This window comes from Geotrypetes seraphini, chromosome 7 (assembly GCF_902459505.1).
Source record: "Geotrypetes seraphini chromosome 7, aGeoSer1.1, whole genome shotgun sequence".
Classification (NCBI taxonomy): Eukaryota; Metazoa; Chordata; class Amphibia; order Gymnophiona; family Dermophiidae; genus Geotrypetes; species Geotrypetes seraphini.
Genome location: NC_047090.1, coordinates 50482157 through 50626335, shown reverse-complemented (window position 1 = coordinate 50626335; position 144179 = coordinate 50482157). Strand labels below are relative to the sequence as shown.

At 43.6% G+C, this 144179-nt stretch overlaps 1 protein-coding gene across 1 annotated transcript; it reads left to right on the top strand.

Moving 5' to 3' along the window:
- Positions 1-62350: 62350 nt before the first annotated feature.
- Positions 62351-143949, top strand: MANSC4 (MANSC domain containing 4). The gene is made up of 3 exons (XM_033951858.1): positions 62351-62564; positions 93728-93862; positions 142730-143949. Exons 1-3 carry the CDS (start codon positions 62351-62353, stop codon positions 143407-143409), a joined length of 1029 nt encoding a protein of 342 aa, XP_033807749.1. The 3' UTR covers positions 143410-143949.
- Positions 143950-144179: the final 230 nt, after the last annotated feature.

Here is a 144179-nt window from a genome sequence, read left to right as displayed (position 1 = left end):
GGATTTTCAGGATTTCCCCAATGAATATGCATTGAAAGCAATGCATGCAAATAGATCTCATGCATATTCATTGAGGAAATCCTGAAAACCCGACTGGAATACAGCTCTCGAGGACCGGAGTTCCCTACCCCTGCTATAGGTAATATCCCCCAAATCATGAGTTGTGTTGCAGAAGGATGAAATTTACATTCTTCAACACCACCTCCTTCTCCAGTGGCTGTAGTGCCCTCTTCAATTTCTACAAAAGTAATTGATCATCACTACAACATAAGAAATAGGAAAGATAGGTATGGGGATCATCCCCGATAATATATTTCTGTTCTGCTCTGCAAGACAAAATTGAACCAAGTTAACTCATAACTAGCAAGCTTTACTTAGCTAGTTACCATATAGCAAAAGCTTGCTGTCATTTTTAAACTTGAACTTTCTGCTAAAGATAGTCTCTGGCAGGCAGGATCTAGCTTAGTATGTATTCCCTCCCTCCCTCCCATCCCACACCTACCCTCTCCTAGCTCATTTCCTTATAGTCTTAATTTAAATAGTCAATTATCCTACTTAGGACAACAGATGAACAAGTTATTAAATATTCTTTTTATATTTCATTACTTGCTAAGATTCAAATACTAAATAAAGCATATAAAATTATCCTAAGGCTCTCTATACCAGTCTAACATACCCAGTACCTTAATAAGATTTAATTATGCAGCTCAATAATAAGATGCAGACCGCAGTCCAGCAGCAACAGGGGAGCTAAACAGTCTTTTGCACCGAGTGTCACGTGTATGATTATCTCCCAGTTGATGAGAAATTATATGTGTGTACTCACTGCAAAGAGCTCCTGGCTCTCAGAGAATGAGTCTGTTCCCTTGAGGCTAGAGTTACAGACTTGGAGGAGCTTAGGGAGACAGAGAGGTACATAGAGGAGACCTACAATAACTTTGTAGAGAAGTTCAACCACCAGTCTGGCAGCCCCTGTGCTACCTTGGCGGAGGGAGGTCTCCTAAAAGCAGAACATCACCCTGGTGATGCAGGAAATGATCCTGTACCCAGGACCTGCCCACCAAGAGATGCAGAAGCAATATCCTCTTGCACTGAGGATCTATCTCCAGGGGCTTCAGGCCAGAAAGAAAGAAATTAGGACAGCCATTGCAGTGGGAGATTCAAACATTAAGCTTGTAGATAGCTGGGTGGCTGGTGGGTATGAAGATCACCTGGTCTCTTGCCTGCCTGGTGCAAAGGTGGCAGACCTCATCAATCACATAGATAAATTATTAGATAGTTCTGTGGAGGAGCAGGCTGTCTTGGTACATGTAGGTACTAATGACATAGGAAAATTTGGGAGGGAGGTTCTGGAAGCCAAATTTAGGCTTTTAGGTAGAAAGCTGAAATCCAGAAACTCCAGGATAGCATTTTCAGAAATGCTCCCCATTCCATGCACATGACCCAAGAGGCTGGCAGGGCTCCGAAGTCTCATAGTTAAGACTATGGTGTAGGGTTGAGGGATTTAGATTTGTTAGGAACTGGGCTACCTTCTGGGAACCAGGCTGCTGGTATTAATGTTTAAAAAGGAGATAGATCAGCTTTTAAACTAAGATGAGGGGCGGGGAAGCCAACAGTCACCCGGGAGCAGATGGTTTGGTGTGGAGTATCCTTGAAGGATACTGTTGACTCAGAACATTTAGGGAGTCCCAATAGAGAGGTTTCAAAAACAGTGAAAGAAAGCCAACAGTGCTTAAGAGGAAATTAGAGTAAAGATGTCAAGTTATCACTGTCATCTTCTCAGCAGCCAGTAGATACAAGGAAAAAACACAATTTGAAGTGTCTGTATACAAATGCTTGAAGTCTAAAAAATAAAGTAGGAGAGTTAGAGTATATAGTACTGAATGATGAGGTATATATAATAGGCATCTCAGAGACCTGGTGGAAGGAGATCAATCAATGCAGCACTGTTACCTGGGAACAAGTTATATTGCAATGATAGAGTAGATCAAATTGGAGGGGGAATTGTGCTAAATGTCAAAGAGGGAATTGAATCAAACAAAATAAACACAACACAACACAAATAGTAGTGTGGAATCCATATGGATAGAGATTCAATGTGTGAAGGGAAGGAATACAAAGGTAGGGTTATACTGCTGTCCCCCAAGACAGAATAAGCAGACAGATGTAGAAATGTTTTCAGAGATTAGGAAAGCTGGCAAATTGGGAACAGTAAAATAATGTGTGATTTAAACTACAAATCAAAAACAAGCCTGCTCCAAAAATAGCATGCAAATAGTGCTCCTAGCATATGCCAAAACCTCCAAAAAATGAAATTAAGAGGGAGAAGAATTAGGAATATATATATAGGAGTGGAGAAAAAACCTCAGTTATGCTTCATGGGTTTTAAGGAAAAAAAACTTTACTCCAATTCCCAATCTAATATTATTCTTACAAATCTATTCAAGATAAAGCTGTTTCAGATGATTCACAAAGGCAATTTGCACCAGGATAAACACTTGAAAGGCACAACAGTTCACCACTGCCAAGTCAGTTAAATAAAGCAAGGATTTATCTGTTCCCGTTCAAACGCCAATTTCTGGCACTCCTCAGGGCTGTCGCAAGGGAGTACAGCTGTCCAATACACCCGACAAGAATGATCCCTGTTTCGTTCCTAGGCTGGATAATCCAAATTGTACAGAAATGGGTTCCAGGGGAGATCTGGGCAATTACAGACATGTAAGCCTGACCTCAGTGCCGGACAAAATTGTGGAAACAATTATATAAAAATAAAATTGTGGAACATATAGACAAACATGATTTACTGAGACAGAGTCATCATGGATTCAACGGAAGGAGGTCTTGCCTCACCAATTTGTTTGACTTCTTTGAAGGTGTGAATGAACAGGTGGATAAAGGTGAGCCGGTTGATGTATTGTATCTAGATTTCTAGAAAGCTTTTAACAAAGTTCCTCATGAGAGACTCCTGAGAAAATTAAAGAGTCATGGGATAGGAGGCAATGTTCAATTGTGGATTAAGAATTGGTTATCAGACAGGAAACAAAGGGTAGGGTTAAATGGCCATCTTTCTCAGATTAAATTTAATGTGAGCAAATGCAAATTGATGCACATTGGGAAGAATAATCCAAATCATAGTTACCAGATGCTAGGGTCCACTTTGGGGGTCAGCGCTCAAGAAAAAGATCTGGGTGTCATCGTGGACAGTATGCTGAAATCTTCCGCCCAATGTGCAATGGTGGCCAAGAAAGCAAACAAGATGCTAGGAATTATTAGAAAAGGGATGGTAAACAAGACTAAGAACATTATAATGCTTCTGTATCGCTCAATGGTATGACCTCACCTTGAGTATTGTGTTCTGTTCTGGTCTCCTTATCTCAAAGAAAGATATAGCGGCACTAGAAAAGGTTCAAAAAAGAACGACCAAGATGATAAAGGGGATGGAACTCCTCTCGTATGAAGAAAGACTAAAGAGGTTAACAGTGGCGTACCAAGGGGTGGCGGAGGGGCGGTGTAGGCTTAGTGGGGGGTGCACAGCCAGCCAGGTCCCGAAAATTTAGCGGTGAATTTGAAACAGCTCCCTTTCTCCCTCCCTGCCCCTTACCTTCGTGGCCGCAAGTCTAAATTACCTTCTTACAGCAGCTGGAGTTGCGTGTGGCTGGTGTGAAGGTCATCTCTGAAGCAACCGGAAGTTGCATCAGAGATGACCTTTACGGCAGCCATACAGCAGCCGGCCACAGGGCAGGGACGTTTGTCGGACCGGGTCTGTTGTCCGGGGGGGGGGAAGAAAGTGCCACGAAGGTAGGGGGCAGGGAGGGAGAAAGGGAGGAAAGGTGGTGTGGAGAGGAAAAGACGCTGAAGGGAAATGGGTAAACCAGAGGGGGGAGAAGGACACTGAAAGCACATGGGGAAGACAGAGGAGGAGAAGGACACTGAAAGCACATGGGGAAGACAGAGGGGGGAGAAGGACGCTAAAAGCATATGGGGAAGACAGGGGGAGAAGGACGCTGAAAGCACATGGGGAAGACAGAGGGGGGAGAAGGACGCTGAAAGCACATGGGGAAGACAGAGGGGGAGAAGGACGCTGAAAGCACATGGGGAAGACAGAGGGGGAGAAGGACGCTGAAAGCACATGGGGAAGACAGAGGGGGAGAAGGATGCTGAAAGCACATGGGGAAGACAGAAGGGGAGAAGGACGCTGAAAGCACATGGGGAAGACAGAGGGGGAGAAGGACGCTGAAAGCACATGGGGAAGACAGAAGGGGAGAAGGACGCTGAAAGCACATGGGGAAGACAGAGGGGGAGAAGGACGCTGAAAGCACATGGGGAAGACAGAGGGGGAGAAGGACGCTGAAAGCACATGGGGAAGACAGAGGGGGAGAAGGACGCTGAAAGCACATGGGGAAGACAGAGGGGGAGAAGGACGCTGAAAGCACATGGGGAAGACAGATGGGGAGAAGGACGCTGAAAGCACATGGGGAAGACTGAGGGGGGAAGAAGGACGCTGAAAGCACATGGGGAAGACAGAGGGGGAGGACACTGAAAGCACACGGGGAAGACAGAGGAGGGAGAAGGACGCTGAAAGCACACGGGGAAGACAGAGGGGGGAGAAGGATGCTGAAAGCACATGGGGAAGACAAAGGTGGGGGAGAAGGATGCTGAAAGCACATGGGGAAGACAGAGGGGGGGAGAAGGACGCTGAAAGCACATGGGGAAAACAGAGTGGGGAGAAGACGCTTGCAGGGAAGAAGACAGAGATACCAGACTATGGGGGGAGCAGAGGGAAGAAGATGGGTGCCAGACCAATTTGGAAGGGGGGAGAAAGGGAGAGGCACAGTAACAGAGCAAATGGAAGACGCAGAGAGAAGAGAGACAGTGGATGGAAAGAATTGAATGAGAAGATGAGGAAAGCAGAAACCAGAGAAGACAAAGGTAGAACAAAATTTTTTATTTATTTATTGCTTTAGAAGACGTGTGTCACTGTTTCTGTATGCAGAGTCCAGCTTCATGCTGGTTCAATTTAACCTTTGTCTATGTATTTCTATTTTATCCCCCCTTTTACAAAACTGTGGAGCGTTTTTTAGCGCCAGACGTGGTGGTAGCAGCTCTGATGCTCAAAATTCTATGAGCGTCAGAGCTTTTACCACCATGGCTAAAATCCATACTACAGTTTTGTAAAAGGGGGAGGGGTTAGTTTGTGATGACAAATTCCATATTAGGCGAAGGTGTTTTCTGTGTTCTGTGTGTTCGAAAGACATGGTTTTCTGTTAGGATTGACGGTATAGGATTGATCTGTACTAGTCTGGCTTGTTTAGTTTTACAATGGGTGTATTGATGTACTGCTCACTGTGACGTGTGGCTTGTTACTAAAAATCATGTTTTTCATACAGATGGGGGGTGCCAAAAAATGATGGGCCCCAGGTGTCACATATGCTAGGTACGCCACTGGAGGTTAAGGCTCTTCAGCTTGGAAAAGAGATGGCTGAGGGGAGATATGATTGAAGTCTACAAAATCCTGAGTGATGTAGAATGGGTACAAGTGTATCAATTTTTTACTGCATCAAGATTTATAAAGACTTGGAGACACTCAATGAAGTTATAAGGAAATACTTTTAAAACCAATAGGAGGAAATATTTTTTCACTCAGAAAATAGTTAAGCTTTGGAATGCATTGTCAGAGGATGTGGTAAGAGCAGTTAACATAGCTGGTTTAAAAAAAAAAGGTTTAGACAAGTTCCTGAGACTGACCTGGGAGAAACCACCACTTACCCTGGATTGGTGGCATGGACTGCTGCTACTATTTGGGTTTTTACCACATACTTATGACTTGGATTGGCTTCTATGAAGACAGGATACTGGGCTAGATGAACCATTGTTCTGACCCAGTAAGGCTATTCTTATGTTCTTATGTACAACCAGCACTAACACTTTATATCAGATTATCAGGAGAAAATCTCCAGCTGTGGACATACACTGTGCCTGAGGCAGTAAGCAGGTGAATTCTAAATGACAGGTTGGGGCATCAGGACTCCTAGACATATCTACCAGAATGAAGATTATCAAGGTAATAATCTAATCTTCCATTCTGGTGTAATGTGTCTAGGAGTCCTGACTATATGTGATGTACCTAAGCAGACTCCTAAGTATTCTGTTAGTCGTTAATTTAATATGTTATGTTCAGTGTCCATCTGTCTTTTATAACCTCTGTATTACCTGTAAATTTAATGATTTGTTCATCGCTTAGATATTTGAGTAAGTGATTAATCAAATACTTATTAAACTTGAAACTTAAACTGGATAGATGAGCCTGCCCTTAAAGGCTGTATCCTCTCATGCTGCCACATCCACTCTGTAAAGCTTTGTAAATGTATGGAGAGTGGACCGCGTAGCTGCCCTACAAATCTCCTCAGGAGGGATTTCTGAGACTCCACCCACAAATAAGCTATACCTCTAGTGGAATGTACTTTCAAAGAAATCAGTAGCTGTTTCTCACAGTCAGTCTATGCTGATGAGATCGCCTTACGAATCAATGGAAATAGTCACCTTAGATACTGGCTTACCCAACCTAGCATCATTGGTGAGGACCAGTGGCGTACCTAGGGGGGGGCGGGGGGGCGGGCCGCCCCGGGTACCAGCCCTAAGGGGGTGTTCCCGGCCTTGCCGTTCAGTCCCCCGCCACCCCCGAAGGACCGCTCGCCCCACTGACCTTCCTGCACCATCTGTGAAGCAGCCCGCAGCAGGATCGCGAAGTCAGCGTCAGCATCCCTGCGCTGCTTCCTGCGCCGCGATCCCGCCCCACCCTGAAGGCCTGATGCCCCGACCTACCCCGAAGGACCGCTCGCCCCCCTGGCCTCCCCGCACCACCTATGAACAGCCGCAGCAGGATCACGAAGTCAGCGTCAGCATCCCTGCGCTGCTTCCTGCGCCGCGATCCCGCCCCTCCTCTGACGTCAGAGGAGGGGCGGGACCGTGGCGCAGGGATCGCTGACGCTGACTTCGCGATCCTGCTGCGGCTGTTCATAGGTGGTGCGGGGAGGCCAGGGGGGCGAGCGGTCCTTCGGGGTGGGTCGGGGCATCAGGCCTTCAGGGTGGGGCGGGCGGGCAGGCAAGCAGGCTTTCAAGGGGGAGGGGGTGACAGGCAGGCAGGCAGGCCTTCAAGGGGGGACAGGCCTTCGGGGGGGGGGGTGCAGGCCTTCAAGGGGGGCAGGCAGGCCTTCAGGGGGGTGCAGGCCTTCGGGGGGGGGTGTAGGCCTTTGGGGGGGGTGCAGACCTTCAAGGGGGTGCAGGCCTTCAAGGGGGGAAAGGCAGGCAGGCCTTCAAGGGGGGGACAGGCCTACAAGGGGGGGGGACAGGCCTTCAAGGGGGGGTGCAGGCCTTCAAGGGGGGTGCAGGCCTTCAAGGGGGAGACAGGCCTTCAAGGGGGGTGCAGGCCTTCAAGGTGGGACAGGCAGACCTTTAAGGGGGGACAGGCCTTTGGGGGGGGACCATGATTTAGAAGTACACAGAGGGAAGGGGGTGTTCAAAGAGACATGCATATGCCAAACTTTGGGGGGGGGGAAGAAATAATGGGTCTGAAAATAGAGGAGAGGGAGAGAGATGATGGACCATGGGATTTAGGGAGGGAAGGAACAGAAAGGGAGAGAAATTGGACACAAGGGATGGTGTGGAGGAGGGATAGAGATACTGGATAGGAGGGTAATTAGGAAAAGAAACGGAGAGATGGTGGACTCTGGGATGGTGGGGAAGGAGGGAGAGATGCCGGATGAAAGGGTATTTAAGAAAAGGTGGATCTGTGGAGGGAGATGAAAAAAAGGAAAGATACCAGACTTCCTGGGAAGGGAAGGGAAATGGAAAGGGAGGACAGAGTTGGCAGATGGATGGTTAGCATGCAGAAAGAAGGAGACCCTGGCAAGCAAGTTATCAGAAGAAAACCAGAGCCTTGGACCAACAAAATTTGAAATATAACCAGACAACAAAAGGTAGAAAAATTAATTTTATTTTCTGTTTTGTGATTATAACATGTCAGATTTGAAATGTGTATCCTGCCAGAGCTGGTGTTGGACTGCAAACGTGAGCTAGGATTTAACAGAAAGAGGAAAAGTCCTTTTTGTTTCTTTATTTTATTTACACCACAGCGCCAGTGTGGTTAGGAGAAGCCAAAGGGGGTGAAAAAGCTATAAAACCCACCAGGAGTTTTGAAAAAAATCACCCAACTGGGCAGGAAAATCGAATTGAAAAACCAATTCAATAGGGCTGAATCGAATCAAAATTTTTTTTTCCTGTATCTGGCAGCATTAGTTTGCGCTACTGTCTTAGACTTTAGGACCTGGGATTGGGGAGAGATGGCATCCTCAGTACTTTATAATGCAAGTGAAACGAGGATTTGGTCAGACTTTTGAAGGGTCTGCAGAAAAAAAATATTGTATAGGCCGGGGACATGAGACAGCAGGAAATGGGAACTTTTCTTCCTTCTATTTTTGTGAATGGAAAGGCTGAGGATGTCAGAGAGGTCAGTTAAAATATGTGCTTTATAAGAAAATATAATAATGTGTTTTATAAAGTTTATAGCATAGCTGGCCTACCCAGTGAGGTGTTCCTAGTGGTGATGGTGGCAGCGTGTCAATGTGTTGAGAGGAAGAGGTGGTCTGGGAAATTCTGCTGAGCAAACTACGGGCCCATTTCCACCCCCCAGTTAGTCCACTCCACTCAACTGATTCACACACTGAGTTGGTCTTTGGGTGTTGTTTTGGGATCTCTTCCAGTGGTTTATCTCCTTCTGGTCCAAGGAAGGAAACTTTGTTATCCTTAGCATTGACCTACAGAATATGTTTGTAACAGCGCTGCTTGTGTGGCATTAGGCTATGTAGTGATCGAAAGAAAAAAACAGACCTTTGCACATTTTTGCACTATATGGTGGGTGTATGAGGAGATTCACATTTCCTGCACAGCTAAGTCCATGTGAAGTTACCTTGTGCTGTATTTGACATCTAGCAAGGTCTCTGTTTGAAAGGAAAGATCTAAACTTAAAAATGAAGTGGCCAGAAGTTATGGTAAAAGCAGATAGTGTAGCTGGTTTTAAGAAAGATTTGGACAAATTCCTGGAGGAAAAGTCCATAATCTGTTATTAAGACATGGGGGAAGTGTCTGCTTGCCCTGGATCGGTAGCATGGAATGTTGCTACTCTTTGGGTTTTGACCAGGTATTAGTGTCCTGGATTGGCTACCATGAGAATGGGCTACTGGGCATGATGGACCATTGGTCTGACCCAGTTAGGCTATTCTTATGTTATGTTCTCATCTGTAGGGGCCTTTGTTTTCACTTCTTATTTTAATGTATTTTTTTCTGGGAACTTATCAGTGTTTTTTATAATGGGAACAAAAATGGAAGAGAATTAATGTGTGTGGAATGGGGGGTAACTAATTTCTTCAGCTAAATAATTCAATCCACTTCAAACAGACATAGGAGAACTTGTGCACCATTCACACACCCTCCAACCAAAAACGTCAAAAGAAAAAAACTGTTCGACAACCTCCTAGCCATTCGAGCTGCAACACTCGACCCCCAACTCTACAACCAATTGATATCAACCACAGACTGCAAAACCTTCAAAAAGAAATAAAAACCCTTCTATTCAAAAAACACATAAAACCGAACTAACACAATCAGAACTGTCCCAAGCATCACCTGCAACTACTCCATATGTACTTCTAATGTCATGACAATTTAGACATAATTTATGTTATGTTATGTTTGGAATAATGGTTACATATATGAGGTTCAATAAAAGAAAATTTTCACTGCCTGTTTCTATTCTGACCATTTATTCCATTTCATGGTTATTGCAAAAAAAAAAAAAAAAAAAAAATTTTTTACATGGGGGGGGGGGGGGGGGTGTCAAAAAATGATGGGCCCCGGGTGCCACATACCCTAGGTACGCCACTGGTGAGGACAAAAAGATGATCTAAGAGATGAAATTCATTCATCACTTTGAGATAACGGAGAAGAACTCTCTGCACATCTAGCAATTCCAACACTTTTCTTTCTTTTTGGAACCCACAGAATGGAACGCGGGTAACCTGACTTCCTGACTGATGATTTCACTGCCATCCCTTTGTCTAGACCACAGTTCTTCAACCGCCGGTCCGCGGACCGGTGTCGGTCCGCAGGAAATTTTTGCCGGTCCGCGCAGGGCCGGCAAGATTGACTCACTTCAACTTCCTGCCGGTCCGCGCAGGGCCGGCAAGATCAACATGTGAAGCGTGTGCTGGGCCGGAGAGATCTTGGGGACCCTCCGACAGTGGCTTTCTCCCCTCTCTGCAGCTCTCCTTTACTTCCCAGCGCAGCGATTCACGAAGGCAGCCTCGGGGCTTTTGCTGAGTCGCGGCTGCCTCTGATGATGCAACTTCCTCTTTCCTCAGAGGCGGCGCGACCCAACAAAGGATCCGAGGCTGCCTTCGTGAATCGCTGCACTGGGAAGTAAGAAGAGCTGCTGGGAGGGGAGAAAGCCACTATTGGAGTCTGGGAAGCTGCTGGGCAAGGGGAAACAGAGACAGCTGCTACTGGAGAAGGAGAAAGAAAGATGCTGCTGGGAGGGGAGGAGGGAAAGGAGTCTGGGAAGCTGCTGGGCAAGGGAAAAAAAGGGACAGCTGCTACTGGACCTGGAGGGAAGGAGAAGGAGAGATGCTGCTGGGAGGGGAGGAGGGGATATATGTGAAGGGGAGGGGAGATAGGGGTTTTGTTGATCCTTGCTCTGAATTATTTGTATTTATAAAATGACAATTGTACAGAATATTGTTTCTTTTTATACTTTAATAAAATACATTCAATATAAAATCATAACTGAGGCTTGTGTGGATGGGATCAGATGATTTGTGGGGACCGACTCGCGGAGATGGGGCGGAAACGGGGTTTTTAAATTTTAGTCCTAGTAGTTTGCCGGTCCACAAAATAATTATTTTTTTTTTGCCGGTCCACGGGTGTAAAAAGGTTGAAGAACACTGGTCTAGACCAGCCTGTAGAAATGACAAAACCACTGACACAGGGGCTTTTAATAGCTCTAACTTTTCCTTTTCCTTCGCATACCAATGTTGAAACAACTTCCAGGCTTTTGCAAAGGCCACAATCATTGTTGGTCTCTTGGCTATAAGGAAGGTTGCTATGACCACTTCTGAGTAACCTTTCTGCGCTAGAGCTGCGTGCTCAAGAGTCATGCCATAAGACCAAAGGAGGAGTGTGTGGCACAGTGGTTGGATGGAGGAGTGTGTGGCACAGTGGTTGAATCTACAGCCTCAGCACCCTGGGGTTGTGGGTTCAAACCCCGCGCTGCTCCTTGTGACCCTGGGCAAGTCACTCAGTCCTCCATAGCCCCAGGTACGTTAGATAGATTGTGAGCCCACCCGGACAGATAGGGAAAATGCTTGAGTACCTGATTGTAAAAACCGCTTAGATAACCTTGATAGGCGGTATATAAAATCCTAATAAACTTGAAACTTGAAACCAAAGCATTCTGGACTCCCCATGGACCTGGATCCTGCAACACGAGATCCAAATGAACTGGCAATATGAGACCTCTGTCCTTTTGAAGGCGCACCAGGACTGCCTACCACAGCCAACTAGGCCAATACAACATCACCAGTTTTACCAACCCCAGATGGTTTGCTATCCGCCATATGGGCAATGGGGGAAAGACATACAGCAGCCCTTGTTCTGGCAATGGCTGAAGAACCGCTCCACTTTCTTGTTTTTGCTGATGCCATAAGTCAAGCACAAGCCACCCTCATCGACGTACTATGCAGTTAAATGATTTGTGGGACAGAGACCACCCTCTTGGTCCAAGATCTGTCAGCTGAGATAGTTGGCCTGCACATTGTCTACTCCTGCTACATGCACTGCCGAGAGTGCCTGAAGGTGGGAGGTTGCCCAATGGAACAACTTGGCCTCCAAGTAAAGCTGAGTACTTCTGATGCTTCACTATCAATTGACATAAGCCACTGCTGCGGCATTCTCTTAGAAAACCTTGACCATTTTGTCTTCCATGGATTTTTCTAGCATTTGCAGGGTGAGCCAAATGGCTCATAGCTCCAGTCGGTTTATGGATCACTTCCTTTGCAATGGTGTCCTTTGACCCTGAACTGGGTGACAGAGGCAATGCCTCCCATCCCTTCCCCCAGCCATATAGACTAGCATCTATTGTCAGAATTACCCAAGATGAAATGTGCACTGGCATGTCTTTCTCCAATGACATCAGTCAGAGCCACAAACACAAGCTCTGCTGCGCTTCTACCAGAGTGAATCCGTCAGCGGGAACCATCGGGACATAAGAGACTTGTAGAAGGTGCATATGCACCTGTGCCCAAGGGACTACTTTTATGGATGCTGTCATGGATCCTACTATTTGGAGATGCTGCCAAGTCATAGGAATTGGCATCTTACAGAAATCTGAAATCTGCTTTGAAAGCTTCTGTTTGCTTGACTCAGGAAGAAAAATTAGACCCTCCGATGTTTTGAAATGGATTCCAAAATACTCCAGGGGCTGGGTCAGCTCCAGAAGTTAACAATCCAACCCAGTTCCTACAACAGCTGGACCACCTGAGACACTGCTCTCTCTCCATCTTGGATGACGCTCTGATCAACCAGTCGTCCTTTCTGTGATGAGCCACCATCACTACCATCACCTTGGTGAAGGTACGCAAAGCTGTCACCAGACTGAAAATGTCTCCCTAGCACATGAAATCTCAAGAACTTGCAATGCTCCAGAAATATGGGAATATTGAGATAGGCCTCCATCAAATCCAGGGAGGCCAGAAATTCCCCTGGTGTGACAGCCACAATAACCAGTCTCCATGTGGAACTGTGGCAACTTTAGCACTGCATTCAGTGACTTCAGGTCTAGGATCAGCCTCTAATTGTCTGAGTCTTTATTGGGCACTATGAAGTATATTGAGTATCTGCCCAAGCCCAATTCTGCGGGAGGTACAGTCTCTATGGCTCGAATGTCTAAGAGCCTTCTTACTGTTGTTTTGACTCTGACTGCCTTCTCTAGCCATCCAAAGAGTCCACAAAGTAATCCGCTAGGGGGTAACTGAGTTTGAGTTTGTATCCGATTTGCATTATCTCCAGCACTCAGCAGTCCAAGCTGATCCATGCCCATGATTCCCGATAGGCTGTTAACCTTCTTCCTCTCTGCAGAGCCACAGCTTCTGACCTGGCATCATTTAAACTTTTTGGAGGCTGCAGGGGTGCACAGTCCAGAAGACTGAGTACACCTTGAGTTTCTGTACTTCTGCAGAGAACCCTGATATGTTCTCTGGGTAACAGCTCCTCTGGAGTACTGGTGAAAGCACCATGAGCCACAAAAATTTCCCCAACTAGACCCTCTAGTGATGAAAGGTCTACTGTCTGGAAGAGTCTTAGGTCAATGGTCTGCCACACTGGCCATAAGGTCGTCCAATCCTTTACCAAGGAGCATTTGTCCCTTAAAAGGGAGACTGCTTAGAGTAGCTTTCTTAGCCAAATCTCTCGCCCATTGCCTGATCCAAAGCATTCTGTGGGAGGAGATAGAGTAAGCAGACACCTTGCTCAAGACTCTGATAATGTCATATAGGGCATCCACATAATCAATCCCCACTATTACCAGATGAGGGTAAACATCATCATCCATGAGAGGAATCTGATAGACTCTCATATGACACAAAAGAGGCCACTGATGCTGATTTAACTCCGAAGGCTAAGGCTTTGAATTGCCGTTTAATCTAATCTAATCTTTGGTTTATATACCGGGTCATCTCCCAGTGGAGCTCGACTCAGTTCACATATAATTAAGACTAGAGTACATAGCAGAAAACATAAGAGAAGGAAGAACTAATTAAAAACTGTGGTTCTATGCATCATTTAACAAAGCTCCCCCTTCACTAGAGAGGGAAATACACTTGGTAACCTGTGCTACCAATAAATCCACCTTTGGCTGGACAAATAACTGCTGAAATTCAGGAGCCATAGGGTTAAGCTTTGTCATCATATTAGCAACCCATACGGAACCCTCAGGGGTCTCCCAGTGCTCCATAATTGAGGAAGTAAGATCAGGATATGAGGGGGGAAAAGAAGTCTGAGCCTGATCAGCACTTATAACAGAGCACTGTGTTGCCTGTGGAGACTCCAGTTTTAATTCTCATAGTGTCTTAATAAAAATCTCCAACAAGTCTGTTGACTTAAACAGGGTCCTCCCCCTGGTCCTTTGCTATTTCTACCTCTGGACTTACAGTTTTTGCCAGGGCCTCCACATCTCTCACAAGAGAAGATTCACTTTGGACAGTAAAGGCGTAGATTGAGACTCCCAGTCTCCCCAGTCCTTATCTTACTGGGCATCTGGACCCTGCTCAGGGACTTCTAGAGGGTGCACATTTTGAAGTGGGTAAACCCCCTTGTGCAGCCACCAGTGCTCCTTCCACCAGAACCTGGAAACTCCGACAATTATTTGTAGATGCAATTCTTTGAGAAATTGATTTAATGTAAGGATTGAATGTTTGTAACCTTGTTCTGAATTTTATAATATTTAATGTATGTAACTATTTGTAAACCGTTTTGGAATAAAACGGTCTATAAATTTTTAAAATAAATAAGCCAATCACATTTAGACTTACAAAAAGAGAAGTAAGCCCTGACTACAGGGGCCCGAGAACCCCTTCATAGCTTCCTGTGGTCTCCTCTTGGGCTCCATGGTGTCTATGCACCTGTGCTTCACCCGATTGCTATTCAGAGGCTCTAGAGGGGATTTTCTCCCATACAAAGGAGCAATATGTAGTCCTCCAGCACTGAAGGTAAGAGGAAAGGCTAAGCCCAAGCCCCTCTCTCATGTGCCCTGTAGCATACAGATGCTCCTCAGCTGACCATCCAGTACAAATCTGGCATGATATAGGAGTATCATAGTCTGAGGGGTCAATTCCAAATGATGTTTTGCAAAATTGAAGGGTTTTGAGGCAGATGGAGGCTTTTAAAGAAAAATAGGGAAATCCAAAATGGCCACTGCAGCAGCATGCTCATATTAAAAAATTGCTCACGTTAATACAATTTTGGGGGGTGGGTTGGGGTTAAATCTTCATTTTGAGGAAATTGTAGTTTCAAGTGAGGTTGTATATTAACTGATGATTTTTCTGTACACTTGTTGTAAAATCTAAAATGAATAAAGATTTATAAAAAAAAAAATTTGCCCAGGAGAATTAAAGATCAAAGGTCAAAGAATTCTGGGGAGGGGATTAAAAACATTTTTCTGAGGCTGAGAGGGCTCTGGTCTCATGAAGAGATTAATTGTTGCAGAATTCTGAGAGACATATTGTTCACATGTGCTTGCTGGTTGCCTTGGTAACCTGGTAACATTCTGGTTGCTGCAGTTATCCCAGGATAAGCAGGCAGGTATTCTCACATGTGGGTGACATCATCGACAGAGCTCCGGATGCGGACGCCTCACAAGCAGACTTGCTTGAAGAAACTCGAAGTTTCAAGTAGCCCGCACCGCGCATGCATGAGTGCCTTCCCGCCCAGCGCAGGGCGTGTCTCATCAGTTCTCAGTTTTCCGTGGAACCGAGAAGCCGGTCTTTGACTCTCTGCATTTAACTTTGTTACTTGTGCCTTCTCTGAACCGCGGTTTGTATTTTTTCCTCACAAATTGCTGTTCTTATTTTATTTCTTTCATTTTCAGTAAAAAAAAAAAATTTTTTCCTCTTCCATCCGTTTCTCGGGACAGGCCGCTCTGCCGCAGCCCGAGGGCTTCGATCTTGCAGCAGCTATTTTTCCTTCTATGTCCCTGCCTGTCACAGGCTTCAAGAAGTGTGACAAGTGCCAGCGCGCGATCTCTCTTAAGGACCGTTGCTGCCTTAAGTGTCTTGGGCCGAAACATCATCCTAGGTTGTGCCTGCCTTGTCAAATGCTTCAGCCTCGAGCTTTCAATCGTCGTTGTATTTTGGTGGACAAGCTCTTCGAGATGGAATCTTCTACTGATCCCTCGACTTCAAAAGCGACCTCGGCCTCGACTCCCGAGGTTCCTCCTGCTCCTACTGCTTCCACCTCGAGCCTCATTAGACCTTCGTCGTTTGCAGCGGCTCTTTCTTCGACGACATCTGCTGTATCTTTCCCTGTTTCCTCAGGTCAGATAGCTCAGCAGTCGGTTCCAGCAGTAGTGATTAAAGTGCCTAAGACTTCCAAGTCGAAGCACACTCACACTACCTTGAAGGAACCTTCAGCCAAAGCAGGTGGTCCGGTTTCAGATGCGGATCCATCCTTGCCGGCTTCTTTCGAGACCATGTTGGAGAAGCAATTCATTCAGTTCCTTACTACTATGGGACCGAAGCTTCTCCCTCTTATCCAGCCTGGGCATTCAGCGGACTCCCATGGGGTCGAGCCGTTTCCTTTGCCTCAGTCTGAGCACACACACTCTTTGCAGGAAGCAGAGTCTCTACAAGTGTCTGGTCTGGCATCAAAGCACGTGAAGCAAGGAGCAGAATCTTTGCAAGTACCTCGGCAGGAATCCTCACACTCTATACAAGGAGCAGAGTCTTTGGGAGTGCATCGAGGTTCCTCCATCAAGCCTCTGGAGCTTCGATCTACAGCCTCCAGTCCTATCCATTCTTTGATAGCATCGGCTGCTTCTGTCTCCAAGGCGAAGTCTCCTCAATCCTCGAGATCTGCTTCCAGGCACAGTTCTCACTGACGATCGAGGCCTTCATCGAGGCATCCTTCCAGGCATAGTTCTTCTTCTAAAGAACGACCTTCTTCAACTAAGCCTCGATCTACCCCAACTTCGACTAGACCACCGACTCCTCGTTCGAGGTCTCCAATGCCGGACCTTGAGGATGTTCCGGTTTCGATTGCCTCATCAAAGTCACCATGTTCCTTTGGTGGCTACCCTAAAACACAGGATTTATAACAGGATTTTCCCTACTTTAGTCACCCTGAGCCACAGGCACCAGGATTTAATTAGAGTTAACAAAGTCTTACCCTTATTCCTATGAAGAGGAAGAGGAAATGAGATTTAACAGAGGAAAGAGAAGGGTTTATTTTTTTGTGCTTTTTTGTTTTTTTTTAGGTAAGAAACAGGTAGGAGAAGAGAAATTAAGCAGATATAATGCTGAAAACCAGTGAAATTAGCAGAATATGAAATGTTGAGCAACTTATCTTATTGAAGTTCACAGACAGCCTTGTTCACAGCAATGTCCCAAAGATAATGCAATTAACCTTCGAAGGAAAGAGGAGGTTCTGCTGTTGGGAGATTTCAACCTGCCGGATGCGGACTGGCATGTTCCGTCTGCGGAATCGGAAAGAAGTAGGGAGATTGTGGATGCCTTTCAAGAGGCTCTGCTCAGACAAATGGTGAGGGAACCCACAAGGGAAAAAGCGATATTGGATCTGGTCCTCACAAATGGAGAGAGTATCTCTAATGTTCGAGTGGGTGCTCACCTGGGTAGTAGCGATCATCAAACGGTTTGGTTTGATATAACTAAAGTGGAGAGCGGCCGCACGATACTTAAAGTCCTAGATTTCAAACGTACGGACTTTAATGCTATGGGTGAGTACCTGAAGAAAGAGCTGTTAGGATGGGAGGACATAAGAGAAGTGGAAAGACAGTGGTCTAAGCTGAAAGAAGCGATAAAAATGGCTACGGACCTTTATGTGAAGAAAATCAATAAAAACAAGAGAAAAAGGAAGCCGATATGGTTCTCCAATCTAGTGGCTGAGAAAATAAAGGCGAAAGAGTTGGGTTCGTGAAATATAAAAAAAACCAAGACGAGGAGAGCAGAAAGGACTACAGGGTGAAACTGAAAGAAGCCAAGAGAGAGATACGTTTGGCGAAGGCACAGGCGGAAGAACAAATGCCTAAAAATGTAAAAAAGGGAGACAAAACTTTTTTCAGATATATTAGTGAAAGGAGGAAGATGAAAAAAGGAATTGCTAGGCTAAAAGATGCTGGGAACCAATATGTGGAAAGTGATGTGGAGAAAGCGAATGTGCTAAACAAATACTTCTGTTCTGTGTTCACAGAAGAAAATCCTGGAGAAGGACCGAGATTGTCTAGCAAAGTTACACGGGAAAATGGAGTAGATTCTGCGCCGTTCACGGAGGAGGGTGTTTATGAGCAACTTGAAAAACAAAAGGTGGACAAAGCGATGAGACCAGACGGGATCCATCCCAGGATACTAAGGGAGCTCAGAGAGGTTCTGGCGAGTCCTATTAAAGACTTGTTCAACAAATCTCTGGAGACGGGAGTGATTCCTGGGGATTGGAGGAGAGCGGATGTGGTCCCTATTCATAAAAGTGGTCACAGGGATGAAGCAGGAAACTACAGGCCGGTGAGCCTCACTTCAGTTGTTGGAAAAATAATGGAAGTTTTGCTGAAAGAAAGGATTGTGTACTTCCTTGAATCTAATGGGTTACAGGATCCGAGGCAACATGGCTTTACAAAGGGTAAATCGTGCCAAACGAACCTGATTGAATTTTTTGATTGGGTGACCAGAGAGTTGGATCGAGGACATATGCTAGATGTAATTTACTTGGATTTCAGCAAAGCCTTTGATACAGTTCCTCATAGGAGGCTGTTGAACAAACTTGAAGGGCTGAAGTTAGGACCCAAAGTGGTGAACTGGGTCAGAAACTGGCTGTCGGACAGACGTCAAAGGGTGGTGGTTAATGGAAGTCGTTCGAAGGAAGGAAAGGTGAGTAGTGGAGTCCCTCAGGGATCAGTGCTGGGGCCAATCCTGTTCAATATGTTTGTGAGTGACATTGCTGAAGGGATAGAAGAAAAGTGTGCCTTTTTGCAGATGATACCAAAATTTGTAACAGAGTAGACACCGAAGAGGGAGTGGAAAAGATGAAAGAGGATCTGCAAAAGTTAGAGGAATGGTCTAATCTCTGGCAACTAAAATTCAATGCAAAGAAATGCAGAGTAATGCATTTGGGGATTAATAATAGGAAGGAACCGTATATGCTGGGAGGAGAGAAGCTGATATGCACGGACGGGGAGAGGGACCTTGGGGTGATAGTGTCCGAAGATCTAAAGGTGAAAAAACAGTGTGACAAGGCAGTTGCTGCTGCCAGAAGGATGCTGGGCTGTATAAAGAGAGGCGTAGTCAGTAGAAGGAAGAAGGTGTTGATGCCCCTGTACAGGTCATTGGTAAGGCCCCACTTGGAATATTGTGTTCAATTTTGGAGACCGTATCTGGCGAAGGACGTAAGAAGACTTGAGGCAGTCCAGAGGAGGGCGACGAAAATGATAGGAGGCTTGCGCCAGAAGACGTATGAGGAGAGACTGGAAGCCCTGAATATGTATACCCTAAAGGAAAGGAGAGACAGGGGAGATATGATTGAGACGTTCAAATACTTGAAGGGTATTAACGTAGAACAAAATCTTTTTCAGAGAAAGGAAAATGGTAAAACCAGAGGACATAATTTGAGGTTGAGGGGTGATAGATTCAAGAACAATGTTAGGAAATTCTACTTTACGGAGAGGATGGTGGAATGCGCTCCCGAGAGAGGTGGTGGAGAGTAAAACTGTGACTGAGTTCAAAGAAGCGTGGGATGAACACAAAGAGTCTAGAATCAAAAAATAAGATTAAATATTGAACTAAGGCCAGTACTGGGCAGACTTGAACGGTTTGTGTCTGTATATGGCCGTTTGGTGGAGGATGGGCTGGGGAGGGCTTCAATGGCTGGGAGGGTATAGATGGGCTGGAGTAAGTCTTAACAGAGATTTCGGCAGTTGGAACCCAAGCACAGTACCTGGTAAAGCTTTGGATTCTTGCCCAGAAATAGCTAAGAAGAAAAAAATTAAAAAATTTAAATTGAATCAGGTTGGGCAGACTGGATGGACCATTCGGGTCTTTCTCTGCCATCATCTACTATGTTACTATGTTACTATGATGCCTTTTTTTCCTGCCGAGGCTTCATCTTCAACCCAGGCTGCCTTGATGTCCTCGAGTCCTTCTCGAGGCAAAGCAATGGCGGATCAGCTATCTTTCTCATCTTTCCTTCGTCAGATGGCTGTGGACTTGGATCTTCAATTAAATACTGGCTCTAAATACTCTAAGGAGTATCTCAAAGTCATGCATCTCCCTCAACATATGGCAGTCACTTAAGCTTCCTCTTCATAAGCTTTTGAATCAGACTTTTGGTCGATGCCTGGAAACACCTTATACAATACCAGCTGTTCCAGGAAAGTTGGACTCTAGGTATAAAACTGTACATCACAAAGGCTTCGACAGCTCACAGTTATCTCATCAGTCCCTGCTAGTTGAGTCCTCCTTGAAGAGGTCCCATCCTTCCAAGGTTTATGCCACCGTTCCTCCTGGAAGGGAAGGGAAAACTATGGACAAATTCGGGCGTCGCATCTATCAAAATGCCATGATGTCCTCTAAAGTCCTCAATTATAATTTTCATTTTATTACTTATTTTGAGTTCTCATTTCTCTACTACCAAAGTTTTTGAATTATTTGGATACTCAAATGCATTTTGAATTTCAAGAAGTATTTGCTTCTTTATCTCAACTCCGTTTGCATCTCCTCCAGTCATCTTATGGTGCCTTCGTGTTGTCTGCCCGAGCGGCTGCTTGCTCTGTGGCTATGCGTCATCTTTCCTGGCTTCGTACCATTGACATGAACCCTAATCTTCAAGACTGCTTAGCTAATATTCCTTGTGAGGGCAATGACCTCTTTGACGAATCTATCGAGGCAGCCACCAAAAAATTGTCTGACCATGAAAAATCCTTTGCTTCTATTGTCAGATCCAAGCCAAAGCCAACTCCTGCCAAACCTACACGCTCTGCTCTTATTTATCAATGGTGTTTTGCTCCGAAGCCGGCTCCTTATACTCGCCCTCCTCTTAAGAAACAGCAGCCTCAGAAACAACAAAAACCTCAACCTTCTGCTGCACCTAAGGCTTCTCAGCCTTTTTGACTGTTTAAAACAGAGCATAACCTCCACCGTTCTGACTCTGCCTTCTTTTTCCCCTATAGGAGGTCATCTCCATCTTTTTTTTTACCATCGATGGATGACAATTACGTCCGACCTCTGGGTACTTACCATCATCAGAGAAGGATACTCTCTTCATTTCACTCAGGTTCCTCCAGACCTTCCTCCAAGAAAGTATCCTTCCAATCCTTCCCAGACCGCCCTTCTTCTTCAGGAAGCTCAAGCTCTGCTTCATCTCCATGCCATCGAACCAGTTCCCTTGGAACAGCAGAACAGGGGGTTTTACTCCCGTTACTTCCTTGTTCCAAAGAAGAAGGGCGATCTGCGGCCCATTCTGGATCTCAGGGCTCTCAACAAATTTCTACTCAAAGAAAAATTTTGAATGTTGTCCCTGGCATCCCTTTATCCCCTTCTCGAGCAGAACGACTGGTTATGCTCTCTGGATCTCAAGGAGGCCTACACTCATATCCCCATTCATCCTGCCTCCCCTCAATATCTCAGATTTTGGGTAGGGAATCTGCATTATCAATACAGAGTACTACCCTTCGGCCTGGCCTTGTCTCCCAGAGTGCACAACCAGAGAGAGCACATACAAGCAGAGAGAACTCGCACAAGCAGAGAGAACACACACACACGCACAAGCGGAAGGAAGCATAAGACGAAGAAGATCAGGAAGAGCCAGGAACAGGAGCGAGCGCACAAGCAGGAATACAGGAACTTCTGGAAGGCGGACAAGAATGGAAGCTGCAGGAACCCAGGGGTTGAGCTTCCCAGTGTACTGCATGGACTGCCACATGTATGACTACCTCCCCTCGGGGAGGCAGTCGTATGTGTGCGCACGATGTCAGGAACTGAAGAGCTTGAAGAGTGAAGTCAGTCATCTGAAGCACAGGATCCAGGAACTGGAGGGACTCTACATCACAGAAGACCCCTTCCAGACAGGCGATCACCCTATGAGAAAGAGGCACATCGAGGAACAAGTCAGGGAACTGGAGAAGTTCATCGAAGACGCCTACAGGAGAGTGGAAGAGCATAGAGAAGATGAGAAGTGCATCGAGGACGACTGCAGGAGGGTGGAAGAGCAAGAACACGAGCAGCACAGGAACAAGGAGGATGCACAGAATGGAGGACATGAACCATCTGACACTGAGGCTGGAGGATCCCATGGAGGGAACACATAGGAGGAAGAGGCAAGATCCTACCAGAATTTTGAGGGAGAAGATACAAGAACCCACCAAGGACACTGATACAAGAATCACCAAGGACACTGATCTGCGACCACAGCGGAGACTGAAAAAAGGGAAATCTGCAATCCTGGTGGGAGACTCGATCCTAAGACAGGTGGACAGTCACATAGCAGGAGGGAGAGAGGATCGGCTGGTGACCTGCCTCCCAGGAGCAAGAACCAAGGATATCATCGACAGAATTGAAAGGATCCTGGAGGGAGCAGAGACGGAAGAGACGGCAGTGTTAATCCACATCAGGACAAATGTTGTCGCCAGGAGAGACTACAGCAAGAAGGCACTCACCGAACAGTTCAAGACCTTGGGAAGGAAGCTGAAGATGAGGACCCAGAGGATAGCGTTCTCGGAGATCCTACCAGTGCCGAGGGCAGATGTGAAGAGGCAGACGGAACTACAATCAATAAATGCGTGGATGAGGAGATGGTGTGAAGAAGAGGGATTCCACTTCGTGAGGAACTGGACAACGTTCTGGGGAAAGAGCAAGCTCTTCAGGAGAGATAGACTACACCTGAGCACGGCGGGAACTTGACTACTAGCAAACAACATCAAGGGAGGAATAGAGCAAGCTTTAAATTAAGAGAAAGAGGAAAGCCGACAGTCGACCAGGTGTTGATGATTTGGAAGACAATATCCCGAAAGGATACTGAGTGGGGAGAGTGCTGGTAAGACACCACAAAAACAACAACAAACACCAAACAGACAACAAATAACCAACGGAGCCAGACGAACCCAGAAGGAGGTAGGAGGAGTCTACTACAAATGGAAGGCGAATGCGAGGAAGAGGAAGGGAAAAAACATAAAAAGGAAGGGAAAAAACACAACAAGGAAACATACCAAGTACCACAAGGGGAAGACAAGAGAGACGATAAACAAGAGTCTGCAGAAGAGGACGGAAAGAATAATGAATCACATGGGAAAATAACAAGAAAACAAAAATATGGAGACTTACATTGTATGTACACTAATGCAAGAAGCCGGAAAAACAAATGGGGGAACTGGAAATCATGGCCAAGGATGAGAACCTAGACATCATAGCAATCACAGAAACATGGTGGAACGAGGAAAACAGATGGGACACAGTACTGCCAGGGTACATGCTATACCGGAGAGACAGGACACATCAGAGAGGAGGAGGAATAGCACTGTATGTAAGGGATACCATTCAGTCAACCGGAGTGGATGCAGCATCGACAAATGACCAACTGGAATCAATATGGATTAAAATACCTGGAAGAAAGGGAACTGAGATAAAGATGGGCCTATACTACCGCCCACCTGGGTACCTAGAAGCAAAGGATGAAGAACTGAGAGCCGAGTTGAGGCGAGAATGTATAAACACAAACACCATAGTTATGGGAGATTTCAACTATCCCGGGATAGACTGGAGCCATGGAGTTTCAAAATGCTCAAAGGAATCTGAGTTTCTGGAGGCTGTACGGGACTGCTACTTGGAACAGCTTGTCAGGGATCCAACGAGAGGGACAGCTACTCTGGATTTAATCCTCAAAGGACTGAAAGGACCTTCCCACAAAGTGGAAGTAGTGGGACCATTAGGAAACAGTGATCACAACAAGATCCAATTCAAAATGGAAATAGGTAGGCCAAAGGGGAGGAGAACCATTGCAACAATGTTCAACTTCAAGAAAGGGAACTATGATGCCATGAAACAAATGGTAAAGAGAGAACTCAGAAACAGCCCCAGAAAGGCACAGATGGTGGAGCAAGCCTGGACCCTATTCAAGGACATGGTAAATGAAGTGCAAAACCTGTATATACCCATGTTTAGAAAGGGGTGCAGAAAGAACCAATCGAGAGACCCAGCATGGTTAACCAATGAAGTTAAGAAGGTGATAGGAGACAAGAAAAAATCCTTCAGGAAGTGGAAAAAGGACAAAACCGAGGAACATTTGAAAGAGCACAGGAAGCATCAAAAAGAATGTCACCACGTGGTCAGAACAGCGAAAAAAGAGTATAAAGAGAGACTTGCCAAGGAGGCACGGAATTTTAAACCATTCTTTCGTTATGTGAAAGGAAAACAACCAGCGAGGGAGGAGGTGGGACCCCTGGATGAGGGAGACAGGAAGGGAGTGGTAAAGGAGGAAAAGGAGGTGGCGAACAGACTAAACACGTTCTTCTCGTCGGTATTCACAAAAGAGGACACATCCAACGTGCCGGAACCTGAAAAATTCTTCAAGGGGGACCAAGAGGAAAAAATATTGTGCATGAAGGTAAGCTTCGAGGACATACTCAAACAGATAGATAGACTGAAAATGGACAAATCTCCGGGCCCAGATGGAATCCACCCGAGAATATTAAAAGAGCTTAGAGACGAAATAGTTGAGGTACTACAGCAGACTTGCAACCTATCCTTAAAAACAGGGGTGATCCCAGAGGACTGGAGGATAGCAAATGTTACACCCATCTTCAAGAAGGGATCCAGAGGCGACCCAGGGAATTATAGACCAGTCAGCCTAACCTCAGTTCCGGGGAAGATGGCCGAATCATTAATCAAGAACAGTATCAATGAGCATATAGAAAAAAATCAGCTGATGAGAACAAGCCAGCATGGTTTCTGTACTGGTAGATCATGCCAGACAAACCTACTGCACTTCTTTGAGGGGATAAGCGAACAATTGGACAAAGGTGACCCCATAGACGTGGTGTACCTGGACTTCCAGAAAGCCTCCGACAAGGTGCCACATGAGTGCCTACTAAGGAAGCTGTGGAACCACGGAGTGAAGGAGACATACACAGATGGATCAGAAACTGGCTGGCGAACAGGAAACAGAGAGTAGGAGTGAAAGGTCACTATTCTGACTGGAAAGGGGTCACGAGTGATGTCCCACAGAGGTCAGTGCTGGGACCGCTCCTGTTCAATATATTTATTAATGACCTGGAAGCAGGGACGAAGTGCGAGATTATAAAATTTGCAGATGACACAAAACTCTCCGGTAAGGTTAGCACAGTTGAGGAATGTAGAGAACTCCAAAGGGATCTGGACAAACTGAGTGAGTGGGCTAATAAATGGCAGATGAGCTTCAATGTGGAGAAATGTAAAGTCATGCACATGGGGAAAGGAAACCCGATGTACAATTATACGATGGGGGGATATCATTGGGGGAGGGCAACCTAGAAAGGGACTTGGGGCTTATGGTGGATAAAACAATGAAACCGGCGGCACAATGCCTCGAAAAAGGCGAACAGAATGTTGGTCGTCATCAAGAAAGGTATCGCTACCAGAAGCAAGGAGGTTATCCTCCTGCTTTATAGGGTGATGGTGCGACCGCATCTGGAGTACTTCGTTCAATACTGGTCGCCGTACCTTAAGAAGGATATGGCGATACTGGAGAGGGTCCAGAGAAGAGCAACAAAAATGATAAAGGGCATGGAGAACCTTTCGTATACTGAGAGACTGGAGAAGCTGGGGCTCTTCTCCCTGGAAAAGCGGAGACTTAGAGGGGATATGATAGAAACTTACAAGATCATGAAAGGTATAGAAAAGGTAGAGAGGGACAGATTCTTCAGACTAGCGGGGGCAACAAGAACTAGAGGGCATTCGGAAAAATTGAAGGGAGATAGATTCAGAACAAATGCCAGGAAGTTCTTCTTCACTCAAAGGGTGGTGGACACCTGGAATGCACTTCCGGAGGAGGTTAGTAAAGCAGAGTACGATTTTGGGTTTCAAAATGGGACTGGACAAATTCCTGAAGGAAAAGGGGATTGAAGGGTATAATTAGAGGGATACTATACAGTACAAATGCTTTAGAGTAATAGATCACTTACACGTCATTGACCTGGGGGGCCGCCCGCAGGAGCGGACTGCTGGGCATGATGGACCTACGGTCTGATTCAGCAGAGGCGATTCTTATGTTCTTATGAAAAATATAAAAAACGTATAAAACACACTCTTGTTTCTTTGTCACCTACTATAATAAAATGCTAAGCGCGCATGCGCACTCTTACCGCCGTGTTCCCTGATCTGTAGTTCTGTGGTCGGCAGAGTGTGCATGCATGCTAAGGCGCATGAAAGGCAGTGCGGAGCAGCAGCTGCCGGGAGGAGGGCTTCACGGAGTAGCACTGGTGGCGGCTGTCGGGAAGAGGGCTTCGAGCCACTGAGGGTCAGGCGCTGCTCCCGTGAGGATCGCGGCCGGCTGTATCAAACTTCACAGGCTGCACAGCACCTCAGTAGAATGTTTCCTCTGACATACGCGATCGCGTCAGAGGGAACGTACTTCCAAGGGGCAGAGCGGCCTACGAGGTTCGCAAAAGCCGGCTGCGATGCTCACAACGCTGCATACTAGACCGGGGAAACAGGTAAGGGGTGCTGCTGGAGCAGGGAAGAGGAACAGGGGGAGCAGGGAAGAGTTGCTACTGGACCAGGGGAGCAAGGAAGAGGGACAGGGGGAGCAGGGAAGAGGTGCTGCTGGACCGGGGGAGCAGGGAAGAGGGACAGGGGGAGCAGGGAAGAGGTGCTACTGGGCTGGGGGAGCAATGAAGAGGGACAGAGGGAGCAGGGAAGAGGTGCTGCTGGACAGGGAAGTGGAATGGGGAGGGAAATGCTTCTAGCGAGAAACGGGGACTCAGGCTGAAAAGGAACAGATGGGAGAAGGGGGCTGGGGGGTTAAAATGGGTTTGGAGCTGGGGCTAAAAATAAGGGACATGTGAGGGAAGGAGGCTTTACTAGCACCCGTTAATGTAACGGGCTAAAATACTAGTTTATTTATAATATTTTATTGTATGATATTGACATTTATTTTATTGTATTTATATAAAATACATAGATAATTATCCAGAAATTCAATGCTGAGGCTGTATTCCATTGACTGTAATATTAAGTGGGATATAACTGTTTGAATATCGATGATTGGCTGGCTTTGCGCTATTTAGCTGGCTGGCTAAATACCACTGAATATTAGGCAGCAAGTCTAGAATGGCCCCATCCTACATGGGTTTAACTATCAATTGCACAGTCATACATTCATCTTCAGGATAAAAGCTTCTATGTCTTGGCCTTTGCCCTTGACAGGGAGAATTAAAGATAATACCATGTGTACATCTCTCTGCTTTACCTTCTCTCCCAGAGCCATGAAGGCATTTTTGATATTTTAGGAGGAGTACCTAGCAATATTATTTGTGTAAATATGGATTAATAGCATTGGATAATAGTCATTAGGCCAGTGGCATACCTAGCATATGTGACAGCCGGGGCCCATCATTTTTTTGACACCCCCCCATTTGTATGAAAAACATGATTTTTAGAAACAATCCACACGTCACACAAGAGTGTACCTAGGAAAAGGCAGCATCTTACATACTGCAGTGAGCAGTACATCAATACACCCATTGTAAAACTAAACAAGCCAGACTAGTACAGATCAATCCTATACAGTCAATCCTAACAGAAAACCATGTCTTTTTGAACACACAGAACATAGAAAATACCTTCGTCTAGTATGTAATCATAAGCTAACCCCTACCCCTTTTACAAAACTGTAGTGTGGTTTTTAGCCATGGTGGTAACAGCTCAGATGCCAACACTAAAAAACGCTCTACAGTTTTGTAAATGGGGAGATAAAATAAAAATATGTAGACAAAGGTTAAACTGAAGCACCATGCAACACCACAAAAACAGCGATGCATCTCCCCCAAAGCAAAAAAAATAAATAAATAGAATTTTTTCTACCTTGTCTTCTCTGGTTTCTGCTTTCCTCATCTTCTTGTCACTCTCTTCCTTTCATCCACTGTCTACCCTCTCTCTATCCCTTCTATATGGCATCTTTTCTCCTTCTATTTCCCTTCCAGAAACTTTATGCCTCCTCCTTCCATCTCTCCCTTCACCACCATTGGTCTGGCATCCATCTTCTTCCCTTCCCTCCTCCAATGGGTTGGCATCTCTCTCCTCTCCTTCCCTCTCCCACACCCCCATGGTCTGGTATTTCACTCTCTCCTCTCCCTTCCCCCCATCTCCATAAGCATCTGCCCCCTTTCTCTCTCTCCAACCCAATTCCATACATTATCCTTCCCCCTTATGTCTCTTTCTCCTTTCCCTTCAATTCCATCAGCATCTGCCCCCTTTCTCTCCTTCCACCATGCTTCCATATCACCCTGACCCCCTTTCTCACCCTTCACGCTTCCATACCACCCTGATCCCCTTTCTTACCCTTCACCATGCTGCCATACCACCCTGACCCCCTTTCTCACCCTTCACCATGCTTCCATACCACCCTGACCCCCTTTCTTACCCTCCACACCCTTCCTTACCACCCTGACCCCCTTTTTCACCCTCTACACCCTTCCTTACCACCCTGACTCCCTTTATCTCCCTTCACCACCCTTCCATACCACCATGACCCCCTTTTCTCCTTCTACCACCCTGCTATGCTTCTTTCTCTCCATCCAAATCAGCAAGGTCCCATCATGACTACTTCTGCTGCCTCTGCTCCGGAAGAGGTAAGTGACATCGGAAGGGGGCTGGGCCGGCAGACGCAGGGAGTTGTGGCAAGGTCCCGTGATGACTGTGGCTGCCGGTCCACCCCCCCGCCCCCCAACGTCACTTACCTCTTCCGGAGCAGAGGCAGCAGAAGTAGTCATCGCGGGACCTTCCTGCACTTCAGCGCTGAGGTGCCGTTTTGAGCAGTGTGTGAGGTTCCGGACCTGGCCGGCTGTGCACCCCCCTTGAAGCGTGCACCTGGGTGGACCGCCCCTCCCCCTTGGTACACCACTGCATTAGGCTTTATGAGTTTCGCAAACTCTCCAGAATGTCTCAAATCTGGCAGACAACACAACTCCTGTGACATCATGTCTAGTTGGCAGATGGACACCTCTGAACACCTCAGAAGGAAATTGCTGACCACTACTACTTTTTGCTTCCTAGTGGTCACTGATCCAGCAACTTTGGGGATTTCAAGCTTCGGTTTGGTTCCTCCTGTTCTGGAATGCTTTTACCTCTAATTCCAGAACTGCAAATCAAGAGCAGGTGGAATCATGATATTGATCCCACAGCATCTCATGATCTTTGTCCAAATTTCCTCTTTAAGCATAACTACTTCTTCCCCACTGCTGGAGATCTTTGATACCTTATGAAGCATTTTATTACTGTATTTGTCTTTCTTATAAATGCTTCTCAACCTCACACAACTTCTCGCAGTAACTCCACTTTTTTCTTGAGGGATTTAAACTGCAGATATATCGCACATTGAATCAGCCCCTCTCCATGGATCACACTTTCTATCATCACAGAGACAGAAGCTGTAAGTTCCAGCATATTTTCTAACATTTTGGGTTTCTACCAGCCAAGATGTGCTTTACAATCGAGATCCACTATGCAGCTAAACGTTCCTTCTACATCAACTTAATCATTATGCTGAAACTTATACTCATATGTTTTCTTTGTCTGGTGTTAAAATGTAGAACAATTTGCCAGGATATCTGAGACTTTCTCAAACATTCAACAGTTCAGAAAAGGCTTGAAAATGTATTGCTTCGTGAAAGCTTTCTTGGGGAGTTAGGTATTTAACTGTGGAAGATCTATTGATAAGATTATGTAGGTGTTGTATTCAATTTATGTGTCTTTGAATGATATAATGTATGTTTTCTTGTGACCTGCTTTAATTTAAAGAGGATAAAAATGGCAAAAATAAATAAGGGGTCGTTTTACTAAGGCGTGCTAACCGATTAACTGATTAACTGATTTAGCACACTAACTGATTAACCGATTAACACATTAACTGATTTAGCACACGCTAATCAATTTATCGCGCTCCAAATGCTAACGCATCCATAGAATATAATGGGCGCGTTCATGATTAGCACGCACTAAATCGATTAGCGTGTGCTAAATCGGCTAGCGTGCCTTAGTAAAAGAGGGGGTAAGTGAGGCAACAGCTTTGGTGACACAATGTTTCCCAGCCATACTTCAGTTGCAGAAGTTTCTGCACCTGTTGAAAGAAAAAAACCCCAAACCCAAAACAAACTGAAATATCACCACTAAAATTTCTTCCTTTTCTTCAGTTGTACTGTAGGTTAAAAGAAGCAGCTATCCTTTCTTTGTGTGAGATCTAACCCTCAGAAGTGTGAGGATTTAAGAGTTTAATTAAGGCACCTCTTCTTTTGAAATAGAGATAAAAAAAGAAATTCTAGAGCAAGCAAGCAAAGAAGCTCCTTAAAAAAGAAAAATAAACTAAGTCCTCTCTACTAAAACTAGAACAAATAAAGCAACATTTATCCCAGCAATATTAAATTTCCTTTCCTAAAATAAGTCAGAACACTTAGGGCTCCTTATACAAAGCTACAGCAGCGGCTGCTGCTGCGGTAATCGATCCGACGCCCATAAGGATTTAGTGGCTGAAAAGACATTAAATCAAAAATCAGTCTTGGGATACGTGGAAGCTAGAGTGAGAGAAAGGGAATTAAACATGTAGCTATGGGTGAACTTTATGCACTAGGTTAGGAATAGAAGATGAATAGGTTCACCATAACTGCTAATATGGTGTAAAGGTTTTTGATAGGAAATTATTGTAACCAGTTTCTCCTCCCTACCTCTTGAATCACATCTCTGTACATTGTCAGTATCCATTTGGCCTTCTGTATAACTTGTTTTTATCCTTTTAAAAAAAATTGCTTTTAAATTTATATGTATGCACACCGCCTAGACTGCTAGATAGGCAGTATATGAAAATAAAAATAAACTTGAAACTTGTTTTCAGTGTTGTAGGTATCAACTAGCTGAGTTGCAGTGTCTAGGTTATAGGGCTTTGATCAAATACTTCTTTAAACTTCTTTAACACACTATCACCCTTTACCATGGGCTAGGGTTACCATATGGCACCAGAAAAAGGAGAACGGATTGAGACATACAGGTTTTACTTCCATTGCCTTCAATGGAAGTAAAACCCCGAGTTGTTTTTTTAAATGAGGAAGTGTGGTGTATTAAAGAAGCAGTCTTCTTCAGTCTTGTTCTAGTAAAAAAAATGTTTTTTAGTCTTCACATGCTGAGGAAAGTGAGATCCTGCTTCCGCCAACAACATTTTGCTGTCCTTGTACAATCAATCATTCTTTCCAGACTGGACTATTCACTGGCTTCTGGTGATTTCTAGGATTCACTTTAAATGTACCTGCCTAATTTTCAAGATCCTATATGGCATTCTTCCTCCCCTAATCCCACTATTCTGGAATTCTTCGACACCTAACACTACCAGACCCGCCCACATACTCGAACTATCTTTCCCCTCATTAAAAAGGTGTCATGTATGCAGGTAAATTAGGGAAATCCCTTTTCTTCAAATTCACTGAGATTTGGAATAACCTCTCTGCCCTACTGCTGAACCTAGGCTCATTCCAATTATTCTGAAAGCATCTGAAAACCTGGCTTTTCTCCAAAACGTAAAGCTATCTATTTAAAATGTAAAGCTAGCTATCCTCTTCATAACCTCTAATTTCTTTTTATGTCCTTCCCTCATTTATTGAATTACCTGTAAACCATGTCGAGCTCTATCTTTATGGAGATGATGCGGTATACAAACTTAAGGTTTAGTTTAGTTTAGTTTAGATTAAATTAAGCATGTGCTTATCTTTTCGTTGATTGTTAGTGATGAAAATTTTTTGAGTTGAAGTTTTCTTTTTTTTTTCTTCCAGGTGTAAGTACTTCTGCACCACAGTGTGGCGGGAAACATCGTATCACCAAAGCTGCTGTTCAGGTTACAACTTCTGTCTCTGTGAAGTCAGAAAGTGTTACCCAGTTTGAGTTTGTGGGCGGATCTGGTCTCGAAGAATTCCAGGATAGTGGAATTAGGGGAGGAAGAATGCCATGTAGGATCTTGAATATTAGGTAGGTACATTTAAACTGAATCCTAGAAATCACCGGAAGCCAGTGAAGTGTTGACAGAAGCGGGGAAACCTGATCAAATTTGCTTTTTGCGAAGATCAACCTAGCCGCAGTGTTCTGGATCCACTGAAGTCTTTGAAGATTTTTATTGGTTAGACTTAGATAGATGGAATTACAATAGTCCAGTCTGGAAAGAATGATTGATTGTACAAGGACAGCAAAATGTTGGCGGAAGCAGGATCTCACTTTCCTCAACATGTGAAGACTAAAAAAACATTTTTATACCAGAGAGTTGAGATGATCATTAAAGGAAAGTTTAAAGTCAATAATGATGCCCAAAACTTTGCTTGAGAATTCGATCTGCAGTGTGGGCCAGAAGGTAGTGGAATGAGCGTGGGTAACTGATCTAATTTTGGGCCAAGCCAGAGTAGTTTTGTTTTGGACTCATTCTGCTTCATTTGTACAGAATTGGAGTTTCTTTATGCAAGCTGTTATATTTTCGGTGAGGTTAGTGAGTTTCAAATCTATCTCGAGAAGGACAAGGATGTCATCTGCATATTGTGAAAGGGACCTGCGTCTGGCCGAGTGGAGACCCGTGCTCAGTCCCACAATCACAAAAGTCAGTATGGCTATGTGGTCTTATTCCCAATTTCCCTTCTCCCGGTATCTCCCCAGGCATACCAGAACACTTGGGAAGGAAAATAAGACTGGTTTATTAGCATTCAAAAAAAAAAAAAAAAAAAAACACTAACTATTTCTCTTTGTCAGAATATCAGGTTTTCAGGATTTTCACACATATAAGCCAACAGGAAAACAAAGTCCAGCAAAATACTTTACAAAAGAAATTCACATAGTCCCACTCTGTTTTAGGAAAACTACAGTTCTCAGCAACCTGAGCAGAGCTCACACTTCTCAGTTCAATTGCTTCTGTTATGGCAGACAGGTTTAAACCAAAGAAAAAAAAATGTTTCATTAAAAAAATGCTTCTCTTTCTTCCCCAGCTCTGACCTTAGCAAGGCAGACTTTTTGGCTATGTCAGCTTCAAGCCTTACACAGTCCTTAGTGGTAGCTTTTAAACAGAGTAAAGTTTTCTTCAGAGAAAAAAAAACGTTTAGCAAAAAGTTCACAGGGAGCACAAATGTTCCTTCCATGGGCTTTATCCTTATCAGTTCATTAGCTTTAAACAGTCCTTCACACAATAAAACAACAAGTAAAAAATCATATCAGCTTCAGTTCTTAAAAAAAAACAAAAAAAAACGTTACTCATAGTCCTCCATCTTGTGACACAGTTCAAAAGTCTATGCTTTCCTCAGCATTATCCGGCAGTTCAAAAGCCAGCTGCCAGTCCATACTTTCCCCTTGTGGGTCACACACAGCCTTCTCTGAATCCAAGTCCTGTATTTCAATATCAGCAACTTCTACTGGCTCCTGCTTTCTCTCAAACAATTTTCTTAGCAATTCCACATTTGGCTTCCTGAGCTGGTTACTTCCTCTTTGGCTAGGTGCTGCTCCCCTCTCTAGCAAGAAGGGCTGCTTCCTAAAATCCCTTGCTCCAGGGCCCCTCCCCCTCTCTCTGGCTGGGACAGAAGAAGATTTAAAGGGACCTGCACACTTAAACTGGGACTCGGCTTTTATAGCCTTTAAAGAGGCAGTTTTCCATCTAGCACTTCTACATAGGTTCTGTCTTTCTCTCAGGGGTTTTAAATCTTCCCTCATATTCCTGAGGCTCAGGCTCGGGATTGGCATGGTCCCTGTCACAATATGTAAATAGTTTCAAAGGGAAATAGATTGAAGAATTTCAAACAAGACATATAAATGTTGAAAAGAATAGGGGACAGAGGTGATCCCTGGGGAACACCACATAGCGGACTCCAAGAAGAAGACATGGCTCCATTCATATTAACAGTGTAAGAACGGGATCGTAAAAATTTTGAGAACCAGTCTAAGACTAAGAAAGTTGGTAAATTAGGATATCGTGGTGGACAACATCAAAGGCCGCAGATAAATCAGATTGTAGTAGGATAATAAACATTACAAGATTGAAGTTGTTGGATCTTTGAGATTAAAGAGACTAGCTGGGATTCAGTGCTGAAATTGGGTCTGAAGCCATATTGGCAAGGTAATAGAATGGAGAATCTCTCTAGATGAGAGCTGAGTGGATATAATAGCCTCGAACATTGTGGTCAGGAGAAGAATATTTACTATAGGACTCTGGCATTTCTCTCTATTTTCCAGCCCTCCATGACATGTTTAGTGCCTTATCTTCCTTCGCTAGAGCGTCAATACTCCAACTGGTACAGCACCAAAAGCATAGAGGCTGGCGGGCACAGGGCCTTGAGCAGATGTGCATGCTCAAGGCCTGCCTTCCTCCTCCTCCAAACTTTCTATTTCAGAGGAGGCAGAAGCTGGCAGATCTTGGGCATGCGCAGATGCCCATGGCACCACGCCTGTGGGCCTCAATGCATTTGGTGCTGTGCCGGTTGGAGTATTGCCGCCTTGGTAAAGTAATAAAGTCATTGCAGGGGCCTGAAAAGATGGAGAGAAGGAAAAGTTAGAGGGAATATTGCTCCAATACTGATGTTGACATGAGCATAAATTTTCCATTACACTACAGTGATCATTTTTTACAGATACACACACATAAATAAACACTTGCAAGAAGGCTAGAAATAATTATATGAGCCATGCTCCCTCTATAGAAGCACTCTCTTAACAAAAAAGAAACAGGGACACTTTTAAACAGGGTATAGAAGGACCACTTCACTGTGCTGCCTCTCCCAGTGCCTCTCTTGCTGCAGGTATTACTGTATATGGTGTAATACATTTCAGGCAATTATGCACCAAAAAATCAAAATAATGCATAACAAAACAATGCAGCATATTAAAACAGAAAAGTATTTGCAGTATTCTGGAAATACTACACGAGTACTTTAATACTTGGTTCTCAGTCAGCCCTAGCTCACCAATCCAGCATCATCCTATTAGCCATGTAAATAGTGATATTCTGCAGCAATGTAACAGAAGTCATGAGGTTACTGGCAACTATAAAATAATTTAACCATCAATGTGTTTATTAAGTTGCCAGATGACCACCAGGCTTCAGCTGAACTAGCTTTAAGTAAGCAGTTATGTTACCAAAGATTAGGTACATCTTAAATGGAGCTTGGATGCTGAGAAATCTCCCAGGCATGCTGACAAACTCTGAGAGAGTTTATACTCCGGTCCTTCTACCCTGCAAAAGAGTTTAGCCAGAAGCACACAGGAAAGAAAGATTGAGTTTTGACAATGTTAAAGCAGTAGTTACACTCCTACATTGATGAGAAAAAAAGAGAGGGCAAGCCGAACTCCAGCATTAATTTGGCATAAATCTTCTCTACGTTGTTGTGCTCTACAGAGTCCATCAAAAAAGGAACACTACGGACCCCTGAGGAAGATGTGTTTATCAAAACACGGACCATGTCGGGTCCATGTTTCTAAACAAAGGTGGACTACTATAAACACCAAAAAGACCAACAGGACCTTTTTGAAAATGCTTCCATAGCTTTTCAGTGATTTTGGTTACTCTGGCATGTTAGTTGTACCGAGCTTTGATTTATCCCAGACCTGTCATCTGTGAACATATATGCCACAGTGACCCCCTGATGCAGGCATTCCTCAGACACCGAAACACAGCTTCTGCTTGTGTCCTTTTCTGAAATAAACAAGTTGGTTTTTCATCAGTGATCTTCAGTGGAGTGTTCATTGTCCATTCCCACTTCCTTTTGTACTGGACTACTATAAACAACATTTTAATGACTAAAATAAAGTTTCCTGTATCAAGTACATCAGACCTGCAGTCTCTTTTTTGGATTTTGTCATTTGACACTCACTGCAGTCTCATTGGATTTGTTTCCTTGTGATGTCTGTATTAGCTGTAACTAATAGATCTACAAGTTTAGAGCCAGGGAAGCCACTACTGCTGGATAAGTCAATTGTAAGCCCTCCAGTGACAGGAACTTATTGTACCTGAATGGAACTTGCCTTAAGCTATTATTGAGAAAGGGGTGATCTAAATTAACAACAGTATGCCTGGTACTGGATTTTGGATGTGAAGTAATACAAAACACTACAAATGTCACTCATAACATAAAGATCAATTTTACCATACCATAATACCATAATATGATTCCATGAATCATATAACAAGCACCTACTTAGAAAAACACTGCAATGAGTTCTAGAACAACAATAAACCCTACTGGAAAACTAAAAAAGCCAGATTAGCACAATTCATGGTACTAGAAAACCAGGACAAAATGGGAATCGATGCGTGCAAAAGCCTTTTTCTACTTATCTCCTAGTCTCTGGAATGGCCTCCCTAAAAACATCAGAGCAGAGACAAACATCAAGGCCTTTAAAAAACTTCTTAAAACACATATTTTTTCAGCAAGCTTTCGGAGCAGATGCTTTAGTAATGGATTATATCTATTGAAGGCTTTCAGCAGATCACCTTGAAAAAAACACAATGTATTCCGTATTTTGTATTTTAAATTTTGATGATAAATTTGTATTTTGTGTTGTTCTCTGTGCGCTTTCCTATTTTAACTGACTTTCCTTTTTTATTTTTTATACCAAGGGCTCTTTTTGCTAAGGTGTGCTATGCTTTTTAGTGCATGCTAAATATTAGCGTGTGCTAAATGCTAACGCATGCATGTTAGTCTATGGACACGTTAGCGTTTAGCATGCATGTAGATTTAGCGCAAGCTAAATGCATGCTAAAACGTTTAGCGCACCTTAGTAAAACAGGGGGTTAGTGTTTATGTAAACTGCTGAGAACTCTGAGTAAGTTTCAGCAGTATATCAAAGCCGAATAAACATAAACATATCTCTTTCATATACACAGAACACAGACAGACCCTCACCAAGTATAAAATACTATAAAATATTGAAAGGAGGAAAAAGGTGCAGAAATGTAGTGTTTTAGGGTAATTGTTATTTTATTTTATGTTTTGGCATTTTTTTATTTTTTTTTTTAGCATTTACTGTAATATGCTTTGCAGTGTAAGATTGTAATTCGTTACTTGTATGTCTTATCTTTTTTGAATGTTTTGTTGTAATCTGCATAGAATTGCAGGATATGTGGAATAAAATTTTTTAAAATAAATACTACTACCACTACTATCCATTCAGTCGTGCCCGACCCTTGGATACTCTGTAGGCCAGTCCTCATTATGCTTCCCTGTTTTCTACGGCTTCTTTCAATTGCTTGATGTTCATTCCTGAGACATTCTTGATGGTATCCAGCTAATGGGCCTTTGGCCTCCCCTGCTTCCTTTTACCACTGAGATAAACAATAAGATTTTTTCACCACAACTAGAAAATAAAGCGATGGGAAAATTTTTATAATAAATTTGTGTGCGGTGAGAGTCCTCAGTATTCACAACTCACAGATGGAGACAATCCCCTAAACTGGAGCCGGCACTTAGTAAACCCAACAGGGATTTACTTGTGAAACATCCTAGAATCTCTCTGAAAATAAATTAACATGTAAGAACACTACTAATCAATAAGGTGCCCAAAAACACTTAATTTAAAGGTAGTGAAAAAGCAAAAATTTTTCCACTGCTTGAATCCTTTATAAGTATAATATATCAGCGTTCATTGTCCAGGAACGTTTATCATGCCATTAATGACTGTAAAAAAAACAGCACTTATCTTGGATAGTACAAGTGCTGTATCTTGATGAATCCGTGTGCTGTTTGAGTTTGAAGGAAAAAAAACCCTTCCTTGGGAACTGTAGCACTGCTTATTTTTGCCTGTAGGCACATTGGCTCCCGAATCTTATATAAATTATCCTTACTTTTAAATCGTTACTATACAAAACCCCAGCTTTTATTTACAAAGTTTTAATTCCATATACTTCTCCTAAAATTTTAAGATCCAATGAACAGCTTTTATTAGTCATTCCCACTCTTAAAATCATAAATACTCGAAGACAATACATTTTTACTGTTACGGCACCACAGATATGGAATTCACTTCCACTTTATTTAAGAGAGGAGAAGAATCTGGATAAATTCAAGAGCCAACTTAAGAGCTTTCTTTTTAAAGATGCTTTCAATATCTAATTGAAACGCTAATTGCTCTTTCTATCTGCTCTCTATTTTACCTTTTTGTGTATTTTATTTCCAATAATTTTATGTTTTTCCCACTCCTTTTGCATTTTACCTTAATTGTTCTCTCTTTCCTATCATAAATTGTATTTCTTTCCCTTCTACCCCATTGTTTCCTTGTTATAGTTTTAATTACCTTGTTTTAATTTGTCTGTTTTTAATGATTTTTATATTGTTGTTATTGTTTACCTCGTATTTTTTATATATTTTAGAAATTTATGTTATTATTTGTACATCGCTTAGTAATTGTGATAGGCAATTAATCAAATAACTAATAAACTTGAAACTTGAAACTTGTGCAGCAATCGATAAGACACAATGCAAATAGGAGAAAGGAGTGTCAATGGCATGATAAGCATTCTTGGACAATGAATTGAATCTTAGGTTGGCCCATGTGCCTTAGGCAACTGGCCCAATTCCGGTTGGCCCAGGTGCCATAGGCACATGGGCCAATCAGGCTCTAGGCCCCTCCCCAGTGCATCCCACAATGCACCAGGAAGGGGCAGGCCTGTCATTCGGTGGAAGGCGGGCCTGCCGGACGGACAGAGGGAGGACCCGGCAGGCCGGCCATCTTTTGAGGTTAGGGGGACTGGGGGGGTCAGGGGAAGGGGGTTCAGGAGGGTGATTTTCCAGAAGGAGGGCTTGGGCTCCTTCCTGCTGTTGATGATCACTGAGTTCTGGGGGGGAGGTTTACTGCTCCCTCCTGCCATTAATGATCATGGGGATCAGGCGGGGAGGTTGGCCAGCAGGAGGACTTGGGCTCCTTCCTGCTGGTTCAGGGTTCATGGGTCGAGGGAATACTTGTCTTCCAGCAGGATGGCTTGGGCTCCCTCCTGCTGATAAGTAGTTCCTGGGAGGTTTTCTGGCAGGAAGGCTTGGGCTCCCTCCTGCCAGTAATCATGAGGTTCGGGGTAGGGATCACGGCAGGAAAAAGTGTGGGGGGGAAGACAGTTACAGGATTTTATGACAGACGCCGGTTAGAGAATCCTGCTGTTAAGTGAAGGACTGGTCCCTCCTTTGCCTAAAAGTTCTTGTTTTGGGTGTTTGAGACTTGGACAATATTTTGATTGGGAATGTGTTTTAAAGTTAGACATAGTGGTGATCTGGGCGATTAAACTGCTGAACATAGAGGTAGTGTAAGTATAGTGTTATTTTACAACAAATGCATCTTACAGCCCAATATAGAATGACTATACAAGCTACGGATTGTAATTCTCAGCAGGTAGTTTACATCGTTCAATGCCCCTGTGGCCTATATTATGTCGGCTGCACAACTCGTAGCATTAAAATCAGAATAAGTGAGCACATAAGTCAAATAAGAACCGGCATATAAGAGGCCCCCCTGGTACTACACTGGCTTAATCAACAACATGATCCGGCGGATTTGAGATTTTCGATATTGGATACAGTCACTAGTACCAGAGGTGGGGATGTGGCATACATACTTTGGAGAAAGGAGCAAAAATGGATATAAACTCTCAATAAGCTCCACCCACATGGACTCAATAATGAAATCGAATGGGTAGCCTTCCTTTGATGGGTAGCCTTCCCCTTTTAAGATACTAACTTTTTCACAACTTGTCACTGTGCGTAAGTTTTGCATTCTCCCCCGGCTCAGTCAGTATGAGTGTGTTGTCATCACATAGAGTATACGCACAGAGCCCCTCCTCCTTTTATTTAAAAGATGGAGTGGCAGGCAACGTTCTCTGTCGGTTGGAAACATTGTGCAAGCTTTCACAAAGGGTATGTAACTTTTATATGCGCTTCCTTTCACATGCTTAGCTAAAGAATCGTTAAAAGACACATAGCAGTGTGGTTGAAAGATTGTAGTCCATACAGCATATGTGGTTTTTGATATTATATTTTTTTGCATTGTAGACATTATCAAGAATCACGGATATTTAAACATTTGTCAATGACTCATTTTGGATTGAAAACCAGGCAAACTTTTAATTGGGTCTCCTGAAGCAGATGTTGAAACGGGGCCACGTTGGGACCCCCTAGAATACTTTGCAAAAGATAAGTGAAGTCTATCTAGCCTTCCAGTGATTTCTTTATATGCAAATTTCAACGTATAAGACTTTACATAATGGAATTACATATTAAAAAGCAGTCAAAGATATAAATTAAATTTTTAGGTCTCAGAGAGCAATCTCAATATGAAGTTCGCTATGACTGGCTGGTAAACTCTTAAACACAAGAGGGGGTTACCTCCCCCTCTTCTGGAGTTTCATATCTCTGAGCATACCATATAAATATAGGATTACTCTCTCGAGACCAGCTTTCTACTATAGTCAATTTTTTCATTATTTATTTATTTTGAACATAGAGGTAGGCCATTCTAAAGAAAAACTAATTTTGGATGTTATTTTTTAGAATGGACATTTCCCTGCTGCCTACTTTCTGTGTCTAGGGACTTAGGCCAAAAGGGGACTTAGATTTATTTATTTTTTTTAATTATGCCCCTCTATGTCTTTATCAAAACCAAGTGATAGTAAAACTAAACAAAAATTTGCTGATGAACATTGAAATTTCCATGAAAAGTTGGAATTGGAGTATTTTTGCTGTGAAGTAAAAAAGAAAATAATTTGCTTGATATGTAATAATGTTATTAGTGTGCCAAAGTTATATAACATTAAACAGCACTATGAACAGCATAAATCAAAATATGACAATTACAAAGGATTAATGAGACAGGGAAAAGAGCTCAAGGAGGGACTGAAAAAAACAATAGTTCATGTTTAGTAAAGTATCACAAGAAAGTGAAGCGACAGTGCATGTAAGCTATGCCTTGTTGGAGTTGATAACTAAAGTTTCAAGTTCCAAGTTTATTTATGGCTTGATATACCGACCATCAAATGTATCTGGACGGTTTACAATATTAAAAATTAGAAAAAAAACACTTGAAACCTTTTACTGAAGGTATTTTCATCAAGGAATGTCTAATTAAAGCTGCAGAAATTGTTTGAAAAGCCTTCACACTTCCAGGACAATCTCTTTGTCTCAATATACAGTTGCAGAAAGAATTACCTTACTGATTTGGCCGGCAATTTAAGTGATCAGATCAAAGCAAAATCATCTAGTTTTGAAGCTTTTTCCATTTCCTGTGATGACAGTAGCTCAATTAACTGTGTTTCTTCGTGCTTGCGACATGAATTTCAACATTTTTGAAGAATTATTGGAACTAGTACCGATGCATGGCACTACAATGGGACAAGAAATATTTAATTGTGTTTATGAACTTCTGCAAAAGTACAATTTACCTCTGTCAAAACTAACTTCTGTAGCTAAAGATGGAGCTCCTTCAGTGGCCAGAAAAACCAACTGTTTTGTGGCATTTCTGCGAAAAAAAACAAAGTGAAATTTGTGACGGATCCAAGATTCATCATACACATTGCATTATATATCAAGAAGAATTATACACAAAGGTAATAAACATGGAAAATGTGTTGACATTTGTCAAAAAAAATTATCAATTTCATAAGATCTCAAGGCTTAAATCAGCGACAATTCTCTGCTGTGTTAAATGAATTAGAAAGCGAATATTCCGGTTTTTCCTACTTTACCAAGGTACATTAGCTATCCTGCTCCAAGGTCCTTAAACAATTCTGGGACTTGAAAGAAGAAATATGTCAGTTTTTAATAACTAAAAATCAAGACTAGGTTGTTTTCTGATCTAGTATGGTTACAAGATTTATCATTCATGGTTGATAAAACAAAACACAAATGATTTAAATTTAAATCTGCAGGGAAAAGATCGGATCGTTACGAACATGTGTGATCAAGTTAAAGCATTGCAATGTAAGCTAGTTCTTTGGGAAAAGCAGTAGAAAAATGAAGATCTAACGCACTTTCCGACATGCAATATAAATCAAGTTTAAGTGAAACTGCATCATATCAAAAATACGCAGAAAAAAACTTTAAGCCTTAGAACTGAGTTTGAAACAAGATTTGCAGATTTTAAATCTTTGGAAGACAAGTTTTCTTCAATTTTCTCAATAAATATAAAATCAATACCTAATCATATGCAAATGGGATTAATTGCGATCCAGTGTGATTCAGATTTGAAGACAAAATATAGTGAAGTTGGCTTGCTTGACTTTTACAAATATTTGCCAGCCAGGTTTGAAAATACTCAAAAATTTACATATGAAATTATTTCCATGTTTGGAAGTACTTATCAATGCAAGCAGTTATTTACACTTATGAAAGGAAATAAGTCTTCTATCAGATCCAAAATTACCCACATTCACCTTGGGTCAGTTTTAAAAGTAATCACTGCAGACAAGATTTTCCCCGAAATACGAAAAATAGTAGCAGAGAAGAGATGCCAAGTGCCAGGAAGAAAACATTAATTTTATCATTGCTCTTGTTCTTTTTTTATACTGTACTTTTCTAAATAAACCTAAGGGCTCCTTTTACTAAGATGCACTAGCGTTTTTAGTGCACGCTACATTGCTGCGCACGCTAACCCCATGCTACGCGCCAAAAACTAACGCCAGCTCAATGGAGTGTTAGCATCTAGCGCGAGCTAAAACCGCTAACGCAGCTTAGTAAAATGAGCCCTAAGTTTCTATAAAAAATGATGTTTTTGCTTTTTTGCAGCCCACATAAACTTAAACTTTGTTTATTTGGCCCATGTCAGTCTTTGAATTTGAAATGCTTGTTCTAGAGACAGGATAAGATGTAAAGACTAAAAAATGCATTAATAGGTGGGGGTTTAATTGAGGGCAGTGAGCACTTTAATTGAACAAAGCTGTAAAAATTTAGATTGGTTTATAACCAGAAATAGATGTAAAAACAATACAAGTCAGAAAGACGAAGGGTAGGTTGGGAGGGATTACAAATGTGAAAATGATCCAGTCATATAAAGCAGTATGTTACTTCTCAACCTTAGTTCTGTGTGGACCCGACAGACAGTATAATAGCCCTTGTGACTGTGCTTATGATCTGTTGGCAATAGAAAAAAGTCCACTTTAAGCATCATATTTCATTGTCCAGAATTCAGTAATGTGACCTAAAAAGTGACAATATGGTTTAGCTCAGAATAACAATTGGTGCTATTGTCACATATTAGCACACTTTAAGCAATGAGGGTTATAATGTACTTTGGGCTAGATTCACTAAGGGCACAGATCCGATCTAATCCGTGTCTGGGGGGCTGATTCATGAATCACCCTCATACAAATGAGGGCGATTGGAATCATGCCCCCAACCAAGCGCCCAGATCATTCTGTAGCGATCCCAACACATGCGCAGACCATCTGTAGATGGTCTGCACATGCGTTGAAGAGCTGCGACTTTTTAAAAAAACTTTTGTCCAGCAAGGCCTTGGTTTTAACTCGCTTTAAACCCGTGGGTTAAAACCATGGGCTTGCACTGCGAGGGAAGGCCGGGGCAGAGAGCAGGAGAGTTGGGGGCAGAGCAGGCTGGCAGGAGCAAATTGGCAGAGAGTCGGGGCATGGAGCAGGAGAGGAAATTCGGGGCAGAACAGGCCGACAGGAGAAAATTGCGGCAGAGAGCAGGAGAGTCAGGGGCAGAGAGCTGGAAAGTCGGGGTAGACAGCAGGCAGAGAGCAGGAGATGACAGTCAGAAAGCAGTGAACGACTGGTCCCCAGCAGTCGCTTGTTTGTGATCGGCCAGCCCAGTCGGTGTTGCAGGGTTTGTGTTAGTGAATCGCTGCCTGCCTACATTTCAATGCCGTTCCCCCTCATTTGCATGCGTGGATCAGAGGATGATCGGGACAGAGGTTAGTGAATTGGTTCGGAGGGAAATCGGGTCACAAAGGGGTCACAAACCGATCTGTACACAATTGGTTTGCTTAGTGAATCTAGCCCTTAGTGTCAAACTTATGCCTTTTCTCTTCTTGACTATGTCCTTTATGAGTATAAAACCAGGACATGTAGAAAAGGCATCAGAAAATATTTACAGGGTATAATTGTATTGTACTAGTAATCTGCATGCAGGAATCTCAAAGATTTAAACAGGACTCAATGTAAACCTCTAATTGAAGAAAAGTGGGACCCAGTGGGGGTACGGTACTGGTTCTCACCAGCAAACTTGATTTAAACCAGTCAGACAGGCGTCATGTGTAAGACATTTACAGTATGTTGCACATGATTCTACCTCTGGAGGTTAGAAAAGAAAAAGTCTCCATGCCAAGACTAAATCTTCCCTCTGCTTTCAAATAGATGCAGTTTCAACACTGAAAAGAGTCTAATATCTTCCACATAAGTCCCTGTGAGGGTTCTTTTGATATCCGGCCTCAGACTTCAAATGGCTGCAACTTGAACTATTTTTCTAGAAGCACACAAAAGACAGTGAGCATGCCAACTCCTGTCATACTGCCTCTGCCAGATTAGTAAAGTCATAGGAGGGAACCAAAATACCTTCAGACTTCTGCCTCACCACATCACACAGCATCAAAAGTATTCACAAATTTATACTTTTTATGGTACAGAACATCTTTGGGGGGTAAATTTTCAAAATCCTGGGCAGTTTGAAGGTCTGTGCATACTTCTGTACACATGAACTTGGAGGCCAGCTTTCAAAAGTGAAACAACCTATAGAATTTGCCTGGGAACAAAAGCTTAGGTAAAGCCCATAGCTACCAAACTCACCATGGAGTTTGCAGAGTCCACACAGGAAGATAACACTGGGGATCTGAAAAATGACAAGTTTTATAAAAATTCTACATTTTTATTAGTATTTTTTTTTCTTACTGTGAGTGGCTCTCTAGAACTGAAATATGCAAAATATGTATGTTCAATTATACAAAATCAAATTCCCACAAGTACTTTCCCTTCCTGCTCTTGGGAATGCCCTTTAACCTATGGATAAATCTAGAAAGTTCATGAAACCTAGTTGCTAGCATAGGAGCCAACTTTTCAAAATTATCCCTTCCTCCACATTGTCAATGAATTTGTTTAATATTGAGGGTACGCAAGCACCCACAGAGCTGGCTCCTATGGTTCCTAGATTTACCGCCCTCCCCTCCCCCATGAGTGTCGGAGCTGTTACCACTGTGGCCAGCGCTAAAAACTGCGCTACAGTTTTGTAATTGTTAATTGCTTAGGACAATTTTGAGTGCCAGAATCTCTCCAAGAAACTCCCTAATTGCCCACATTAATCCCTCTGAAAACCGACCTCTTTAAAGTTACATTCTCTTTCTAAATTGTGGTAATATGAGGGGAGCTGGAAAGTACTCAGCGCAACCAACCAACTTCCTAAATTCTGAGCATTATTTTGCCATTTTACCTGAAAAGTGGGTGTTTTTTTTCGTTAAATGCCAATTTGCATGTTTTTGATGTTTCAGATCATTTATTGAACCATATCCATGTCATTCTCTACTTGGCTGGGCTGAGAACTTTTCAGCACCCTTTCGTATATTTCAAAGGACTTATATGTTTACTGGTGGTTGGTGAACATTAGAATTAAATTATCCACTGATTTTCAGCAGCTGTATGGATAACATGGAGCCAAAAATCTCTCTGACCAGCCTGATAATCTCCTTATAATAAAGAGATGGTGGGAGAGTGATGCTACAAAATTATCCAAATAGCAACAATTTTCAGGTGCCCTCTGGATAAATAATGGGATGTTTGGACAAAGCAGATTTGGCTTTTCAGAAAAGGCCATAGAAAATGTTAATGCTACCTTTGTGTCTGTATTTGTGTTATGATTTTTCATGTGTTTAATTTTTACATTTTATGGTATTATATGTTGATTCTGTGATCTGTTTTGAACTTCTGTTATTGGAATAATGGAGTATATGCAATTAAAAATAAAAAATATTACAATTTTTTAAAAAGCAATCATCCTGGCCAGTCTGGGTGATTGAAGCATGTTCAGAAATCAGTTTGAGATTATTTGTTGCTGGAATTGAGGAGAGCAGACATATATATGTGGCTTTAAAAAATCTTCACTATATACTAGGGAGATTTAAATTACCCAATGGTGATAAACTAACAGCTCTATCACTGATCACTTTAAATAGATAATAATAATAAATATAATATATATAATAAAATTACACTATCAAACGGGCTTCAAAAAGTGCTATTAAGTGAACGCTCAGACCCACAACCTGAACTTTAGTGATTTTTCACGGAGCCAGTTGCAAATGAGACCATCATAGCATGTTCACTGTCTTTGCCACCTGCTTCCCATTGCACCTAAAAACTCTACATAGATAAGAAGATTGTTACTTATTTGTATTGCTTGGTGGCAAAAATTCAGCTCTGCAACTGCTCAGGGTACATTCTTAAATTCTAAACTGCTGTCATACTCTCTCTGACCCCCCCCCCCCAACCTAGGTTTCACAGTTGGCTTCTTCAGGAGGGGACACTGAGAAGATAAAGCATAATCAATTAGACTACTACCTAGTGAAAAGAAGATCTTACCATCTACTAAGCACAAGAAGCACTAAAATACACCCATTCAATTCTCTTCCAAACTTTATAACATTCACTAAACTTCCAAATCATGGCTTACCGAGTAACAGTACTCCTCCACCCAGCTAACAGACAGCTCCAGCAACTCGATTCCAACACAGGTCACGCCCACTAAGTACCTCCCATTCTCTGACATCACTAAAAACGTCAGAAGATGGACAACCCTCTTAACCAATCAGAAAGGCACAAAAATGGACTTTAAATCTCAAAGTTTAAGCCCATCAATCTCACTGTTCAACCCTATGGGAGCTAGAGTGTGCCACTGAAAAATAAATCTATGCTCATGTAACAAATACTGCGACACATTACCTGTGTCTTTATTAGCTTTCAGTAATATAGTGTATTTAATATCTTCCACCCTATGTCCATCCTCCAGCCAATGACTGACTAGGGGAGCTGTAAGATGCTGGCATCAAATATTACTAAGATGCTCAGCGATGCGTAATTTTTAAAGCCAGTTTGATAGTGTAATTTTATTATATACAGTATATTATATTTATTATTATTTAGAAAATCTTCACCATGTTGAGTCCACAAAATAATGAGCACATGAACCATTTCAGCAATTTTGTTGAATATTGCTGGCTCCTATGGAAGACCATGTTGTAAACCATTAGAATTCTATATTCTATATAGATAAAATACATAATCACTGCATGAGGAATAGAAATGCAGAAACGATGCAGACTTTTAATAAATTGGTTCAAAAGCATGAATCATGTTTAATAATAATTTATTTGGTCCTACAACTATAAAGGGTCATGAATTTGAAATACTGCCTTTCTGTAGTACAACTAAAGCTTTATCGAACTCCGCAGTATATATCACCGCCGTATGTAACACTACTGTATGAACTCCGCTATATATATGCAACCTACAGCAAATGTAACTTCTCTGCAATTGTAACCGACCTGAAAAATAACTTCACCGTAAATGTAGCGTCGCTGAAAATGTAAATGTAGCTATGCCAAAAAAAAAAAAAAATGTGTAACTTCGCTGTAATGTACAGTCTCTTCATCTGTTAACCGCATAGAACTTCCATGGTAATGCGGTACACAAAAATAAAGTTATTATTATTATTATTATTAAATATACAGATACTTTGTTCCTAGCGGGTTCACATTCTAAATGTTATATGTAGGGATGGAATACACACACAGGATGCGAGTCGGGAAAGTGGCGCTGCCAGTGGCTAGCTCCGAGTCCCTTTTATTATGCTTCTAAGCTAATGACATCATAGTAACTCCCTCATTTACACATCTAATGATTGGTGGATACAAATATACATGCTTTTACATCGTGATCACCCTCAACTCTGCACTTAGGCAAGGGCCTGATTAACATGTGGACAAAACCTGAGTCTTTGCACGTATGCAATGCAATGCCTGTCAGCTGATGTCCTTTCCAAATAAGGACAGCTTAAGATAAGGGTTAATATGTGACAGGGGTCTTATAACAAGAGGGGAGGGGGGAATGCCTCAGCATTCTGTCACAAGGTGCTAACATTTTCCCTTGCTTTAGAATGGCTATGTGGCAAGAGGGGAGAGGGAATGGGAATAATTCATAATTCTTTCACAATGCCTCATAATATCAGTGTGCTGATATTATCCCTGTTTCAGAACATTACTACAGTTATACTTGGGGCAATGGAGGGTTCAGGGACTTGCCCGGGATCACATGGAGCTGCAGCAGGAATTGAAACCAGTTCCCTAGGTTCTTCTTAGCCCACTACATTAACCATTAGGCTTTTCCTCTACTGTGAGGTTAAACAGTGTTTTTATTCTAATAAAAAAGTAGTATGAACATATTGATTCGGCACATTATTAACATGGAGGAACATTTTTGAAAGAACTTCCAAGTCAAAATTGGAATGTCCAAAATAAAATCCATCTCACAGCCATTTTCTAACAGGCAAAACATTGTGATTTCCTGTTCAAAAGTATATGAGAATGATGTTCTTGGGCTGAAAATATCTAAAATGAACAGTCATTTCCCAAAATATGTAGGAACAAAAAACTCCTGTCTGGTGTCATTTATACAAAAATGGCCAAGTAGACATCCCTGTAGACTAGAGGGCACACCTAGCAGTCAGTGCAGTACATTTTTAAACAAGAAGACCTTGGTACAAAGTCAACCTTAATTCTTTTACATGTTATTGGGAGCCCTCTAGGAACAGATAAAAACCTATTGTACCTAAAGGTAAACTACTATAATAGCCATCACACTTGTAGGAGTTTTATAAATTCAGGTCCCATAGTTATCCTAGGACAAGCAGGCAGCATATTCTCACATATGGGTAACATCATCCACAGAGCCCAGTACGGACAGTCTGAAAAGTGAACTGTCACTTTAAAAATTTTTGAAGTGCTTGCGACTATCCACATCGTGCATGTGTGACTGTCTTCCCACCCTCAGTTCTTTGTTTTCCGCGGAGTGAAGAAGTATCTTTTTGATTGAATTCCCTTCAGTCGGCGTTGCCTTCCATCTTCGTGTATTTTTCTTCTCTTTTCATTTGTTCTTATTTTAAACAAGTGGGAAGAGAAAATTTTCTTTTTCTATTTCAAGTTTCTCAGCAGTTTTTCATCAAAAATTTAGTTTAATTTTGCTGAGTTAATTTTCCTGTCCATGTCAAAATCTTTGACGGGTTTTAAGAAATGTGGTAGGTGTCAGCGGTCTATTTCTATTGCTGACCCTCACATCTGGTAGACCAGCCTTGAAGATTCATTCTCCTCCAACCGAGGATACTTTATCAACTATACTGAAGATGCTCCAGAAATTGGATGTTGCCACAATGAAGACAGCAAAGGAGGTAAAGGCTCTTGGAGCCAAGCTGGATAATGTTACTAAAACCTTTGAGCAGATGAACACTGAAACTAAAAGCTCACTTAAAAAGTTACAAATTGAGGTACAATCATTACACGACTACAAAAATACTGCAATAAAAAATAGTACTTTTTTGCAACAGAGGATAGAAAATATCGAAAATTACAATCGTAGGCTGAAAGTGAGAATCTTGAACTTTCCTAAATCTCCTGAAATTTCATCGTATGATATGTTTAAAAAAATATATGTGATAGAAACGCTTGGTTATTCTTCAGAATTTATTCCCCCTTTGAATAAAATATACTATCTTCCATCATCTCTTTAAAAATCTCAGGAGACTATGGAAGGTGAAAATGCTCAACCTCCACAGGTTGATTTAAAGAACTTATCTGCTATACTTGAAGAAGCTATCTCCGAGTCAACGTTGAGAGCAACATTATTGATATCTTATGTTTTTCAACAGGACTTGGATTCATTTATGCAATTATACTTTGAATTTTCAAAAAACTTGTTTTATGGTAAAAGAATATGGGCGTACCCAGATGTGAGAAAAATTACTCAAGAAAGAAATAAACAGTTTTTGTCTTTTAGACAAGATGTAATATTCCTGGGTGCATCTTTCCTTCTGGCTTACCCTTGTAAATGTAGCGTAAAGTACACACAAATTAAGTATGTGTTTTTTTTCTCCCAGATCAGTTAAAATCCTTCTTGGAGCTGAAAAAGATAGCTTGATGAAGTATACACAGGTGCAATGAGTTAATGGTAGCAAACTTTTGAGTTAGAGTGTTAAGCCGTGCTTTTAATTTTTATGCATTCTGATTTATTCTCTCCTATTATATAGGCTGTACTCCCCTTATTATTAACATTGTGGTCTAAGGAAGGATTTATAATTATTCCGCTTGTAAAATTTTTGATGATTTATATTATTCTACTGTATTTCTATAACAAGAAGGTTATACTACCATCCCCTGGGACAAAATGAGCAGATAGATGAAGAAATGTTTTCAGAGATTAGGAAAGCTAGAGAATCGGGCAACAATATAATAGGCAATTTCAATTACCACCCACAGAACAATTTCCAAAAGGGTTAGAGCAGGAAAATATCAAACCAGAAAATTCACCTCCACTCTCTTCTAGAGAAGTCCCAATCATTGCTAAATGTATACACAACAAAAGTGGAGAAAAAGACCTCACTGTGTACAGTACTATGCTCAATTAAAAAAAGTGTCAAATAGTCGAGCAAGCACACCTTAACCATAGGTCAAAAAAAATGCACAGATAATATACAGACAAGCAATTACCCCAACATTGACTGGTTAAATGTTACATCGGGACGTGATAGGGAGGTAAAATTTCTAGATGTCATAAATGGCTGCTTATCAGAGCAACTGGTCCGAGAAATGACAGGAGGGGGAGCTATTTTAGATTTGGTCCTTAGTGGATTTGGTCCTTAGTTCACTGTGTTGGGTCCGCTGGGAAACAGTGATCATAATGTGATCAAATTTGAACTGATACCGGAAAAGAACTCTAATGAGGAAAATGGTTAAAAAGAAGCTAAAAGGATCAGTTGCAAAGGTTAGGACTGTAAAACAGGTATAGATGTTATTTAAAATTACCAAAACAGCACAATAGTATAACCCTTTTGGATAATAGCCAATACTATCCTAGAAATAACACCACTAAGGAATTGGCTAACACACCTAGTCCATTGGATAAGAAGTCTGTAAAGAAAATGAACCAATAAAGTGAGAAATAAACCAATAAAGTGAAAAAGGCTTTTAAATAATGGACATCAGTATGAGCCCTTGATGAATCAACGTAAACGTCTGGCTCAGGCGATCTCAAAGATGACCAGCACCAGACCGTAGTCTAAATGAGAATTGCCTCATACATCATATAGTCCATAAAGAAACTGATAAGCGTGTGAATAAGGTCACACTCCCAATGAAAAATCAGACTTGTATACCAAGGAAAAAGGGTGATAAAGGCACAATAAATACACTCCCTGAAGACCAACCTAATAAATAAATAAATAAATAGACTAATGCAATAATACGATGGACCATACAATAGATTAATACAATAATACAATGGACCATATAAAGTGCAACGTGATAAATAATGATCAAATAAAAACTGGTTCTGAAATGAGGTACAAAGTGCAAGTGCTTACTAGTAATTCATAATGTGCCAATTGATAAAATGAAAATAAAAAAGTGAAAAAGCTATATAAATATAAAGTGCAAATGCAAATGCTCACTGCATGTTCATGTCATATCATATAATATAATGTAATGTAATATCAAACTGGCAGAGACTAACAAAACCTAATACAGAAGTTAAAAGGAATTAAAGAAATACATGACTAGAAAAATGAGAAAAGTATATTTAAAACTCCAAAAAAAGAAGATTGATAAATTAATGAATTGAAAAATCCCTAGCACCAACCGAAAAGAGGAAATTTAACTTACACTCAGGAACTATTTAATGCCAAAAACACACAAACGCACAAAAATGATAAATAATCAATAGCATCAGTCAATAACATTCAATAACGTTCAATGTCAATATCAAATCGCACTCAGAAGAAATATGTCCAATCTAAACCTAACACCACTCATATATATCACCACTCTATGTATCACCACTTGACAGAGCTCTGTTTCGCTGCTTCGTCAGGAGCAGGGATTTCTTATCTAATATAATAAAACGCTAGACGCGCATGCGCATGCAGACCTGCGTGATCTGAAATCCCTGATCTGTGAGATGTATGTCCGTGGCTTTGCAGGAGTGCGCATGCGCGACTCCCCAGCCTTACTACTTCCCAGCCGCATTGCTTTCCAGCCGCCAGCGTTGGACTCCCTGCTCTCCAGATCGCGGTGTACAGACCGGTAGGGCACTGGGAGCTAGGGAAAAGCAAGGGCTCAGTTCGTCTTCGTCGTCATCTTCGCCCCTCCCCCCCAATCCCCGTTGAGCCTCTCACCCGATTTTCTCTTCTCATGGTCTGGCCGGCTACCTTAGTCCCTTGCCGCCGCCGCCACCCTCTTCCCTTCCCTTCCCGCGGTCGACAAACCTCTTGGCTCCAGCAGCGGCCGCAGCACTGTAAACATGCTACTTCGCCGCCTCTACTGCCTTGATTTGCTCTTCTGTGTCCCTGATGACATCATCAGATACGCGGCAGAGCAAATCGGGGCAGTAGAGGCCGCGAAGCAGCGTGTTTACAGTGCTGCGGCCACTGCTGGAGACAAGAGGTTTGTCGACCGCGGGAAGGGAAGGGGGTGGCGGCGGCGGCAAGGAACTAGGGGAGCTGGCTAGACCGCGAGAAGAGCCACAAAGAGGTGGGCCACGAAGAGACAGAGAGGAACTGGAGCGGAAGAGGGAAAGGGGCCTGCTTTGGGGGAGGGGTGTGCTTGGAGGCAGACAGCTTTGCTTGGGGGGGGAGACAGAAGGGGGGCCATGGAGAGACAGGGAGGAACTGGAGCTGGAGAGGGAAAGGGGCCTGCTTTGGGGGAGGGGTGTGCTTGGAGGCAGACAGCTTTGCTTGGGGGGGTAGACAGAAGGGGGGCCACAGAGAGACAGGGAGGAACTGGAGCGGGAGAGGGAAAGGGGCCTGCTTTGGGGGAGGGGTGTGCTTGGAGGCAGACAGCTTTGCTTGGGGGGAGACAGAAGGGGGCCACGGAAACACAGTCAGGGAGGAACTGGAGGGGCAGAGGGAAAGGGGGCTGCTTTGGGGGAGGGGTGTGCTGGGAGGTAGATAGCTTTTCTTGGGGGGGGGGAGACAAAATGGGGGGCCACAGAGAGACAGTCAGGGAGGAATTGGAGGGGTAGAGGGAAAGGGGTCTGCTTTGGGGGGGAGGAGTGTGCTGGGAGGCAGACAGCTTTGCTTGGGAGGGGAGACAAAAGGGGGCCACGGAGACACTGTCAGGAAGGAATTGGAGGGGTAGAGGGAAAGGGGGCTGCTTCAGGGGGAGGGATGTGCTGGGAGGCAGATTGTTTTGCTTATGGGGGAAGACAGAAGGGGGGCCACGGAGAGACAGTTAGGGAGGAACTGGAGGGGGAGAGGGAAAGGGGGCTGCTTTCTAGCACCCGTTAATGTAACGGGCTTAAAGACTAGTGAAAAAATAAAGTAGGTGAAAAAAACCGGCCTCAGCTTCTAGGCCTGTTAGTACAGAATTTCACAAAGTTCCACAGCGTCTTTGATTGCAGTACGCTGTGGTGAAGAGTGACAAAAGGGGGTCAGGGTGGTATGGAATCATGGTGAGGGGTGACAAAGGGGGTCAGGGTGGTATGGAAGAGTGTGGAGGGTGAGAAAGGGAGTCAGGGTGGTATGAAATCATGCTGAAGGGTGACAAAGGGGGGTCAGAGTGGTATGGAATCATGGTGAAGGGTGACAAAGGGGGGTCAGAGTGGTATGGAATCATGGTGAAGGGTGACAAAGGGGGGTCAGGGTAGTATGGAACCATGGTGAAGGGTGACAAAGGGGTCAGAGTGGTATGGAAGTGTGGTGGAGGGAGAGAAAGGGGCAGATGCTGATGGAATTCCAGGGAAAGAGACATAAGAGGTAAGGATACTGCATGGAATTGGGTTGAGGGAGAGAAAGGGGCAGATGCTGATGGAAGTGGGGGGAAGGGAGAGGAGAGAGTGAAATGCCAGACCATGTGGGTGTGGGAGAAGGAAGAGAAGAAGAGGAGAGGAGAGATGCCAGACCATTGGAGGAAGGAAGGGAGGAAGATGGATGCCAGACTAATGGGGGTGAGGGAGAAATGGAAGGGGAATGCATAAAGTTTCTAGAACGGGAATAGAAAGAGAGAAGATGCCATATAGAAGGGACAGAGAGAGGGCAAACAGTGGATGAAAGGAAGATAGTGACAAAAAGATGAGGAAAGCAGAAACCAGAGAAGACAAGGTAGGAAAAAAATTATATTTATTTATTTTTTGCTTTAGGTGAGATGCATCGCTGTATCTGTGATGTTTCATTGTATGCAGAATCCAGCTTCTTGGTGCTTCAGTTTAACCTTTGCCTACGTATTTTTATTCTATCTCCCCATTTACAAAACTGTAGAGCGTTTTTTAGCGTTGGCATCTGAGCTGTTACCACCGTGGCTAAAAAACACACTACAGTTTTGTAAAAGGGGGAGGAGTTAGTTTGTGATTACATACTAGGCGAAGGTGTTTTCTGTGTTCTATGTGTTCGAAAAGACATGGTTTTCTGTTAGGATTGACTGTGTAGGATTGATCTGTACTAGTCTGGCTTGTTTAGTTTTACAATGGGTTTATTAATGTACTGCTCACTGCAGTATGTAAGATGATGCCTTTTCCTAGATATTCATGTATGACGTGTGGATTGTTACTAAAAGTCATGTTTTTCATACAGATGGGGGGGTCAAAAAAATGATGGGCCCCAGGTGTCACATATGCTAGGTACGCCACTGGGTGGCAGCAGCCAAAAAAGCAAACAAGATGCTAGGAATTATTAAAAAAGGAATGGTTAACAAGACTAAATATATTATAATGCCTCTGTATCGCTCCGTGGTGAGACCTCACCTGGAGTATTGTGTTCAATTCTGGTCTCCTTATGTCAAGAAAGACATAGCAGCACTAGAAAATGTTCAAAGAAGAGAGACCACGATGATAAAGGGGATGGAACTCCTCTCGTATGAGGAAAGATTAAAAAGGTTAGAGCTCTTCAGCTTGGAAAAGAGAAGGCTGAGGGAAGATTTGATTGAAGTTTACAAAATTCTGAGTGGAGTAGAATCGGGTACAAGTGGATCAATTTTTTACTCCGTCATAAAATATAAAGACTGGGAGGGGGGGATGCACTCAATAAAATTGCAGGGAAATACTTTTAAGACCAATAGGAGGAAATATTTTTTTACTCAGCATAGTTAATCTCTGGAATGCATTGCCAGAAGTTGTGGTAAAAGCAGATAGCGTAGCTGGTTTTAAGAAAGGTTTGGACAAATTCTTGGAGGAAAAGTCCATAGTCTGTTATTAAGACATGGGGGAAACCTTTGCTTGCCCTGGATCAGTGGCATGGATGTTGCTACTCTTTGGTTTTGGCCAGGTATTAGTGATCTGGATTGGCCACCATGAGAATGGGCTACTGGACCCAGTAAGGCTATTCTTATGTTCTTATTCCCTCTTTCCTTTCTTTCCTTCCCCTCCCCTTTTTCCTTCCCTTCCATCTCTTGAGTAGCATTTCTCCCTTCTTTCCTTCCCTCTATTGCAGTGTGTCTTCCTCTCTCGTTCCCTCTGTTGTACTCTCTCTCTCTCTCCCCCCTGTGAGTCAAATATCTTTTCTTTCCCTTTCCCCTGGTGGGTCCAGTTTTTTTCCCCCCTCCACTACAAGTTTACAAACTTCTTGCAGTTGCTAGCAGTGATTAGCTCAGGCTTTTTTCTGGCCACCTTGAGACTTTTGCTCTGGCATGTCACATCTTTGTAGCATAAGGAAGTTGTTACAGAGGAAAGGTCCCCCGAGCTGGTCAGAGAATAGCCTGATTTCACTGATGCTGGGAATCACAAGTTTGTAAATTTGCAGTGGAGGGAAGACCGAGAGAGAAACAGACTCGATAGATAAGGGAGGGGAAGAAAAAGGAAGCCATTTCTGGTTGGGGTAGCACTTGCCACTCAGTGCTTCCCCATAACGACACCTGTATCCTTATTCATGTTTTGTTTCCCCTGTCTGTCTCTCTCACTCTCAGTTAATCTCTCTCTCATTTATGGTCACTGTTACTCATGATCTGTCTCAGGAGAAAAACTAGGTTCTTTCTCTCATTTGCAGTCTAGAAATGCCTCTCTCTTCTGATGTCTATATATTTTGATATATACCTGGAGAAAGATCCCTGGAGTTAGAAAAATGTCCTGATTTTTCTGTGCTAGCGTATTTGATAGAATACCATTCTAGACTCTCCCATCCTTCAGGGCATTTCTGTTTCCTAAACCTACAATAGATGTTGAGAGCCACCCTTTGGTCAAAATCATAAATGCAAAATCAATAAATCCAATAAGGATTTGGGAAGGGATACCCAGTGGCAAAATAAGTGTTTATTTACAGAAATTCCCTTAGAAAATTACCCTAGGTCTTAAGGGAAGGTGCTAGAGTAGCCCAGTGGAAATATGCACTTTACAAGGAGATTTCATCTTTGAATCTCTGTGCTTGCTTTTTTCTGCATTTCCCTGTAAATTTCCTTTATAACTCCAATGTTCCAGACAACAAATTTTTAAAAAGAAAATACTATAGGACTGCAAGCTACTTAATAGGGCAGAACATTATTTTTGAAAGACTTTGAAATTGGATGCTGTAGTCAGGGAGACATCCTGACAGATTAACTCACTTATTGAAGGAATTAAACCTGTATTTATTTAGAAATAAAGAAAAAAATAATAAATTTATAGTAATTACCTCTGCTACTACTAGACATCTATAAAGGAGTGGCAGATAAAGACCTCTATTGTCCATTTAGTCTGTCTAACAACATAAATGTATAAGCTATGATATATACTACATATGCATACTTGATTTGTCCTTGCATTTTCAGGGCACAGACCATAGAAGTCTACTCAGCACTGGCTTTTCTTCAGTTACGAATGCTGCCATCTAACCATCGCTGATTGTTTAGTTCCATGCCTTCCCTGGTTCAGATTCAGGTTTATTATATTTGATTAACCGAGATCCATCCAGATGGGGTACAATAATAAATAAAAGAAAAAAATAGAAAGAAACTCCATTTCACAACAGGACAGGGTGGGAAGTTAATACCTACCACTTCCAATCTTCCAGGCCCAACTAATAGACTCATCTACAGGTACAATTAGAAAAAAAATAAAATAAAAAAGTCAGATGGTCAGGGTCTACCAAAAGAGCTTCCCAAAAGTAATGCATCTTCAACATTTTCTTAAAAGAAGTTAGAGAGGATACAGAGCATAACACCTCTGGAAGATGAATCCACAGAATTAGGTCTACAACACTAAAAATGAATTTCCTGGACATTATATGTGGGATCTAGGATTACCAGACATCCGGAAAAACCTTGTCATGTCCTCTTTTTAGAGGACTTTCTGGGTGCCCGGACGGATTTTCAAATTCTGGTAGTTTGTCTGGGTTTCCCGAGCTCAGGGCTGCATCTGAAGGGCCTCCAAGTACGTGCAGATGTGATGCGATGACGTGTGATGTCATCACATCGCATCTGTGCATGCTCAGAAGCACTCCAGACACAGCCCTGAGCTTGGGAAAGGAGATGATGGGATAGGGCTAGGGGCAAAATGGGACAGGGCTGGAGGCGGAATGGGGTGGGGCCACATGTCCTCTTAATGAAGAAGAAATCTGGTAAACCTAGTGGACCTGATGTAGGAAATGTTGCTGGGCTGAGTGAAGAGATCTAAACAGAACATATGGTGTTATATATTGAAATAGAAATTTGGAGGCTTTACCAGTATGAATCTGAAACACTATAATCAAGATTTTATACAAGACCCAAAAATAGACTGGTAACTAGTGTTTAGCCTATAATAAGGGTGTCACATGATTGTACTTCTTCCCATCTACTAATTGTAGACATTTGAGATCCATACAGGATTCATTTATTTTTATCATATACTTTTAATTCTGTTGTAGTTTTCATCTCTATCACCTTCCATGGGAAGGCATTCCAGGCCTCTACCACCCTCTCGGTGAAAAACTACTTTCTGATGTTATTCCTGAGTTGGCTCCTTGAATCTAAATTCATGTTCTTTAGCTCCAATACCTCTGCTCCTCTGGAAAAGGTCATCAATTCTCTCCTCATACGTCTTGTACCACAAAACCCATACCATTTTCATTGCTTTTCTCTAAACCACTTCAAGTCTTGTTATGTCCTTAGCAAGATATGGCCTCCAAAACTGAACACAATACTCAATGGGGCCTCACCAACGACTTGTACAGGGGTATCAACACCTCCTTTCTCCTTCTGGTTATACCCCTCCCTATGCAGCCCAGCATTCTTCTGGCCATGGCCACCACCTTGTCACATTGTTTCATCACCTTCACCCTAAGGTTTCTCTCCAGTGGTTATTAATCTCTCTCCTCCTATCTTGTACACTGTACATCTCCATTGGATTTCTGTACCCCAAGTGCATCATTCAGAACGCATGCAGGCAGATTGATAGGCTTAGAAATGATAAATCCCTGGGACTGGATGGCATCCATCTGAGGGTAATCAAGGAACTGAAAGGGGCTATATCTGAACTGCTTCAACTACTAGCCAATCTGTCGATCAAATCGAGAAGGATTCCAGAAGACTGGAAAGTGGTAAATATGCTGATTTTCAAGAAAGGTTCGAGGGGAGATCCGGAAAACTACAGACTGGTGAGTCTGACCTCTGTACTGGGAAAGATGGTAGAGGCGCTGATAAAGGACCGCATCATTGATCACCTTGATGGACACAATCTGATGAGGACCAGCCAGTACGGCTTCAGCAAAGGAAGATTTATTTCAGTTATAAATAACAAAATGACACATTTATCAAACAATACAATGATTTTTAAATATATTAGTTTTATGTATGTATGTATATAGATAAATAGATATAGATACAGATGTACATCAAGAGAAAGGGAGAGATTTACAAGTACAACTCGTATGAGGGATCAGTTTTCTGTATGCTATGGTGCAATGTACAATGCATTTTGACCCATGAGCATACTTTCCCCTTAAACTGTATGGATTTTTAAGTGTTTTATAGTGGACCAGTGCCAAAATAGCTTATAACGTGGTTAAGGGGTAGACCCCATTATTCCTTTTTGCTATTACATATTATTTGGCCCCATATAATGCAGATTCATTTATAATATGGTCAACTATCTTGGACCCCAACATCAGAGTTATATGGGATCTACAGTGTATTTCTGACTAGAATACAAATGTGCACACATCATAGAATAAGGTCAGTTGAGGTATAATGTAATTTAATCATGGCTGGCTTAAGTGTTTATGCTTAAAGTTAGGCAAGTAAATGTGGACCCATTTTTAACTTGTTCAGAAGAATGGGATAAACAAATTAAATAAATTAAGGAGGAGGAGATAGTCGATGCAGTGTATGAGCAGATGGGCCATTTGAGAATTGCCCAAGACCTCTAGTCTCTTTCAGGTAGGGATCTACTGTACTTGAATTACTAAAAATGTTATAAGTTGCCTAGAGCATTATATGGAAAGATTGGCTAAAAACCCAGTTCCAATGTCACTCAATACCTGTGGTCTGTTTCTCTTGTTCTTCTTTCTTCCCTCCTTATTTTTCTCTCCATGATATCTTTTCTGCTTTAACTGGTTACTTTTCCTTCCCATCTTTTCTTCAATGCTCTACTGAGCATGGAGGCAGAGGGGCTAATACAAGGGTGGCCAATACGTCGATCGCTCAGGCAAAGGGAGTCAATCACGGAACCATGCGGTTCCTTTTCTCTTTTTCCCCCTCTTGACCGTCGTGCAATTAATCCGCCTTGTGGAGAACGCCGGCCAATCAGAGTGCTGGTAGGGCAGGGTTAGAAGGTTGGAGGGATGGAGCTTAGCACCTACTATGCAAGACAGAAGCAGTGCACAGGTGTTTGGGCAACCAGGAGAAGCGCTTCCAGCTCTGGGCCATTTGTTGCCTGTTCAAGCAGTCTGTTGTGATAAGAGACGAATTTGGGTATAGTGCTGCCCGATTCGAATCGATTCACTGATTCATTTTGGGTGAATCAATTTGATTCGGTGACTGACCCTCCCCCCCCCACACCCCCTAAAGCAGGATCAGCAGTGCTGCTTCTTGCTGGTTAGCCGCTGCTGCTCCTGCTTTAGAGGGCAAGGGGGGGAGGGTCAGTCGGGAAGTGCTGTGATGTCCGGCTTGCCCCCTGGCCTCCCGCACATCCCTTTACCTAATTCCAGCAGGGAACAGCCTGCAGAGAGGATCACTGGTATTTCACTGATCCTTGCAGGTTGCCATAGGCCTCAGGAGCTCTCTTCCCTCTGCCGCAATCCTGCCTCTGATGTCAGAGGAGGGGCGGGACCGCAGTAGAGGGAAGACAGCTGCTGAGGCCCATGACAACTTGCAAGGGTCGCTAAAGTACCGGCGATCCTCTCTGCAAGCTGCTCCCTGCTGGAATTAGGTAAAGGGATGTGCAGGAGGTCATGGAGGAACACACAGGCCTTTGGGGGGGACAGGCCTTCAGGGGGGTGCAGGCCTTCAGGGGTGGGGTGCAGACCTTCAGGGGGGACAGGCTTTCAGGGGTGGTGGTACAGGCCTTCAGGGGGGACAGGCTTTTAGGGGTGGTGGTACAGGCCTTCGGGGAGGCAGCAGGGAGAGAGAAAGAATCGTGGAAGTGGAGAAATCGGCACGATGGCTTGGGGGGACAGGGGGAGAGAGAAAGAAAGACAGAAATAAAGAGGGGGCAGGGGGAGAGAGAAAGACAGGCAGGCAGCGGGAGAGAGAAAGAAAGACAGAAATAAAGAGGGGGCAACGAGAGAAAGAAAAAGACAGAAAGAAAAGGGGAGGGGGCATAAAGAAAGAAAGACAGAAATAAAGAAATTTTGGATTTACAGAAGAAGGAAGTGCAACTAGAGACTCATGAAATCACCAGACAAAAAGGTAGGAAAAATAATTTTTTTTTCAATTTAGTGATCAAAATGTGTCCGTTTTGAGAATTTATATCTGCTGTCTATATTTTGCACAATGGCTCCCTTTTACTAAACCGCAGTGGTTTTTAGTGTCGGAAGCTGCGAGGGGCATTCAGCGCAGCTCCCTGTGCTAAAAACCGTTATCATGGTTTAGTAAAAGGGGAGGGGGTATATTTGTCTATTTTTGTATAGTTGTTACTGAGGTGACATTGCATATTTTAAAGTTATCTGCCTTGACCTGTGAAAAAATCCCTGAATACAAATGATAATTAACATTTTCTCTACGTACAGTGTGCTTTGTGTTTTTTTAAATATTATTGTTGGTACATCATTTTGACTTGGTCATTTTAAAAGTAGCTCTCAAGCCAAAAAAGTGTGGGCACCACTGGGCTAATAGATTGCATTGTTTATGCTAACAGGCTACCAGTCCAATAATAGTGTGTGATTACTGTCATTGCATAGTTGAATGTTACTTCAAGACGTGTGCATGGTATGGGAATAGCTGGGGTACAAGCCTTTTCCTCCCAGGCGAACAGCAAAAGCAAGGGGGGGGGGGGGGTTAAGACTAGAGAAAGCGGAGCACAGCAATGGAGTTCTGCCCTGTTATCATTCCCCTCCCCCACTTCTGCAGTCTTGAGGAAGGAAACGGAGGGAACTAAAGCCACTCTGCTTCTGTGCCCAGTTGCTGACCCCCTTTGCTTGTCCTGTGTGTAAGGAAGATGGGAAGAGGCAATATCTCCAGCACTGCCCAGGTGCAGCAAAACCCCAAAATGCCTCCCCTGCTCCCTGACTGGACCTCACAGATCATCTCGCAATGCAGGTGCATACCTGATTCTCAAAAGCAGCATTTCTGGGCTCACTTCCCCCAAACGTCTGGAGGTGAGAAGTCTTTTAGGATCGGATTTCGAGATTTCTTTTCAAATATATGAACTAAAGTCCAGCAAAGGGGATTTGAACCTGTGATTGGCTGGAAGCGGGGTGGACAGGTGGGAGGGTTGCTTGGCAGGTTGGGGGGAGATGTAGAGAGATGAATCTCTTGAAAGAAGCACTGGGCTTTTGTGTGCTTTCCCCAGGGGCTGATCTGGAAAGAAATCAATATGCAGCCGGTTCAGCTTCCCAGCAACAGTGGCATGGGAGAAACTGGCTACCTCGGGCGTTGCTTAACTTCAGCAGCAGTTCTTATTGACTTCAGAGTGCATCCAGCAGCGACCCCCAATTCAGCCCTCCTGCTACCGGGATGCTCTTTTGAAGGGCTCCTAGGACGACTTCCACCAAGCAGAAGAGATGTTGCTCTTCCTGGCAACCGTACTAGGTGCAGTGGGGAGATCTGAGCCTTTCTGTGCTCCTACCACTTTCTACCAAAACTGCTGGATCCGGCGCTTTCCCGGGCTGCTGCTTGACCTGCAGGAATCGCAGAGAAGAGGCGCCCAGGTGCTCGGTCTGTATCCCGAGAGTACAGCCCAGGGATGCAGCAGAACCTGCTGCCTCCTCGCAAACGGTGGGTCACTGGCTGCTTCCCAGAGAGAGGTGGAAGTGTGTGCAGGTGCACCTCGAATGAATGAAAGAATGGCAAAGGGCTCCCCAATTCAGACATTGCAGCTCATGTAAGATTTTCTTTGGGGTATAACTTAAACAGATGGGGAGGGGTGTGTGTGTAATTTTTTTCACTCTTTGTGGGAGATCTGCCCATCTTCTGTGATAGCTGCTTTATTTATGTCACCATTTATTTATTTATCCATTTTTTCTGCCTTTTCTAGTAGCAACCTGGGAAAGATCTAGAATGCACCGTGCAAATATATCCAAGTTTTATAAAAAATTTGATTAAATGCTTAAATAATTTCTAAACGATTTACATTAAAAATATTAAAAGAGTAATTTACAAAGAGATACTGACCTACGAGAAACAAAAGGAAAGGGAAGAACTACAATTTTTAAAAGCAAAGAAACATTCAAGGTAAATTTTATTGCTTCTCCTCTTACAGTAAGCTGCCACTGTCTTTCACGCATCCATTGCAGCTGCCTCTTTTCTCAACTCACCTGGGGGTGCTGCTGCTGCAATTTGTTTCCCCCCTACTCTCCTGCTCCCTCTTCCAACTCTCCTTTGCCATTGTTTAGTCGCCCTTCACTTGGTGCTACTGCCCACTTTCTTTCCCATCCTATAGCTACTCTCTCTCTCTTTCTTTTCCTCCCTGTTGCATCCCTATCACTCCTGTATCTACATGATGCCAAAGTAATCTTTACTTTCACTAGTACCATGACTCTTGCTTTCTGTGCCCTCCCCCTTCACAAAAACTGCTACTCCACCCACTTTCCCTGTGCCATATCTTCTGACTAGAGCAAGGACTGTAAAGCACCAAGAATGTTCAATAAAACAGGCAGCCCTGAAGACCCCCACATTACATAACATGCCACACACAGGTTTTCATTATGGTGACAATTGGGCCACATCTTTATTTAAATACACAGTGGATTTACTTCACAGATCAAAATGACAGAGTACCTAAGCCAAACTACAATACCCCAAAACAACCAGAATAGCAGTTTTTCAACCTGCCACAGTTCAGCAAGGCTCTTTGGGAGGCTAAGCACTGTTATCAGGATGCTCTGCACAATAGCAAGATGTCCAAACTGGGCACAGATCCTCAATTCGCTATATAGTCATTCTATGAAATCTGTGCTACCTTCATACCTTTGGCACAGCATTTGCATATGCAAAACAGGAAATATTTGGGGTGGGGTTGGAGAGTCACTCATGCTCCTCCTCATTCAGCTCAGAAAGGGTATTCCCAGGTATGGAAAAGACTTTTAAAGATCTTCTTCCTAGTAGGGTGCCCAGGGCGGTGAGGGGGACACAGCCTGCATAAGGCTAGATAGAATGTGAAATGGGTTTGGTACATAATACCATGTTACTAAGGGTTCCATACACTCTTGGGTACTTCAACATATAAATTAGTACCGTATTTCCCCCCAAATAAGACACTGTCTTATATTAATTTTGGGCCCAAAAAGGCACTAGGTCTTATTTTGGGGGATATCTTATTTTTTCATGTACAATGATCATCTCTCCCTTCCTCTCCTCTACCCCAATTCTAACTTTTTCCTTTCCCCCACATGTGCAGCATCTTTCCTCCCCTCTCACCCATCCCCTTGTGCAGAATCTTTCTATCCCTCTCTCCCATCCCTTGTGCAACAGAACCCTTGCAGCTTCTATCCCTCCCTTCCTCCCATCTCCCCGTGTAGCATCGTTTTATTCCCCCGCCGCCTCATACTCCCCCCACCCCTGACCCATCTCTCCCTCCCATCCGAACCGTGACACCAAAATAAATGCCTTATAACAAACCGGCAGTAATCTAGACAGGCAGAGGAATGGCCGGGCAATAGAAGGCCGCGAAGCAGCCTGTCTAGATTGCTGACGATGCTGCCAGTTTGTTATAAGGCATTTGTTTCGGTCTCGCGGTTTGAATGGGAGGGAGAGATGGGTCGGGGGGGGGGGGGAGAGCGCTGCTGCTGCCGGCGACTAGGGCTTATTTTCAGGGGAAGGGCTTATATTAAGACCTATCCCGAAAATCATGCTAGGACTTATTTTCAGGGTAGGTCTTATTTTTGGAAAACACGGTAGTAGTAGTCAGAGCTGGTGGCATTCTAGCACCTCCCCCCCTTCCAAGATTTTACTAATTATATGCAACAATCACGATCATCATACAAACATCCTTTAAAAATGCAGATTAAAGTATATGCTGATAGTCCTTCAAGTTTGTGTAGCTACGAGGATCTATTATTTTGATTTGATTGCAGCTCCTTTTTGCTATCCCCAAGAAGTTGCTGTCCCTAGGCAACTGCCTGATCATGCCTAATGGCTGGACCAGCTATAGTAGTTTGTATATTTGAACAATGGGCATTGGTGTCCCATACTTAGGACAATAAGCCAGTATGGAAGTCATTCTATAAGGATCAACCTAGAGCAGTGGTCTCAAACTCAAACCCTTTGCAGGGCCACATTTTGGATTTCTAGGTATTTGGAGGGCCTCAGAAAAAATAGTTACTGTCTTATTAAAGAAATGACAATTTTGCATGAGGTAAAACTCTTCATAGTTTATAAATCTTTCCTTTTGGCTAAGTCTTAATAATAATATTGTAATTTATAGCTAAAGAGACAGATGATCAAGAAACTGTTTTATTTTACTTTTGTGATTATGATAAACATACTGAGGGCCTCTAAATAGTACCTGGCGGGCCGCATGTGGCCCCTGGGCCTCGAGTTTGAGACCACTGACCTAGACCTATGTGCTATGAATGCCAGTATTCGTCATTTACATGTGTATGTGGACATATGTACAAACACTATCAGTGTTGAGTCTTCGAGTCCTCGCAGTGCTACTATCAATAGAGTGACTTATTGACATCTCATCCTCATGACTCCTTATTGTGCCTTGATTGTCTTGTCGTTGAGGCCTCCTTGGGCGCCCTTTTTGGCGACATACTCGTATGTACACCTACATCAGGAGTCAGCTGAACAGCTTACTTCTCCTTGCCCACTCCTCCAATATTTTCCCCAATGAAGATTGTGGGGGTAAGAGAGGGGTATCAAAATCAATTCCCAGATCATCAGTAGCTCTTTTAAGAATTGATTCCCTAAGGCCTCTTTCCTATTCTGTGTCCGTAGGCAAATAAATTTTAGTAAATCAGTCCCTTAAGGTGTCTCTGCAAATCACTGGTAGAAGCCAGCAGTCGCATTTTCCAAAGTAGGCTGTCAGCTGTCTGACAGTATCCCCATAGGTAAAGCAAGAGACCATTGTCTATCACTGTGGCCTGGGTCCCCATCAGTCTCCGTCTCACTCATTCATACCCCCTCTACCAGCCTTCATTCATTCTCTCACTTTCTCATAAACCCCTCCAACTTTCATCCATTCTCTCGCTTTCTTTCTCAAACCTCCACCCCACCCCAATCTTTGCCAAATCTCTCTCTCTCACTTTCAGGCAATTAATGTGTTTGGGAATCTGCCATCTATTTTCCTTGCCGTACTATTTTATAGCTGCCTCAGAAACAATGTGTCTCCTAGTTCTGTACTGCTATTCACCTGTCTGTAAGCGTGAGCTACATGCTGCAGGAAGTTCAGGCTTGTCTTGCAGTTCCAAGCCCCAGATTATGGCAGCTGAATTTTAATGTGGCCAAATGCAAATTGATGCATATTGGAAAAAAAATAATCCAAATCATAGTTATCTGCTGTTATTTTTCATCTAAGGAATCAGCATCCAGAAAAAGATCTAGGTGTCATCATTGACAATATGCTGAAATGTTCTGCCCAGTATACTGCAACAGTCAAAAATGCAAATAGAATACAGTAGAATCCTAGTTAACTGGTATTCAACTAACCGGCACTCTCAACCAGCCAGCAAAAAAAAGTCTTCCCAGCTCCTCAGACAACCTCCAAAGTTGTGCACTCCCTCCCTTTCTCCAGCTCCCAAAGTAGCAGCAGCAGCAGCAGCCATAAATCTCTCTCCCTCCATCTAGCTCCTGAAGCATCAGCAGTGACGAATCTCCCTCCCTCTCCCAAAGCAGCAGCGGCAACCAGTCCTGACAACATCCCTCCCTTTGGCCCCCAAAGCAGCAGGGGCTGGAGGGAGGGAGATTTGTAGCTGCCACTGATGCTTTGGGAGAGCGCTGAGAGAGGGAGGGCAGACCCAGGGATACTGGTCTTGCAGGGTGAAGGGCAAAGGAGATGGTTAGATGCTGGTCCAGCATCTAACCATCTTTCCGAGTATCAGAGGGGGTTCATACCTGCAAAGTAGTAAGTTTGTTTCACCTGTAGAGTTTCTGGAATGTTGTCAGTTTCTTGTGTTGCTAAAATCCACCCCTGCCATTGTACATCTTGTAGGGCTGTGTCTACCCATATATGTTTGTTAACCCTGTTGCTAAAGATGCCCCCTCGGGTAATAGAATGGGAGTCATCAATAAGGGCAAAGTTTACTTTTGGTTTAAAAATTCTTCTTGAGTATTGGTTTGACCTGTGTGTTCTTGCAGTAGGCCTAACAGCAAATTCAGTAAAAGCCCAATTGTCAATTTTATTTGGGGTGTCAGTCAATGGCTGTAGTGTAAAGGTGAGACCAAATGGTGTCTTGGCTGGTAACTGGTTGGTTGAAGCAGTTGTGAGCAGGTATTATTTCCACGGACCATGCAGTGAACCTGTATTGGTCCATAAGAAGGGGGGAGAGAAAGTGACCCAGAAAGAAGGGAAGAACAGATGCTGAACCTACAAATGAGGATGGGGGATGATAGAATGAGGTGAGAAGGGAGACAAAACTATTTTTATAGTATATCTCAAGCAACCAACAACAACAGTTATTCAGCATCCACCAATCCCCATGGGTGCTGGATAACTGAGAGTCTACTGTAGTAGGACAGGGATAGAAAAGAAAACAAAGAATACTATAATGTCTCTGTATTGCTTTTTGGTGTGACTTCACCTAGTTTTGTGTGCAATTTTGGTCACCGTATCTCAAAATAGATATAGCAGAATTAGAAAAGAACAGCAACGAAAATGATTAAGGGAACCAGACTTCTCTCATATGAGGAAAGGCTTAAGAGGTTAGAGCACTTCATCTTGGGAAAAGAGATGGCTGAGTGGGAGGATATGATAAAGTCTACAAAATCCTGATTGGTGCAAGACAGGTTGGGGTGAATCAATTTTTTTACTCTTTCAAAAATTACAAAGACTAGCGGATACTCGGGGGCAAATTCTGTAATGGGCATCTAAAAGTTAGACGTCGTTTAGACGTCCAGCAGCACAACGCTGAGCGCGATTCTATTAAACATAGATGCACAATACATCACGCTCAGCGAATTTAAGTGCATCTATATAGTTTGGTGTGCTTTATAGAATCACCTTTTAGTGTCACATAGATGTCTTCACAATGTTTATAATGTTATCACGTTTTAGCGTTATAATGTCATTAGAACAGCGATGTTATACTGTTTTTTTATATTGAAATTGTATGCAGTAAAATGGCATGCAGAAGGCAGCCCAATTTTATATTCAGCTACTTTATCATATTTCCCTTCTGTCCTCGTAGATGCAAGAGGATTAAGTGACTTGCCCAGGGTCACAAGGAGCAGTGAAGTGTTTGAACCCACAGTGGTGCAGTGGTTAGACTGTAGCTCTAACCACTGCACCACATATACTCAGATAGTAAACCACATGTCAATTCAAAAGCCAAGCTTATATCCTCTTAATTCATAAACAGTCATTTCTCTAGGATAAATATCAAACATGTACCTTCAACACTTGTCCAGTTCTTCTTTTGGCCTCTGTGTTCCTCAAAGCACATTAAAAAAAAAAAATACAATCAAACCTCGGTTTGCGAGCAGTGTAGTTTGCGAGTGTGTTGCAAGATGAGCAAACCACTCCTGCAAACTTTTACTCGCAAACCGAGCGTTGACTCAAAATGCGAGCCCCCACCCCGGGAACCTGCTTCACACCCCCTGCGGCCCACCCCCAAACCCTAACCTCAAGCAGACACCAGCACGCACCAACCCATAGGACATGCACGTGCTGGTGCTGAAAGAGCCTGCCGCTTATCTATGCTGGGCTGCTGCAGGGCCTTGAGCAACTGCACATGCTCAAGGCCTTCTGGTTCCCACCCTCTCTGAGATTCTTCGAGAGGGTGGGAGCCAGAATCTCATGAGAATCTCGGAGAGGGTGGGAGCCAGAAGGTCTTGAGCATGCATAGATGCTCAAGGCCCCGCAGCAGTCCAGCATAGATCAGCGGCAGGTTCTTTCAGCACTGGCACCGGCACGCGTATGTCCTGTGGGTTGGTGCGTGCCGGTGTCCGCTTGAGGTAAGGGTTTGGGGTGGGCCACAGGGGGTGCGAAGCTGGTTCCTGGAGTGGGAACGAGCAGCAACAGTGGCCTGGGGGGGGTCTTTTTGGGATGTGGAATGAATCATCCGAGTTTCCCTTATTTTCTATGGGGAAACTAGCTTTGATATACAAGCATTCTTCTGGAACGAATTATGCTTGCAAACCAAGGTGCCACTGTATATATTGCATACTAAACCTTCTATTTTTTTGGTGTAAAGAGAATTCCTTTGCAAAATCAAGTGTTTTGGGTGTTAGTTGGGTGTGAAATATGTGGATGTAACTTAGGTGTCACTTAGGCGTGCCGGAGGCAATCACATGTAGGTTATAACATCAGTCGAGGCTTCAGTTAAGCACTTATCTTTTCAACTTGATGTTGAATTATGAAGCAGCAGCATACAATCTATCACCGCTGCAGCCCCGTAATGTGTGTTCCAACCCGTTTCGCTGCCGTGAAGCAGCTTCCTCCGGGTTCTATTTTGGGGGGTAAAGAGGACTCCAGTTTGATATTAAGGTCAAAAGATGTTTAATAATGCATTACTTAAACAAAGCACATGAAAAAATATTTATCCCAGGACAGGCAGGCAGCATGTGGGTGATGTCATCTATGGAGCCCCATTAAGGATAAGTTTAAAAGTGCATCATCAGTTTAAGAACTTGAGAGAGTTTGCGAACTGCCTGCACCGTGCATCCGCGAGTGCCCTCCCACTCGACATAGGCTCACGGCTCCTCAGTTCTTAGTTTTCTGCAGACATAAGACATCGTGTCTCTGAACATTGTTCAGTTATTTGACATTTGTGTTCCCGCTTTTAAATATTTCTTCTTCTAAAAAAAAAAGAGAAAAGAGACTTTTCTTTTCCTCACAGCTTTTGCTGTCGAGGGCTTCATTTTTTCTTCTCAGCCATTCAGTTTGACTTGGCTGACGCGGTTTTTCCGTCAATGTCCAGGTCATTAATGGGCTTCAAAAAGTGTTGCAGGTGCTAAAGGCCAATTTCTATCACCAACCCACATAGTTGGTGCTTGCAGTGCCTTGGGCCTGAACATGGGGTAGAATCCTGTGCTCGGTGTTCTACCCTGCAGAAATGTTTCATCAAGAGCCACAAACTTCAACAGGAGAAGTTGTTCAGGACAAACATGGGCATTGACAAGACATTGAAGACTTTAACATTGATATCAACACCAGCGTCGGGAGACCTCACTTCGTCCAGTAAGCAAGGTAAGAAGCCACCAGCTTCCCAACTAGCATCATAGGTCAATCTAGCATCGAGCCCCTTGATGCTGACCAATCAGCGATGACCACTTTTACGGCTTGCCTCAACATCGAGGTGTACATCCTCATCAAGGTCACCCTCTCCAAGGCAAGCAGCGGCACCTAAGGTACCAGCAGATAAGATAGAGGTACCGGTGCTTTCCTTTAGTGAAAAGCTCAATACACTTTTCCAAGCGGAATTGGGTGTTGCTTTCAAATTGCTTATCCTAATATTGACTCCCTCGGTACAGGCCCAGCCTCAGCATATGCCTGTTAGATCTAGTGGTACCACAACTGGTTCTTGGGAATGGCATCGATGCTCCATGCCTAAACATCGCAGGTCCAGTTCTTCATCGAGGCATCGTTATTCCTCTTCCTTCTCTCGACGCTCGAAGACCAGTAAGCATTGTTCTTCCTCACGTGCTTCCAAAAGAAAACATCACTCTCCCTCATGTTCTTCAAAGAGAAAAAGAGCTTCGTATCATACCTCTTCATTGTCATCGGATTGACTCCGGACTCCACGCAAGCATCGATTTTCTCAATGCACTCCTTCACCACTTACAGTCTGATTCAATTGAGAATTTATCTGAGTCTACAATGGAGGCTTATGACACTCCCTTGGAAAAGTTTCCACAGAAGTCTCCATCAAGGGCTAAATCTCCTACTGAAAGACTTTCTTTCACTAAATTTGGTAGGAAGTTGGGAAAAGCTAGAAACTGATTCTGCCTATAGTGCTGAATACTTGGAGGCCTTAGATTATGATGAGCCTCCTAAAGAATGTCTCAGATTACCTTTACAAGAATTGGGAAACACCTCTCACCATTTCCCCAATGAATATGCATTGAAAGCAGTGCATACAAATAGATCTCATGCATATTCATTGGGGACATCCTGAAAACCCGATTGGATTCTGGCCCTCGAGGACCAGAGTTGCCCATGTCTGACCTAAGCTATGCCAGTGGCCATGAGACGTCTCAATCTTCAGGACAGATTAGCTAACATTCCCTGCTTAGGAGATGAGCTCTTTGGTGACTCTATTGAAAACGCTACACAAAGCTCACTGATCATGAGAAACATTGGGATGCTTTCGTTAAATCCAAGCCTAGCCTTCAACTTCTAAATCTTTTTAGCCTTTTTCATATCAAAAGTGTTTTGCTTCAAAACCAGATGTTCCTCCTCGACCGCAGCAGAAAAAGCAAAAGCAACAGTATCCTCAGAAAACTCAATCAGGAGCTCCTTCAAAGACTGCTCAGTCATTTTGACGAGCTTCTAGAAAGCATAGCCACTGTTTCTTTTTCCTAGCCTCTACCTCAGCCAATCGGAGGTCGGCTCCAGTTGTATTGTCACTGTTGGAACTTAAATAAATACAGAAAAAGAGAAAGATTAACCACACATAACTAGATCCACAAAAGGTTAATCAATTGAGAAAAAACCTCTAATGAAATAATTTAATTTTAATTTTTAAAATGAAGGAAAGAATCTCAGAATTGCCACCCCAAGGATCATAATAATATCATCCATATAAGGAATCGTGGCATGGGTATCTTTCATTGATCCAAAACCTTCATGTATAAACGTGACGTAATCTTGTAACTATTTAGATAATTATCTTCACTACTCAATAGATTTAAACATGTATCTAACCTATTTAACTTATTCTTTTTATACTTTAATTTATATTTTTTCTTTGTTTATATTTTTTTCGAACTGTGCAAATAGCAAATCACAGAGCTGTGCAAATAGCATTTCTAAAGTGCAAATATGCAAATAACTGTGCAAAAGAACAAAATAGATTATAACATCAGTCGAGGCTTCAGTTAAACACTTATCTTTTCAACTTGATGTTGAATTATGAAGCAGCAGCATACAATCTATCACCGCTGCAGCCCCGTAATGTGTGTTCCAACCCGTTTCGCTGCCGTGAAGCAGCTTCCTCCGGGTTTTTTGTACAGAGAATCTAATATGTGGTGAGCCATGAGAAAGACGCTGCTTGCATATTAGATTCTTCACGTATTCACCATTATAAGACCCTCAGGGACCCCTGAAGAAGACTTTGTCGAAATGCGGATCATGCTGGGTCCTGCACCCCTAGTGGACTAAGTCCTTTAAGTTTTTCATGTGGATTACTTTATTTTTATGTGGATGATTTTATTTTAAGTGGATGATTTTATGTACTTTTGGAACTTTGATATTTATCAATAAAGTCCATTTAAGGAACATCATCATTCCACAGAGTTTCTTTTGTTTTTAACTTTGGTTTTCAAAATAAAAGCATGAAAACACACTCTTCCAACATCTAGTCACACTCCAGTGCATATAACTGTTTTAATAAATAGATCGTAGTGAAATGCTCTACAGGCAAATTGTCCCGTTAAGTTTTAATTATTTATTTATTTTAGATTTAAATTTTGCACAGTGTCCAAGATCTTAAGCATGACTTCTAACATTTTATGTAAGGTGCCAGATAAAATATTTCCCAGATACTATAGAGAAAATTTTAGAAAGGCTTTTCTATGTGTAAAATCTGTGGGATTTCTTTTTTGTTTGTTTTTAATTTTAGTGGTTTGGTTTCTAAGTAATTAGCACGAATGTTGGTAGTATGTGGTAGATGTTAGTGTCTATTTCCGCAGCCTAAAATCAGCCAGCATTTTAAATGTTCAGTACTAGCTTCCTAATTTCTTTACAGGAGTCTGGCATGCCTATTGTCACATTTAACATGGAAAATTGCACGTACAGGACATAGAATACAGTACTAGCAGTTATGCATGTAACTACACTTAAGGCTCCTTTTACTAAGGTGTGCTAGCATTTTTAGCGCGCGCTAACCACGTGCTAAATGAAAAATACTAACGCAAGCTCTATGGAGGTGTTAGCATTTAGCACCCGCAGCATTGTAGCGCGCGCCAAAACCGCTAGCACACCTTAGTAAAAGGAGCCCTTAGTTGGTTTTCTATAACTTTAGGATATAGGGCTCCTTTTATCAAGGTGCGGTAGGCGGTTAACGCGCGGAATACCGTGCGTTCAACTGCCTGCCGCACTAATCACTAATGCCTCCATTGATGAGGCGTTAGTTTTTTGGCATGCCGCGGGGGTTAGCACGTGATGAAATGTCCGCACTAACCCCCGTATCGCACCTTGATAAAAGGAGCCCATAATTTCTTTAGTGCAAAACTGATAGAGGGAGTATGAATGTTAGAGGGGCATAGAATACTATCAGTTACGTGCCTGACAGCATTAGGTGCAAACATCACACTAGCCACTGAGCTAGTGGAAGTTCTGTAAATACTCGACTATAAGCCAAGATTTTGGGACTCGGCTTATAGTCAAGCTAGAAAACTTGAATGCCTCCTCACCCTGCAGTAACCAGCAAGCTGGTGTTTCCCTCTTGTCATCCCCTTCATGTCGCTATTGCTGTGGCCACTGTTAAAGGTTAAATCTTCACTGGCAGTAAGCAACTTGACCGATATGCTGCGTGCGCCAGCCCCACAGCTCTTCCTTTCAATGCAACTTCCTGTTACGTTAGCAAGAAGGGCTACAGAGCTGCTGTAAGCAGCGTATCAGTCAGGCTGCTCACTGCTGGTGAAGATCTAACCTTTAAAAGGAAGCAGCTGTGGTGAAGGGTGATTTGAGAGACCAGATGTCCCGGACACCAGATCAGGAGAGGGAGATGCCAGATTGCCAGTGACTGCAGGGGGAGAGGGGCGGGAAGGGAGAGAGAATTGACAGTCATCATGGGGTTGGAGGAAAGGAGAATGACATGCTGGTCACCAGGAGAGGGGGGATAAAATGGAAGTGCTAGTTACCGCAGGGAGGGGTAAAGCAAGAGAGAAGTGGTGGTCATTAAAGGGGAGAAGCAAAAGAAAGGGGGGGAGGGGAAGCAAGAGGAGTGATGGTCACATTGAGTGCCCCTGCAATTATGGCATTTCTCTACCCCCCTCCCCCATGGTCCCTCTAACATATGGCAGGTTGACAGCAGAGACAATAAAAATAGGCTGCCTCTGGCTGACCTTCCATGACCTTTCCTGTGAAGCATCCCATCTTTCCAATGCAACTTCCTGTGAGTGAGATGATTTATTAAACTTGATATATTGCCTTTTGAATACAAACCAACCATAGAGGAAATGCCATGGAGGGGCCAGCTGGTGGAAGCCTATTTTAATCTCTGCTAGTGTGGATACATTTGGAGGATCGACGGAGTGGTGGGGGTTACAGAGATATGCCAGACTCAAGGAGGAATGGCAAAGGAAGAGAGGGATGCCAGATCTGTAGTGAAGGGAGAAGAGATGCTGGATCCTAGACCTTGGGGGGGGGAGACGAAGCAGAGAAAACAGAGAGAGAGGCCTGGAGTAAAGGGGAGGGGAAGAGAGGTGCTGAAATGTTGGATCTAGAGAAAAGGGGATATAGCAGAGGAGGGAGAGAGAGAGGTTCAGAGTAAAGGGGAGAATAAAGAGGAGGAGAGAGAAGGAAGATATGCTGAACCTGGAGGGGTGAGGGACAGAAGGAAGAGAGAGACCTGGATCAAAGGGGAGGGGGAGCAATGCTGGACCTGGGGGTGAGTAGTAAGCAGAGGGGGGGAGAGATACCCAATGCAAATGGGCTAGGGAAGAGAGGGAGGGATGCTGGATCATAGTGGAGAGAAACAGAAGGGAGAGAAAGATGCTGAACCAACAAGGGGAATGGGGAGGGAGTGAGAAAACCTGGAGCACAAGAACAGGGCTGTCAGGGATGGGAGGTGCAGGAGGAAGGAAAGAGGAGAAAAGCTGGACATGAGGAGGAAGAGAGACAGAGAAGTGATGCTTGGCATGGAGAGAGCATAAAGACAGGAACATAGGGACAATGCCAGACACAAGGAAAGGAATAGGGTTACAGAGGGGGGTAATGGACAGAGTACAACAGAGACATGTTACTTTGCCACTAACTCATACTATTTTAGCACAGGTCCCATTTTATGCAATGACACCTAACAACATCTCTTTGATAGCCCATTTTGATAACTTCCTCCTTAAATGTCAAGTTTTCTAGACTATATGAAAATACTTCATTTTATTAGTTTGCAGAAATGGACTATTGTTTGCAAATGCTTTCTCTTTTCCCCCATGCGCACAAGTGCCCTTTGGAAAAGAGTCAAGCATGGGAGGGCACCTGAGTGGTGGCTACAAACTTGAACCCTCCCTCTTTTTTTATTTAACAATTTTGTGTATCTTTCTCTTGACATTTGGAGTACAGTGTCCCCTGGAGAAGGCGTTTTTAAACGCTGAAACCGGGATCCCGTATTGGGACCTACTGTTTCTAATAAAGACTCATGTTGGTTGTTAAGACATCCTCCTTGCCTTTTTTGTTGATATCCCAAGGCGAGGAACTCTTCTGTTTGCCTGTTTGCAATGATATAGGAAATGACAAATGACATTCTATGCAGGTGCGTGTTGTTACCAATGAAAATGAGTAGAAAAAAGTGACGTTTTGTAATTGATTCAAAGCTCATTGGTTAAATCGTTTGTTCAGGGTTATGTTAGTTCTACTCATTTTGTAGCATTTTTAATCATTGTAAACCGCATAGAAGTTCACGGTCCTGGGGTATATAAACTGTTATTATTATCTATAATTTCAGTAGCCACTGAAAATTAGCAAAATTAAGTAAAAGGCAGCTATTTGGGGGGCATCCCGGAGGTAGAGTAGACATTTGGCCAATTAAATGCCAATATTCAGCACTTAATCAGCCAGAGTAACTCATAAATGTGACTGCGTAAAACACAGTCCTATCTTTATGCTGCAACCCATGGTCAGTTAAGTTCTTAATATTGATTAGCTGGTGCTGCATAAATCACCCTTTTTCCACACAGTGTGCACTGTTACCAGAAATTGGAAAAAAAAACAAAACTGGATGGCCAGAAAAATCCAAATAAAGCAAAAAAATATCTGTAAACAAAAATTTTCTGGTTGCTCATTCCTATTACTTTGCATAAAATGCTTCAGGAGAACGGACATGTGACCTCACATTCACAAAGGTTTCTTGTGAGTGAGGCAAATGCTGGCTACCATGGTCTTTTGAAAGTGTGGGAACATGAGCTACATTTAGCACTGGCACCTACCCAGCGGGAATAGTTTTAGGAAAGTGCTGTTAAGAGTATCACTGTCTGCATCTCTGGTGCAGTTCTTGTTTTTAGGTTGCTCAGAGTTACATCGACACCGGCTAGCGCACAGTCCAGCAAAACTGCAGAATCTGATAAGAGTTGGTTTGCTTAAAAGAAACTGGTATTTTAGATCACATGGTGGGTTCTTTGTGTACGCATTGAGCCTTTTTGGCAGAAAGATTGGGCTAATGTTACAAAGAATTTTGGTATTATATGTGATCTGCCTTAATAAGAGTGCTGCATTGAAGTTTACTGTGCTTAAGGGGGTATTTAGGGCCAAATAAATTAGGCTATTTGATATGTTACTAGCTATAGCAGCACAGCAAATTCTTGGTAATTGGAAGGATATAGCCATGATTAATGAGATATTCTGGTGGGACACAGTTTGTGTTGCTTATAAACATGAGATGGAAGCAGCTGAGAAACATAATTGATAGCATTCTTTCAGGGCAAACTGGAGTATATTAGATGCATATGTGGTGGACTATAGAGCACTAGGTATTACGTGATATCCTGTCTAGTTTGGATGTTCTGTCAGTTCCCATTGTGTTGTTATATTTGTGTTGCTTTTGTCCTTTTTTGTGATCATTTTTTTACTCCAATCAATCAATGGAAATATTGGAGCTGAACTAAAAGAAAAAAAATGAGGATTCATAAATATGCCATCTTGCACAGCTCATCAGAATGTAAATGGTCTATGTAATCATTTCCCCCTGTAAAAACATTGTACTAAATTCATTGAACTTAAATAATAAGTATGTTTTATATTAAAAATGAAAAAGATAGCCCAGATGGTGAAAGTTTTGGCCTGTCTTGTCTTATATTTGTTCCTTTTCTAGGTGTATTTCAGAATGAAGTGAACGTGCCTGTCAAACTTTGCTGCATGTCTGCACATACGTACATACATGAATCCATTACATGCATGCAGCATCTGCAAGCCAGTATTCCTAACCCCTAGTTGTTCTTTCTGTAAGATGTATCCTTCATGCAGAAGACAAAGTTGCCCTTGACATGAAAAAAGTTGGAATTATCTGAGGCAATTGTGTGTACAGCAAGTAAGATTTGTTCTGGAAAAAATCTGAAAAGTGCATGCCAGAGGCTTTGCAACGAGGCCCATTTTACATCGCTCACTCACCTTTCGAGAGCTCCCATCCAGCTGCACTATGGTCCCCAACCCCCATTCTCATTTCCATGCCAACTATTTACCATTTGGCTCTACTGTCACCTCATCCTCTCCAGCCAGGTTCAGAGTTACCACTGCCTTCCAACTGTTGTTGGAGCATATGTGTGGTCCCTTGAGCCCTGTTTCAATACTATGCTACAGTCACTAACTTAACTCCTCACATCCTGCTCTTCTCACTCCCTTTGACTCCTTGTGTCTGCAGTGGAGCCAATCTTTAGCACACTTTGGGCTCGGGCCCCCTTCAGAACTGCAGCACCCCTTTAAATGGCTGTTGGGGATGCTGAAGCACCGCTACCCCAAGAAATATAGTTCCTGTGATGCTCCTCTCCTTCTTGCACTGCTTCTTTAATGCAAAAGTCAGTGACAAATCCCCAGTTGCTGACATTGGGACTACTTACATACATAACATAACATAGTAACATAGTAGATGACGGCAGATAAAGACCCAAATGGTCCATCCAGTCTGCCCAATCTGATTCAATTTAAATTTTTTTTCTTCTTAGCTGTTTCTGGAAAAGAATCCAAAGCTCTACCCAGTACTGTGCTTGGGTTCCAACTGCCGAAATCTCCGTCAAAACCTACTCCAGCCTATCTACACCCTCCCAGCCATTGAAGCCCTCTCCAGCCCATCCTCCCCCAAACAGCCATATACAGACACAGACCGTGCAAGTCTGCCCAAGAACTGAGCATGCGCAGGGATTCCTGGAGTTGGTAGAAGGAGACACGTCACTAGTGGTGTACCTAGGGTATGTGGCACCCGGGGCCCATCATTTTTTGACACCCCCCATCTATATGAAAAATATGATTTTTAGTAACAATCCACATATCGCACAACAAGAGTGTACCTAGGAAAAGGCAGCATCTTAAACACTGCAGTGAGCACTAGAACACCAACACTTACATTTTAAAATTAAACAAGCCAGATCCCGCACAGTCAATTGATCCTGTAGTCAATGCCAACTGAAAACTATGTTCTTTTCGTACACACAGAACAGAGATACACCCTCGCCCAATATGGAATAATCACAAACTAAAAATAAAAATATGTAGACAAAAATTAAACTGAACCACCAAGAATCCAGACCCTGGATACAATGCAACACCACAAAAACAGTAACACATGTTCTCTAATACAGTGCAAAATATAAAGATAGTAGCTGTAAATTTGAAAAAACTGATACATAACAATCACCACTTTACAAATTAACAAATAAAAATAAAACAAATAATGAGAAATAAAAAAATACCATTTTATTGGACTAATCCCCGTAAGCTCGGTCCCCATCCCCGCAAACCACCTGATTCCATCCACACAAGCCTTGAATTGTTTATATTAAAGTATAAAAAGAAACAATATTCTGTACAATTGTCAATTTATAAATCAGTGTCTTCTCCCCACTCTCTCTTCCCCATTTCCCTTCAGCGTCCTCAGCCCACTCTCTCTCCACTTTCCTTCAGCGCACGCACATAAAAACAAGTAAGTAACTTATATAATTTTCATTCTATTCATTCATAGAAATTAAAGTCTAAATAATGCCAGTCATATAACAAAACATGATTTTTCAAAAATAATTCCCTGCACAGTCAAGCCTGCAAGGATTACTAGATGTCTTTCAGCAGCTCCCCTCCCTCCCTCCCCCTTACCTTTGTGGCCAAGTCAAAATGATCTACCAACAATAAAATTTTAAAAACACAAAGCACGCAGAGAAAATGTTAATTATTATTTATATTCTGCGGGTTTTCAAAGAGGTCAAGGCAGATGACTTTATGCAATGTCACCTTAGTAACAACTATACAAAAATAAACAAATATTTCCCCTCCCTTTTTACTAAAACGCGATAGTGGTTTTTAGCACAGGGATCTGCGCTGAATGCCCCACGCTGCTCTCAACGCTCATAGGCTCCCTGCACTAAAAAACGCTATTGCGGTTTAGTAAAAGGGGGACATAGTGCAAAATATAGACAGCATATATAAATTCTAAAAGCAGACACATTTTGATCACTAAATTGAAAATAAAATCATTTTTCCTACCTTTGGTAATTTCATCAGTCTCTGGTTGCACTTTATTCTTCTGACTGTGCATCCAGTATTTCTTCCCTTCTTTTAGCCTCCTGTATGCTTCCTCTCCTCCAGACCTCATTCCCTCCCCAAACTTTTTCTTTGTTCACCCTGCCCCTTCTTTCTTTTTCTCTCTCTCCATACCCCCTTTCTTTCTGTATGTCTGTTTTTCTCTCTCTCTCTCCGTGCCCCATTTCTTTCTTTGTTTCACCCTGCCTCCTTCTTTCTTTCTCTCTCAATACCCTCTTTCATTCTGTATGTCTGTCTTTCCCTCTCTCTCCATGCCCCATTTTTCTTTGTTTCACCCTGCCCCCTTTCTTTCTTTCTGGCTCCCTGTCCCCCCCCTTTCTTTCTTTCTCCCTGCCCTCCCCTATGCCACCACCATTGGTAAAATGCTGCCACCGCCACTGGGGAATAGGCTGCCAATGCCGCCATCGGGAACAGGCCAGCGCCGAGTTCGCACTGCTTCTCTTCCCCACGGGGCCGACCAACTCTCGCCACCCGACGTCAATTCTAATGTTGGAGAGGACGTTCTAGGCCAGCCAGGCAGCGATTGGCTGGCCCAGAACATCCTCTCCGATGTCAGAATTGACGCAAGTGGCGAGAGTTGGTCAGCCCCACAAGGAAAAGCAGGGAGAAATCGGCGCCGGCCTGTTCCCGATGGCGGCAGTGGCACTCAAGTGGCTAAAGAGCCGCAGTTTGCTGGCCTAGGGAGAACACTGGAGGGTAGCCAGCTGTGCACCCCTTTGGGGTGTAAACCCCCCCCCCACCTTGGTATGCCACTATCTGTACCTCAGTCCCTCCCTATGACCAAAAATTCTCCTTTCTTTTATTCCCCGTGTACACAACCATCTCTTTCCCTCCCTTCCTCTCTCCCAAGTCCATGCCTTCTGTGTCCAAAAACCCATTCCCTCCCCCACCTCAGCATCTCTTTCCCTCCCTTCTTCTCTCCCAAGTCCATGCCTTCTGTGTCCAAAAACCCATTCTCTCCCCCACCTCAGCATCTCTTTCCCTCCCTTCCTCTTTCCCAAGTCCATGCCTTCTGTATCCAAAAACCCATTCCTACCCCACCTCAGCATCTCTTTCCCTCCCTTCTTCTCTCCCAAGTCCATGCCTTCTGTGTCCAAAAACCCATTCCATCCCCCACCTCAGCATCTCTTTCCCTCCCTTCCTCTCTCCCAAGTTCATGTCTTGTGTCCAAAATGCACTCCCTCCCCCCTTTTGTGTTCCGCATTTGCCTCCCAGCCCATCTTTGCAACTTTCTCAGCAAAACGGAGCTCGAGCCGCGAGGCTTGTCTTCTGTTTCCTGCCTGCCCTGCCACGCACAAATAGCCAACCGGAATTATTCTCCGACGTCAGCGCTGATGTAGGAGGGCAGGCTTTGCTTAAGCCCTCCCTCCGACGTCAGCGCTGACATCGGGGAAGACTTCCGATCGGCTATATGTGAGCGGCAGGGCAGGTAGGAACAGAAGACAAGCCTCGCGGCTCGAGATGTATTTAACTCCGCGGGTCCCCCGTCCAGCTCTCTCCTGTGCACCCCCTTGGGGCGTGCACCTGGGGTGGACCTCCCCCCCCCTAGGTACGCCACTGCACGTCACCAAGTTTTGTACTAAAGAAGCAGTGCAAGAAGGAGGGGGATCAGCTCAGGAACTGTATTTCTTCAGTGGGCAAGGCCTCTGCATCCCCATCAGCAAAGGGGACGGAGGGAGGAGAGGAAGAAGAGGGAGGAATGCATTGCCCCCCCAGCCTATCCCTGGGTACCTCCAAAATTGGAGGGTGCCCCTGGTCTTTAGTAAAGATGCACCGGTTTGCATGGGCACTCCTAAATTTATTCAGATAGGCAGATTGAAAGATAGAAAGATGGATGTATTGTCAATAAAAGGCACTCATGTTTTTGTGGCACGCATCTTTCAATGAAAAAGGAGGACATCAAGAGAAAGGAAAAAACCCTTGCATTAGTCCAAACAAGGTAAAATTTGTACACATCAGATTTCTGCTGTTAACTGTTTCTTTCCTAGAAAGCAGGAACAGACTGACTATGATCTGTGTCCCCCAGGCACTAAGAGTCATGAGCCCTTAACCACCTATGAAAAATTATTAAAATAGAAGGAAATTAGGGGAGAGTGGGCCCCCTATTGTTGTCCACCAAAAATTGTTGCCCTGTTGTCCCAATGGGGTTCTTAAGCATCAAGAACAGGCTCAACACATGGCAGTATACTGCCAGACCTTAACAGCCAAAAAACAATATTTCTCTCAGTAAATTGAAAAAACTGCAAATCCCACCAACCATCTATTTAAAATAGTAAACAGCCTACTGCAAATCCCACAACAGAACCAGCCTTCACAGTCATAACTATCCAGCAATGGCTTTGCCACATACTTTGCCAACAACATTAAAGGTTACCAGAAGGACCTACAGGCAGTTCCATCAAAGCTCCCACAATACTCCCTCTCTCCTATCATGCACAGCCATCTAGGACTCATTCAAGCAGGTCATTGAGGAAGCGCTTGAAAAATTCTGAAAGGTCTACGGTCTACAACTTGCCCTCTTGAACCTTGCCCAGAAAGATAGTGCAACGAGCGAGCATAGGCCTCGCTGAAGGGGCTACTAAGTAACTTCTCTCTTGAGCAAGAGCAGCTGCCATCAACACTAAAAAGAGGTATGAATGTGCCCCTACTGAAAAAAGCTCACTTGATCAGGACAAGCTCAAACTACTGACCAGTCTCTAACATTCCTTTCCTGGCAAAACCTTTTATAACACACAGAGGGGCATTTTCAATAGGATGTCTAAGTCTGAGTATGTCACTGTTGTACTAATCACCTTTGTTTTACTTCAAGCACTAATTTCAACACAAGGCTGATGTGGTTAAGTGAACACTCAGACCCACAGCTGAGGTCCGGTGAAACAAGTTCACCGGGCAGCTGTTAAGGAGACCATCATAGTTGTTCACAGTCTCCTCCACCAAACAAAGACTAAATAACAGAAAATAAAACTTAAATAAAAATAAAATCATAAATTTCACAACAACTTAACTTTGAATGGTGCAGATGGTACACATAACTGCTCCGGGCTCCTCTGTTTATTCACAATACCAACCCCCCAACCTAGGTTTCACCCGCTGGCTTCTTCAGGAGGGGTACTACAATTACAAGATAACTCAAATCAACACTGCACCACACAGCTTGCTAACTTAATAAACACTACATTTGAAATACTCAATGTACACACTCTCTCTACAACTTACCGGCACAAACACTCCATACTGCTCACACACGCACTACTGACAAGAAGAACTTCCCAACAGGCCACGCTTTAAATACACTCCCCTTTTACTACCTACTACATCATCACTTCTGACATCATGATTGATTATAATTGAAACCATTCAATATCATTGTTTAATCCTGTGGGGGCCAAGGTATGCCATTGGAATATAAACTTCTGCTCCAAATAAAGAAGATGTTGAGTGATATTTCCAGATTCTTTATAAGCACACATAAGAACAGTATATTGTAATTCCTCAATAGAGTGTTGTTGCTCAATCCAATGGCTCACCAGGGGGGCAGTTACACGTTTGTATCTTATATTGCTCAAGTGTTCGGCAATGCGGATTTTAATAGCACGCCGGGTATGTCTTATGTAATACAGCCTACAAGGGCAAATAATGCAATATATTACTGCAGATGACAAACAATTAGTGCCTGTTCTTAAATAAAATTTCTTACCCCCTGTTTGAGGAATTACCACTTGGTCAGTGTTGAGGACATGAGGGCAATACACACACTGATGACAACGTATGTGAGGACCCTCTCTGTTCTGTTGGACAGGGTCACGATGTTTCAAAATCTGACCTAAATTCCGGCCCCTAGTATGGGCAAATAAAGGGCTGTCGTTTAAGCTCTCATGTACCTGCAGCACTGGCCAGTGTTTCAAAATGATTTTTCTAATTTGTTGACTTCGATTGGAATAAGGCAATACACATACCACGGCTCCACTATTCTCCACGGCACTATTCTCCACGGCAGCCACTCCCGCTGACAGTTACGGGCTCTCTTCCATGCCCGTTTAACTACCCGGGGAGGATAACCTCTCTCCATAAACTTTGTGTATAAAAGCATGGCCTGCTGCTGAAAATCCCACTCGTCAGAGCAGATCCTCCGCAACCTTAAAAATTGTCCCACCGGGATACTATCCCTAAGGGGTTTTGGATGATAACTGTGATAATGTAGGAGAGTGTTCCGATCGGACGGTTTCCTATAAAGGGTAGTATCGTAACACACTTGAGAGTTGATCTGAGATTTTACTACTTGGATATCCAAAAAGGATACCTTATCACTACTTACTTCATGAGTAAGAGTTATGTTGGGATCTGCCTGATTCAACTCATTTAGGAATTCCCCCAATTCGTCACACTCCCCATTCCACAAAAAGAAGATATCGTCTATATACCTTCTCCATAGACCAACTTTACTAAACCATCTAGAAGTGTAGACATGTTTATCTTCGTATTCAGACATGTAGAGGCAGGCGACGGACGGGGCCACCGTGGCCCCCATGGTCTGAGTATGAACATTTTGGGAAAGACATCTAGAAATTCAGTAGAGAAAATGTCAATTTTCAAAATGGCAAGATGTGTATCTTTTTTTTTAATTTTTTTTTTTAATGACCTGTCTGAGGCGTAGGCAATTCCGATCCTCAAGAGCCAGAGCCAGGTCAGGTTTTCAGGATATCCACAATGAATATCCACTTATGAATATTTATTGTGGATATCTTGAAAACCTGACCTGGCTCCAGCTCTCGAGGACCAGAATTGCCTACCCCTGACCTATCTAGATGTTTTGGCCCTTACTACATCAATATTTTTTGGCCATTTTTGAATACAAAGATGTCCAAATAAAAAATGCACAAACACAAGCTATTGGGATGTCCAAGCAGCCAGCATTCGTAGCAAACTGGTCACACATATATCTGAGCAGAGCAGAGGGACACTCTAGGGCAGGGCTGCCAAAGTCCGGTCCTCAAGATCTACTGGCAAGCCAGGTTTTCAGGATATCCACAATGAATATGCATGAGAGAGATTTGCCTGCACTGCCTTCTTGGTATGCAAATATCTCTCTCATGCATATTCATTGTGGATATCCTGAAAACCTGGCCTGCCAGTAGATCTCGAGGATCGGACTTGGGAAGCCCTGCTCTAGTGGGCTTCACATTAAAAAATCCCAGGAACGTGTCACTATAACCTGCTTATATTGTATGGTGAGCCCTCCGAAATCCACCCAAAACGTACTATACCCACCTATACCACAACAATAGTCCTTATGCCTGCAGGTGTCATCTTTATGTAGGTACCATAGGTTCTGGATTTGTTTAAGGGCTCACTATACAATATAAGCAGGTTATAGTAACATGTGTACCTGGGACTTTTAAATGTGACATTCACTGCAGTACCTCCTAGAGTGCCTCTCTGCTCTATATGTCCATCTGAAGCTGTATGATGGGATGCTGAAAAGTTCTCAGCCCAACCAAACAACATAGAATTCTGTTTCTGCAAATTGGCACTTAACAAAATAATACTCTTTTCAGCTACAGTGACAGAATTTAGGAAATTGGTTGGTTGGGCTCAGAACATTTCAGCACCCCATTATAATACAGGCTAGAATACACTGTTTTTTCACATCTTTGGGTGGTGGGAGGGGGGTCAGTGACCACTGGGGGACTAAAGGGGAGGGGGGTGTCATACCTTAATCTCTCCAGTGGTCATCTTGCCAGTTTGGGCTCCTTTTTGATCCTTGCTCATTTTTAAAACAGGTCTAGCTCCAAATGTCTAAAAAAAAAAAAAAGCCTTGGACATTTTGTTATAGGTTTGATTATCTCTGCAAAACATTGAAGTCCTAAGCCCACCTAAAACACGCCTCTAATACGGCCCCTTAAGATTTAGATGCACTGGAGACAAAACAATCAGAAAGGCGTCTGGAAAGTCAGTTTTGAAAATGCCCACTTGGATATTTTGACTAGTAAGATGTCCAACTGCCAGTTTATGCTTTCTTTTGGTTATCTTTTTTGAAAATGAGCCCCACAGTCTACATTCAACTCTACAACTGACTAATTGGAAATAATTTGCTACACCCATGTCAGTCTGGCTTCAGACCTGGGCACAGAACAGAGACAGTTCTTGTGTCCCTTCTTGACGATCTGCCTTAATACTAGTGTTTCTGGATTTCTTAGCAGCCTTTGACACTGTGGATCATATGCTTACAAGATTGGCAGAAACAGGTATCAGTGGCGCAGTATTTACATGGTTCAAATCCTATTTGTCAGACAGACAACAATCAATTCTGTTCAGCAACAACACATTATTACCTTTCCTGACAGAAAAACCACCATGCACGTGCAAAGCATTACACATGTGCAAATTAGTGAGTGTGTGCAAACTCCGCCCAGGGCCGCCATCAGGGCAGTACTACCAGTCCTGCATTCAGGGGCCCAGAGGTGACAGGGGGCCCGGGCTCCCCCAAGGTCCTAGGCAGTGTTCCCTCTAAGGCAGCGGTCTCAAACACGCAGCCCACGTGTGGCTCTCCAGGTTTTATTTGCGGCCTGCGGTCTGGAGGCGATCATTCTCTTCCTTTTGGAGCAGCAGCCGGCTCGTTCGTTCAAAGCCGCGGGTTGGCGGCTCCTTGCGCTATCCACTCCTGCATCGGAAGCCTCTCTGACGTCACAATATCAGAGAGGCTTCCGACGCAGGCGCGGATCTCGCAAGGAGCCGCCACCCGCGGCTTTGAACGAACGAGCCGGCCAGACACGCTGCTGCTCCAGTGGCATACCAAGGGGGGGGGGGGGAGGAGAGGGAGGGGAGGAGGGGGGGGAAGGGGGGGAGGGGAGGGGGAGGGGGGGGGGCAGTCAACTGTTCTCCTTAGAGTGCGGCTCGTCTAGAGCAGTGGTGCCCAACCTGCTTCCCTTCCCTTCTCACTGCTGCCATCGGGGATCAGGCCGGCACCGTGTCTTTGATTTCCCTGCTTCTCTTCCCTGCTGGGCCGACCAACTCTCGCAGCGGCCCGACATCAATTGAGGACGTTCTGGCTAGCCAATCGCTGCCTGGCTGCCCGGAATGTCCTTTCCGACGTTAGAATTGACGTCGGGCGGCGAGAGTTGATCGGCCCCGTGCAGAAGATTGCGGCAGTGGCAGCAGCCTATTCCGCGGCGGTGGTGGCATGGGGGAGGCAGGAAGGAAGAAAGAAAGAAGGTGGGGGGGGACAGAGAGCCAGAAAAAAAAGCAAAAAATGGGGCACGAAGGAAGGAAGGAAGAAAGAAAGAAGGGGGGGGGACAGGGAACCAGAAACAAAGCAAAAAAATGGGGCACAGAATCAGAGAAAGACAGACATAGAGAAAGAAAGAAAAAGTTTGGGGAGGGAATGAGGTCTGGAGGAGAGGAAGCATACGGGAGGCTGAAAGAAGGGAAGAAATATTGGATGCACAGTCAAAAGAATAAGTGCAACCAGATGAAATTACCAAACAAAGGTAGGAAAATGATTTTATTTTCAATTTAGTGATCAAAATGTGTCTGAATTTATATATGCTGTCTATATTTTGCACTATGGCCCCCTTTTTTCTAAATCACAATAGTGTTTTTTAGTGCAGGGAGCCTATGAGCGTCGAGAGCAGCGCTGGGCATTTAGCGCAGTTCCCTGCGCTAAAAACTGCTATTGTGGTTTAATAAAAAGGATGGGGGGTATATTTGTCTATTTTTGTATGGTTGTTACTGAGGTGACAATGCATAGAGTCATCTGCCTTGACCTCTTTGAAAAAAACCCAGAATAGGAATGATAATTAACATTTTCTCAGCGTATAGTGTGCTTTGTGTTTTTTAATTTTATTTTTGGTAGATCATTTTGACTTGGTCATTTTAAAGTAGCTCGCAAGCCCAAAAAGTTTGGGCATCTCTGAGCTAGAGCGTTGAAACTGTGTATTAATATTTTATCCCCCCTTTTACAAAACTGTGGAGCGTTTTTTAGCACCAGCCGTGGTGGTAGCAGCTCTGATGCTCAGAATTCTATGAGCGTCAGGGCTGTTACCACCGTGGCTAAAATCCACACTACAGTTTTGTAAAAGGGGGAGGGGTTAGTTTGTGATGACATATTCCATACTAGGTGAAGATGTTTTCTGTGTTCTGTGTGTTTGAAAGACATGGTTTTCTGTTAGGATTGACGATGTAGGATTGATCTGTGCTTGTCTGGCTTGTTTAGTTTTACAATGGGTGTATTGATGTACTGCTCACTGCAATATGTAAGATGCTGCCTTTTCCTAGGTACTCATGTGTAACGTGTGGTTTGTTACTAAAAATCATGATTTTCTTACAGATGGGGAGGGGTGCCAAAAAATGATGGGTCCCGGGTGTTACATATGCTAGGTACGCCACTGTATGTAAAGATACCAGAAAGCTGGCGAAGCAAAAACTTTAAGTAAATTGTTATTCTTCTAAGTTTTGAGTATTTAACCCTCCTACAATCTCACGGGCACTCGTTTCAAGTTTATTGAGATTTTGATTTAAACGCAATATCAAATATTTTCAATGCGTATAACAAAAATAAATTTGGGGAAATAAATAAAACCATTTGAACAATAAACATACATACATATCCATAGATGATTAAAATTACATAAGGAGTACAAGGATAAACTACATTTGTTTAAAAATGCGTCCTCCGCGCCTGCTCATAAATTTGTGGAATATGTAACTTGTTGCTCATGCATATTTTTTTTTGCACACACCTCATCAATCCTTAGAGGGAACATTGGTCCTAGGCCACCATAGCACAAATTCCTGTATTATTCTTCTGCTGTGCACAACAATAAACACTGCTGTCATACTTTTTTTTGTCCCCTGCCGATTTCCTGATAGCACCCCCCCGGACAAAAGTGGGGGGGAAGGGGTGCGTGGGGGGCCCCAATAGGATTGCTCAGTAAGGGGCCCAGAAATTTCTGATGGCGGCCCTGACTCCGCCCACAAGGATTCATACTGTCTTCTATTTTATTTAATATCTACCTTAAGACTCTGGCTGAGCTGCTTTGGTCGATGGACATAAAATTCTGTATGTATGCTGATGATGGACAACTACTCATACCCACTGAACCAGATCTACCCACAGCTTTTGAGTAAACTGTCTATCTAACTGCAGCTCAGGAATGAGCATACAACAACAAACTCTCCTTGAACCCAAGCAAAACGGAGATTCTATAGGTTCCTAACACAAGTGGACATATACCTGCCTTCAAAATACCTTTTGAGAAGTATGAACTCCCCCTAAAATCACTGGTCAGGAATCTGGGGATACTGCTAGATTCATCTCTCACTCTAATCTTGCAAATTCAAACAACCTTTACAGATTATCTCCATCACCTCTGGCAGCTATGAAATCTATCTCCATATATTGAAAAGACAAGTCTGACCACAGTGGTCCATTCCTGTACACTGTTCAAACCAAGTTCCAATAATTCAGAATGCTAAAGCATGACTGATAGAAGGCTTCAAGTGGCATGACCACATCACACCCTCCCTGCAAAAATTACACCGGCTACAGAGCACACACTGTAACGTTGTACAGTTAAATAAGATATAAGGAACTAAACAACTTGCCTTGCATTTAGTCTTCCATTTATTTATTCCAAAGGACTCTGTTCCACCCATCTTGTCCTCATCTATACAAGGGGCCGCTGAAAAGTTCTCTGCCCAACCAAGAAGAGAATGATGTGGAGCCATGACACTTACAAGTTATTCCACACTTTTCATTTTATATTATTTGAAATGAAAAGTGTCAAGAAAAGTTTGAAATAACTTGTAAGTGACATGGATCCACATCAATCTCTTCTTGGTAGGATTGAGAACTTTTCAGCGTCCCCTTGTATACCTGCACTTGGCCCCTCATCTATAAGGTAAGCTGTATGGTAGAAAAGCATTAGCATCATTTCTATGTTATCTGAATATTCTAATGTGTGCTTATTAGGTGTTTCATAAGTATTATGCTGATATTATATTACTGTTATATGAATTTCAGTGCTGCATGGTTTTTTTGGTTTTTTTTATGTAAATCATATTTATTAAATTTCAAATACAAATAAAATAGTAAAAAAATCATTTCAAATACAAGAAGAAAACCAAAATTTACAGTTAATATATAATAAACATTATCATTAAAAGCAAATATACCCAATTCCCTCCCCTTTTTCCCCATTTTAGAACTGTAATTAAAATATTAAATAATATGCGACTGCGAGTATGTGGTGTTAATGTATCTAAATAAGATTACCAAATAGTAAAAAATTATCTTCCCTGTCTAGTGTCCCATTCTGATAATTGCATACTTTCCATTGTTAAAATGTGTAACATTCTAGAATGCCAATTACTATATGTTGGTCTTAAAGGTCCAATCCAAAGATAAAGTATGACTTTCAAACCTGATAAGATTGTTCTTTGAAGGCCTCTTGGAATAGGATGCTTAACATCAAAAATCCAAAATATATTATAACTATTGCAATGCCAATCAATTCCCCACATTTGCTCAACTTTAGAAAAAACAACATTCCAAAATAGGCGTATCAAATAAAAATACATATAAAAATAAAAATACAGATGCTAATATTGAATATGTGGAGATGCTTCATTGCAGTGTCTGTTGCTTTGTCTGTTTGGATCGCTGTGATTGGAAAAAGAAAATAAAAATAAACAATGAAAGAATCCTATTAAAGCAAAATTTAATATATAATAAAATAAAATGCATATAGCATATATATTTCTAAACATATATCATATGATTTACTATTTAATATTTTTATTAGTACAATATTGATTTTTATATGTGCTCATTATAGCATAAATTATAATAAATGATTTATAAAGAAAAAAAGAAAAAAGTTGATTACACATACTTATATAAAGAAAATCAAATTCGTTTTGTAAAGTTTATTGATTATATATTTATTCTAAAACCTATGTATTATCAATACGTTTGGACAGATGGGACCTGAAGTCATATCACATAAACATGTGAACTTGACTATCTGATTCCCATATATTGGAAATCAGGAATGTCATCTACATTATTGGGTGTTAGGGGGTTTTGGGTACAAGAGAAGAAGGGGAGGTTAAAATTGGGATGGGATGGGTTTTTTAGAACTGTGCATAACATGTTAATAACATTTATTATTATTCAAATGTTGCAATATTATAATATGGAAGATTTCTTAAATTGTTTTGATGCTATTTATGTGACTGTGGGTATCTTTTGCATCTGTGATGAAGGCTGGGCATTTGGATGTCTTATTTGTATAATTTTCCTTGCAGATCTGTTTTATTTGTGTGATGACTGGGGCTAAATCATTATCTGCATGTTTTTTTATACTGTTTCATGGTAGTTCTATTAGTAAGTTTCAAGTTTACCTCATTGTATTTATGTTTAGATTTGGTTATTTTACTATTATTATGCTGTTATCAAAATTGTAAATTTTATGATTGCTGTATTTGCCTGGGTCTCGCTGCGTGTCAGTAGATAGAATTGGCATTTCAGCCATCATGTTGTGGCTTTCTTTAGGGTATGTTGTGAGGTCTGCAGTTTGTCTTTATATATAGTGGGTCCTCAAACCTGATTGGCTGGTGATTGAGGTAGAAAAGTCCGTTGGCCATGAATTTGAACTTTGGCAGGAAAGTTTGTTGGTCACAAATTTGAATTTTGGCAGGAATGTCTGTTGGCCAATTTTAAATTCTGGCAGGAAAGAGACTGGAAACTGAGAGGGAGGGAGAAGGTGTTTGTTCTTGGCCCCAATCCTTTTTGCACAAAATTTCTTTTGGATGAGCGGTTGCCATGCTTTGTTTTTGGAGAGCCCTTTATCTCCATGCGACACAGAAAAATCATCTGTAACCCTCCATGCCAAGTGGTCATATGATTAGATCTGAGAACTCAAAAGTCTTGAAGAAAGAAGACTGTTGGTGGCCGAGAAGAATCAAAGAAGCAACAAAGATAGCAAGACACCCCAATAACATCAATGGAGATAAAGGGCTCTTCATAAACAAAGCATGGCAACTGCTCAACCAAAAGAAATTTAATGCAAAAAGGACTGGAACTGAGGACAAACACCTTCTCCCTCTCAAAGTTTCCAGCCTCTTTCCCACCAGAATTTAAAACTGTGACCAAAGGACTTTCCTGGCAAAATTTAAATTGGTGGCCAATGGATTTTCTTGCCTCAATTACCTCAAGCCCCAGCCAATCAGGTTTGAGGACCCACTGTATATAAATATAGACAAACTAAAGACCTCAGATCACACCATGAAGAACCATACCATGCCACAGCTTGAAAGCTGAAATGTTGGGTCCTACCTACCCAGCTCGGCGAGACCCAAACAACTGCAGCAATCATGATGCCAGCCGTGGAAGACTATGAGAACTTGTGAGTGCTGTGCACTGCCTTGTAAATTAGACACTGGAGCTCAGGGTTAAAACTAGGGCAGTATGAACAGTGTATTGCTTGGACTCTGTAGTTTTCAGGGTATTGAGGTCCAATATAAAGGCCTCACAAACCTGCAGCAATGTAGACATAAAGAACAATGAATCCCAAATAGATATATAAATTACTTCTTTATTCAAAACTTTTAAAATGTCATTAACTACCTGACCTGGGCCATATTTTACCCAAAGGGCTGCATCAGAGATAATCTTGCTAAAACCAAACATAACCCCCCCCCCCCCAAAGAATATAAAGGAACTTTACATAAGAATAGCCTAATTGGGTCAGACCAATGGTCCATCAAGCCCAGTAGTCCGTTCTCATGGTGGCCAATCCAGGTCCCTAACAGATTAATTCTGGAAGAGATCAGACCAGCTATGTCACTCAATGTCCAAATGATGAAGTTACAACTGTCTTATTCTGGTCATATTGTCAGAAAAGAAAGATCATTGGAGAAGGACATCATGTTTAGGAACATCGAAGGAATCAGGCGAAGAGGGCGACCTGCAACCAGGTGGCTGACACATTGAAAACAACTACGGGGATGACCAGTGGCATAGAAAGGAAGGGGTGCGGTCTGCCCTGGGCACCGGCATCTGTCCTTCTCTCTGCCTCCTCACTCCTTCCTGGCCTCCCCTGCCATGCGCATACACCCCTTCCCTTCCGTCATACCTCTTTAATTTTCCCCGTGAGAACAGTATCACGAACTTGCTGCCCATTTCGGTGTTGGCTCTCTCTGACATCGCTTCTGGGGCCCGAGCCTAGGAAGTGACATCAGAGGGAGATCCGACACGATGCGTGCAGCAAGTTTGCGATGCTACTCATGCCGGGAAAATTAAAGAGGTACAAGGGAAGGGAAGGGAGATGCTCGTGTGGCAGGGGGGGGTCGAGGATCAAAGAGGGCAGACGAGGAACATCACCACCCCGGGCTGCCACTCACCCTCAATATGCCACTGGAGATGATGCTGAAGGACCTTACCAGACTAGCACAAAACCATTTTCTTTTTAGATCTGTAATTCATCAAGTCATTAGGACTCAAGCATGAGTCAATGGCACCTAACTAACAATGTTTTGATTTGGTTACCCAGTTTTTTAGCCTTTTAATTTTTGTTCACATCCCACACATGTATGCTATACCACTTGTATTCTATAGACTATACCACTCAGAATGGACTTTTAATGTATTTGCAAAGTATATCATTTACTTTTATATTGTGATATAATTTTATAGCTCTGTAATCTTTTGTGTTATATTGTACTTGTTTCACACTAAAATGCATGTGCATATATATGGATATTTTAAAGTCTCACTCATATGGATATCATTTTTGTTTACTGTTAAATTGTATTCTCTTTTTTATGTTTGGTTGTAGCAATATTACCCCTAATGCAGACCTCGTTTAGGTGAAACATGACCCATATCAGGTAGTTTTAAGGACATTTTAAAATTTTTGAATAAGAAATAGCTTGTACATCTATATGGGATCTGTTTTTCTTTGTGTGTGTGTTTTCAGGTTGTTTCCAGTACTGCTTGGTAGGGACTTTAGAGCTGCTCTGAGAACTGCTATAGTTAGTTCTGTCTATTGCTGGAACCAGTTAAAATCATTTTAAAAAATCTTAATAAGAAATCAGCATGGTAAATACAGGCATGGAGAAGATGCACCTCTAATTCACTTTTCTGTCCTTTCAGTTTCTTGTAACCTGGCAGTGTTTTACACTGAAAAACTTCACAATGACAGCAACTGTGTGCATGTTTATTGCCCAACACTGGAGAGCTGCATAATTGGGAAGAGAAATAATGTCATTCTTTATAACATCACAGCAGGTGAGTTTCAGATTATAAAGATAACAATTTGAAAAGCTATTTCTGCATGTAAAGAAGTGTGTAGAAATAAATGCTTATAAAGCATGCACTGATATATTTGTAAAGTTATAACTTTACCCAAACTGAACAAAAGTGTTCAGGGGGCAGTGTTGGAGAGAGGTTACTTTTGAAAATGTGTACGTAAATTAACCTTGAGACTTTCTGTATGGTAATGAGCAGATAGATGTGAGGAGCATTGCATATTAAATTTCCTAGGCTATATTTTAAAAACTGATATTTTGGTTTAGAAAATTAACTGGTAGCTATACAGTACAGGAAAAAATATGTCCATACTAGTTATGTGTCTGTAATGGCATAAAATTACCTTCATAATTAAGTTAATATGGAATTTTTGTATTACTTTACCAAGACACCTGGAGCTAGATGCACTAAAAACAGTTGTTATGACTGTGCGGGTCCCTGTGGGCCAATTTTTTGGACAATTTCTAAACGGCAATTGATGTTCAAATGACTTCCCATGCAAATGAGTTTTGCGGAGGTCTGCCGTAATTCCATCCAATCGATCATTTAGAAATTGACTCTCACACATGCGCAGAGCCAGGAGGGGGAAGCCCGAACAGCTAAGCAGCAGAGGAAGCTCCAAAGTAGTCTCCTGCCACTCAGCTGCTTGAGGCAGGAAAACTTTTTTCTTTATTTTTAATGGCACAGCTGTTGTCCGTGTGTTACATATGCAGTAGATTGGTGAGACAAGATTTCCCTTGACTAAATCCATGTTGGCTTGCAAATATGTTCTGTCATTTTGTTCTTTATAATAGTCTCTACTATTTTGCCTGGCACCGATGTCAGACTTACAGATCTATAATTTCCCGAATCACCTCTGCTACACATAGAGAAATGTTTCTTTGTGGGAATCATAGAGAGGAGGAGGAGTGGAGGTAGAGGAGAGAGAGTAGGAGACAGTGTGAGAGGAGAAAAGAGAGAAGAGGAGAGAGGGAGGTACAGATAGAGGGAGGAGAAGGGAGAGAAGTGGAGATAGAGGCAGGAGAGAAAGGGATAAGAGATAGGAGTATGTATATCAAGAGGAAACCCAACTATTCCCCTCGGAAAATTGAGGCCCTGATGCTCCTGTGCTTCCACTACAGGACACTGGTGAGATCGTGAGCACAGCGCTGTCACTCTGTGAAAATCCAAGCAAGGTCACAATAGCTCTGAAGAAACGGCTTAGTGTCGTGAAACGTTGGTAATTTAACAGACTGCTTTAAACACTCACAGTGGTTTCAGTTGCAAAATATCTCAGTCCTCAATTATTTTAAACCTCAACAGCGAGTTATCATTCTATGGAAGTTTTTTAGCTAATGATGTGTGTGTGTGTGGGAGGGGGGGGGGGTTTGAGCTTGAGCTCTACCGATAAAACCTGAGGCTTTTCTTCCACTTGAGCAGACTCATCTTCATTTAAATGGAGGGTTGTTTTTTTTGTTGTTTTTTTTTGCACTACTCCACTACAGGAGGCACATATTCAAATACCATACCATCTGCTCCTCCTCAGTGTGTCCATGAGGATGTGGAAAGCTGTAAGGAGCAGCCTACAAAGGTGAGTGTCAAAATGTGCCCCCCTCCCCACTCCAGGATCACTACAACTATCACTAGATACAAGTAGAGAGTGGCTCCAATACATTGAATTGCTCATGTCCTAACAAAGGAAAAATCATCACTGTGCAAAGCACAACCCACAGAATAAGGCTTGAGGAGCTCACAGGGTGACCCCCATCTGTGACTTGCTAACTCCTTCCCTCCCCGCCTCCTGCCCCATGCTTACATACAGTGAGCCACTTTAAACTACACCTGCCTGTCCCCAATAACCATCTCCACCTATCTGAAACAGTGCAAACGCTCCACACAGAGGCCATCAGGCCACCATAAGGCCCAAAGCCCACCTCAGCTCACAACCCACCTGAGCCATGTAGGCCATTCCCTCCCTAGCCCTCTCTGCATGCAACTCATTGCCATCTGTCCCAGGCCATGTGAAGAGCATTGCACAGTATGTACCAAATAAACAATCATGTATGTGAAGCCAAGAAGGACCATCATTTAAGAACATAAGAACATAAGAATTTGCCTCCGCTGGGTCAGACCAGAGGTCCATCCCGCCCAGCGGTCCGCTCCCGCGGCAGCCCTCCAGGCCCTTCACCTGTGCAATGGGCCTTGAATATTCCTATAACCTACCTCAACTCCTATCTGTACCCCTCAATCCCCTTTTCCTCTAGGAACCTATCCAAACCCTCTTTGAAGCCCTGTAACGTGCTCTGACCTATCACGGCCTCCGGAAGCGCGTTCCATGTGTTCACCACCCTTTGGGTGAAAAAGAACTTCCTAGCGTTTGTTCTAAACTTGCCCCCTTTTAATTTCTCCGAGTGCCCCCTTGTACTTGTGGTTCCCCACAGTGTGAAGAATCTGTCCCTGTCTATCTTTTCTATGCCCTTCAGGATTTTGAAGGTTTCTATCATGTCTCCTCTAAGTCTCCGCTTTTCCAGGGAGAATAGCCCCAGCTTTTTCAGCCTGTCAGCATATGAGAAATTTTCCATACCCTTTATCAGTTTAGTCGCTCTTCTCTGGACTCATGTCCTTCTTGAGGTACGGCGACCAGTACTGGACACAGTACTCCAGATGCGGGCGCATCATTGCATGGTACAGTGGCAAGATGGCTTCCTTCGTCCTGGCCGTAATACCCTTCTTAATGATACCCAACATTTGGTTTGCTTTCCTTGAGGCCGTCGCACATTGTGCCGACGCCGTCAATGTTGTGTCTACCATCACCCCCAAGTCTCTTTCAAGGTTACTTACCCCTAGCAGTGATCCCCCCATTTTGTAGCTGAACATTGGGTTCTTTTTCCCTACATGCATGACCTTGCATTTCTCTATGTTAAAGCTCATTTGCCACTTTTTTGCCCACTCTTCCAGTGTTGTCAGGTCCCTTTGCAGGTCCTCACAGTCTTCCGCGGTTCTAACTCTGCTGCAGAGTTTGGTATCATCCGCAAATTTTATAACCTCACAATTTGTTCCTGCCTCCAGGTCGTTAATAAATATATTGAACAGGAGCGGTCCCAGCACCGACCCCTGTGGAACTCCGCTCGTGACCCATTGCCAGTCTGAGTAATGGCCCTTTACTCCAACCCGTGGTTCCACAGCTTCTTAAGCAGCCATTCGTGGGGTACCTTGTCGAAGGCTTTTTGGAAGTCAAGGTAAATGATGTCTATGGATTCCCCTTTATCCAGCCACATTTATTTTTTATTATTTAAGTTTTAGCAGCATTGGGCCACTGAAGAAAATAAAGAAGTGGCAACGGAGAAGTGGGGAAAGGCTCTGGAATGTCTCCCCTGAAGATTTTGTTACACGGGGCCTTTTTAATTATAGTTTGAGCACAGGTGTAAGCGTGCAAGAAGTTGACTATCGCCATGGCAACGCTGAAGTTCAGCTTGTGATTGAAGTGCTGCAGCGCGTGGTAGTTGCAGCACAAGTTTTAAAGAAGAAAATTTAAAGTTTTAAAAATGTTTTTTTAATGTTTTCTTTGGTGTTGCTGTTGTGTAGTTTAGGAGTTTCTTGCTTGTACTGTCATTTCCAGCACATCGCTCTTGTGCCCTCATGCTGGAAATCAACAGCAGTGCAGGTGAAAATTCTAAACTGTCATTTTTGACAGTTGGGAGGATTCCTTGGTCTGGATAGCTGTGTTTTGTGATCTGTGCATTGTGTGGAGATAAATATGGATAGTATTATTGAATTTTGATAGGAATTTGAATATTTTTGTGAAGTTTGGTTTATGGTTAAATAGTTCTGATTTGATCTGTAAAGGTTGTTGAGGTTTAAAATAATTTTGAGGGTAGTTCTGTCTGTGTAGATCAGTGGTCTAAAACTCAAACCCTTTGCAGGGCCACATTTTGGATTTGTAGGTACTTGGAGCGCCGCAGAAAAAAAAGTTAATGTCTTATTAAAGAAATGATAATTTTGCACTAGGTAAAACTCTTTATAGTTTATAAGCCTCCCCTCCGAAGGCCTGCATGTTCCCCCCTTCTTTGCAGCGTCCTCCAGCTTCCCCCCTAGCCTCCTGGTCTTAGTTTCAGCTAATTATCGCAGCCTGCAGAGAGGATCGCCGGTGCTGTAGCATTCCTTGCAGGCTGCCATCGGCCTCCACAGCATATTCCCTGTGCTGCAGTCCCGCCCATCTTCTGATGTCAGGGGCAGGATCACGGCAGAGGGAACGTGCTGCTAAGGACGACAGCAGCCTGCAAGGATCGCTACAGCACCAGCAATACTCTCTGCAGGCTGTGGTAATTATCTGAAGGTAAGAGCAGGAGGCCGGGGGAAGCCGGAGGTCGCTGCAAAGAGCGGGCCGCACTAGTACAGACCGCGGGCCGCAAAATAGTATCTGGCGGGCCGCATGTGGCCCCCGGGCCGCAAGTTTGAGACCACTGGTGTAGATTGTAAAGTTCTGTGGTATCTTGATGGTTTGAGGTTAAAAGGTTCTTAAAGTTGATTAATTATTCTGTGATAGTATTTTATTTATAGTTCGGTGATAGAATTAAGAATTTTATGAAAAGAATTCCATTTCTGTTTTGGAGATCTGTGGCTTTCCTGAATGACTGTATTATTTTTGTGACAGCTGTTTGTATCTGTGAGCATACTATATTTTTGGTGACAGCTGTAAGCTGTATTCTCTGTGTGGAGATACTTTTGACTTCAGAGGATTGAAGTATATGCCAGGAGATAGGCATAAGAACAAAAGAACATAAGAAGTTGCCTCTACTGGGTCAGACCAGAGGTCCATCGCGCCCAGTGGTCTGCTCCCGCAGCGGCCCATCAGGCCTATGACCTGTGAAGTGGTCCCTGACTATTCCTATAACCTACCTCTACTTCTATGTATACCCCTCAATCCCCTTATCCTTTAGGAACCTATCTAAACCTTCCTTGAACCCCTGTTGCGTGCTTTGGCCTATCACAACCTCCGGAAGCGCGTTCCATGTGTCCACCACCCTCTAGGTAAAAAAGAACTTCCTAGCGTTTGTTCTAAACCTGTCCCCTTTCAATTTCTCCGAGTGCCCCCTTGTACTTGTGGTTCCCCACAGTCTGAAGAATCTGTCCCTGTCTACCTTCTCTATGCCCTTCAGGATTTTGAAGGTTTCTATCATGTCTCCTCTAAGTCTCCGCTTTTCCAGGGAGAATAGCCCCAGTATTTCCAACCTGTCAGCATATGAAAAGTTTTCCATACCTTTTATCAGTTTAGTCGCTCTTCTCTGAACTCCCTCAAGTACTGCCATGTCCTTCTTGAGGTACGGCGACCAGTACTGGACACAGTACTCCAGATGTGGGCGCACCATTGCACGATACAGCGGCATGATGACTTCATTCGTCCTGGTCGTGATACCCTTTTTAATGATACCCAACATTCTGTTCAATTTCTTTGAGGCTGTCGCACACTGTGCTGATGCTTTCAATGTTGTGTCCACCATCACCCCCAGGTCTCTTTCAAGGTTGCTTACCCCTAGCAATGATACCCCCATTTTGTAGCTGAACATCGGATTCTCTTTCCCTTCATGCATGACCTTGTTAAAGCTCATTTGCCACTTTTTTGCCCACTCTTCCAGCCTCGTTAGGTCCCTTTGCAGGTCTTCGCAGTCTTCCGCAGTTCTAACCCTGCTGCAGAGTTTGGTGTCATCCGCAAATTTAATAACCTCACATTTTGTTCCCGCCTCCAGGTCATTAATAAATATATTGAACAGGAGCGGTCCCAGCACCGACCCCTGTGGAACTCTGCTCGTGACCCATTGCCAGTCTGAGTAATGGCCCTTTACTCCAACCCTCTGTTTCCTGCCTGCCAGCCAGTGTTTGATCCATCAGTGGACATCCCCTTGCACCCCGTGGTTCCACAGCTTCTTAAGCAGCCATTCGTGGGGTACCTTGTCGAAGGCTTTTTGGAAGTCAAGGTAAATTATGTCTATGGATTCCCCTTTATCCATCTGGCTGTTTATTCCCTCAAAGAAGTACAGTAAGTTCGTGAGGCACGACCTTCCCTTGCAGAAGCCGTGCTGGCTCGCCTTCAGCTGTCCATTGTTTTCTATGTATATTTTGGTGTATTTATTTAAAAATAAGGAGAGACATATAACTGGATTTGTCTGTAACCTCTGACAAGAAATATTGTCAGTAGCCTCTAACAAGAAATAACCTTTCTATTTTTTGTATTGACATTTTTCTGGCAAAAGGTAAAACCAGGATTTTCTGGATCCTCTGGATTTCCCCGGATCCTCTATCAATTTTAAGATTTCACTGTTTCCTGACTCTGTTATAAAGAAGTGGACTATAGATATATTTTTAATTTTCTTTTTTATTATTTTAGATGTCAATAAGGCTGTACACAAGTCTCCTACATTCTCCTGCGATTCTAATTCTTCAAATTCGACCTTAAAAGCCTTCCCCTCTCGTGGTGAGCCCCTGTATGATGTTATCACAGGGGGTATGACTCCAGGCACCAATATTATTTTTAAAAGCTTTCCCCTGCACCTTAACTGCCCCTCTCACCCCGGCTGATGTCTGATGTTGAGTTCCCTGGAACTGCATTTGTTTTAGTGCTCCCCCCTTGCACCCTGAAAGTTTTTCTTCTTTCTTTCAGTGGTCCCTTGTTGTCATTTTTGTGTCTGTTCTTCTTGCACACATGTTTCTTGGGTGTGACCTCTCCCCCGCTGATCAACCCCTCCCCCCCCTCCTCTCATCCTGATGCAACAGAGAGAAGGGCCGGCTGCGAGAACCCTGTTCATAATGCTGCACCTCTGCTGCAGCTACTGCTGCCCTGGTATGTCAGATTTCACAAGGAGATAGGCCAGATCCGCACGGGGAGGGGGAATGGATGCTAGACCACAATTTGGGGGGGAAGGAAGAAACATGGATGCTAGACCCATGGGGGGGAGGAAGGAAGATGGACTGCAAGTTAGGGTGGTGGTGGTAAAGGAGGGGACATGGATGCTGGACTGCAAGTGGAGGGGGGAGGCAGGGACATATATGCTAAACCTGCAGGGAGAAGAGGGGAGGGGCATGGTTGATGGACCAGTAAGTAGAAGGTAAATGAGATAAGAAGGGAACTCCGGCCAGAAAGGGGGATGAGAAGGAAGAGATGCTTGATTGTAGAAAGAAAGAGAGAGATGCCAGACCATGGGGATTAGGGAAGACATTCAGGGTGCAAGTGACAGAAGTGGTGAGTGGGGTGAGGGAACAGGATGCTAGTCCCACAAGGAGGGTTAGGAGGTAGTAGAGAAAGGAAGAGAGTGACCAAGACCAGAAACCGGGAGGGAAGGGAGGAAGAGATTCTTAGCCAGTCGAGAGATGGAGAAAAAGGTGCCAAACTATGGGGGCCAAGGAGGGTATTCAGGGGACCAATGAGAAAGGGGTGGCATTTAAAGGGAGGTAGAACTGCAGTTAGAATGAGAGAGGGAACTGAGGAGGCTGGAACCTGAAAATGGAAAAGGTAGAAAGGAATTTCAGGTCTCAGGATAGAAGAATTCTACACAAAACACTACAGATAAACTTTGAAGAATTTTGAAATATTGTGTGCAGAATTTTCAAAAATTTTGCATAGAATTTCCAGGAGTAACCTGTCCCTTCTCTTTGTTTTTGGCTTGCGGGTGTCAGGAGAAATAACTCTTCCCCCCCCCCCCATGAGGGCCGGCATTAGGGGAGGGCAAACAGGGCAGCTGCTGTGAGCCCTGCAGCTCCAGGGGGGCCCTGTTGTCTGGGTATCGTTTCCCCTACTGACCATCTCCCTCCCCCTCACCATCCTGGTCTTCTTCCAAAGTCAAAATCTTATTTTTCAGAGGGGCCCCAGTGCAGCAGCCATCCTCACAAGCTGCTGGAACTGTCCCGATGCTTTCTCTCTGCTCCAATCCACTGTCTTCTAATACTACTTTCTGTTTCCACCTGGGCGGATTGCGGCAGAGGCAAAGCTTCGGGGCAGCTTGTGAGGATGGCTGCCATGCCAGAGCCCCTCTGAAAAAGAAGATTTTTATCTTGAAAAGAGTCTGGGAAGGTGAGGGAGAGGGAGATGAACAGAAGGGGAAGAGATGCCCAGACTGCAGGGCCCCCTGGAGTTGTTTTAAATTAGGCCAGCGGTGGGGGCAAGGAGGGATGAGAGCAGGGGTAAACGCAAACCAGAGGTGGGGGAAGAACTAGAAAACAAATTATGAAACAGAGGGGGTGGGGTGGAAGAGAGAGAGAGAGAGAGATGATGGACAATGGAAGGGAGGAAGAGATTTTATTGGAACATAGGCACTAGACAGCCCTCCATTTTGATGGACTATTAGCAACCCAAGCAGCAAGACTAGAACACCACCTCTCCAATCTGATGACCAGGAAAGAATTGAAAACCATGCTATTCAAGAAATTTGTCAATTGATCTAACTAAACCTTCCTGACTCTCCAGTTCCTAATGCATTTCCCAATTATCAACCTTGTAATCTCCCTGGGAATGCCCAAGCTATTTCTTTTGCAAACTACCTAGAACTGAAAGGTATTGGCAGAATAGAAGACACCAATGTAATGTAATGTAATTCTTCCTGCATCTCCACCCCCCCCACCCCCGCAGGTGGTCATGCATTTCTTTCCCTCTTCCACCATCTGTCAATCATACACCAGCATCCCATACAGAATCGTGTCTACCTTAACATAAGAACATAAGCAATGCCTCTGTTGGGTCAGACCTGAGGTCCATCGTGCCCAGCAGTCTGCTCATGCGGCGGCCCAACAGGTCCAGGACCTGTGCAGTAATCCTCTATCTATACCCCTCTATCCCCTTTTCCAGCCTGAAATTGTCCAATCCTTTCTTGAACCCCAGTACCGTACTCTGCCCTATTACGCTCTCTGGAAGCGCATTCCAAGTGTCTACCACACGTTGGGTAAAAAAGAACTTCCTAGCATTCGTTTTGAATCTGTCCCCTTTCAACTTTTCTGAATGCCCTCTTGTTCTTTTATTATTCAAAAGTTTGAAGAATCTGTCCCTCTCTACTCTCTCTATGCCCTTCATGATCTTGTAAGTCTCCATCATATCCCCTCTAAGTCTCCTCTTCTCCAGGGAAAAGAGACCCAGTTTCTCCAATCTCTCAGTGCATCGCTCTCCTCTGAACCCTCTCGAGTCCTTCTTAAGGTACGGCGACCAATATTGGACGCAGTACTCCAGATGCGGACGCACCAATCGCCCGATACAATGGCAGGATAACTTCTTTCCTTCTGGTTGTAATACCCTTCTTGATTATGCCTAGCATTCTAAACTAAACTAAACTAAACCTTAAGTTTATATACCGCATCATCTCCACGGAAGTAGAGCTCGGCACGGTTTAAAAGAACTTAAAAATGAGAAAGGGTAGGAAAAGGTTTACATAAGTTTATAAATCGAGTGGAAACGTAAGGGAAAAGAAATTACATGTTAGAGAAGAGCCAGGTTTTTAGTTGCTTGCGGAATAAATGGAGGGAGCTCAGGTTCCGCAGCGGAATAGTAAGGTCATTCCAGAGACCTGTGATTTTGAAAAGAAGTGATTTTCCGAGTTTACCTGCATGGAGAATACCGTGTAGGGAGGGGAAGGATAGTTTTAATTTATGGGCGGTCCTGGTGGAGTCAGGGCACGAGGTGTTGAAAGAAAGTGGGATTAGGGAAGGAAGGATGCCATGAATAATCTTAAAAGCCAGGCAAGAGCATTTGAATTGGACTCTGGAAATCAATGGGAGCCAATGAAGATTGGCCAGGAGTGGGGAGACGTGGTCAGATTTACGTTTTGCAAAAATCAGCTTGGCTGCAGTGTTCTGAATAAGCTGGAGTCTTTGGAGGCTTTTTTTTGTTAAGCATAGGTAAATGGCATTACAATAGTCAAGTCTGGAGAGGATGATGGATTGGACAAGGACGGCGAAATGTTTTTGGCGGAAGAAGGGTCTTGCTTTCCTTAGCATGTGGAGGCTGAAAAAGCATGATTTTGTCAAGGAGTTGAGGTGGTCGTTGAGAGAGAGAGAGGAATCGATAATGATGCCAAGGACCTTGCTTGAGAACTCAAGGTGTAAGGCAGTGCCTGAGGGCAGTGCGAAGAGGGTGGGCAGGTGTTCTAACTTTGGGCCGAGCCAAAGTAATTTTGTTTTTGATTCATTTAGTTTCATCTGTACCGAGAGGGACCAGGAGTGGAGTCTCATTATGCAGGAGGTTATGTTATCGTGGAGGTTGGTGAGGTTCTGGTCTGTTTCAAGAAGGACAAGGATATCGTAGGCGTATGTGTAGATTGTTTCAAGGAGGGAAAGCTGGAAGAGCTTCAATGAGGACATATAGATATTAAAAAGGATAGGGGAAAGGGGTGATCCCTGAGGGACACCGCAAGAAGGAGACCAAGGAGTGGACATGGTGCCATTAGAGTTGACATTGTAGGAGCGAGAGCGAAGGAAGTTTGAAAACCAATTAAGAACGGTGGAATCAATTCCTATCTCGGAAAGTTGATAAAGTAGTATGTCATGGTGGACGACATCAAAAGCAGCAGAGAAGTCGAATTGTAACAGAACAGCGAATTTGTTTCGAGAATGTAGTTGTTGCACCTTTGATATTAGGGAGACAAGGAGGGACTCGGTGCTGAAGCTGGGTCTAAAGCCATGTTGATAGGGGGAGAGAATGGAGAATCTCTCTAGATAAGAAGATAGCTGGGTAGCGACTATGGACTCAAGCAGTTTGGTTAGGAGGGGGATATTTGCTATGGGGCGGTAGTTCGATGGTGAAGAGGGGTCGAGATCAGCTTTTTTCAAAAGAGGGGATAAGGCAATGTGTTCCATTTCTGTAGAGAACAGGCCAGATAGTAGGGCAGTGTTTACAAGATTGGTGAGGGAGGAGATGGCCTGCGCAGGAATGTTATCGTAAAGGTAGGATGGGAAAGGATCTAGGATACATTTGCAGAATTTTCAATTTGAGACAAAGTTTAGAGATCTGGGATTCGGAGGCTATTTCGAAGGCAGTCCAGGATCTATCAGCAGGGATAGGGTTGGAGTCGTTGGGAGGTAGAAAATTGTAGGAGATAGTTGGGGGGAAAGAGCTTCTTATGGTAATTATCTTATCGTTAAAAAATTTGACTAGGTCGTTAGCAGATGGTGGAGAGAGGGGGGAGGTGGAGTCATTTTTTGAGGTTAAATTACGCCAGATGTTGAACAGTGTACTAGTTTGGTTTTTTGATCTGGTGATTTTGTCACCATAGAAATTTTTTCTTGCTTTTGTCAATACCATGTTGTAGAACTTGATATTGTCTCTCCAGGATTGTCTGTCAGAAGGGGATTTTGATTTTTTCCATTTACACTCCAGTGCTCGACATTTCTGCTTCAATTCCCTATGATATGGAAAATACCAGGGAGCTTTGCGGGAGTGGGAGATAGGTTTAGTACAGAGGGAAGCAAGAGCGCGGTAAGTGGATTCAGAAAGGGTTACCCAGTTGTGCCAGTTGGAGTCAGGGTCGGTATGGTCAGGAGAAGGAGGGAGTTGGTTGAGAAATTGGGACCAGAACTGTTCACTCGTGATTTTTTTGCGGTAGGTGATATAGTTTGTGGCTCGGGGAGGAGTGCCCAGATGGGACATGAAAATGGGAAGGCAGACGGAGCCAAGAAGGTGATCAGACCAGGGGACATGTTCCCAACGCGCTTCTTCAACAGAAGTTTTGTGTTCCGTCAGATCGAGGAAGCTGATGATATCTAGAGTATGCCCCTTATCATGGGTAGGGGTGGGCGGAGGGGCAGTGAAACCGAGGGAGGTGAGGAAGTCGTTGAAATCAGTTGCATCCTTGTTGGTGATATCGTCTAGGTGGAGGTTAATATCGCCAATGATCAATAGTCTCTGGAATTTTAGGAAGGCCCTTGTTATGGTCTCTAGGATGAATTTGGAGGATTTGTTCCAGGGGGCGGGTGGGCAGTAAAGTAGCAGGATACCTAATGGGTAGGGATGGAGTTCGTTGTTTACTGAGGCTAGCAAGAATTCTAGTGATGTATGGCTGCCCTTTTCAAGGAGCTGGACATTGAAAAATGATTTGTAAAGCAGGGCCAGGCCTCCTCCCCTCCGGTTGGTTCTGGGTGAGAAGAGACCATAGTAGCCAGGGGGGCAGAGTTCATTTTGTGTGAAAGAGTCATCTCTTTCGATCCATGTTTCTGTGATGCACAGGAAACCAGGGTCAAAATCTCCGAGCCCTGCGGAACCCCACTCGGGACCCTCCTCCAGTCCGAGAAGTGGCCCTTCACTCCTACCCTCTGTTTCCTACCCGCCAACCAGTTTCTGATCCGTCTATGTACGTCTCCTTCCACCCCATGGTTCTTCAGTTTCCGGAGTAGGCATTCATGGGGCACCTTGTCAAAGGCTTTTTGGAAATCTAGATATATGATGTCTATGGGGTCTCCTTTGTCCATCCGTTTGTTAATTCCTTCGAAGCAATGCAATAAGTTCGTTAGGCATGATCTCCCCTTGCAGAAACCATGTTGGCTGGTTATCAGAAGTTCATTTTTTTTCAAAATGGCACAGACTCCTTACACCCTGATTCTCTAACCGGCATCCCTGTCAACCGGCACTAGTTAGAGAATCATGCCTACTTGATTGCAAAGATAGGCAGCTCAGCCACCTATCTTTGCTGAGGGATCTCTTGCCATCAGTTGATCGCAGCACGGAAATCAATGATCAGCTGAGCCAGCAGGACTCCCTGAAACCACAGCTTCAGGAAGCCCTGCCGGATCAGCTGATCAGGAGGAAATTCCATTGAGGCATCCCAATGAAGCAGGCAGAGGACACACACCCCTGAGATCAGCAGAAGGAATAGCCATTCCCTCCTGCCTGACACCCCCAACTCCCCAGACATATACAAGATCAGCAGTAGGGTTGCCGCTGGGCCCTCTTGGACCTCCAATACACCACCCTGAACCTCTGACACCCCCCCTGCATCCCCAACACCCCACCATTCCCAAACCCACAACACACCCCTTGACACATAAGTGTGTCTTCACATGGTTCTGCTGTTTCTGCTTTGCATCTGTTAGAACACTTCCACGCTCCAAACTTAGCATGGAAGTAGCACCACATATAGAATTCACCAGTCTCTGTATGTACATGTGTATTTTATAACTTATGCATGCACATCACAACTCTGCCCTGAACTAAGCCTCTGGGAATGTCCCCATGAAAACTGCATGAAAGTATGGATGATGCTGTCAACGTGCTTACATCTGTTTGTGTATTTTCCTACACAGTTTTATAAGACCATTAGACTGGATTCTTCAGAGTTGCAGTGGAAGTTTCTGGCCAAGGATTACTCCTGTGTGAGCTAGGCTATGTGGGGAAGAAAAGGAGGAGCATTAAAATTGGGAAGAAAAAATGTATAGTTATACGGGCCAAGACACCTTAACCCTACATGGGGCAGCTTTTAAATGAACTGGAGCCTAAAAGAACATAGCAAAACCTTCAAAATAAGATTACAGTATATGCCTCTGCTTTGCAAGCCTGATGGGGTTAATTCATTTGAGCTAGTTTTTAGAAAAAATAAAGGGCCTGATATTCAGATCAAAATCACCAGATCAAAAAATCAAAATAGTACTCTGTTCTACATCTGGCGAAACTTAACCTCAAAACACGACTCCACCTCTCCCCTCTCCCCTCCTTCCGCAAACGACTTAGCCAAATTTTTCAATGAAAAGATTTCCACCATAAGGAGCTCTTTCCCCTCAGCAGTCTCTTACAATTCTCTTCCTCCCAATGACTCAAACCCTATCCCAGCGGATAGATCCTGGACGACATTTGAACCCATATATGAACCCCAGATCTCTAAACTCTGCCTCAGACTAAAATCCTGCAAATGCATCTTAGATCCTTTCCCATCCCACCTTTATGAAAACATTCCTGCACAGGCCATCTCCTCCCTTACGAGACTCATTAACTCTGCTCTACTATCAGGCTTGTTCTCCACAAAATTGGGCCACATTGCCTTGTCACCTATTCTGAAAAAAGCCGATCTCGACCCCTCCCTACCATCAAACTACCGTCCCATAGCAAATATCCCTCTACTTACCAAACTTCTAGAAACCATAGTTGCTATCCAACTCTCCTCCTATCTCGAGAGATTCTCCATTCTTCACCCCTACCAACATGGCTTCAGACCCTGCTTTAGCACTGAATCCCTCCTAGTTTCCCTAATTTCAAAGGTACAACAACTACACTCACGTAACAAATTCGCTGTCCTACTACAATTCGATCTTTCCGCTGCTTTTGATGTCGTCCATCACGACATACTAGTTTACCAACTTTCCGAGATTGGAATCAACTCCACCGTCCTAATGTGGTTCTCAAACTTCTTACGCTCCCGTTCCTACACCGTCAACACAAATGGCACCATGTCCACTCCTTGGACTCCATCTTGCGGTGTCCCTCAAGGATCACCCCTTTCCCCTATTCTCTTTAACATCTACATGTCCTCCCTGAAACTCTTTCAACTATTCCCCCCTGGAAACAATCTACACTTATGCAGATGACATCCTTGTCCTCCTTGAGACTGACCAGAACCTCACCAACCTCCACGAAAACATTACAGCTTGCATAATGAGACTCCGTGCCTGGTCCCTCTCGGTACAGATGAAACTAAATGAATCTAAAACAAAACTACTCTGGCTCGGCCCAAAATTCGAACACCTGCCCACACTTTTCACACTACCCACAGGCGATACACTACAGCTCGAGTTCTCATGCAAGGTCCTTGGTATCACTATCGATTCCTCTCTCTCCCTCAATGACCACCTCAACTCCTTGGCAAAATCATCCTTTTTCAGCCTTCACATGCTGAATAAAGCTAGATCCTACTTCAGCCAACAACACTTTGCCATCCTTGTCCAATCCATCATCCTCTCCAAACTAGATTACTGCAACGCCATCTACTTAAATCTATCAAAAAAAAGTATTCTAAGACTCCAGCTAATCCAGAATACTGCAGCCAAACTGATCTTCTCAAAACGCAAGTCTGACCATGCCTCCCCACTCCTTGCCAAACTTCATTGGCTCCCAATAATCTCCAGAATCCATTTCAAATGTTCCTGCCTGGCTTTCAAGATCATTCACGGAATCCTGCCTCCTCTTATCCCACTGTCTTTCAACTCCTCCAGTCCCGACTCCTCCAGAACTGCCCAAAGGCTTAAACTAGCCTTCCCCTCTCCACGCAGCATCCACTATTCAGGCAAACTGGGAAAATCCCTTCTCTTCAAAATCACAGGTCTTTGGAACGACCTCACCACCCCGCTGCGGAACCTGAGCTCCCTTCAGTTATTCCGCAAAAAACTGAAAACCTGTCTTTTCAGCAAATTGTAGCTCTATCCTACCCCCTTTCTCTCCCCCCTTCTACACATAAGTTCATGTAATCCTTTTTCTTCTTCTCTACCCACTATTTTAAGTTCTTGTAAACCGTGTCGAGCTCCATTCTCATGGAGATGATGCGGTATATAAACTTAAGGTTTAGATTAGATTAGATTAGATTTAGGTGGCTGGGAACGACTCCTGGCTGACCACACAGCATGTAGCTGGCTATCTGCCAATATTCAGCTGGAGAACACCAGCTATTTCCTGCTGAATATCTATTTGGCTGTAGCTCGATGACCAACTATGTCACATGACATAGCCAATCACCACCAATATTCAGCAGCTGATTGGCTAAATTCAACAGCCAGATAGTCCCGCCTAAAAACAGGTCTGTATTTGGCCACTATGACTTAGTTGGCCAGTAGATTGACTTAGCTGGCTATGTCTTGGCCAGCCAAAAAGTCCTGGAAATTCAATGCTGGTCACCAGATACGGTGCCAGTGCTGAATTTCCAGATTCACAATGGACCGCAAGAGACAGCCAGCTATCTTCAGCAGTCTAAATATTGGTGGGAAGATGTTTTTCCATCATAAATATTTATTTGCCAGATTTGGACACCAGCTTTTTTAAAGAGAGATATTACAAAGAAGCTTTACACCAAGCATCCTCTTATTTGCTATATTTGGTTCCAAACTGGGCAGACTAAGTTAGGGTTACCAGACATCCAGGGAAACCTGGACATGTCCTCTTTTTAGAGGACTGTCCGGGTGCCAGGACGGACTTTCCAAAACCTGGCAGTTTGTCTGGGGTTTGGAAAGTCCCGATGAGCTCCGGCCACATTTGGGGACCTCTGAGCATGCATAGCTGAAGCCACACACATCCGCATAAGCTCCAGACCCTCCTGATGTGGCCGGAGCTCATGGGGGAAGACAAGAGGAGACTTTGTGGGGGTAGACTTGGAGGCAGAAAGGAGCGGGGTGGGACTGGAGATGGAATGGGATGGGGCCATTTGTTTGGGGTTTTACTGCTCAAAATATGGTAACCCTAGCCTAAGAGCATCTTACACATGACAGGATTGTTATTCCCTTAATTATTCTAGAACTTTATCCATAGTAACATAGTAGATGATGGCAGATAAAGACCCGAATGGTCCATCCAGTCTGCCCAACCTGATTCAATTTAAATTTTTTAAATTTTTTCTTCTTAGCTATTTCTGGGCAAGAATCCAAAGCTCTACCTGGTACTGTGCTTGGATTCCAGCTGCCGAAATCTCCGTTAAAACCTACTCCATCCCATCTAAACCCTCCCAGCCATTGAAGCCTCATCCTCCCCCAAACAGCCATATACAGACAAAGACTGTGCAAATCTGCCCAGTACTGGCCTTAGTTCAATATTTAATATTATTTTCTGATTCTAGATCCTTTGTGTTCATCCCACGCTTCTTTGAACTCAGTCACCATTTTCCTCTCCACCACCTCTGTCGGGAGCGCATTCCAGGCATCCACCACCCTCTCCATAAAGTAGAATTTCCTAACATTGCCCCTGAATCTACCACCCCTCAACCTCAAATTATGTCCTCTGGTTTTACCATTTTCCTTTCTCTGGAAAAGATTTTGTTCTACATTAATACCCTTCAAGTATTTGAACATCTGAATTATATCTCCCTTGTCCCTTCTTTCCTCTAGGGTATACATATTCAAGGCTTCCAGTCTCTCCTCATACGTCTTCTGGCGCAAGTCTCCTATCATTCGTCGCACTCCTCTGGACTGCTTCTAGTCTTCTTACCTCCTTCGCCAGATACGGTCTCCAAAACTGAACACAATACTCCAAATGGGGCCTTACCAATGACCTGTACAGGGGCATCAACACCTTCTTCCTTCTACTGGCTACACCTCTCTTTATACAGCCCAGCATCCTTCTGGCAGCAGCCACTGCCTTGTCACACTGTTTTTTCGCCTTTAGATCTTCAGACACTATCACCCCAAGGTCCCTCTCCCCGTCCGTGCACATCAGCTTCTCACCTCCCAGCATATACGGTTCCTTCCGATTACACTGCACAACAATTTTTTGGTTAAGTCTTGATTCCTGAAAAGTTTTTGGTGATTATGACAGGTACCAACTTGGTATGCTCAAATATGGTTTTGGTTTTACTGCATCACGTAAGAACTATGAGAAATAGACATTTTTATGTTTACTGACAATAAAATATATAGTCAAGTTTACGTTTCGCACAAGCGACTAAATGAAACAGAATTAAAAGTGTTTTGCTCCCGAGTTTCTTTTATATTCAGTGTCTGGTGCATCACGTTGTAGCATCCAACAATAGTCGGCAAGCATTGACGGATTCCAATTGCCCTGGTATCGTTTCTCCATCGTAGCTATGTCTTGATGAAACCTTTCACCGTGCTCGTCACTCACAGCACCGAGATTTGCGGGGAAGAAGTCCAAGTGTGAATGGAGGAAATGAATCTTGAGTGACATATTGCACTTCATTCTCTTGTATGCTTTGAGAAGTTTGTCTACCAGCTGAATGTAGTTTGGGGCTCTGTAATTGCCCAGAAAATTGTCAACAACGTCTTTCAAGGCTTTCCAGCCAATTTTTTCCAGCCCAACTAACAGATCTTCAAATCGCTTGTCACTCATAACATGTCTGATCTGGGGGCCAACAAAAATACCCTCTTTGATCTTGGCATCAGTTATTCTTGGGAACATCTGTCTTAAATAACGAAAACCTTCCCTTTCCTTGTTCATTGCTTTCACAAAATTCTTCATGAGTCCCAGTTTAATGTGAAGAGGAGGCAAAAATATCTTTGTCGGGTCAACAAGCGATTCATGTGCTACATTTTTCTGTCCTGGAACTAACTTTTTACGGAGTGGCCAGTTCTTTCTAGAATAGTGCGACTCTCTGTCTCGGCTGTCCCATTCGCAGATGAAACAGCAGTACTTTGTATAGCCAAGCTGCAGTCCTAGTAACAGAGCAACGACTTTGAGGTCTCCACAGATATTCCAGTTATACCTGGTATACTGGACATACTTTAGTAACATTTCCATATTCTCATATGTTTCTTTCATATGTGCTGCATAGCCAACAGGTACTGAAGGATAAACGTTGCCATTGTGCAACAGAACAGCTTTCAGGCTTAACATTGACGAATCAATGAAAAGACGCCACTCTTCCGGGTTGTGATCACAACCAAAGACCGAGAACAATCCTTCAATGTCACAACAGAAACAGAGAGTGTCGACTTGTGCAAAAAATTTGGTTATATCATGATGCCGGTCTCGAAACACAGAAATTTTCGTACCTGGTGATAGCAAACACCATTCCTGCAGTCTCGAACCTAGCAGCTCAGCTTTTGCTTTTGACAGACCCAAATCTCTGACCAAATCGTTCAATTCGGACTGTGTTATCAGATGTGGATCGCCTGATGAGGATGGTTCAAAATCCGGGTCAATGTCACTGTTAGAACCCTGCACTGCAGTTTCTTCATCTGGTTCGTCTAAGGTCCAATCCTCTGGTGGTTTCGGAACTGGAAGACTGTCATCATGTGGCATGGGTCTCATTGCTGAAGGCAGATTAGGATATTCAATTGACTTCTTGTTTTTGGCAGAGAAACCAGACACATTAGTCAAACAGAAATAACAGTCCGTCACATGGTCTTTCTGTTCTCGCCATATCATCGGAACAGCAAATGGCATCGTCTTTCGAGTACCTCTGAGCCAGGCTCTCAGACTAACAGCACATGTCGCACAGCAAATGTGAGGCGCCCATTGCTTGTCTTGATCACCTATTTTGCAGCCAAAATACAGATGATAGGCTTTCTTTACAAGGGCAGTCATCGAACGTCTCTGAGGCGTAAGTGTATATTCCCCACAGATATAGCAGAATGTGTCGCGGCTGTTACGACACCGACGAGACATATTGCCCGACACCAAAACGTCTATAGCATCAAGCTTACTTACTGTTATATTGCTACAGCTACTATACTACTATACTTTACTATACTGATACTATATACACATACGGACTATCTATATTAACCAAATGAGCAGGATCGGTGTATGGAAGCCACCATTATAGCATGGTGAGACAGCGCAAGCTCGTTCAGACCTGCCCAGACATGCCCAGGATGTCATCTTCCATAAAACAGCTTCCAACCTGGCTAGATTTTATGCATGGACATACCCAGGCGGCACAAACCGTTGTTGATAAGACACTTATGGGAGAAAAAATTGTCTGCATCCAAATATAAGAAAAAATCACGACAAAATTGAAGATTTCTCTGAAATGGTACGTGATGGGTAATTTTTGATGTAATATTCATGATCAGCACCCAAAATTCTATAAGAAACACCCAGCAGTGTTCAGGAAGCAAAAACTTTGTTGTGCAGTGTTATTAATCCCCAAATGCATTACTCTGCATTTCTTTGCATTGAATTGTAGTTGCCAGGCATTAGACCATTCCTCTAACTTTTGCAGATCCTTTTTCACTATCCTTTCTTTCAGCAACACTTCCATTATTTTTCCAACAACTGAAGTAAGGCTCACCGGCCTGTAGTTTCCTGCTTCATCCCTGTGACCACTTTTGTGAATAGGGACCACATCCACTCTCCTCCAATCCCCAGGAACCACTCCCGTCTCCAGAAATTTTGTTGAACAAGTCTTTAATAGGACTCGCCAGAACCTCTCTGAGCTCCCTTAGTATCCTGGGATGGATCCCATCTGGTCCCATTGCTTTGTACACCTTTAATTTTTCAAGTTGCTCATAAACACTCTCCTGCGTGAACGGCGCAGAATCTACTCCATTTTCTCGTGTAACTTTGCCAGACAATGTCAGTCCTTCTCCAGGATTTTCTTCAGTGAACACAGAACAGAAGTATTTGTTTAGCACATTTGCTTTTTCCTCCAGCTTTCATTCTCCAAGTCCCACAGTAACATCCCAATGACCCTCTCTCAGCCTTGTTGGAGTTCTTGCCCTGATTCTCTCTTCCACCCAAAATTCCAAAAAAGGGAAGAACGCCACTTTTAAATTCAGTCTTGCAAGACCATCTCTAGGGGTTCAGAGACACCATTTTGAGCCCGGAGCTGGTGGAGGAGGAGTGTCTGGGGATTGCTCCTGTCATCCAATATACACCAGGGAGACTCCCAGTAAGAACCTGGGTGGAGTAACAGAAAGTCATGAGTATTACTACTGATGTTCGGGGAAGGGGAGAGGCTATTTGATTCCACCATGGGCTCCATTAACAGATAGTAGGCCTGACTTGTGACACACAATCTATATAGTTTGAACCAGAATCCCATAATGTTCCTGGCTGCAGTAACACTAACTGAAGACCTCAGACACTCTTTATTTATTTTTTTTCTTGCTGCTCCTGCTGGTCATGCTGGCAAATATCCATGTATTTGCTGGCAACTTTCTGCATATTTTACCAAAGACTTCACTTTCAGCAGAATCTGTTGTAAAATAAAGGGGGAATTGAGCGTGTCCCAATCTGGATGTCTCAATTGCCATCTCAATGACCTTTCTAAAATGTGCTTTCATGTCTTCTCTGGCGCACATGTCCCATTAGGTTAAGTTTTACTTGTAACTTCAAGTTTGGCATTGTGCCACTCATTTTAGCAAAGTTCAGCACTGTTCCTTTTGCTTGGCTCTTTATTAATGACCTCCGATAAGGTCATGTGTGCAGAATACACAACTACAAAAATAAGAACATGCTATCATTTTCAACGAATTAATAAATAAAACCTCTTACTCAGTGTTGCCTACATTTTATTTTTAAAAAGTCTAACAAAGTATGGAAAAATAGACAACACTTTTTATATATAGTTTATAGTCATGCTATAATTGCTTTCTACAAAGCATATGACTCCACCTTGGGAAGACGGAACTTAGCTTTGAAAGCAAAATTAATTTTCCCTGCTCACTGGCTCCATATAGAGCGGCAATTCAAAAATGATCTCTGCTCTGAAATAAGTTATTAATAGGTTCTCACACTCATGAAATATCAGCACAAAAAGTGGGCATGTCGCCAGTACCAATCAGTGCCACGTATACTGGCACATCTGGGACCATTTTGTATACTTCAAAGGTGCCTAATATGTCAGCAAGATTAATTTTCCATTAACTGGAGTTCAGTCATGTTTCAGCACTGTACAATATTCTCTGTTGGCTCCTCGTTCATACTCGGCTTCAATTCAAAATTTTATCCTTGGCTTAATCTTACTTACACAATATTGTTACCATTTCTCTCCTATCCCTTCTTAGGGCCTGATTCATAATGGACCTTTTCTCATTCTGTGTCTATGGAAAAATGTTTATTGAATAAAATCCTTACGTTCTGCACTAGAGGTACACAAACTTGGGGATAGCTGTGCAGAGTGTTTCTATGGTGAAAACAGCTGTTTCTATGGCTGACTCCAGATGTTTAAATAATGATTTCAACATTAGGAGACAGTGTCCATGAAGGACAACAAGAGGTGCTTCTCTTCCATATGCCTATTCCCACAGCCTGCCTATCCAGGTGCAAACTCTCTAAAACCAATAGACCATGGAAGAAAATTGGAATAAAAGTGCTTTCTCTCGATCTTTTACCCAAAGCCACTGCCTCCTACTGCTAATAGTTCTGTTTAAAGAGCTGAAGGAGGATATAGGAAAGAGGGCAATGGATAAGAGAAAATGGAAAGCAAGAAGGAAAGGAGGAATAAGATCAATGGGGAAAGAGCCTAAGAATAGCATTGAGAAATGAAAGAAGTAAAGAACATTCTCTTTAACTGGAGGAATAAAGGATAGGTTGGCATATCTACTATAAATAGGTTTGCACATCTCTGCTCTATTCACCATGCCATTTCTATAAGATCAGCTATATGTACTATTATACTTATTAATTGCCTCTCATCAGCTGATCTCCCATCCCCTTAATTAATATTCCTTAGAAAACAGGTCATGAATTGAAGGCTCTGAGAAGCCTCTAACAGAAAAAAATGAACCTAGATTTTTCTTTCAGGATATCTTGTGAGGCAAGTAAGTAAAAGTAAGAGGAAAAGAATGCCGCTTTGGTTCTCAAAAGTAGTAGCTGAGAAGGTAACTACAAACTACAAAAGATCACAGAAAGAGACAGGCAAAAATATCTGGAAAAGTTAAGAGAGGTTGGTCGTGTAGTCAGGAAAGCAAAAATGCAAATAGAAGAGAAAATAGCTGACATGGTAAAACGGGGAGACAAGATATTTTGTAGATATATTAGTGAGAGGAAGAAGTGCAAAAGTGGCATTGTGAGACTCAAAGGTAAAGGGGAGAATTATATAGAAGCTAATAAAGAAAAGGCTGATTTGCTTAACAAATATTTCTGTTCTGTATTCATGGCTGAAACACCGAGAGAGGGATCACAGAAGACAAATGTGAATAGAGATGGAGGAGTGGTATACCCTGATTGATTTTCAGAGGGTTGTGTTCGTGAAGAGCTAGCTAAAATAAAAATAGACAAACTGATGGGGCCAGATGGTGTACATCCGAGGGTGCTGAAAGATCTTAGGGAAGTTCGGGTGGCTCTGCTGACTGACCTTTTTAAAATGTATCTAGAGTCGGAAGTGGTACCAGAGGACTGGAGAAGGGCGGAGGTGGTCCCTCTTCACAAAAGTGGAAGTAAGGAAGAAGTAGGGAATTACAGGCCGTTAAGTCTGACTTCTGTGGTAAGCAAATTAATGGAAACACTTTTTAAAAAGAGAATGGTAAAGTTTCTGTAATCCTGTGGATTACAGGACCGGAGGCAACATACATTCACTAGAGGTAGGTCTTGTCAGACAAATCTGATTGATTTCTTTGACTGGGTGACCAGAGAATTGGTTAGAGGGAGTGCACTAGATGTGGTATACTTAGATTTTTAGCAAAGCCTTTGACAGTCTTCCACATAGTCGTCTAATAAATAAACTGAGTGCCCACGGGATGGGTCAAGAACTGGTTGAGTAGAAGGCGACACAGGGTAGTGATCAATTGAGATCACTCTTTGGAAAGGGATATTGCTGCAGGGCTATCGGGTAAGATTTGCCTCTTTGCGGACGATACTAAAATCTGCAATAGAGTAGACACCCAGGATGGTGTGAATAACATGAGCAACACCTGGTGAAGCTTGAAGAATGGTCTGAAATTTGGCAGCTAAAATTTAATGCTAAGAAATGCAAGGTCATGCATTTGGGCTGCAAAAATCAGAGGGAACGGTACCGTTTTTGGGGGCTGAAGAACTTATGTGCACGACATAAGAGCAGGACTTGAGTGTGATTGTATGTGATGATCTTAAGATGGCTTAATTGGTTGAAAAGTTGACGGCGAAAGCTAGAAGGATGCTAGAGTGTATAGGGAGAGGTATGGCCAGTAGGAAAAAGGAGGTATTGATGCCCTTGTATAAGACTAGGACTTCATTTAGAATATTGTGTACAATTCTGGAACTGCACCTTCAAAAAGATATAAAAAGGATGGTGTCGGTCCAAAGGAAGACTACTAAAATGGTATGTGGTCTTTGTCATAAGGCATTTGGGGACAGACTTAAAGATATCAATCTGTATACTTTAGAGGAAAGGCAGGAGAGGGGAGATATGATAGAGACATTTATATTCCTATGCAGAGCAAGATTAATTCTTTGAGGGCCCCTAGGCGGCCCCCTAGCACTGCCCTACCCATGCCATGCCCCCCTGCCCTGCCCCCACCCCGCTCCCATTCATTTATCTGTTTCTTGTTTACTTCTTTATTTCCACTTGTATTTCTTTTTTTCTTATATTATAAAATTCAAAACAATCAACAAAGATTACTATACCAGTGCCAGTGTAGTTTTAGTTCTATGCAATCCCCAAACATCTCTGAACAAATCCCCCCTTCCCTTCCCAACTACTTGTCCAGGACTTTAACTCTGAATCCTTTCCATACGTATATAAAAGTGTTCAAATGCATTGTAAAGCAGTAATGCTATCCAAAACATAAGTCTATATTAATAACCAAGTTTGCAACTCCTCTCAACTGCCTCTCTCTATGTCGTCCAATTGTAACCCATATGTATGTATAAACAACCAAATCTGTAACTCCTCTAGAAAGTTCCACTCCATGTATGTTAATTTGCAACAAAACAACAGCGGGTAAAATCCCTAGAGATCTTGAGCTGCTTTACCACATGGAAGGGAGGTGCACTGGAGCCGACACGAGGTAGAAACAGGAAAAAGAAAAGGGCGAAACCTTTACACCAATCCAAGCCATACACACCTATGATGTGGATTGCAAAACTCCAAGCCCATCGAGGGAGAGCTGAGCCGTGAAGTTTATGATCCCCGCTCAGGAAAAACTTGGCGCCAGCAAGCACAAGCAGGAGTGCTCCGATGCAGAGTAAACATTGGTGTTGTTATCGCTGCACTAAAGAGTGAGCAAAAAGAACAGAGCTCACGGTCCAAACATGACGTCCCCATCCACCACCCTGTCTGCAGCCAGCGTTCCCCAGACAGGAGGAGCACCTACCTGCCTGCAGCTCCCACCCTCCCCGGATCCTGTGACACAATCCCCAGGCAGACTTTCGCTTACCTGCAGCTCGCCTCGATCTCTGGGCTGTAACCAGCCAATGGCACCACTGTGGGATTCATTTTATAATTTAGTCCTCCCCAGAGCAGCCCGCGGAACTTGTGCCCTGTGCCACTTCCAGCCGCTGCCACCTCCTCCTTCCCCACATGGCAGCTACCGCTAACACCCCCTTCTTGCTGCTGCCGCTCAATGGTATTACTATTTATTATTTTTAATCAGTAGCATAGGGTGAGAGAGGGGAGACGCCGATGTCACAAGTGTGTCATGTTTTTTTCCAAGGGAAAAAGCAAAACCCTAGCAACAATGGCATACCTAGCATATGTGACACCCGGGGCCCATCATTTTTTGACACCCCCCCCCATGATTTTTAGGAACAATCCATTCATCACACAAGAGTGTACCTAGGAAAAGGCAGTATTTTACATACTGCAGTGAGCAGTAAAACATCAATACACCCTATGTAAAACTAAACAAGTCAGACTAGTACAGATCAATCCTGCACAGTCAGTCCTAACAGAAAACCATGTCTTTCGAACACACAGAACACCTTTGCCTAGTATGGAATATGTAATCACAAACTAACCCCTCCCCCTTTTACAAAACTGTAGTGCAGTTTTTAGCTACGGTGTTAACAGCTCAGACGCTCATAAAATTCTGAGCATTGGAGCTGTTACCACCATGGCCGATGCTAAAAAAAACTATGGTTTTGTAAAAGGGAGCATAAAATAGAAACTGAACCACAAAGAAGCTGGACTCTGCATACAATGCAACATCACAGAAACAATGTCCCCTAAAGCAAAAAAAATAAATAAATAGAAAATTTTTTTCTACCTTTGTCTTCTCTGATTTCTGCTTTCCTCATCTTCTTGTCACTCTCTTCCTTTCATCCACTGTCTGCACTACACTACTGTCACTACAAGTATCTGAACCCAAGAAATCACAGACACCCAAGTTAAGAAAATGTGGTAACTTGTCAGCAGTAGGGCCAGATACTAAAGTGTTTTTTCTAGGGCAGGAGTACCCATTGGTGGGCCCTATACCAAACATGCATATTGCCCCCTCCCTCAACATGATGTAAATACATTATAAAACTGTCACAAAGGGAGTCCTACATGGATCTGGTTGTAGAGAAAAACCTGAAGATGATGAAACAGCAGGTAAGAAGTACTGCTTGATTCTCCCTTCAGCCTGGAAGAAAACAGAAGAGGGTGAACAGATAAAAGCTCTGCACATAGGGGAAGCTCGCATGCCTTGCAACCTTCTCCCAAGTCCCTCTTTCTGCCAGCATCTAATTTACCGATGTATAAATCACTCGAGAGCCAGTAAACTAGCATATTTACTACTACTATTTAACATTTCTAAAGCGCTGATAGGCATACGCAGTGCTATATAACAACATATTAAGATCACGATCCCGCCTTAGTAGAACTTATAACCTAACAGACAATAGGGTAAGTAGGACATAAGAACATAAGAACATAAGAAGTTGCCTCCGCTGAGGCAGACCAGAGGTCCATCTCGCCCAGCGGTCCGCTCCCGCGGCGGCCCATCAGGCCCACTGCCTGAGCAATGGTCCCAGACTATCCCTATAACCTACCGCTACTCCTATCTGTAGGGGTTTAGGGGCTTTCTCGGGGTGATTAGGGTGAGGGGTCCATGTTGTTTGGGTCCATTTTGCCTAGGCCTCAGTCCTACCACAAGTTTTTATTTCTATTTTATGTTTATGAGACCAATACCCTACCCTAGAAAACAGCTGAAAGATAGGGAGAGGAACTTGCTGCCATTCCTTATTAACTCTCAACTTTTTCTCGCTCTTGATTTAAAGAAAAATAATTTTTTTAAAAAAAGAATATTCCCCATCCTTATCCCTTCCAATCTGTCTTACTTGCTCCAGTTTTCTAAGAGGCAAAGGCAATAGTTTTGTTCCTCCACACAGCTAAAACCACCTAAAGGAAGACATTATTAATTGGAGCACTCCCTCCCCCTCAACCCTTTCGCTATCTTATCAGGGCTTCCCGCACAATTCCCTTACATCAAACATTAATCCCCACCTACTTTCAGACTCCCTTAGAGTAGAGGAATTGTTCGCAATAAGGTTCCGCGATGATTGCGTCTGCCAGTCCATCCCCCTCTGACATCACTGCTTTTGAGCAGAGCTGGCAAATGCGGTTATCACGGGACCTTCCTGCACCTCACTGTTGATGCTGGGAGGGGGGGAGGGGCCCCAAGTTGCCATTTGTTGCCATTTTAAAAAAAAATTGAAAAGGTGAGTCATCTGTTTGCCCTCCTTCAGCAGGCTCCCCCTGACAGTTTCGGGCCCTAGGCATGTACCTACTGGGCTTACCCTTTAATCTGGCCCTGGGCGTGTAGACAGGTAGGGAACTATTCTTGTGATCAAGGACATGCTTCATCCCAAGGGCCTAACCCCTCCCAATGCCCATAGTCTGATCTCCTGAGGCAGCTCCATCTGCTTTTGGGGGCACCTGCCCCCTCCCAAGTTTGTTTTTATTATATTTTATATAAAAAAAAAGTTTTAAATTTCTAAAGTTCTATTTTAGGATTAAAAAAGTTTTAAATTGGTTTATAGGTGTCCTGTGTGGTTTTCTCTGACTGCCCCTGACTCCTCTGGGTGACATCTTCATTTTAGTGGACAGAGTGAAAGGGAGATAGGGGTCAGAAAGTTCTGCTGAAGAATGTGTAACTGTCACTACACTACTGCATCTGAATGGGCCCTGGCCTTCCTTTTGCAAATAACCACATGGTCATAGAGAAATGATCTACATAACTCCATTGCTTCCTAGCCATTCAAATATAGAATAATCCCACAGAACAGGAAAGCAGGATGTGAGAGTAACATTATGCAACTGCAGATAGATGAGATGGATCCCAGATACACAGGTAGACAGTCATGCATATAATATGCAGAAGAAGTCACTCCCAGGTCCAAACAAAGTGCCAGCCTACATGAGGAAAGGGTCAGTGTGATGGAATTGTACAGGTTTCATAAAGGGCTGCTTGGGGATAGATGAGAACACTGTGAGCTGGGAGAAGAAGTCAGGCTAGGGTTACCTTATGGCTCTAGGAAAAGGAGGATGGATTGAGACATCTGGGTTTTTATTCCACTGAAAGCAATGGAAGTAAGGAGGTCAGATAATAAAACCCAGATGTTTCTTCTATTGAAAGCAATGGAAATAAGTAAAACCCAGATTTCTCAATCCATCCTCCTTTTTCTGGAGCCATATGGTAACTACATACCCAACCCTAAACAAAGCAACCTACACCCACTGGTTTGGTAAACCAGGTATATAACAGGGAGGGGTTCTGAATCAGGAAGGTTATGGGAAGTGAGCAAATGGACAGTAATAAGAACATAAGTATTGCCGTTGCTGGGTCAGACCAGTGGTCCATCATGCCCAGCAGTCCGCTCACGCGGTGGCCCTCAGGTCAAAGACCAGCGCCCTAACTGAGACCAGCCCTACCTGCGTACGTCCGTCATGCCCAGCAGTCCGCTCACGCAGTGGCCCTCAGGTCAAAGGTGATATAGCTGAGAAGGAAATAATAAGGAGCAGCTGCAACATGTATGACCCAAAGAGATTGCGAAAAAAAACACCAACCACACTGTTGGAGTGGGAAGCAGCTACTCACCTATGCATGAACAATATCAGTTATATGGAGCAGGATCTACCAATACCACACCAAGAACTGCACGACAAGAAAGTCCTTGCATAGCCACATGAAGATGACAATCCAGAACACCTGAAAAGGGACAAGAGAGGAAGCGTGTTAACACATTGGGGATGCACCCAACTTATCACAAGGGCTAGGGTTACCATATTGCTTCAGAAAAAGGAGGACGGATTGAGAAATCCAGGTTTTATTTTTACCAAAAGCAATAGAATTAAGGAGAACTTATAGAGACATCTGGCTTTACTTCCCATTGAAAGCAAAGGAAGTTAAACTCAGATATCTCAATCTGACCTCTCTGTCCTGAAGCCATATGTTAACCCGTTAATCTTGACCTGCTTAGCTTATCTGAATAGCATGGGGTGGCACAATGTGTATCTCAGCATGATGTAGTGGGTAGAGCTACAGCCTTAGCACCTTGAAGCTGTGGGTTCAAACCTCATACTATCCCTTGTGACCCTGGCCAAGTCACTTAATACTCCTTGGTACATTAGATAAATTGTTAGCTTGCCATGACAGATAATTAAAATGTTTGAGTACATGATTTGCAACCTATTTTGAGCTCCTTTGAGAGGATGGGCTATATTAAATAAATAAATAAAATACAGTGGAACCTTGGTTTACAAGCATAATTTGTTCCAGAAGCATGCTCGTAAACCAAACTGCTCATATATCAAAGGGAGTTTCCCCATAGGAAGTAAGGGAAACTCGCTTGACTGGTTCCACCTCCCCCCACTAAGGCCACCGGCGCTGCTCCACCCCCCCACCCTGCTCGAACTGGCATCACACTCCCACCCCCACTCGAAACGGCATCGCTCCCGCCCGTGAAGGCCCCCCAAGAACCGGCATCGCACCCCCCATGCTGGAAGCGGCATCCCCCGCCAGCCCAAACAAGTCCCTTACCCCATCTGGCACCAGCACGCAGCACCAACCCACAAGACGTGCCAGTGCCAGAGAATCTCGGAGAGAACAAGAGCCAGAAGGCCTTGAGCTTGCGCAGATGCTCAAGGCCCAACCCAGGCAAGAGGCAGGATGTACATTCACTGGCACCGGCACGTCCTGTGGGTTGGTGCTGCATGCCAGATGGAGTAAGGGGCTTGTTTGGACGGGCGGGGAATGCCGCTTCCAGCGAGGGGTGGAATACTGGTTCTCGGGTGAGGGGGGCCTTCATGGACACAGGGAGCAACAGTGGCATACCAAAGGGGGGCAGGGGGGAGGTCCACCCCGGGTGCACGCCTTAGGGGGGGTGCACAATCGGCCAGGTCCGGGTTGTCCAGTGTCAGTCCGCGCAGGGCCGGCAAGATTGCATCGGGGCCATCAGTAGCGTCTGGGCTGTAATGGCGATGAGCGGCATCGGCAGTCCCCCCACGATGAAATTCATGATCGGCAATGCCCCCCCCCCCACCCCCGCGATGACACTTAAGATCGGCAACGGGTCTCCTTCTACCCCCGGCATCAACAGAACTTCAGATTGGAAATGCAGTGCTCAATCCAATGCTTCCCTCTGACTCAGCTTCCTGTTTCCGCCCAGGCAGTTCAGTCAGAGGGAAGCTTTTGACTGACCACCACATTGCCGAACTGAAGTTCTGTTGATGCCGGGGGTAGAAGGAGGCCCGTTACCAATCTTAAGTGTCATCGCGGGGGCGGGGGTGTTGCCAATCTTGTTACCAAAATCGCAAAGGTGAGAGGAAGGGAGAGATGGGCCTGTGGTGGATGAAGAGATTGAGAGAAGATGGCAGATGATGGAAGTGGAGAAAGAGAAGAGGGAAGATGATGGAAGTGGGGATAAGTGGCAGATGATGGAAGTGGGGAGAGAGAAGAGGGCAGATGATGGAAGTGGTGAGAAGGGGCAGATGATAGAAGTGGGGAGAGAGAAGAGGGTAGATGATGGAAGTGGGGAGAAGGGGCAGATGATGGAAGTGGGGAGAGAGAAGAGGGCAGATGATGGAAGTGGGGAGAGAGAAGAGGGTAGATGATGGAAGTGGGGAGAGAGAAGAGGGTAGATGATGGAAGTGGGGAGAGAGAAGAGGGTAGATGATGGAAGTGGGGAGAAGGGGCAGATGATGGAAGTGGGGAGAGAGAAGAGGGAAGATGATGGAAGTGGGGAGAGAGAAGAGGGCAGATGATGGAAGTGGGGAGAGAGAAGAGGGTAGATGATGGAAGTGGGGAGAGAGAAGAGGGTAGATGATGGAAGTGGGGAGAAGGGGCAGATGATGGAAGTGGGGAGAGAGAAGAGGGAAGATGATGGAAGTGGGGAGAGAGAAGAGGATAGATGATGGAAGTGGGGAGAAGGGGCAGATGATGGAAGTGGGGAGAAGGGGCAGATGATGGAAGTGGGGAAAGAGAAGAGGGTAGATGATTGAATTGGGGAGAAGGGGGAGAGAGAAGAGTGCAGATGATGGAAGTGGGGAGAAGGGAGAGCAAATGCTGAATGGAAGTGGAGAAAGAGAACACATACTGGATGGAAGGAGGGATAAAGAAAAAGGACATATGCTGGATGGGGAAAAAGATAGAGTTAGTGAGATAGTGGAGGGGTAAAGGAAAGGGGTGGCCTGCTGTGGGTAGACACAGTGAAAAGAGGGAAACTGAGGACTGCATAGTAAGAAATAATTTAATTTAGATGGAGGCAGAAAATAAAGAAGGAAGACCAGAGAAGGAAAGGGAAGAGAGAGAGGAAAGAGAGATGCCAGAGAACGGGGAAGGAGACAGAGATATGAGATCTGAGCGGAGGAAATGAGAAGAGAGAGATGCTAAAAACCACAGGGGGAGGGAAAGAGAAATGAAAGGAGAAAGATGCTAGACTATGAGGGAACAGAGGGAAGATGATGGATGTCAGACCAAAGGGGGGGTCTAGAGGACAGGTGACAGGGGGAGAAAGACAGTTTCTGGAAGGGGCAGATGCTGGATTGAAGAGACAGGACAGGTGCTGGAAGGAAAAGAGTGAAAAGAAGATTAAAGAAGAAACCAGAGACAACAAAAGGTAGAAAAAAATCATTTTATTTCTATTTTATCATTAGAATATATCATATTTGAAATATATATATCCTGCTAGAGACATAACTGGGGACTGCAAAGCCCAGGCAGTGCATCTTTAGCTAGATGGAAGGGGTAGAGAAAGAGGGCACATGATGGAAGGAAAAATTATGTTCTTACCTGTTAATTTTCTTTCCCTTAGACGCAGCAGATGAATCCAGAGACCAATGGGATAGCTCACATCTACCAGCAGGCGGAGATAGAGAAACTGATTAACAGGTGGTCTTATTGGCTGGCACTCCTCCTGTCTCATCAGTATAGCTCCTTGCCCAAGCACATTTAACCATCAATAGGCATAGCATGCAAAAAACTTCTTTCTCAGAACAAATCGCAAAAGGCAACGATACAGAATACAACCATCAACAACAACCAATCACGAAAGTCCCACACGAAAAAACCGACAACCAAATACCAGAAAGGGTGGGGCTCTGGATTCATCTGCTGCGTCTAAGGGAAAGAAAATTAACAGGTAAGAACATAATTTTTCCTTCCCTAGCAACAGCAGCAGATGAATCCAGAGACCAATGGGATGTAGCAAAGCAATCCTCAATCTGGGTGGGAAGCAAACGCCGCCTCCGCAACAACCGAAGCACCAAAACGCCCCTATCGCATGTGCCCGCACATCCATGCAGAAACGCGGAGAGAAGGCACTCTCGGAAGACCAATTAGCCGCGAGACAAATCTCCTCCAAGGAAAAAACCTCTGGGCCGAGCCCAAGAAGTAGCCATCGCTCCAGCGGAATGGTCATGAAGTTCAATCGCCACCCGCTTCCCTGCCAGCAGGCAAGCATAAAGAATGTCCTCCTGGACCCATTGAGCGATGGAGGCTTCGGATGCCGCCATACGCATGAGGCGTTCCTTGAAGAATACAAAAAGGAGATATAAACAACTAAAAGTTGTTAGAAACCGAGCTCGCGGAGAACGCTACATACGTAACAAAAAATGCATTGAATAAAAGCACTGCTCCCAATTTCTCCTCCCAGGAAGAAGGAAGGAAAAGCGAGCATGACGTAAAAGAAAGGATGACACCCCCCTAGAAAGAAATAGTGGTACCATCCGAACTGATACCCCATATGGCGGAAATCAGAAATAGGAATCCCCGTTGAACAAGGCCTGCAACATAGCAACTGCAGAGCTGAAGCCATGGCCACAAGGAACCCCATGTTCAATGGCACAGCTCTTTAGAGTCCCAAAAGACAAGGCTAAAATGAAGCCTTCGGTAAACTTAGAAGAAGTACGTGAAGATTGTACTCCAAACCGGGCTTTCTAAGAGGCGCATGAATATACCGCACTCTGGTTAGGAACTGAACTACAGGAAGCTGAGAAGTCAGCGAAGAGCCATATACCTAGCCCTTATAACAAGCCAAGAATGGCACCAGAAGCTGAAGGGCATTGAACGCTAAGCCCTCGGCAATACACTTGTGCCAAAAAGGAACTCTGGAGTGGTTCAAACGTGAAGAAGCACCCAAGAAAGGAAAACCCTCCAAAAGGAAGCAGAAGCCACAGGAGAAGATGTCCGTAGCACCTGGATAAGAGAAGAAACAATCTTCTTCGCATAACCCGTACACGTCAGCCAAGATTATCCAAAAAAAACTAGGTCGTAATACTAAAGTAGTACAAATATCCATGTGGATCGGACCCTAGGCGGGCAAAGCCGGAGACGCCAGGAAACTTCTTAGTCCAGCTGTCGAAAGACTTATCAAATCCGCATAGGAAGGAAGGCGCCGTCAATCCAGGGATTCTACACACACTGTGCCCGGAAGGCGAGCTCGAGATGGCAAATCCAAGCAATCATCAGCCAGCGGAAAACACTGAAAAGGAGAAGGCAGAGGCGAGAAAGGAGCCATGCAGCAACCCCCTCTAACTCCCACTCCCTGGGCCCGCCGAAGAAGCTAGGAAGAGTAGAATTGAGAGACGGAGCCATGCGGTCCAGGTCAAGGAGATCTCGCTTTCCTAAAAGGAGCTAGAATGCCTGAGCCACAAATCACAATACCCAGGATGCAGAAGATTATACTAGTACTAACATGCACACTTTCAAGAGCGTACACAGCGCTGTACACAGTCACATCCAAGAAATGGGCCATGTTCAGATTCCGCGGAGAGAAAGTCTATCCACACTCTTATCCTGATCCAAAAAAGGATCTGCCAACAGAAGACGAAGACGAGAGTCCACCCAATGAAGCAGACCAACTTCACCTGCCAACTGAGTACAACATCTACTGCCCAAGCTGTAGAGAAAGACCCCCATCCTAATACTGACCAAAAGGACCCTCAGCGGCAATCCAGAAGAATGATCTGAAGCTCCAGAAAGGTAGCCTGACCCTGCTCAAGAGTAGAAGAATGAACAGGTACTGAGTCGCCTCCGAAGACCAGACTCCTGGAGCTGAGGATGGAAGCCACCAAGCCCCCCAACCCGACAGCCCTGGATGGTCGTTGGTCATGAGCTAGACCAGCAAAGACCAAGGCATACCGTGAAAAGAGAACCGCGCTGAGCCACCCAATCATACAGAGCGATGCATGAGGAGCATACCAAATAATTGGAGCCCTGAGATACCGGGAACCACCGGAACAAAAGTGACTGTTGAAGCATAAGAAGGGGAAAGCAAGCCGAAGGTCCCAGTGGAGTCAGCAATATGGATCCCAGAAACCGTACAGAATCCTATACTCTTGGTCATGGTAAGCGAAGAAGAATACCAATCTGAGACCGAGACCCCATGCCTAAGTCTCCGGAAAGAAACACATGTCTCTCCTATATGAAGAAAAACATTACCCCGATATACCAATAAACAGTACAGGAGAAAAGAGCGCTGTGCAAATTCGAAGATGCACGTGTAAAGAACCGAGGAAAAGATACCACCCTTTTCCCGTCAGTCAAATGGCCCGACTGGAAGTCGTCCGAATCAAGAAATTAGAAGAATTTAGATGAATCGCCCGGTAGCGCCAAAACAGTACCACCGCCTACATCACCTAAAACGTTCGTGAAGCCTTGGGTAGGCGAAATGGTATGTGCCAAAACCGGAAGCGCCGCTCCAAGAGAGGCAGGCAAACCAAGTGCCAATGCGGAGTCCCTAGAGAAAATGTAAATATACTCCCAGGTTGTCTACAGAAATGTGCAACCCCGAGACACTAATTCAGCAGAATGGGATCCAGCCTGCCCAATGCCCCCGTCTCGGGCACCATGCAGGAAGTGGAACTACGTCCCTTAGTTCCCAAAGAACTACAAGAACTGTCCTGAGGACCAGTAACACTGAAAAGGGAAACACAAAACATAGAGACTCCAAGAACGAACTGGAAACCGGAGGAGGATGCAAAGATGCAAGCATCCGGAAAAATCCTTACAGCCCACTGACCAGACATTAGAGTCTTCCTCCTCATGAGAAAGCCTGAAGAGTCATTGGAAGAAGTCAAGATCCCCTCAGAATGAAGTGCAGAAGGGAATGGTAGGATGAGACGGTAGGATCTACAAGAAGATTCTCCTAGGAAAAATCAAGTTTCCCAATGTAAAGAGGAATATACTGTAACCATGAAAACAGTACCAACTCCCTGCCACGGGGGCGAAATACGTAAGGCTTAGAAAGGGAATACGCAGTAGCTGCCAGCAAGAAGCTATACTTACCGCCCTTTGACAACCACAGCAACTTAACAGGTATCAGACAACAGCGTCGTGACCTGCCCATATGACTGCTCCCTGTCCATGAGAAAGCCGAAAGAGCTGACAGCGTGTGTGCAGTTCCATGTGGCCCAGGGAAGGCAAATGATGGGACACCCCGGCCGTAGACTCTGGAACACTATACAGAAAAGATTGTTACCCCCGATGGAACTCGGAAATAGCCAATATGTCCCTAAACAGCTTGAAAGGGTAGGAAGCAGTACAACAGTGCCACCAGACACCGTCCGCGCAGTAACAATGACACCAATAATAAGGAACTGCCAAACGTACATAGTGTCACCCAGGTGAGACCTCGAGAGAGATGAAGAGATCCCCAAAAGAAAAAAACTGGGAACTCTCCTGCGACTGGCTCAAGTTGTACCATGAGACACGGCTTCTACCAACCCAGGATGGAGGGAAGCCGAAACTGGGTGGTGAAGAACAGAGCCAAACCGCACTCTAATGGGCCTGCAGCGAACCCACAGGAGATAACGCCAGCGCGGCAAATTAATGAACTCGGGAGACCTCCACATACCAGGCCCCAATATCTCATGAAAGCAGGAGAAAACTGCAAGCAACTTCCTTCGCATTTGACCAAGAGGCCTAGAAGCCACGGAAGAGCCCATAGAAGCCAGCTACTAGGGAAACCTCTGAACGCCCCCCCCCCCCCCCCCAGTGCAGGAGCGTTGTTGTTTTTTTTTAGACCGTTGTTCACTGAAAGACCGCGGCTCTCAGCCAGGGAAGCAAACACAGCCGCGGCAAGCAGGAAACTCAAGCCACACTGTGACGCACTCAGCCGAGCAAGAGAACAAGCCTGAGCCTGTTTCGCCGGCTCTATGCAACTGGGAGGGCAAAATAGGGAGACCGGAAGGCGCAGAGAGAAGGAAGCCGCTGAAACAGACCACAAGAACGCCGCAGCGCGTCTGTCAGCGTCGGAGCACCAGTGCGATCCACCAGCCCACGGAAAGGCACGGGCTCCATAAACAGCGTACACCCAATAGCGTCCGACCACCACCGCGGTACAAGCCGAGTGAAGGGCAGCCTCAGCGAAACCCGCTGTAAATGCAAGTACTCACCCCTGCCCCCACAGTCAAACACCATGCGTCTCCCGCGCGCGGGAAAGCAGCGGCTCCTCATAATCGAGCCCAAACTATAATGCAGGGGCTCTCTTCACGCAAACATATGCAAAAAAGAAAATGAGCCTCCACTAACTGTAAAATATGTACCGCTCACCAAAACTTAGCCGATGAGAAACAAAGAAACATCAGGCAAACCACTCGACCGCACAGCCACCGTGTCCCCCGAAGAACCGAACACAACACTAACCACCAGAAAATAGAACTTGCAACTGCAAGGCAAAAAAGGCATACTCACAACCTGGCTCACAGGGCTGTTAGACGCCGGCAGGAACAAGTTGAGCACCACTGAGAGTACCCAATCAGGGAAAGCAGATGCAGTCGCTCTCTTTTTTCTTTTTTTTTCCCAGGGAAAGAAGAAAAAATAGAGACCTAAATAGACCCTCTATCATAGGAGGGAGGGTGAGGCAGGGACCTGGGGGGGCCCAGGTGTAACCCCTAAAGCCGGCACCATTCAGCCGGACACCCCTGTCTCAATGAAGAGAAAAATCTCAACAGGAGAAATAGAATTAATTGTAAGCTCACTGAAGAGAAAATCTCAACAGGAGAAATTAAGTTTCCAGCCACAGCCAGAATCCAGGAGCTAGGTGAATAGCGACCTTGTCCTGCTGGGAGATAGAGAATACTGATGAGACAGGAGGAGTGCCAGCCAATAAGACCACCTGTTAATCAGTTTCTCTATCTCTGCCTGCTGGTAGATGTGAGCTATCCCATTGGTCTCTGGATTCATCTGCTGCTGTTGCTAGGGAAGGAGGGGATAAATAAAAGGAGGGCACATGATGGGGGGAAAAGGATTGTGTTAGGGAAATACTGGAGGGGGTGAGGGAAAGAGGTGGCGAGATGTAGGTAGACAGTAAAAAGGAAATTGATGAGAGGGTAGTAAGAACATAATCTATGCAGAAAATAAATTGAAAAGGAAAATGAGGGAAGAAAGGGATTGCAGAGGAGAGGTGTGGGAGAGGGAAGGAAAGGAGAGAGATGCCAGACCAATGGGGGTGAAAGGAGAGATGGAAGGGGGAGGCATACAGTTTCTGGAAGGGGCATAGGAGAGAAGTTGCCATATAGGGGCAGAGAGATGGCAGACAGTGGATGGAAGGAAGAGAGTAACAAGAAGATGAGGAAAGCAGAAACCAGAGAAGACAAAGGTAGAACAAAAATTTTCTATTTATTTATTGCTTTAGGAGACAAATGTCACTGTTTCTGTGGTGTTGCATTGTATGCAGAGTCCAGCTTCTTGCTGGTTCAATTTAACCTTTGCCTATGTATTTCTATTTTATCCCCCCTTTTACAAAACTGTGGAGCATTTTTTAGCACCAGCCGTGGTGGTAGCAGTTTTGATGCTCAGAATTCTATGAGCATCAGAGCTGTTACCACCATAGCTAAAATCCACACCGATCTGGGTCAGGGGAGAGTATACACACTTTCGAGTCTGGGGTTGGCTCACATTATAATTCTGGGTCACATTGTAATTCTGGGTCTAAGGGGAGTACACACTGTAATTCTGAGTCTAGGGGGAGTACACATTGTAATTCTGGGTCTAGGGGGGTACACATTGTAATTCTGGGTCCAGCGAGAGAACACACATTGCAAATTGTACTAAAGGAGTTCAAGTAGCCCAAGCGGGAATACCCCCATAGGGTACACACATTTCCGAGTCTGGGATAGGAACACACTGTAGTTCTGGGTCTGGGGAGTCCGGGATAGGTGCACGTTATAACTCTGGGTCTAGGGAAAGTACAAAACATGTGAATAATGCTAAAGGTGTCCAAGTAGCTCAAGCGGGAACATCCCCACTGAGACATAACAAACATACAACATGGAGGGCTATGTACGTAAACGCCCACAGTCTGGGAAACAAGATCCTGGAATTAGAAACAGAAATGAGGAATGCTGACCTGGATGTGGTGGCGATATCTGAGACCTGGCTCACGGATTCCCACGGGTGGGACATGGTCATACCGGGTTACAACTTGCTTCGCCAGGACAGGGAGGACAAAATGGGAGGAGGTGTAGCATTATATACTAAAGATGACATTAAGGTCACCAGAATCACAGATGTCCACTACACTGGGGAATCCCTTTAGGTAAATTTGGCCAGAGGGAAGGACAAATGCCTGTATCTTGGCGTAATATACAGACCCCCAAGACAACAGGATGACCTAGATATGGAATTAATTGGAGATATAGAGACACAGTATTGTTAGGTGACTTCAACATGCCTGATGTGGATTGGGACACGCTTTCCTCTGCTTCTGGCAGCAGCAGGAGGCTATTAAACTCTATGAAGGGAGCAAGACTCAGGCAACTGGTGTTGGAACCAACAAGGGATCAGGCAATACTGGACCTGATACTTACCAATGGAGAAAGTGTCACAGAGGTCTCGGTGGGCAACATATTGGCCTCCAGTGACCACAACATGGTATGGTTCAATCTCAGGAAAGGTTTCACTAAATCTACCACACTGACCAAGGTCCTCAAATTCAAGGACACAAACTTCAAAGAAATGGGAGACTTCGTTCACCAGGCGCTACAAAGTCAAGCAGAAACCGATAATGTGGAAGAAATGTGGTCGAATTTGAAAGCCACCATACAAGAAGCAACAAACCGCTATGTTAAATCAGTAAGTAAACGGCGAAGGAACAATAAGCCACAGTGGTTCTCTGCGGAGATTTTGGACCTCATCAAGGAGAAGAAAAAAGCATTCATCTCTTACAAACAATCAGGGAAACAGGACTCTAGGGAAGTCTATCTGGCCAAGTCAAAAGCCATCAAAACAGCAGTTAGGGAGGCCAAATTCGCATAGAGGAGTCTCTAGCGAAGAACATCCAGAATGGAGATAAATTCTTCTTCAGGTATATCAGTAACAGAAAGAACTCAGGCGGGATAGTACGTCTTAGGAAACCAGATGGAGACTATGTAGAAGCGGACTCGGAAAAAGCCCAACTGTTAAATGAATACTTCTGCTCAATCTTCACTCGCGAGGCACCAGGACTCGGCCCTCAGCTACAGACAAGGGTTGACGCAGATGATCCGTTTAGTAATTTCGAGTTTACACCCAGCGGTGTCTACTGCGAGCTGTCAAAGCTTAAGGTTAATAAGGCAATGGGGCCTGACAACCTACACCCCAGGGTGCTCAGGGAGTTGTGTGATGTCTTGGCGGAACCGCTATCCGCGCTCTTCTATCTCTCCCTTAGTACGGGTAACGTCCCGTTGGTCTGGAAGACGGCTAACGTCATTCCACTCCACAAGAAAGGCTCCAAGATGGAGACAGAAAACTACAGACCGGTGAGTCTCACATCAATAGTGTGCAAACTAATGGAAACTCTAATCAAACGCCAATTGGATACGATCCTGAACGAGGAGAATCTACGGGATCCCCGTCAACATGGATTTACTAAGGGGAGATCCTGCCAGTCTAACCTGATCAGCTTCTTTGACTGGGTGACAAGGAAGCTGGATGTTGGGGAGTCCCTGGACATCGTATACCTGGACTGCAGTAAAGCATTTGATAGCGTACCACATCGCAGGTTGCTGAGCAAGATGAGTTCTATAGGACTGGCCGACACATTGACGAAATGGGTTGGGAACTTGCTTGGAGGTAGGCTTCAGAGGGTAGTGGTGAACGGCACCCCCTCCGAAATGACAGAGGTAATCAGTGGAGTGCCGCAGGGCTCGGTCCTGGGCCCGATCCTATTCAACATCTTTATAAGAGACTTGGCAGAAGGGCTGCGAGGTAAAATAACATTACTCGCCAATGATGCCAAACTAAGCAATGTAGTGGGCAAAAGCACAACAGACATAAATTCAATGTCCGACAACATGATGCACGACCTACTCCTACTGGAGTGCTGGTCTAGGTCCTGGCAACTCAGCTTCAATGCCAAAAAATGCAAAGTCATGCACCTGGGCAGCCAAAATCCATGCAAGACTTACACCCTTAATGGCGAGATCCTAACAAGAACTGAAGCAGAACGAGACTTAGGGGTGATCGTCAGTGAGAACATGAAGACTGCCAATCAAGTGGAGCAAGCTTCATCCAAGGCAAGGCAAATCATAGGTTGCATACGCAGGAGTTTCGTCAGCTGTAAGCCTGAAGTCATTATGCCATTGTATAGATCCATGGTGAGGCCCCACCTGGAATACTGTGTGCAATTCTGGAGGCCGCACTACCGTAAGGATGTGCTGAGACTGGAGTCGGTCCAGAGAATGGCCACCCGGATGGTCTCGGGACTCAAGGATCTCCCGAATGAGGAACGGCTGGATAAGTTGCAGCTGTACTCACTCGAGGAACGCAGAGAGAGGGATGACATGATCGAGACATTCAAGTATCTCACGGGCTGCATCGAGGTGGAAGAAGATATCTTCTTTTTCAAGGGTCCCGCGGCAACAAGGGGGCATCCGTGGAAAATCAGGGGCGGGAAACTGCACGGGGACACCAGGAAATTCTTTTTCACTGAAAAGGTGGTTGATCGCTGGAATAGTCTTCCACTTCAGGTTATTGAGGCCAGCAGCGTGCCTGATTTTAAGGCCAAATGGGATAGACACATGGGATCTATTCACAGAGAAAGGTAGGGGAGGGTCATTGGGGTGGGCAGACTAGATGGGCCGTGGCCCTTATCTGCCATCTATTTCTATGTTTCTATGTTACAGTTTTGTAAAAGGGGAGGGGTTAGTTTGTGATGACATATTCCATACTAGGCGAAGGTGTTTTCTGTGTTCTGTGTGTTTGAAAGACATGGTTTTCTGTTAGGATTGACGGTGTAGGATTGATCTGTACTAGTCTGGCTTGTTTAGTTTTACAATGGGTGTATTGATGTTGTACTGCTCACTGCAGTATGTAAGATGCTGCCTTTTCCTAGGTACTCATGTGTGACGTGTGGCTTGTTACTAAAAATCTTTTTTTTCGTACAGATGGGGGGTGTCAAAAAAATGATGGGCCCCGGGTGTCACATATGCTAGGTACACCACTGGGGAGCAATGCTGGTTCAAGCGGGGGGGGGGGGGGGGTGCTCGCTCATGATTTGTGAGAATGTTTTGCTCATCTTGTATAACACTCGCAAACTGATGTTTGACTGTATATGACATTGCAGGTAAGAGGAGGACAGCAAGTAGAAACAACAGTTAGGTATATGGAATGGTGTCATATGAATACAAAATTATTACCAATATAGTGCACTCTCACCTATATATGATTTGGAGCATGAACTAGCACCAGACCACCAAGAACCGCACAATGATTATGACCTTGTATAGCGACAATGAAGGTCTGGGGCACCTGAGCTAGGACAAGAGTATGAAACATGTTAGCAATTTGGAGATGCATTTAATTAATCACAAGGGCTACTCACAAAAGAGGGTTATAGAGAGAAGTAATGGCCCATCTAGTCTGCCCATCCGCAGTAACCATTATCTCTTTCTCTCTCCGAGAGATCCCACGTGCCTATTCCAGGCCCTTTTGAATACTGAAACATTCTTTTCACCACTTCTTCTGAGAGACTGTTCCACGCATCTACCACCCTTTCTGTAAAAAAAGTATTTCCTAAGATTACTCCGGAGCCTATCATCTTTTAACTTTATCCTATGCCCTCTCATTGCACAGTTTCCTTTCAAATTAAAGAGACTCAACTCATGCACATTTACATTACATAGGTATTTAAACATCTCTATCATATCTCCCCTCTCCCGCCTTTCCTCCAAAGTATACAGATTGAGATCTTTAAGTCTGTCCCCATACGCTTTATGATGAAGACAACATACCATTTTAGTAGCCTTCCTCTGGACCAACTCCATCCTTTTTATATCTTTTTGAAGGTGTGGCCTCCAGAAATGTACATAATATTCTAAATGAGGTCTCACCAAAGTCTTATACAGGGGCATCAATACCTCCTTTTTCCTACTAGCCATACCTCTCCCTCATTGTACATTGCTGGTCTGACTTATTCATAGGGAAATAATTGCACATAGAAATACGCCTCAGAATGACATCCAGAAAGCGACTGATACGTGAGACAGAAGGCTGGCTAATGCCAATTCCAGCTCTCAGAGGCCTATGGAATGTTCCAGTGGCCAAAAAAGCAAGGGCGGTAGTTACTTGTACATAAACTAGAAAGACCTGTCCCCTGAGAGTGGTGTGCTCCAGGTTCTCCTACAGTTGTTTACACAGATGAACTATAATCTCCCAATTAAAGCGATAGAGACCTGTACACTGCTCATCTGTCATATCCAAGATGTTCACCCTGGGCCTATATATCCTGGGGGTCTGTCATCGGCGTTGGCCTCTGCGTCCACCTGGCCACACCCCTGGGCTTGACCCTGGCCCCTTCCTCTCAATAACCTATGACCCTCCACATTCAACAACAAAGCAAAGAACTTAGCCATCCCTCACAACAGCACCAAAAGATAAACACCTAGATGCAAATACAACCATTTTCACACAGCTCCACACACCCAGCTACAAACATAGACCAAATGCACAAACTTGTGGGTCCAAAAGGGAGAAGGTACAAAACAGGAGAGGTTAAATGGAATGGATAGAGTTGTGGGAGATATAGGGTACAAAAGACAAAAGCAGGAACAGCAAGGATAGTAGGACAAGGATATGAATATGGCACAGCAAAGTCTCACAATAATGCCAAGAATCACCAGAAGCACAAATACATTCTGGGAGTTCTAAAGACAAGAGGCAGCTGCACCTGAGCTCTTTTTATAATAAGGACGCCTAGTGACATCTGATGTTTTTCCTGCCAGAAAACCCTGAACCAATTGGGCGTCCCTTCAGTGTTTCTCCATTAAGAAATAGAACTCAATGGATGTCCTTTGGCCATTTCCCCGCCAAACCCACTTGGGTATCTTTTCAGCTCTATATATTCTACATGGATTGTTGTGTGCAGTTGGCAACATTCTGCCATCTAGGTGCAGACTCCAGGCTCTTCCTCCCCAAAAAGCACCACTAATCTCTTTATTTATATTTTAGTTGTTTATATACCACTTATATCCTAAGTGGTCTTTACATTCAACTACTTTCTGTCCTGGTGGGCTCAAACTCTTATCTAGTGTACCTGTGGCAATGAGAGGATTAAGTGACTTTAACCAATGAGCTAGTTTTCAAATAGCTCTTACACTGAGCCATTCCTCACCTACTTGCTCTCTAGAGGTGCCAGTTACCTGATCCATCCCTCCCCCCCTCCTCCTTAGGCATTAAACCATATGTCAATTCAAAAGCCAAGATTATATCCTCTTGATTCATGAGCAGTTATTTCTCTAGGATATATATCAAACATGTGCCTTCAACATTTGTCCAGTTCTTCTGTTTTCCAAAAAACTCACACCTTTTGGCACCTGTGTTCTTCAATCAAAGCACTTGAAAAATATATATATTGCATACTAAACCTCATTCCCAAAGTTTAAGAAAAATAAGAAGAAAAATCTTACAGTGGATGTGGCTCACAGCAAGTGGACGTATCTGATGCACAATCTTGACATCATTGTGACATCATCAAATTGCACCTAGATGGTAGAATGTCACTAAAAAATAATAGGAATATGTGCCCTATTTCAGTTCCTGTGGATTAGAACCCATGGCTTGTAGAAGATGGAAAAGATAAGGAGAATGGAATTGTCCAAAAAGAGTGATGTGCACTAAAATAGTGTCCACAAACTTATCTGTAGATGTACAAATCGTTTATTCTTCCAAAATCATCATGGTACAATCAATGATTCAATGACTCGACACGTACATGTTTCGGCCAACAGGCCTGCCCCAGGAGTCTACAAATATATACATAAATGGTATAAATAACTTAATGTACATATAAATAGAAAAATTAGAAAAAATTGAGACAGCAGAAAAATACATTAGCACAAATGCATATAGATACATATACAACAGATAAAAAACCAAATCAAAAAATTATTTTAAAAAAGGTGTAGTGATATCAATGAGTCAAATGAAGCAACAAATTTGACATTTAATGGATATTTAATAATAAATATGATTAAAAACAAGAATATGGTTAAAAACAATGCATATAAAATATGCTAAATGACATCCAAAACTGTAAAATAAATAAGTAGCAAATAATTCTATAAATAAAATATAGGCACCAATGAAAATATATGTAAATACCATAAAATCACCAAATGAACTTAAAAATATGACATAAATACATCAATATAAATAAAAACCATGAAAAAAAAATATCTAAAACCCAAAATATGAACAAGAGCCATATATCATATAACTTGTGTCTTCTATGACTTAAAGTGCATGGATACCACCTTATATAATACATGAAAGGTGGACACCAATTGAAATTATATAAGAAACATGTGACCAACATAACACCCAGTGAGTCTGAATATAAAAAGTCTTGCCTGGGGGGGCCCTGCCTGCCTGCCTCGGGGTGGGGGTTGGGGGTGAGTACAGGAAGAAGAAAATGAAGCTTAACATGGGGAGGGAAAGAAATGCTGAAGGAAGAGGGAGCATAGGGACAGGGACATAGAATAAAGCTGGAAAGGGGAGAAATAAAGATACAGAGATGTGATACTTAATGGAAGGGGAGGAAATGGTACACATGGATAGTGAAGAAGAGAAAAAAGATTATACACTTGGGGGGGCCCTGCCTGTCACTAGGTCACTAGGCCTGCCTGACTGCCCTGTGCCCTGTCCGTGCCTACCACTAGACCACCAGAAGGGGGACAGGGGACAAAGCCTGGCAGGGAGGGGGGGGGGGACAGGGTGCAGAGCCTGGCAGGGAGAATTTTGGTTCAGAATGGGTTTTTTTCTTGCTTTCCTCCTCTAAATCTAGGGTGTGTCTTATGGTCAGGTGCATCTTATGGAGCGAAAAATACAGTAACTTTTGCTTTTATTCTTTTCTATCCTATTTTTAAATGAAGTTTCTTTCTTAATGAATGTGTATTATATATTGTATATCGCTTGGATCCTTTTTTAGACTGTTATGCAGTATAGAAAGTTTTTAATAAACATAAACATGTTGAGATTGAGCATCAGACACGTCCACTTCCTCTGAACCACAGCCATTGTGAGTAGGGTATCTCTTTATTTTCTTAACCTTTTAGAAATGAGGTTTAGTATGCAGTATATATATATGTGTGTATATATATATATATATATATGTGTGTATATATATATATATATATATTTCATGAGCTTTGCTTGAGTAATGCTCTATTAAAGTTTTTTTTCTATTATTATCATATAGGAGTCCTCTTTACCCCCAAAATAGAAGGTTTAGGGACCGGCACATGCCACTTTTATAGCCCCGGCATGATTCCCCAAGTAAGAGGAAGTCCCTGTAGTGGTGGGCTTACCAAGTTTATAACAGTCAGAATGGCATCCAATAGGTAACCTTTCAAAAAATAAACAGAATTTATTTGGCATTCAAGTTAACACAAATGTGTTCTGGAATACAGCCAATCATATAACAAAAACAAAAATCAAAATTTCTCTCACCAATCTGGTCTGGTAAACACCCTGAGTGCTCAGTTCATGTCCCAGGTAAGTTCAGCTAATTTTCCAGCTCTAACAAAAACATGAATCAAAACATCCTCGTTATTCAGTTCTTTAGCAAAGAAGAAGAAAAAAAAAAAAGCAGTTCAGCTCAGGCATTGAGAAACTTCACTCCACTCAATGCTTTAAGGAGAGTGAGGCTGGTGGATCTGCCAATTCGGCACTTTGCCAAAACAAAATGCAAAAACCCACAAAACTCTCCTCTGAGATGATGGGCAAATCCTGCCCCCCAACTTTAATGTCTCCTTAGCTCCAATGAAGGCAAAACAAACTTTACAGGTAACAATGGTTTTACCTCTGCCTAAGCTGCAGCAGAACTCCTACCTGCAGTGGCAGCCATCTTGAAAAAGGGGGGGGGGGGAAACCTTTAGCAAAAGCAAACAGTTCACTGGCAGGTTTTAAGGGATAAACTTTCTCCTTCCAAAAAGTCTCAACAAGTTCTTTTCAGTTATAAAACTTTCTCAGCAACAAGAAGTTACCCCAGCAAAATACAAACACAACTCTTAAAAAACCTTGACAGAAAGCAAACAGTCAGTTCAACTCACTTCCATTTCTTCTACCAGTGGAAGCTCAGGCAGGGCATGCCACTCCATGGCTTCATGGACCTGAGCTATAATGTCCACAAGCTGTTTTTTTTCAAAAGTAGCCTCAGCCCCACCACTCCACCGCTTTGTTACTTTGCCATTGCGGGAAGAATTACATGAGAACTCATCATTGGCTGCTTATGCTACTATTTTAATACGTTTTGTTTTACTTTCAAAAAAATTTTTTCTTTTCAAATGATTATTTAATCCTTTAATATACTAATGTACTTAGCTTTTTTTCTTTTTTTCTGCTGAGCCAACATCCGAGAGTTAAACCCGACATGCCATGTTTCGCACTAAAGAGTGCTTTATCAAGGGTCTCCCATAACCGCCCGTGTCATCCGACTATTCAGATTTAAGAATGTAAGAATCTGAATAGTCAGATGACACGGGCGGTTATGGGAGACCCTTGATAAAGCACTCTTTAGTGCGAAACATGGCATGTCGGGTTTAACTCTCGGACGTTGGCTCAGCAGAAAAAAAGAAAAAAAGCTAAGTACATTAGTATATTAAAGGATTAAATAATCATTTGAAAAGAAAAAAAATTTTTGAAAGTAAAACAAAACGTATTAAAATAGTAGCATAAGCAGCCAATGATGAGTTCTCATGTAATTCTTCCCGCAATGGCAAAGTAACAAAGTGGTGGAGTGGTGGGGCTGAGGCTACTTTTGAAAAAAACAGCTTGTGGACATTATAGCTCAGGTCCTTGATTCATACACATTGACTGACCAAAGCTAAAATAATTAACAAAGCAAGCCATATTCTTTGAACTCCATGGCTTCAGGCACATTGTCCTCTTGCAAATCCTCTCCTGCTTCGGGTGACTGCATTTCTATATCTTCTGGCTGCAGGGACTGTGGAGGCTCCTCCAGCATAGGAGCTTCCCTGGACTGCCTCCTTGAATGTGATTCCCAGCCCTCTAAGTGCTGCAGAGCCACACCCAGCCCTGCACGGGGGATGGTCGCTGCTCAGCTCTAACTGCCTCTCAGCCTGTTTAGCCAGCAATTTCAAGATGGATGCCTTTAAAGGGGCATAACCCTGTTCTGCTGGGGCTCAGCCTGATCTCTATATTCCTGATCCTGGGCTGCAGGGACACACTGATCAATACCTGATCCTGGGCTGCAGGGACACACTGATCAGCCCTAACCAGCTCAACAGGGTTGTTTCTGTGTCTCCTAACTGGCACAAAGCTGGGCTTATGACTATATATATCTATATATGCTTTGTTTAAGTAATGCATTATTAAACATATTTTGACCTTTATATCAAACTAGAGTACTCTTCACCCCAAAAAATAAAGCCCCATTCACCTATATATGGACACCTGGTTTAATGGACACCTCTGGCATTCCTAAGTGATCCCTAAGTCACGTCCACCTAACGCCCAAAAGTAGACCTGGTTTTGCAACGCATACATTTTAGGTGTTAGGTAGACATGCTAGAACGCTGGGTGGCATGTGATTCTGTAAATGGATGTCTATTTCAAAGTCATGCCTAAACCATGCCCATGCCTATCCTGTTAGGTGCAGATTTTTCCGATAGGTGTCTACAAAATTGTGGACATTTATTTTGAGAATCACATCCAGCGTTTGGACGTCTAAGTTCCAATTAATGCTTGTTAAAGTTGTTGAGCTTATTATCCACTTTATTTGGACGCCTAAGTCGGTGGATGTCCACATTGTGAACACCTAAAGTTAGATGTCCTTCACAGAATTTGCCCCTATATGTCTACCACCACCATTCTAAGCATTCAACACCCTTTTTGTGAAAAAGTATTTTCTAAGGTTGCTTCTGAATCCATCCCCTTTCACTTTCATCCTATGCCCCTCTTTCCAGAGTTTTCTTTCAACTGAAAGAGACTCGTCTCATGTGCATTTATGCCACATAGGTATTTAACTCTTTATTTGGCATTGTTGCTCAGACACAACATGTGTTTCTAAGGCTCTTATGGGGGATCTGCATCTCCAAATGCTTGTTACTTGACACTGTTGCTCACATTCAGCATCAAGTTACGTAAAGCAGCCAGTTTCGCCATCTGCCAATGAAAGGGTTACACATTTCTATCATTTCTCCCCCTCCTGCCTTTCTTCCAAAGAATATATATTGAGATCTTTGTTGGTCGGGTGTGCATTAATGTTGCAAGAGACAGCTATGAATATGACAAACTAGAAAACTTCTTTGCAGCTATTCAGAAAGCTTTTTACTGTAAATTACTGTAAGAATATAAATAACAATTTTTTTTTTTTTTATTTGCTAAATTTTGAAGGCATGAAAAATTCTTTGCTGTTTGGAATTAGGGATATTTTCTTTAGTGACCTAATACTTGCTTATTTTGCAGGGGTTGATCCAGATCTGCTTGTGTTTGAAAAGACATCTTTTAGAGATTTAAACACCCGGTCCTCATTTCACAAGTGGGAAAGGCAAAATAGCTCTAGGATTCCAGACTCAAAAAAATGCCAACATGCTAAAATGTCTTCAACATCACTTCCCCCCCAGGCCTATATCACAAGCCAGAACCTCATGGCAGACAGCAGTGCAAGCAGTACAGTCCAAAAAAATGACCTCGCCACAGACTTCAGGGTGAAATCAATTCCACTGGACCATACTTCCAAAGAGACTTTCTTAAGTGCAGAAGGTACACAGTGGGACAATGGTTTGGAAAATAAAATCATTTTCTCCACATCTGTGCCATTGGGCACAAAGTTATTTTCTCATTTACCCAGTCCAGCACATCTCAATAGCAGCAAGCAACACCTTAACGAAACCAAAGGTTACAGTGGCAAGAACTATTCTTCAGATATTGAGAATGAGGATCAGGGACTCTTTTGGACAGGAATGACAAGTCCATGGTTGATTCCGGTAACACTTTGTTCTTCCTTTTCCCTGTTTTGTTGCTGTTTTCTCCTTCTTGTGGCAGGATGTCAACGAAAGAGAAGAGGTTATTACAGACCTGTGCGAAAAAGCAACTCAAGGTCCAAACAAGTGATCAAATATAGCATTATAAGGGATAGATTCTAATCCAACTGAGACATGACTTATTTTGAAGCATCTCATGTGCAAAACCTAACTTTTTTTTAAAACATACTAATAAATTTTGATGTTTTTTTTGTTTTCTTTAAAAGGCTTGCTGAAAGTTACAGGCATTAGAAACTGTGCTACTGTAACCAACTCAAAGTTTTTAAAGTCCAACTAAATAAATATGTATATTAATGTAGAAAGGAAACCACTTATCTGAATGGAGGAACTCCAGCATTCACAAAATCATAATCCACAAGTTACAATTCAAGGTAGCCATTAAACTCTAATTAAATTTGCCAAAGAAGACCCCCATTGAAGTAAAATGCCCAACTCCACAGATTTCATATAAACTGCTTCAAGGGACTTGGGTGGAGGCACTGGCTTCCGTGCATTTAACAAAATTATCTTCTGATCTGCACTGGTGCCTACTGAATAATGACATGTCAGCCTACTCATATTCCAGAAGTCAACCACCCAAAGCTTCCCTTAATGATGTCACCATAAAGAGAAAAACTATATTGACAACTGCAACATAGAACAAAACCTACCTAGGCACATGTAAAAATGTTATCAAAGAAATTAGAAAACCTTACTGCAAAAAAATACTATGAAAAGAATATAATCCCTCCTGCCACCTGATATTTGCTGGGATATTTATCCCAAATAACAATGACATAGATTCAGAACCTAGATGAGAATATTCCATTCAGTCATCTCATTACGTCCTTTCACATTTAAAATATTTTAAAGCATTTATTGGTTGGCTTTTG

Bases quoted from the DNA above. Each gene is read 5' to 3' on its own strand.
- MANSC4 (XM_033951858.1), top strand. From the start codon at position 62,351: ATGTTGCTCTTCCTGGCAACCGTACTAGGTGCAGTGGGGAGATCTGAG. The intron at 62,565-93,727 runs GTGGGTCACTGG...CTGTCCTTTCAG, and splicing joins CTGCTGCCTCCTCGCAAACG to TTTCTTGTAACCTGGCAGTG. The intron at 93,863-142,729 runs GTGAGTTTCAGA...CTTATTTTGCAG, and splicing joins TCTTTATAACATCACAGCAG to GGGTTGATCCAGATCTGCTT.